At 42.3% G+C, this 144,179-nt stretch overlaps 3 protein-coding genes, 1 long non-coding RNA gene and 1 other non-coding gene across 6 annotated transcripts in view; 4 read left to right on the top strand and 1 right to left on the bottom strand.

Annotated features, from left to right (window-relative positions):
• PTMS (parathymosin) overlaps positions 1–10,308 on the top strand; it is a 13,101-nt gene extending 2,793 nt beyond the window's left edge. Inside the window, exons 2-5 of the mRNA XM_061637061.1 lie at positions 2,410–2,478; positions 5,733–5,817; positions 5,930–5,997; positions 9,340–10,308. Coding sequence (XP_061493045.1) covers positions 2,410–2,478; positions 5,733–5,817; positions 5,930–5,997; positions 9,340–9,390 — 273 coding nt within the window. The 3' untranslated portion in view covers positions 9,391–10,308. The remainder of the gene's footprint in view (positions 1–2,409; positions 2,479–5,732; positions 5,818–5,929; positions 5,998–9,339) is intronic.
• A 23,120-nt stretch (positions 10,309–33,428) lies between these two features.
• On the top strand, positions 33,429–42,129 carry LAG3 (lymphocyte activating 3). Its single transcript, XM_061637037.1, has 8 exons — positions 33,429–33,605; positions 33,901–34,060; positions 34,253–34,479; positions 35,633–35,890; positions 36,097–36,390; positions 37,833–38,117; positions 39,400–39,515; positions 40,925–42,129. The coding sequence occupies exons 1-8, from the start codon at positions 33,545–33,547 to the stop codon at positions 41,030–41,032; spliced, it is 1,509 nt and encodes a 502-aa protein (XP_061493021.1). The 5' UTR covers positions 33,429–33,544; the 3' UTR covers positions 41,033–42,129.
• A 6,322-nt stretch (positions 42,130–48,451) lies between these two features.
• On the top strand, positions 48,452–66,650 carry LOC133389428 (uncharacterized). Its single transcript, XR_009764108.1, has 5 exons — positions 48,452–48,484; positions 57,777–57,872; positions 60,146–60,222; positions 62,955–63,147; positions 64,392–66,650. It is a non-coding gene; the product is annotated as an uncharacterized LOC133389428 (long non-coding RNA).
• Positions 66,651–70,763: 4,113 nt separating this feature from the next.
• On the top strand, positions 70,764–135,214 carry CD4 (CD4 molecule). Of its 2 annotated transcripts, none has more exons than XM_061625196.1 (10): positions 70,764–70,825; positions 104,869–104,972; positions 117,747–117,920; positions 118,013–118,150; positions 118,287–118,544; positions 119,729–120,019; positions 123,944–124,180; positions 124,413–124,537; positions 124,665–124,729; positions 131,514–135,214. In XM_061625196.1, exons 2-10 carry the CDS (start codon positions 104,930–104,932, stop codon positions 131,542–131,544), a joined length of 1,362 nt encoding a protein of 453 aa, XP_061481180.1. In that variant the 5' UTR covers positions 70,764–70,825; positions 104,869–104,929; the 3' UTR covers positions 131,545–135,214. The 2 variants fall into 2 exon arrangements, with proteins under 2 accessions (XP_061481180.1, XP_061481272.1); XM_061625288.1 differs by lacking the exon at positions 70,764–70,825 and adding an exon at positions 73,463–73,529.
• Positions 76,899–77,017, bottom strand: LOC133375936 (5S ribosomal RNA). The gene has a single exon (XR_009760347.1). It is a non-coding gene; the product is annotated as a 5S ribosomal RNA (ribosomal RNA).
• Positions 135,215–144,179: the final 8,965 nt, after the last annotated feature.

Genomic DNA, 144,179 nt, shown 5'->3' with positions numbered 1-144,179 from the left:
ATGCCCCTGCCTTTGGGAGTGGCTACACAATTCAGCAAATTTGTTTTTGAAAAAAAGAGCCCTCTTTTGCAGCTGAAGGCATAAAATAAGGTTCTTTAGAGGATTCATTGCGGAAATTTCAGGTACTGGTGTGACACCGAAATGATCAATCTGGGTTAGACTAGCATATATCTAGGCCAGTGTTCCATCTTCTTCAGTGGCAGGTTTTAGAAGCTTCATGCCTCAGTTTCTAAAGCACATGATGCCCTCTAGTGGAAAATTTATGGGATAGCCTGTTTTGTAAGGCAGTGTTTCTTAACACACGTTTCTCTCATGCCATCTTATTAAGATTTGTCTACATTATAGACCTGCACTAAGGTGAAGTTGGGTATTCACAGGAACTGGTGCAAGGACTCGGTGTTAGCACAAATAAAAATGTGCACAGTTCCATCCTACTACCATTTACATAGAGCAAAAGAAAAAATACCTAAAATAACCTTGGGACACTTTCCCTGCCTTCCATCCTACTATTTTTGGCCATTCTCCTTCCACAGAAGGTGGTACATTGTCTAGGCAAGCCTATTTTAAATCTGGTATGTATGTTTCTTGCTTGTTATCTCCAGAAAGAACTATTGGAATACTGTTCTAGTATGCTGCACGTTTTTCCAGTGTGCGTGTTTTAAAAAACAGAGTTTAGTGTAGCATAATACTTAAGGCAGGGGTTCCCAAACTGTGGTCTGTGGACCACCAGTGGTCCATGAGCTTCATTCAGGTGGTCCACATTGTGTCTGTGGATTTGTGGTTGAAGACACACCCATTGTATTATATATTCATATTGATTTTAATTGTATTTTAATTGCTGCTTTTATTTCTTGTATTTGATAGAATTGTAATTTGAATTCTATGGAATTAAAAATAAAATACAATATATTACAAATAAGAAGAAATTAACTTACAATTAAAATCATACCGCATCCGACACATCACATCACAATTGCTATAACAGGCAGAAAAATGATTGAGTGATCCACCAAGCGATCCATTGGGGGGGGGAGTTTGGGAACCACAAACCTAAGGGAATAAGGCCCCAGGTTTGCTTCTGAAAGGCAGTTGCCAGAAGCCACAGGAGGGGAGAGTGCTCTTGTCATCAGGTCCTGTTGGTGGGTTTCCCATAGGCATCTGATTGGCCACGGAGAACAGGATGCTAGACTAGATGGGCCACTGGCCTGATCCAGCAGGATATTCTTAGGTTTCTTACCCATTTCACCCATGAACGAAACCACTATTTTCTAAGCCACTACTCCTCATCCACACATGCAGAAAATACTGGCTTGTCTTACAAGGGCTGTCAGAAGGATTTCAGAGATGGATATGATGGATAGGAAAAAAGCACTGTATAAATACTGATAATTGTTATTGTTATGTACAAGAGAAGCAATCATAGCCAAACAACAATATTAATACTTCTTCCCCTAAAGATAGTTACTGTAAATAGCACAACGTTTACTACATATTTTGAAATGTTGTTTCTCTATTTGCTAGGTATTTAGATACCTCTTAAGAAATTGTAACCAAATTTTGCATGACTGTTCTTGAGATCAAGGAGCAGCCCCCCCCCATTTTTGGGTACAATTGGATATCAGTTTGAATCAAGACAGCAGACTGAACCTTTCAAAACTGAACTGATTTTAACCAATGATTTCAAAACTGCACTGATGTTTTGGTTTCTTAGAATTCCCAAGCAATGGCGGGTATGAGGTTGCTAGTAGATATATTAATGGCCAAAGACAAAATAAGTTGTTAGCCATGAGAGCCGGACCTATGCCACTGTTAAGTGCAGGGACTAGCAGTGGAGGCATGTCTACATTAGTAGTTAATAAATGTTGTATACATAGGCATAGGCAGCCCTAAAACGAAGCAGTGTGATTTGGCAGCTGCCTCAGGTGGCAGATTTTAGGCATAAGCCACTTGTGCAAGCCCCAGTGAAATGAATGGGAGCTGCACAGCAGTGGGCTAGTGGATTGTGCCACATGTTAATTAATAGGCAATGCCATTTGGATTATCATTCTCGAGCACCAACATACCATGGGCCACAGTTAAATCATACCACAACTACTAATTGTTGGCAAGCCTTCAGTTAGTCTTCCGCACTGAGGTTTCCATGGCTTTAAAGTGTTGTCTGGGTTTCCTTATTTGTCACAGTGACAAGGTCTTGAGCTCAGTGATATATTGCGCTTTCAAAAAACAGATAAATCTACAAAGCAATTCTAGAAGCAATGTTTTCTTGACTATGTGTGCTCCTGATGCCATTATTGAGCCACCATCTTCTCAACCAATTTCATTATTTTTGCTATTCTACTACTACTTCTTCACATTAACTCCTCTTTTCAGTCTCTTCAATATTAGCCTGTTTCTCTTCCTGTCTTTTAGGACCTGAAAGAAAAGAAGGAGAAGCATGAGGAGAAGCCTGCCCGCAAAGAAAAGAAGGAGATAATAGAGGTAATTGGGCATGTATTTGGTGGAGAAGCACAGAAGCAGGAGGGCATGGCAAGGATGAGGCCCAAAGGGAGGGTGCAGATGGACAAAACACAGTAGTGGCCAGTGAGGCAGCATGGGAGGGGCCTTGTTGCTCCTCCCAGCTTCCAAACACTCTAAGACGCTACAGCTGACGGAGAGGTGCAGGGAGCTCAGTGGTGCGGTGCGGCGGACTTCCCCTCCCCTTCCTGGTCAGAGGCGGCAGTCGGTTGTGTTTGGAAGCCGGGAGAGCAACCATGCCTCACCGGCTGCTACCGGACAAATGCTAAAACAGGAACCAGCATGGTTTTAGTTTTGCCCCTTCTCACTCTTCACATGACACACAGGCTTGCTTCAGCAGTGAATGCTGATTTCCTGACTGCCCCTGCCTGCCCCCCACCCACTATCTTGCTCCACTCATGGTGGATTGTCAGCTGTGTTTATTTGCAGCACTATTATGGCCAGTGTGGTGTAGTGGTTAAGGTGTTGGACCAGGACCTGGAAGACCAGGGTTTGAATCCCCACACAGCCATGAAGCTCACTGGGTGACCTTGGGCCAGTCACCGCCTCTCAGCCTCAGAGAAAGGCAATGGTAAACCCCCTCTGAATACCACTTACCATGAAAACGCTATTCATTGGGTCGCCCATAAGTCGGAATTGAAGGCGGTCCATTTTTTCATTTTCAATAGTATTACCTTAATTTAAGCAATCCTGCCATTGGTGCTCGACATTTTTAAACAAGTAAGTTAATTTTTTTTTGTTCTTCATGATGTCATAGGTGCAGAGATAATCAGGTCTGTGCACATCTCCTTTTGCTTCAAAGTAGCAGAACTTATTCCCCTTGTACGTGATCCTCAAGAGAAAATCGTATTTATGACTATAATATGGTTAATGCAGTTTCCAGAGTAGAATGGTTCTTCTCTTTATTGCCATATAGACTCTCCCTGAAAGAAACTGGAAAGATGAATCTAGCAGCAACAGATTATCCAGGGAAGCAGGCAGGGCAAAGCAGAAGATGCAAAGGAGCATCCAGAAGGTTTGGGTTTAGGAACTGGGTAAAGGATGCGGTGGGGTGAGGGGAAGAGACTGGAGAGAAGGCTCAAGGAAATAAATAGGTGCCAGAGAATGCAGAGCCAGTGAAAAGTCCAGAGGAGCAGGGAGGATTCTCAAGTTCTGCTGCTTCAGGGATCCAACCATGAGCAAAAGTAGGATAGGAAAGGGGAGCAGGAACTACTCTTTCCTGCTTCACAAAATCAGAGGATTGGGAAAAGAAGCCTGTAGGACTTCCTGTATCTTGGACCAGGCCCTCATAGGGTTGTCATTTTTATTTTCCTGGTGAAGGCTCAGTGCTGTTAATGGGGGGCAGACATTCCAGCAGATGTGGCATTTCTTGTCATGAGATCCAGTGATGGGAAGAACTACATCAGCTGGTGGTTTTTTTTGGGGGGGGGGGTCTGCTATGCAGCAGGGTCTCCACTGAAGTAGGAGGGAAGATGGCAGCTGTCATAATATGGCAAGTAGGAAGTGTGGCAGCCTCCCAGTGCTCTTGCTCCTTAGAGTTTGCTATGAAGAGAGCGAGCTGACAGATATCTGAGAACTAGTGGGACTGATTAGGTGCTAAGGGTTACAAAAATGCTATTCAAGCGGTCTCTCCTGGGGCCCCAAATACCTCTCGGGGGGAAGCGTTGATTGGGGAGGCTACAGGTATGATGTATTCAGTCCCAGATGATGATGAGTAAAAGTGGGATTTTTGGTTGTATGACAGCAAGAGTTGTGCTTTCTGTACCAACCACAATCAGATGAGGCTAAGAAGTTTGTAAAAGAAAAATAAGTGATAATGTGGGGTGGCTTTCATTAAGTGCCTAGTTTTTAAATTTTTATATTTATTTTCTGAAATACATATATATATATGAGAGAGAGAGACCATTCATTGCACCCTTTCCAACAACTGGGAGAAAGCAAACTGTTCATGTAACTTAATCTTATAGGAGTAAAATGCCACTGGTGAGCTACTTTATGAAAAGCTTCCCTAAAGGCCATGGAGACCATTTTGAAAGGAGCATGTGACTGGTAGTTAGCCCAGACTGAATCTGAAATTGTAATTCCTAGATCAGCCTTGCATGCCAGCTTTAACCTTGAAAATCTTGGGGGCGGGGGGTGTTAAGAAGTATACCGGAAATGTTAGAAACCAAACCCTTTCTCTGGTCTGTGCGCTGGGTGCATTTGGCCTCAAAAAGTGTACGTTCTGTAACCTTAAATCATTGATTCGGAGCCAGTACCTAGACTGATAAATATCTAGGTCCATCCGGTGCAGCATTCTGTTTCCAACAGCCGCCAAACAAATGCTTCTAGGAGATCATATCTCTGTAATCAACTCTTCTCCTTGCCTCCTCCCATCCCCGCACAGACCTAATAGCAACTTCAGGAGGTGGGTTTATTATTGTTATTATTATTTTGCCCACCCTTCACCAATACATCCCAGGGCAGGTTACAAAATCCAGTATTAAAAAGAATTAAAACACATTTCAATCACAAGAATAGGAAGAGCGTAGTTTTGGGAAAGGGTTAAAAACTTTTATCCCAAAGTAAAAATTTCCTAATTGTCAAAGCAGCCCTGTGGAAAAACAAAAATTGAGGAAGATTCCAGTCCCTGATCTCCTGCATCACATCTAATTTGACTTTGATGCTTCAAGATCGTAGCTATTGATAGATCTATTCCCCATACACATCTGTTGCTCTTTCCACGCTGGGTGAGCACAACATTGGTTAGGAAAAGGTCCTCTGTAGAGGACCCGTGTGTTTTATGCACAGGTGTTGCGCTGCTTGTGAGATTCAGATGAGTTGAATGAACGTCCATGCATCCTAATGCCAACCTCTCTATACGCACACACACTCTCTCACTCTGACAAGAACCAGTGTGGAAATGCATTCGGAGAGGATAGCTATGTTTTGAGAAGGAGGAGCGTAGCAGCTATGTGAGGAAAGCTTACAAGATGAGGGCATGACCAGAAATGAAGGAGAATTCTTGTCGGCCTCGGTAGAGAAGAGAGGCCTCAGTATGGAGAGACATGGCACGGTTCTGATGCTGAAGCTGGGCAACTCTTGCCCCATGTGTTTCCTGGACAGGACGCTGCCTGGGAATCTCATAAACCACGCTGAGCTCCTCTGAGGAGGACAATAGTCTGAGATACTGGGTGGCAGGCCACAACTGCTCTATTCTGTGGGTTTGCCTTATGCAGGATGATGAAAACGGAGCTGAGGAAGAGGAAGAAGAGGAAGACGCAAATCCTGAGGATGTGGACGATGAAGATGAAGAAGAGGAAGGTGAGAATGAGCAATATCTGTAGCTTGTAAGCTGTGCTGTAAGTGAAGACAACACTGAATTTCATGACTGGTTGACTGTGATTTAACACATTTTCCCCTCCTTAATTCCAAGATGACGAGAACGAACAGCAGCCAGACTCGCATGCTGTAAAACGATCTGCGGAGAAGAAGCAGGAAGAGGTTAGTAGAAACAAAGTCAGGTACAGTATGAGTGGGGAGGCTTCTGTTCCACTTAGCTGGGAACTGAGGGAATGTGTGAGGACCAGGGCCACCCCAAGGCATTTTGCTGCCTGAGGCAAAGGACAAGATGGTTACCCCTCCCAGTTCCACATATAGAAGCCAGTTGGACTAGCAGTGGACTCTTACTCCAACACTGGCAAGAGGACAGCGGCCTCTGCCACATCAAGAAGGCAACAGGCTAGCTTAGGAAGCACAGGACAGCCCATGTGTAGCGCACAACAGCTCTGTCCTCCAACACCTCACCACTATTCCTCACTAACCAGCATCTGCTGCCTGTGGCAGCTGCCTTTCTGCGCCTAATGGTAGAGACGGTCCTGATGAGGAGTATATCACTGAGCAACAGCATCACAACTAATGTTAACTGCTAATATTATTAGAGCATCTACAGTGTGCTTGGGGCTGTGTCATCAACAAAGTAGGCCCCTTTGTCATTTCAAACACACACCAGATGTAGTGGCTATAATGGGGATCACTGTTTTTTAGGGTTCATCTTGGCTTCCTCTTTAGATGGATTAGGACTATATGAAATCTATACTCTGTTTGCTGTTAGTCCCTGGGAATCACGATGGGATTCACTGCAGCATTCACATTTGGAGCTGAGACCCTGTATGTGATTTGAAGGGCTAATAAGGGGGTACAGATCATCCTCGGGCAGTGCCAAGCTGCGTCCTTGGAAAAGGAGAAAGTTCTTAGTCCAAAGTTATGCGTCTGTCTCTAGGGTTCAGACCTTGCCCTCTAAATGGCCACATATAGGTAAGAGTATAGAACAGTTCTAGGCAATTTGTAATATGAAGCAGGCCATTAAACTGTTGTGGCAAGCCAAAGGCAAGGCCCTCTGTGAAATGTGGATTGTCAGCTGACATTTGGTAGCAGTGAGATAACAGCACATTATTTATTTATTTATGTAAAGCATTTATACTCCATGCTTCAGCTAAAAAGGCTCCCAGAGATCAATAGTAGGCTTACAATTTAAGAAGACATGGCACATGAGGAGAAAGGAAGAGGGAGGGAGGAGAGGAAGAAGCAAGCTCAGGTGCCAGTTGTTAAAGCAATATTTCTCAATAAAACAGTTATAGAGTTCTGTCTAGGCAAATTCCTGCTGCCTGGAACAGCATTCTCTCCCTGGAAGGACACATCTCTCCTAAAACTAAATTTGGGAATGCATCAGGAAGACAGGGCAGCTCCTGCCACTCAGTTCTTTCCTCAGACAGGAGGAGGCTTTGCATGCACTTTAATGCCATTCTGCATTCTCTGTTCACCCACAAACTCACTGTTTGATTTTATTCAGATCACCTCTATACGTCAGCATTACACATGCGGGAGCGTCAATAATAGGGACCTATCTTGCAAGGCTGATAGCAGTTTAAATGAGATATGGAAAGATCACTACCTAGTTTGAATTCTTTTTGACAGAGATAAAACAGAAGAGTCATACCCTACAGAAGATAATTGTCAAAGTTCTCAATCTACTCCCAGTCCTTTGTACATTATGTACAGTGCCATGTGCTTTTGATGGTGCTAATAATGTATGCATTGTAATGCATGCTACTGTGCAAGGCAGAAACTGACTCCGATAATATAGGCTCAAGGTTTTACATAACCCATCAACAACAGTGCAAGTTAAGAGTTTCAAGATTCCCCTCCCCCCCACCTCTGCATTGCATGCTTGTTTATTATTAAATTTACATCCCACCTTTCCTCCAAGAAGCTCAAGCACATGGTTCTTCCCCTCCCCATTTTATCCTCATAACAACTCTGTGAGGCAGGCCAGGCTGAAAGGACTGGCCCAAGGTCACCCAGTGAGCTTCATGCCTAAGCAGGGATTTGAACTCTGGTCTCCCAGGTTCCAGTCCAACACTGTCCACTACACCACACTGGCTCTCATATATTGAAACATATATTACATCCATATATATTGTACTAGGGTTCTTTCAGAACTTGTTCCTTCTCCTTTATACATAACATGAAGTCACCCCTTGATGATAATTACAGTACACAGGAGGAATGGAATTCACTGTTGAAGCTGTGACAGCCGTTCAGGTAGCAGTGGTAGGTGGTATGCCAGTCCCTAGGGGCCTTTTCATGAATTGTGTTTTTCCCCCTCATTGAACAGAATGAATGAATGAAACTTTATTTTTACCCCGCCCTTTTTCCAAACTGGAACTCAGGGTGGCTTACAAATAAAACTACATGTAGTTAAAAACATACAAAAATATACAATTAAGATACAATTAAACTATACAGAAGCAGTTGATGCTCATTTACTGTGCAGGATTTAGATGCCTTCCCTGAAAATGGCACAGGGATATATTGCTACATCTGTGTATTCAAAATTCAGTGTCCCCGTACTATGGAAATTATGTTAGATCTGTTTTTCCCATTTAACAAAAGATAAAATGTGATTCAGACACAAATTTAATCATTTTTCTGGATAAGTTCTAAGAAAAGTAGGAAAAGACACCAGCACTGAAATTCTAAGTTGCCCAGCTATGTTCCAACTTAGTGGAATTCAGTCCTCAACTGTTGTCGTAAGGGTTTCCCATTCTCCTGGAGCTGTAGTAAAGTCCACTTTTTAAAATAGCTGCTCCTTAAAAGGAACTTGTGTTCAAAAGTGTGAAGAGCCTTTTGTTGCGCTGTGTGTAGTTGTGTTGCTTAATTTCGTTTAAAAGCAGCACCACAGCAGCAGAGAGTAACAGCAGATGTTGAAATGCGAGTGTGCCAGCGTGTGCGTGTGTTTACCTAAGAAAGCAGGCTTTTACCCTGCATCAGCATCATTGAGACTTGAGACTTAGTAAAATAAGAAAAGCTACTTTATTTAGAGAAATACATAGTAGATAGAAAAGCATACCTAGTTCTAACTAACTAGCTAAGTTGGAGGCGTAATGCCCAGGTGTAGGAGTTAGCCCCATGCTTGGAGAGAGAGCAGAGACAAAGGGATGTCTCCTCTCTCCCAGACAGCCAGAGGACAAAGGAGTGGAAAGGGCAGAAGGAGGAGGGGCAGGTAAGCTTCCCTAAAGGCGTCACAGTCTAGCGAGGGAAGGACGTCAGTCAGAGCATCACAGGTAAAGGTAAACAAGCCTGTCCATCTGGAGGACCCTAGCTCTATCTCCCTTCTGGAACACAAACAAAAGAACAAAACAGGAGTTGCTCTTGCCCCACTTCCAACACCTTTTGAAGTGGTTGATCCATCAGCAGTTCTACTCTACTTCCCCAATACAGCTTATGAACATGATCTGCCTTGACGAGTATCTGATCAAATGCATCCCATCTTTTTTCTTGCAGGATGAAGTAGACCCGAAGAGAAAGAAAACAGAAAATGGCTCTTCCGCTTGAGCCCTTCTCCCCCAGCCAGATCTTCCTATCCACCATCCCATCTGTCCTTCACCTGTGCAAGCACCCACTGCAGGTGCTGTGGTCACATAGGAGGAGGGTTTACATGCGTTTCTCAACAAGGACAGAGGAAGCTGAAGATGGCTTTTCCCCAGCCCCAAGATCTGTTCCATGTTACAGTGCTCCCTACAGCTACTGATCCTCCCTCTGCCCTCCAGTCAAATATCCCCAATACCTAGAAATACTGTTTCCTACTTCCTCTTTCTGAGCAACCCTTCAAAAATTGCTGCCTATCTGAGATCCTTACACGCCTCTGCTTTTGACACATCTTCTCTTGCCCTGGACAAATGTTTCTCTTTCCCCTTCTTTTTTTGGCCCCTTACAGAATTCCACAGATGTGTGGACATTTTATGGTGCTGAAAGGGTTACATTGAGTCCAGAGTACGGGAAGTAAGACAGGCAGGGAATCCTGCAGTGATTTGATCCTGTCCTGTGCCTGTTCCCCTTTTCATTGCTGGGAAAAGGCAACTCTCTCTATATACACACACAAATGTGTTTTTAAGTAAAACATAGACAAGATTTTCATTATTACTACTTTTTTGTACAAATTGACAAGGCAGGCAGCAAGCTGGATCTGGTGGATTTTTTTTCTTCCAGAAAGCAAAGCTTGTTTTTAATGTGTAAAGTAATATTGTGATTCAGTGTGTATATTCTCATTTTGGGTTTTTTTTTTTTTTTTTTTTAAATAATAGGGACCAAATTTTGATTTCTCCCTTGTCGCTTTCAAGGGTCTTAGTTGTTTTCGTTTGTAAATTAAAGCAGACCCCATCTGCAGTATTTTCTATGGCACAGACATTATGAGGATGAGAAATATAAATATATATATTGTTTAGCACTGTAAATAAAAACCTTTCAAAAAGATTTCAAGCAGTTCATACTTGTCTGTGGTGTATGTTAATTTTGACACACATCTGCATCTAGTCCAAGTAAGTGCAGGGCAGCGCATTTATTAAATGTTCACTGATTTATTTAAAAAATTAACTTGTATCCTGATTTCATGGCGTTTGCAATGGGTCTCACATCCAAGAAATTGACCACCAGTGCTACAATGCCAGGTGTTCCCAGACTATTCATTCCACCCATTTTCTGTCTAATTAAAAACAATTAAACAGGAAGACATGCAGCATAGTTTGATGTGGAATGCAGACTCCATTCTCATGATCAGTTAGTTTTATTCTTGGTATCTTAAGACCAACAGATTTATGTCACACAACTTTATTGACTAGAGACCACCTTGTCAGATAACATGAAGCTTCAGTTGGTATAGGGGCTCAGAAGAACTGTAAACTCGGGCTATAATGAAGACCATGGTCAAAAGACCATGCAGTGTAAGAACTTAACGAGAAAAGCCCTCCTGGATTAGTCTGTAGTCTATCTAGTTCAACATCCTGTTTCCTACAGCGATCAACCAGATGGATGCTTCTGGGAAACCCATGGGTAGGACATGAGGTCAGTAGCCCTCTCTCACTGTTGTTCCCTGGCATCCTGGTGGTAGCACATAGCTACTGTGAGTAGTAGCCACTGATGGCCTTATCCACCATGAACCTGTCTTACCTCTTTTAAAGCTGTCTTAAGTTGGTGGCCATCATATCTTGTGGCAGTGAATTCCATAGTATGCAGTGGTGGGAGAAGTAATATTCCCTTTGTCCTGAACTCCCTCCCATTCAGCTTCATTGGATGGCCCTGGTTCTCGAATTATGGGAAAGAAAAATCTCACTATCCACTTTCTCCATATCATGAAATAAGGTCTAACTTTCTTTGCAGAGCCGAAATGTGTACAAGATGGGAAGATTGATCCATTCACAGCAGCACTGTGACAAGAGCATTGTTCTGATTTTTTCTATGCTGATTTAATACCTGTACAGAGCAATTCAAATGCCAACGAACCAGAGGAGGAGGAGCCGACAGAAAGCCCCATGGGATTCTTCTCCTGTTTGCGAGGTGCCAGCTCCGTCTGGGGCCACATGCACAAGCCAGCCAGGAAGTGCCCTCTGTAGGCCTCCATGGCAATGTTTTCACTGCACCGGCCTTTTGGCTGATGGAATTTCCCAGCAGATCGGGACCTTGGGGTGGGCTCCGAACATGAGGAGGATCTTGCGCAAGTCCCCCCAATGGCTCTGCCCCCCCGCCCCTGGAATGCCCGATTTTGGGGGCTGCTGCTGGGCTGGCCATCCCTGGTGGACCCCAGTCTGGCGCTGCTGCGGCTTAGCGAGAGCAGAGAGCTGCTGCCAGTGAAGGCCAACAGCTCCTGATGGTGCCAGGAATCCATCAGTGCAGGTGGGAGTCTGCAGCATCCAACTCCCCCACCTTGGTGGAAAGGTAAGTTGGATTATGCCTGTAGTCAGGAAAAAAAAAAAGTTCTCAATAAAACCCAACTAGGATAGAATAAGGCTGGTTAAATTCTAGTCAACAATTTCAAGCTGGAGTTTCATTTTGAGCTCTGGATCATCCAGTGAAGCTGCCATGAACGTCCTTGTGTTGAAGGATAATATTTATGTGCTCAACTTCAACCTCATTGACACATGATTTTGTTCTGCTGCTAAACAGATTTGACCCTGAAGGCTGCCTGGGTATAAGGGATCACCTATGGGGAATCCTATATACCTCGTTCAGAGTTCCTAAGAGGAAGAGCTGGGCCTAATTAATGAATTTAGTGCAACAAGAGTAACTACATATATTAGGATCTCCTGCTGCCAGATGAATGTTACTTGTGGCGCAGAGCTTGGAAAAGTTACTTTTTTGAACTACAACTCCCATCAGCCCAATCCAGTGGCCATGCTGGCTGGGGCTGATGGGAGTTGTAGTTCAAAAAAGTAACTTTTCCAAGCTCTGCTTGTGGGCTTGACAGACAACAACACAGGGTCATGTCCAAAGGCAAAGTTGGGTAGCTGTAGCTGTGAAAACGGACTTTGTACTTGGCTGTCTGAGTAATGAGAACAGATCATCACTTCTTGTAAAACTCCATTTTATTTTCTAATTTGTAATATTAAATGGTGTTAAGGTACATGGCCAGCCATGTATGCTGACCAAATGAGTAATATGAAGGCTGCAGATTATTGACTTGAATGTATATACACACAGAGAGTATATGCTTGGGGAAACAGAATTGTTGCCCGAGTGACATGCCTCCCAGGATTTTGACATACTTGCAGAAAAGGGCTTACTGTTGTAAGTATATTTTATCAGGACTGATGTACACAGGCAGGCTTGGCTGGCTGGGGCAAAGAGGCCTGTGCATTGGGGGGGAAACTGAATGAATGAATGAATGAATCTTTATTTTTACCCCGCCCTTTCCCCAAAACTGGAACTCAGGGCGGCTTACAAATAAAAACTACACATAGGTAAAAAACATACAAAAATATACAATTAAAATAGAATCAAACTATTCATAACATTAAAACCATGAAACATACACTTAAGATACTAAGACAATTTAAAACCTTAAGAATAGGACCATAGAACAATACAACAGACCTTATGAGGCCCTATCTTAAACATCTTCTAGTCCAAGAGCCTGTCGGAATAAAAAAGTCTAAAAACTAGGGCAATCCTGTTATCTCACAAGGTTCAGTCTACGGAATTCCGCCCAAAATGCCTTACATAGCAGAGGCTGCAAAGAAGTCTCTGCTTGAGCCTTGCCTCCGCGTCACAGTAGACCAACAGATAGGAGCTGTAGTCCAAAACATCTGGACAGCACCAAATTGGAGAAGGCTGCAGGTATTGCTGAACTAGATGGGCCAATGGCCCGACCCGGTATAAGAAAGCTTTGTGTGCTCTTACAGAAATACAGAGAACCCATCTCCCTGCTAGCAGTTTCAGAGGGTGGCCGACGTAGTTAGCTGCAGCAAAAAGAACAACAGTTATCAACTTAAAGACAAACAAATGTATTATGGCATAAGCTTTCATGACCTAAGTCTACTTTCTCAGATGTATGTGATGATGGAAGTAGACTCTTGTCCACAAAACCTTCTGCCACCATAAAGGGTTAAACAAGCATGGGGGGCTAAGTGCTCCAAACCTCAACTCTATTCATGCCAAATTAAACAGCTAATGCAAATTATAAGGGTCACTCGAGAGGTAGACTGGGTTTCCCTGGAACTTGGCCAGAAAAAGGAAAGATGTCTGGCTCTACCATTTCCAAAGCTGACCCTTGGGGTGCTGGAGAACCCTTTTTTGAAAGAAGACTGGATAAGAACTGGATGAGATGGGCACAAGTGCTGACTCTGTTGCCATCTTTTTCATTGCTGTTCCTAGAATATTCACAGTTTAAAGAAAACAGGGACAATTTAAGAGATGGAATGACAAGGAACTATACTTGGGTGTCCGCTTGACAGGGAGAAAATCAAGACTGAGTTGGCAAATGTTACTGGCAGCTATTTCGATCTGGTACAGATACAATGATTTTGTGACCGTTCACTTTGTCAGGGAAATATTCCCAGAGACATGAATTACTTTGAAAGTCTTTTTTTGTGTGAAACCAGAATGGCATGGTCTCACTGCTATGTAAAGAATGCTACATGGGGCCAGTGGCACAATGACAGGACGACATGAGATATGGGAAGCTGACTTGGGGAAGGAGTTGGAAGAGCAGGAATGGAATGCCATTTGGGTAAAACCGCCATTAAAGTCCATTTCGGCACAAGTGCGGAAAACCACAGTCAAACTGATTTATGAATGGTACTAAGTACTAAGCTGGGCACATAAACAGGGCTCTAAACATTTTGCGCTGGTGAGGTTGTGGAAGCATTCTGTCCAAGGATTTTCCAAGAGATATCAGCCATTCTGCTGTCAAATAATTCCACAGGACCCACAGCTGGCTTTATTATCCATTGTTCTAGAAGAAATGTAGAGTCTGGTGCATAAAGATCTGGTGATTCATTTACTAGCGACAGCACAGTGCTGGCGATGCCACACACCATTCATTTTACAAGGCTTGTAGATCAAAGTTTGGACATTGGCACTATCAGAGAAATTAACATAATGTAGCTGAGTCCTTAAGGGAGTGCAGAGTATTGATGGTTTTGATAGAATGTGGGCACCTTTAAGTGTGCAGGGAGGGCTGTTGATGTCCACCCCAACTCAAAGACATTGTTTTGGTTAGGCCGATTACCCTATCATTTGTGGTCCTAAAATAATGAAATGGGGCAATAGCCTGTTAAGTCTACAGAACTAACTTTCCCCCATTCTCTTTGTGACTTTCTCCTTTTTGCATAGGAAATGTGCACCTAGTTTGCTTGGTTTGTTGTTGTATACTATTTATATCCTATATCTGTCATTTGTAACTGTACTTTAAAGTTGCGAAATCTGCAAATAAAATAAAATAAAAATGCTTATGCCACAATAAATTTGTTAATCTTTAAGCTACCACAAGACTATTCCCTTTATTCCTTCATTTATGCCATGTATATGCTGCCCCACAACAACAGCAGCAAAGGATTCTGGGTAGCTTACCACATAAAAAAAAATTAAAATGCAACAATCATCATAATTAAAATACATCATAAATATGTGGTGAAGAATAAAAGGTATAATAGACATGTTTATCAGACTACCACAGAATTAAAAGGTGGGCACAGCAATCCTAGGGAGAGAGCCCTAGCTCACCAGTAGAGCATGTGCTTTGCCTACAAAAGGCTCGCAGGTTCAATCCTGTGCATCTCCAGGTAGGGCTAAGAGGGTCTTCTACCTGAAACCCTGGATAGCTGCTATTATTCAGTGTACATAATACTGACCTAGGAGGACTGATGGTCTGGCATGGTATAGGACAGCTTCCTACGTTCCTATGAGTGAGAATCCACGGCAGAAGAAGTACAAAATTCAAAGCTCTGCCGTCTTTGCCAGCCAGGGCAGGAGGAGGGGATGGGTTGACAGCTGGAGCAAAACTGAGTACTCTAGTTCCAGTGATGTGGCAAGAGAACAGGAGGGCTTGGGATCCAAATTCAAAACCTCCCTTGACCTGTCCCCAACATCTCCCCCCTCCCTCCGGTCGATGGACCACTGACAGCTACTACGAGGAGCCTCTGCCCACAGTCACAATTTCCTATGGCCTGTGGGATGCCCTCCCAGGGAACATAGAATTGCACCCTCAGACAAATTTTTTAAGGCCTGGAAAAGACAACTACACAGGTGTATGGCTTTTTTTTAAAAAATGTGGAGGAACATTCAAGCATGAAATATGGAACCTTCGTCCCATCTGAATTGATACAGTCCCCAAAAGGCTACATTGCCCGAATAGAACAGCCCTCTGAAATTTAATTTCCATTTGCATCTCACACTTTCTTTGTGTACCTAGACAAGTTGTAGTAGTTGCATATTCCTGTGGAAATAGGCACCTTACCATCCTTCCGTTATGCCAAAATAGTTACTCCCCTCCTTCAAAAAGGGAATGCTGGGATATGAAACACTTCTGTTCAGGATGTGATTGGCAGTAGTAGCTGTCATCAGTTCTTTCAGTGGCATCATCATTTGTTGCAATTGTGAAACAGTAACATTTTAAATAATATTAACACTGATGTTTGGCTGTATTTATGTCACCTAATTCCTACCTCTTATTCCATAAGTGGTTAAGACAATGAACCTATTTTCCTAGTATTTGTTTCTTTTCCAACCCCCCCCCCCCATTGTTAAAAAAGAAACTGTTATACAGTAATACCTCAGTTAAAGAATCCTCCAGGAACAAGGCTCCTTTCAACAAAGGCTTTTAAAAAGGTTAAACTGAGGAGCTTTGCTAATGGATAAACATTCAAGCCTGTGCCTTTGCTTTAAGATGAAACTGACCAGCCTTTGTCTTTGCTTTGCTGTGGATAAACATTCAAGCCTGTGCCTTTGCTTTAAGATGAAACTGACCAGCCTTTGTCTTTGCTTTGCTGTGGATAAACATTCAAGCCTGTGCCTTTGCTTTGCTAGGGTGAAACTATCAACCCTGTGTTTGCTTTTCATGAAAGAGATCTCTCCCAGCGTTGGGGAGGGAAAGATCCAATAGGATTCAGAGGAATGAGTGAGTGCCGAGTAGGCATCCTTTAAAGCCCCTGTTGAAGCTGCCCCCACAATCTATAAGCAGGTATAGGAACCTATCCCTATTCTTTCCATGTTATTCCTACCTCTGGTACCAAAGTTTCTATTAAAGAAGTAATGTCCAGGAACGCATCTCCTTTGTTAACTGAGATATTGTTGTACTTTGTGTGAGGGCCTTTGGTAGCTGGGAATGTTTGGATGTGTTTAAACTTTACAGCATACTTGCACTCCTGGAAATCCTTTCTGTAATAACTGGAGGTAGTGTCTCTGCTCCCTCTGGTGGCCATATTTAATACTGCTTCCACCTTTGGAACGTTAGCTCCTGCCAGATTTTTGTTTTTTCAGGGAGTTAGCTACAGATATCTCAAAATCTCAGGCTTACTGCTGACTTTACTTGACAAATTAACTAAAGGAAACAAGAAAACTGTATTATACAAGTAGTCCAATAGAGGCAATGTTGGGGTTTTGCCTCAGGTAAAATTAGGGTTGCCAGGCTCAGGGTTGGAGGCTGGGCCTGGCAACCAAGAGGTCTTCTGTATCTTTAAAAGCTGTGCAGCGGGGAAGGGAGAATTTCACCTTGTGGTTTTTCCCATTGCAGTGTTGCAAGAAAACCTGCCCTTGGCTGAATTTTCTCTTCTCTTAAAGATACAGAATCATTCTCAGGCCCTGAGCCTGGCAACCCTAGGTAAAATCCTGCTTCAGTCACAGTATGAGAGCGATTTTCTCTGAGAAGCTATGTGTGTGTTTGTTTAAAATGCTTTTAGACCACCCTCCAACTGCAGATACACGACTAGGCCATGAACCTGGCAACCCTACTAGGGAGGTATACAAAAGAAAACTAAAAAGACAAATACAACATAATAAAACTGAGGATAAAACAACATAAAAAAGAGGCAGTTTTTAAAAGTAAGCAGACCAGACTGGATATATGAATCAACTTCAAAACTGAGCTTTAAAATGCATGGGCAAATAAATGACCTGGCACCAGGTTTTATACTATTGACACCCATGATACATGTGCCGCATACCAATTATGAATAATATATTTATGTTTTACATAGAGCTTAAAACACACAGGCGCAGAAAGTCAGAAATAATAGTTCTGCTATGGCAAGAAGTATGACAAGACACACATGGCTTTCAGAGCTGATTTAAACAGTCAGGAGAACGGGACTGTGCCCCCCTCAGAATGCACATGGGAGATCATTTGTTTGAATACGTTCTGGGGGTAAAAAATCTCTTCCAATTTTCCTTGGTTTTTATTTTGTAATCCCACCCCTCCTCCTCCTCCATCACCACATCATCTTTGGCCACACTGCATTCTTTAGACAGCTGTGAAGTAATATATTTTTGAAGTACCTCTAAGAATGTGCAGAGTGCTATTCCCTTAATATAAATGCATTGTGTACCCAAATATTGCCTCCACTGCTCTTCACAGCAAACATTGTATGAAATAACCATTATTAGGATCTCTGCTTCATTTCATTTATTTTATCTTTACATCAAAGCAGCTGCAAGGGGTCACTAACTTGAACGGGAAAACAGTGGTAGGGAAGAGGGTGTTATAACCTTTACTCCCCCCCACTTTTTCCCCAAGCTGCCTCTCCCCCTCTAATCCCTTCAGTGGGGTAAAGAGGGGTACTACTAACACTATGTATTGCATCAACTGCATCTCTCAAGTGCAGGAAAGGGAATCCTGCATTAACAATGCACACCAGTGGCAGTAACATATTTTAGACAAAAAGGCATTGTGAAAATGCCCTTTGAGACCAAGGTTGGAAAGCAGGTAAACATCACCATGTGGCGCTGTGACCAGAAAAATTTATACTTTTCTTCTTACCCTAAGAGATAAAATGAACACCTTCCATACAGCTTCTGTCTTCTATGACCTCCCAGCGAGGAAGTTGTAAGGGCAAACCTAGGCCCCATCTGCAGTATACATTTAAAGCAATATCATACCACTTTAAACAGCTTCCCTCAAAGAATCCTGGGAAGTGTAGTTGTTAAGAGTGCTGAGAGTTGTTAGGAGATCCCTGTTCCCGTCAGAGCTAGAGTTTCCAGAATTCCGTGGAAAGAGGGAACCTCTGCCATTGTTTTTCTGCGCCTCTGTGACTCTGGACATCCTACCTTGTCTCACTGTATAACTGTCTGCTCCCTCCTCCACATAACTACCAGCTGGTCTGGGCTGTATGTTTATGAGGGTGCTTTATGCTTGATCTGTCTGTCGGTTTGCAACTGGAATATTTATCTTCATACTGCATAGGCACAAACAATTTTTTTGTGGTATTCCTTTTCAGGAAAAAGGGGAGGGGAATTAAAAACCTTTGAAACAAGAAGTAGCTATTTTCAGCTACATTTTACTGGTATAGCACCAAATGTAAACAAAATGTTCAGTTTTCAAAAAGCTCCAGGTGATACCACACAGACAGTATTGTTATGAGCAGGCACAAGGGTGAGAAAAATAGTTTTCCACCACTAGTAACTGCTAAACATGCAAGCATGCACAAAACCAGAGTTTATCTTTTCAAATCTGGCAAAAACAGGAGACAGGGCGGCTTGTGATCACTTTTGAATGTGAAATGTTCAGGGCAGAAGGCAAACAAAGGGGCATGGTGTGATGTCCCAGCAGGGTCAGATTTCAGCTTCACTCTGTGTGTGTGTCCACGGGACCACAGGCAAGTAGCACAGCCTAAAGTGGGCACAGATCATGTACCAAAGGTAGCAAGAGGCAGATGCTATAGTATCAGGGCAGAGAAGGAAATCCACTGTCATCCATCTTGGACTCTTAAGATTGCCAGGTGAGGCCTTGTTGGTGGTGCTGTCACCAGGGACCTCCCGACTGGCATTCCCATGGCGGGGCCCTTTCAGTGGCAGTCCCCCATTTGTGAAATGCCCTCCCTGGTGAGGTGCATCTGTTCTCCTCATTATTGACTTTCAGGGGGAATTTAAAAACATCCCTGTTTACACAGACATTTGATGGCTGAAAGACACTGTTCCTTGACATTGAGTTCACTGGTTCAGATTATGGCCTTTTAACTGTTTTTAGAATGTCTTTGTTTTTCTTATTTAAAAAAATATTTGTCACTGATGTGTTGCCTGCCTTGGGCTCCTCTGGGCAGGATATAGTTAGAACAAACAACCAAACCTGTGACCTTCCAGATGTTGCTGGACTACAGCTGCCATCCTTGCAGACCATTGGTCCTGCTGTCTGGGGCTGAGAGGAGGTGGAGTCCAGCAACAGTGGGAGGGCCACAGGGTCCTTACCTCTGCTATAGTACAATACAGAACCAAGTCAGGCAAGTTCCAAACAGGCAGGCGTACTTAGGAAAGCAAGCAGCTACCCTACCTTATAAGCAGCTCAGACTGAGAAGCCACACCTAAGGTACCAGTTACATATAAGGCCATCAGGGCACCTCTTGGTTGGCTCTGCAAATCATCTGATCCAGCAGTGCTGTTAGTCTGCCATTCACCTGCCAGCCGTCATCAGGATAGTATAGGAAAGCAGGAAAAATCTAGCCAATAGTTTCCTTCATCTCTGAACTGACTTGGAGGTGCAGAGAGAATAAAGTGGCTTGATTCTGCTGCCATATTTCACAATTTAGCACTTCACATCAGACTCAAAACACTATAGTGCCTGAAATGGAAAATCTAAATGCAGTTTCTATCATGAGACACAACAACTGACCAGGACATTCTCCTGTGCTAGCCTGACTGAAATAGTGAGCAGGAGATGTGTAAGAGTGATGATATATATGTATGATATATATATGATAAATTCACTGATAGGCAAAAAACCTTGCGGTCTAAGAACGCACCTATAGCCAATAGATATTTCTATCAAACTTTAAAAAGTAGGGAAATTGGGTAGCTATAGTGAATGCACCAGGGGAGCAGGAGACCTGACCTCCTCTCTGAGATATTGGACTACCCTACAAATTTGTCAAAATGCAAACACAATTTGGGTTGGTCTTTCACAGTCCAATCCACTTCCTGTGTAGCTTGGAAGAATTTGGTAATGTGCCTCTGAGCATATGGTGAGTGGTTGGCAACACCTGCCATCTCCAAAGATGGAAAATTTCATTTTTGTATGTTTGTTGGTATTCTTCTTACTTTGCTTCTTTTCTGTGTTACTACTATTTCTACAGAGAATCTAATCTAGAAAATTATATTTCTCTTATTATTCATCCTAGAAATCTGTGCCAAATCTATTTTTATTAATTTCAAAGCCTTTTTATTGGTTAATGTCATATGCTGGTGAAGACAGCCTTTTGTGTTTCAAACTGTAGGATATGCTCTATTTCTATTTTGGGCACATCATGAACAGTTGTCAGGCCCAGGATGAGACTCAGGAACCAGACCAGAGGTTGTAAGTAATTCGTGTTTTATTAGGGTAATGTCCAAGCAAAGACTGCGTCTTCTCATGAAGCAATACAGGGATACAGGTCCTGCGGCATTGGGAGAAAGTTGACAGAGTAAGGGGCTGCTTCCCGCCTGTTCTTTAAGAAGGGGCCAAACGGGCGCGCAACCTTTCGCTCCTCCTTAACTGCTCCTCAGGAACTGCCCGCCTTCTCCCCCTTCTCTCCTGTCTTTTCAGCTGTCTGCGTGTGCGCGGTGAGGGGGGAAGCATCGGCCCCTCCTCGTCTGAAGTTTCTGATTCCAGTATGGGGGATAGGGGAGGAGCTGATGGTAAACTGCCTCGCTGCTTTTCTGCTGTGGGCAGCCCTCCCTCTTGCTCTGAGCTTCGAAGAAGGGGAGGCGTGAGAATATCCAGGGAGGATTCTGAAACTTCACAGCTCTCAGGCTCCCCGTTGCTAGGCGACCCTATCGCTGGCATTTCCTCTGTTTCGTCTTCACTCCAAAGGGGGGAAGTTCCTCCCCCTCCCCTCTGCCATCCATATGAATCCTCTTCTGCCAACTCCCCGGGACCCCAGCTCTGCCTCTCGACAACAGTTGAATCTGAAACTGCAGTTTGATGTAAAATCAGACTGATTACAATATGTTGCTACTTAAGCAATGACTCTAGCTGTTGGAAAAAACAAACTTGGTCTGCCCAAGATGCATGTTTTCAGCCTGCTACACCACTTAGGGAAATGTAGTCTTGGTCAATTAAAAACATAGAGCACACCTAGAATTTTGCTAGAATATATTTCACCTCCCATTGTTTTATCTTGTGAAAACTGAGACACTCCTCATGTCCATTGGAAACTATTCTGCAGAACATTATTCCACAATTGTTTTTGGAGCATTACAAAGTGTTGCTGTACTTCACATATTCACAGAAACAGAAGCAAAAGGGAATGATTTACTATAGGAAACTTCACTAAAATTGCAAATAAATCAAACATATTTAAAGTGACTATATCAACTGTTTTAATATTGTTGCTTCCTCCCTGCTCAAACAAGATCAGCACAGCACATGTCTTGTTTCTGTTCTTTGGGCTGATTGCAGATGTTGCCACCACTCACCATATGCTCAGAGGCACATGTTACCAAATTCTTCCAAGCTACATAGGAAGTGGATTGGACTATGAAAGACCAACTCAAATTGTGTTTGCAGTTTTACAAATTTGTACTTCAGCAGAATATCTCAGAGAGGAGGTCAGGTCTCCTGCTCCCCTGGTGCATTCACTATAGCCGCTCAATTTCCCTGCTTTTTAAAGTTTGATAGAAATATTTGTTGGCTGTAAGTGTGTTCTTAAACTGTAGGGTTTTTTGCCTATTAGTGAATTTCTCTGCTTTTTAATCTGGGACGTAAAAATGGGATCCTGTGCAAGTTTGCTGAAAATGGATTCATCATTTGCATGCTTATTGAGTTCAGTGGGATTTACTCCCCTGCAATCATGCTTAGGATAGGTGAAACTGACCATAGGGGATGGGGAGGGGGGAGGGGAGCAGGCAGGAAAGGGGAGGAGGAGGGGAGGTTTTATCATTTGCATCTTTATTGAGTTCAGTGTGATTTACCCCATGCCATCATGGGTAGGATAGCTAAAACTGACCATGGGGAGAGAGGCCTGGAGTGGGCAGGGTAGGAGGAAGAAAGAAGAGGGGAGGAGAGGAAGAAGGGAGGAGAAAGGGAGAGGAGAGGGGAAGGAGGGAAAAGGCAGCTCGGATCATGGGCATGTTTATTGAGTTCAATGGGATTTACTCCCGTGCAATCATACTTGAAAATGAAATGGACTGCTTTCAAAATGATTCTGACTTGTGGCGACCCTATGAATAGGGTTTTCATGGTAAGGGGTATTCAGAGGGTGCCTTCCTCAGAGTCTGAGAGGCAGTGACTGGCCCAAAAGTACCCAGTGAGCTTCATGGCTGTGTGTGGATTCGAACCCTGATCTCCCAGGTCATAGTCCTAGGATAGGTAAAACTAACCATGAGGGAGGTGTGGAGAGGAGGAGAGGGATTGGGGGATTGGAAGTGAATGGGGAGAAGGGAGGGAGGAGGAAGGGGGAGGGAAGGATTAGGAGGGAGGACGAGGGGAGGGCAGGTTTGATCATTTGCATGCTTTTTGAGTTCAGTGGGATTTACTCCTGTGCAATCATGCTTAGGATAGGTGAAACTGACCTGTGGGAGGGGCAGGGAGGGGAGGAGATTGGATGGGTGGGCACTGGGTAGAGGGGAAGCCCCTTTCCTGTCCAAAAGGAAAGCATTGTGAACAGTAGCATTCTTTTTCAGGGTCCCCCCCAACTTTTTATTCTACAGCAGGCACATGTAGCCTCCCACCCAAATTTAAACCAAAGCTGTCCCTGGCCACATCCACACCAGATATTTATTTCCCTTTAGACAGTCATGGCTTCTCCCAAAGAATCCTGGGAAGTGTAGTTAGTGAACGGTGCTGAGAGTTGCTAGGAGATGCCCTGTTCCACTCACAGAGCTTCAGTCAGAGTGACTGACTATTAAACCACTCTGGCCACTGGAGCACTGTCAGTGGAATAGGAGTCTCCTCTCAGCACCCTTCACAAACTACACTTCCCTGAATTCTTTGGTGGAAGCCATGACTGTCTCAAGTGAAATCAAAGTCTGGTATGGGTGTGCCACCTTGATTAGGCAAGACCAGCAGCTGTGAGTTTGGCTTTTAGAACACTGACAGTTGTTTCTTACTGAGCATGCCTGACATTATCATTGAGTTCAATGCTAAATTTCTTAAATTAATTAAAAATCAGCCACACATTTTTTTAACTTTTAAACTGCAGAAGGTGAGAGTATGGGGCAAGGTCAATAATAGGATTATAGGTACTCTGTGAACATGGCTGATTTTTAATTAATTTCAACAGATTATGAGAACTCTGACAGAAAAAAGTCCAAAAGGGGTCTGTTTTCTCTCTCTCTTTCTTTTTACACTTTGAACTCTAAATTATCTCTGACTGTTCTGTGTATCGCTATGAAAATTTAGAGAGCTGTTAAGCAGGCCTTTCTGAGTTCAGGACTTGTAAGTTTTGTAAGGTTTTGTTTTGAAATGAGCTTATGGGAAGCATAAGAATGGCATGGGGTTTATTTTCGATTCCGGAATGCCAAAAATCCATGCTGACTACAGTATACAGCCACTCTCATGGCTGTATAATAAATGATATATAAATCTAATAAATGAAGACTATGGATGCAACACGCATTTGCTTCAATAAAAGAAAAGAGGCAAAGAGGAACCTACTAATTAAAGGGACAGTTGCAGGGAGATGCATACAGTGGAATCTTGTCTATGTGGAGAGGCATTACTGGATTTTGTAGGGAAATTGTGCTATGCTACATTTTGTGTGGAATCATCTTTTAAATTCTGCTTCTGACTAATTGAAGAAAAGCAATGCTTAGCCATGCTCAAGGACCTTAGTATGAAAACAGTAATCCACGAGAAAGAAGCTAAAGCTGTCAAACTTTGAGCCGTATTCTGAGACCCGGCAAGTGGGAACACTGTGCATGAGCACTTCCTGGTGAACTGCGCCCATTGGTCAAAATTATCTGCCTACCATTTTTAATGACAGCCATATTAACCACCTAAGGAAACTAACCTTATGGTAGTGGCCACTCCCTCCACAATACCCTGACTGATGAAATGTTGGTCAAAATGACCTTGTTATTATCCAGGGATGTAGCCATAAGGTGCATGCCCATTTGAGGAAGTTTTCGTCCATTCCCTCCTCCCTCCCTCCCTCCCTCTCTCTCTCTCTCACACACACACACCACCTAACACGGCCATCTTTAACAACACATAGGAACAAATGGATAATATTTGTGGTTTCTGTGTTAGTTTCCTGCGGTATATAATGAGGGGAAATAGGCGATTACCACACAAACATTGGTTAGTCTAGTTCACACCCTAAACAGGAAAATATTCAGTAAAAGCACAACTAGAGTCTCTGACAGTGTGAACTTGCTGTCTTTAAAGTTTCAGTAGTTCATATAGTGATTTTAAACATATACTGACGAGAAGCAAAATGTCTACCGAGCATATATGTGCCCACAATGGAAAATAAAGATCATCATCTGTCAGATTATGGGTTACCAGCAGTGACCAGAAACTGATGGCACTAGTGAGGGACCAATGACAAGACCTATTTGGGTCATCAGCAATTTTGGTTTAATTTAAATAATTATTTGTGGCTTTAAAAAGTTTTCAAGGAATGCAACTGTGTCAAAGGTTTGTTGAACTACCGGAGAATTTTTGCAAAATCACAAACTCTATTCCTTAGAAAAACATGAGACCTCATCTTGCACTGTGAAAGGAGACAGGAGAGGGAGATACTTGGGAACCGAACCATTATAACCTTAGCACCTCCTGGCTCTTTTTCAGCCATAGGGGAATGCTAGCTGGGGATAAGGTGAGTTACAGTCCAAAACATGTGGCGGCTCCCAGGTTGGGGAAGGCTGCTACAGGGCTGCACATTATCTCTACACAGCAACACTCCCCTGCCCCGCTTTTTGTGGGGTTTACAAGGCATGATGCAGTAGGCAGGGAAATGGTCAAGCACCCTTTCCTCCTCTCCTTCTCCATTCCCAATTGTGCCCACTCGAAGCAGCTTTTCCAGTTCAGAAAAGACCTTTGGGCAACTGTTATTTGGGCCTTAGTGAGGCCAAACTTCCAATGTGGCTTTATGCCTAGCTAGGGGAGCACACATACTGAAAGGCAAAATTTGAATAAAAGAAGGGGCCCTGCTTGTGGTATTCTTGGCACCACTCTCCATAACTCCATTGCCCCCCCTCGTCATGTTGAACTAGATATGTAACTAGTACTAGCAGAAAGCTGTCATATTCAAGGCCTGCCCTGACTCTGGGAATTTTGTTTATTGTAATGTTCTTTGTTCTGTAGCTTCTTGCTATTGAAAAACAAATAAAAAGATTATTTTTTAAAAAACACATGCATGTACACGGACACCCACCCACAGCCCATGTTACACTTGCAGGATTTGTCACACTTGTTACACTTGCAGAACAGGCTGCAACTTACTTCTCTGAGTATGCTCCCAGGCATAGTCCTGGTGAACTCCATGGGTCTCACTTCTTTGTAGACCTTATAGATTGCATCATTTTTCAGTTAGATAAAGTTCTAGAGCAGTACTTAAAAAAAAGAAAGAAATGTTCTTCTGTTAAGATGAGTTGACATTGACACTCTTCAGCAGCCTCAGGAGGGTTAGCTGGTAAGTAGTCAGGGGGTCCCTGTTGTTTCGGTTCCTCTGTCTTGACAAGTCAACTGCAGCCTCTTCCCACCACCAGGGGAAGTGGCTCCATTTGCTCTGCCTGAACAAGTGTTGTCTTATGGCCATTTCAGCAGCAAAGAGAGTTGTCTTGGGACAAGCTGTACGACGTTTTTCTTCTGTAACCTCTATCACTCTATTCGCACTTTTCGGTTATCTTTGGTAGTGTCATGAGTTCTGCGGAACGGCGTGGAGTGATGAAGAAGACGACAACGAAGATACAGAATGGGACCTGGAAGAGGGTCCTAGTCGGTTGCAACCAGGAAGTGCTGAGACAGTAGGCAGCTTCTCCCCCTTCAGTCCAGTTACAACAGAAGCAATGCTGGCTGATCAGGAGCCCATCCCTTTCCCTCCCTTCTAACTCCCCTTCTCCTCCCAAGTCGCTGCCGCCCTGCACATCTCCTCTAAAGGAGGAAGATCTCAATGCAGTGCCATTACTCCCATCACCCCAGACACACGGGCAACTGCGCCAGCAGGCTCACTTGGCCCCCACTTTTCCACCTCAGAGGAGTGCTCACATGTGTGGGCCTTCCCGTTCTGTGACACCTTCCTCACACAAGTAGAAAGAGCCCGCCCAAACCTACTTCAGGGTTGTAAGGGGGTGGTGTGTCTAATTGCTGCAACAACATCTTAGCGTGGACTAATATGCAGAATCCTGTGTAACCTGTAAGCTGATCCATGAACCATTCTTGAGTGAAGTTTCTCATTAAACATTCTGGACAAAAATCCATCAGTGACCCTGAGACTGATTCCAATGGCTTTGGCCAGGACAGGTAGCTGGTCAGTTGTATTTGTGTGAACGAGAATGTTCGGGTATTGGTTAGAAGAAATATCTGCAAAGGAAAGGAATGTAGTTGTTGTCATTCCACAATTCTGTAGGATCTCTGCTGTACTTTATTTATTTATTTATATCCCACTTTTTCTCCAAGGAGCTCAGAGTAGCATATATGGCTCCCTCTGCATTTTATCATCACAACAACCCTGTCAAGTAGGTTAGGCTGAGAGCCTGTGACTGGCCCAAGGTCGCCCAGTGAGCTTTATGGCTGAGTGGGGATCTGAACCCTGGTCTGCCAGATCCCAGACACTTTGCCACACTGGCTCTTATCAGAATACTTTGCTGGTGTTATTTATTTTGTTATATACAAAATAAATATGAAGAAGGATAAAACTGTTCAGTAAAACCAAAAAAAAAGTATTATATCATTAAAATTCAGTCAATGGGCGGTATTCAACTAAATTCTTGCTTCAGGATTACCACTAGCACAATTGGATTTCTCCTCCTCCTCTCCCTGCACCGTCTAAATCTATTCCAGAGGGTTGAGAGAACTCCCAGAACAGATTTAAAAGGTGTACGTGAGGAGAGGATATTCTGTTGCGCAAGGAAAAATCCTTAGTGCTACGTTAAAAAAACCCCAGTATGTTTAAGTTAGTCCAAAATATGTATATAATTATGCAGCACACTACAATTAACTGGAATTATTGGATACAAATCAATACACAGGTGTTTTGTTTGTTTTTAAACATCCTCCATGGAAAGTGCTGATCACATTTCATAAGAAGAGAGCCGGCCCTACCTTAGGCATAGTGAGGCAGCCATGACAGGCAGGTGATTTTTAGCTTTCATGAATGGGTAGCAAATTGTGAGTTATTTACCCATGTATTGCTATTGTTGCTGTTGTATATTTGGTGCTAGAGATAAGGGATTTGCTGTCTCAGGTGCTGAACTAACTTAACCAGCCTTAAGTACCACATGCCCCTTGAATTTGGAAGGAGGGCACTATTTGCTGCTCTGCTTCAGGCAGCATCAACATATCTTGGACCGGTCCTGCATAAGAACATAAGCAGAATTCTGATGATCAAACCAAGGAGTTTTAGACCAGCCTCCTATTTCCAACAGAGTCCAGCCAGGAGCTTCACGGAAGCCCACAAGCAAGGCAGGAGGGCAATAGCCCTCTTTTGCTATCTGTCTTCCAGCTACTATTAACTAGTGGTCCTTAAGGTTTCCTTTAGCATTGGGGCTACTATTCACTGATAGATGTAGCATCAAAAAATTATTCTAATGATTATCCCATTTTAAACAATCCAAACCAGCAATTGTCACCACATGCTGTAGCAGCAAATTCCATACACTAATAAGCAGAGCTTGGAAGTAATTAGTTACAAGTAACGAATACTTGTAATTCATTAATTGTTTGAGGAACGAGTGGGTAATTCCTTTACATTTTGTTATGTTATGTTATGGTTTATTTCTAGGCCGCCTTTTGGCCAAAAAGGCCCCCAAGGCGGCTTACACACAAATAGAAAAACACAAATACAAAATACAAATTGTAATAGAACTAGGAGTAATTTTATTACTTTTGTGGAGTAATTGTAATGTTTTCAGCATTACTTTTGGGCATTACTTTGGGAGAGGGAAAGCAGGGGAAGTCTTCTGCTCCTCTGATTTGTGGATGAAAATCGTGTGCCTCAAACTGGGCTGCTGTGCACATGCAAATCATCAATAGATGTTGTAATTATCAAGTATTGACAATACATGTGTTTAAGCGAATCGTATCTGTCTGCCTTATTTTTCCTCATGATACAGGGTTACATCTAGAATTTGGATTTCTTGGTTAGTAACCATCGATAGACCTCCCATCTCCATTAATTTATTAATATAGGTCACTGTTAATTATCTAAATAGCTTAAGGGCTGGTGAATTCCAGAGAAGATCGCTAGATCAGTCTGGTGTAGCAAAAACAATCTGTGGCACCTTAAAACAGACTTCTTATGGCATAGGGTTTTCTGGACTAGAGCCCTCTTGATGTTCATACAGCTTAGTGTTGACTTCTGTGAAGATGCCTTTCAGTGAAATCTTTTCAGTACCCTCTGACCTCCGGCTACACTGCTCTCCTTTGTTTGACCTTCTGCCAGCCATCTATGTGCTGGTCAGTGTTTGGATTAGAGACGATAAAGAAGAAGCCACTTATCAGAGTCAGCATTTAAAATGAGTTGAAACATCAGAGATGTCAATTCTAAAGATTGAGTCACAGGCTGAGTAAAACAGAGTCCCCGGATGGAGCCATCATTTCACAGAATCTCACTCAGCACAAAAGCCTCTCAACCGGCACCTTCATCTCTTGAGAGAGAGCTCACATTTCCACACAAAGCCTCAACATTAGTTCCCAGGTTGTCACTCTTGCGGCCTCCTATTCACATTTCATGTAAACAATTCTAACACACGTGCATGGATTTTCTTATCTCCTGACACATTACTCAGCAGAACATACATAAAACGTCAATGCCAGCTGGCTCTTGGGGCTAAACTGCAATGCTGCCAAAACTGTTCTCAGGCAGCAGATTGCCAAATGTGCTCAATGGCTGTAAAATAAGCAGGATGGCAGTTGCTGGCCAACAGTAGCAATGACAAAATGGAATTAGTTAGATGGCACCATTATTTGTTTTATTAAAAGTTTTATATGCTGCTCTCAGCTAAGGAGGTCAAGCATGGGGGACAAGATGGTACCCTGTGGCACCCCACAGCACAACTGCCAGGGGGCCGAAAGGTAATCACCCAATGGTATTATCTGAAAACGACCCTGGAGGTAGGATCGGGACCACTGTAAAACAGTGCTTCCAAAACCCATCTCACCAAGTCGGCCCACAAGGATACCATGGTCAATAGTATCAAAAGCTGCTGAGAGATCAAGTAAGATCTGGTGCCTGGCGCCAACACTGTTATCTTTTCGGCGCCAGGTCAAGACTTTCCTCTTCGCCCAGGCATTTTAGCATGTGTTCTATATTGTTTTAAATTTTAAAATTGTGTTTTAAATTGTTTTTTAAAAGATGTATTTTAAATTGTATTTGTTTTTAGTTATTGTAAACCTCCCAGAGAGCTTCGGCTATGGAGCGGTATACAAGTTTAATAAAATAAATAAATAAATAAATAAATAAATAAATAAATAAATAAATAAATAAATAAATAAATAAGAGTAACAGGGTCACACTCCCCCTGTCCTTCTCCCGATAAAGGTCATCCATCAGGGCAACCAAGGCTGATTCAGTCCCATAACCAGGCCTGAACCCAGACTGGGATGGGTCAAGATAATCTTTTTCATCCAAGAGTACTTGCAGTTGCTGCGTCACAACTCTCTCAATCACCTTCCCTAAGAAGGGGGTATTTGCGACCGGTTGGTAATTGTCGCAGACCAATGGGTCCAGGGTGGACTTTTTCAGGAGTGGTCAAATCACCACCTCTCCCGCAATGATGCATTGACCACACCTTGGATCCACTCGGTCAAACCCCCTCAGCAAGCTTTAATAAGCCAAGAAGGGCAAGGATCAAGAGGACACGTTGCTGGCCGCATCATCGCAAGCACCTTGTCCACGTCATCAGGCCTCATCAACCGAAACCATTCCCAAGAAGTTGCAGCAGACGTTGCACTGGACACCTCATTGGGGACTACAGTAGATGTGGAGGGGGCACCAAGATGAGGCGAGCAACTTTACCCTCAAAGTGCCCTGCAAAGAATTCACAGTGGGACTCCGAAGGGTCTAAAACTCCATTTCCTGGAGTTGATGTCAACAGACCCCTGATGATACAGAAAAGCTCCACTGGATGGCTACTAGAGGATGTGATGGAGGCAGAGAATGGCACTTGTTTGCCTGGATGGAGGACAGAGAAGGGGGAGTGAGTGAGCGTGTGCAGAAACTAGCCTCCTGTAAAAAATATAAGTTACATTAATTGCTCCACCCAATTTTGCATATGGCCCCACCCACCACTGGCATGTGGCTCCCAGAAGGTTGCCCAAAAGGGAAGGTGTCCCTTAGGCTGCAAAAATGCTTAACTGCTGGAGAGGGCCTTTTGATATTATTGTTATATTCTTGCTGAACAGAAGGAAAAACCACCTAAATTTTAACTAGATAAGGGCTTTTCATCATGCTCTGCTATTCATTTTCCCATAAAAATCTTATAATCAGCCTCTGGCTCATTTATTCTAGCAGCCTCTCTACTTTGATGCCTATCCCACCTCTTGATGCAGTAGCTGGTCTACTTTGATGTCACACTGGCTCTGTTTTGGCTGAGATGTCTATCATGATTCCTCCAATTGCCATAGGCTCAGCTGTGTCATAGTGATCTTGAATAGATTGGCACCAAAGAGATGCTCAGGGGAACCTGAGAGACTTTATAGAGCTCCAAAGTTCATGAGCAACTTCATCTTCATCCAACCACTTAATCTTTATCCAAACCTCATGAGCTTTGGATTGCAGATCTGCTAAGCAGTTGCAGACACTATAAGACCAGCTTTTCCCCAACATGGCACCCTCCAGATATTTTAGACTAGAACTTTCATCATCTCTGACCATTGGCCTGGCTGCCTGGGTCTGATGGAAGTTGGAGTCCAATAACATCTGGAGGATATGAGGTTGAGGAAGACTGCTGTAGATGAAACCAGGTAGATAACGCTTGTTGCATACAGTATGCAATGAGTTCTCCAGCACTCATCCAGTGTTGTCATACCGCACTATCATCCCACAAATCCTTGCAATTTCATATGAATGCCATGTAAATTCTATAAGGATGTCATGCAAAATCACTACCCTAAGTTAGGACATATAACTGGAATCATTTCCTTTGATCATAAATGGGTGTGAATGCCCACCTGCTGCTTGTGCCAAGACAGAAGCAATGTTAGAGTATCTGAAAAGACTCATCTCTTCCTTTGTTTAATACAAATATTTCTAACCCACTCTTCAGTCCACAGGCCTTCCAGAGCAGACTACAGTTTTAAAAGTTTGCTGGCGTCTAACAAGCTGCTCAGTACCCAGCCACCTGTTTTTCTATCTTTTATGTGCCAGGCCCAGCCACATCCTACAAAATCCAACCAATTACTATGAACCTCATTCTGAATTACATTGTTAAGAGCAGGTGCCATGGGAGGGGAAGGTATCACTCCTTACGCTCCACAAGATCTGTGCCAAGCCACTTTCTTAGCTCAAGGGTGATCCAGCCCCCTGAAGCAAATTTATCCCGTCCCTATGATGGACGAAATGGGTGAAAAAAGCAGATAAGAGAAAAAATCAACTCATTTGAAATGTGGTGTTGGAGAAGAGCTTTGCGCATAACATGGACTGCGAAAAAGACAAATAATTGGGTGTTAGAACAAATTAAACCAGAACTATCACTAGAAGCTAAAATGATGAAACTGAGCTTATCATACTTTGGACACATAATGAGAAGGCATTATTCACTAGAAAAGACAATAATGCTGGAAAAACAGAAGGAAGTAGAAAAAGAGGAAGGCCAAACAGGAGATGGATTGATTCCATAAAGGAAGCCACAGACCTGAACTTACAAGATCTGAACAGGGTGGTTCACGACAGATGCTGTTGGAGGTCACTGATTCATAGGGTCACCATAAGTCGTAATTGACTTGAAGGCACATAACAACAACAGTGATGGACCTGCCAAAGGCATGTTGTTGTTTTTTATAAAAAATACAGTTTCACTTGTAAGGAAAAGAAGCAACAGGACTCCATGTGTATTTTATGTAACAAAATCTACATTGCCCTTTCTTGCACATTCTGGAAAGGAAAAGGACATTACCAAGCTGGCTCTTCAGGAATAGTTCTTCAAGACCAGATTTCCTCAACCTGGTGCCCTCCAGATGTTTTCAACTATAGCTCCCATAAGACCCAGCCAGCATGGGATGTCCTATCTGGGACTAATGAAAGTTGTAGTCCAAAACATCTGGAGGGCACCAGGTTAAAGAAGGCTGTTCCAGATAACACCCAAACAGGACCCCTTGCTGCCCAAGTGTCTGTGCTCCAGCAATTGCCTTTCTGCTCTAGGTGAAACCAGTGTATTTGAAGCACTATGAACACCTTAAAGCAGCAGCAGCAGCAGCAGCAGCATTGTGGGTATTTTGAAACTAACTGAAAGAAAAAAGCATACCATAAAAGGGAGAAGATGAAAGAAAAACACCAAAGAAACTATGCTATAAAAGATCAAAGAAAAACACCAAGGACACTTACTGAGAAATTAGCCCTTTATATATTTTCCACTGCAAGCAAAACCATGAAAAAAAACAAACAGTTCATGAGTGGACAGAATGAGATGGAAACAGTTTCCACTGCAAGTTGATTTCTAGAACTCCCTCAACTGTCTTCCTGCACATGTTTCAGCCTGGGGTTGGTTTATCGGCTGTGACGTTTCCCATTTCAGCTCTATCAGGAAACCAACAGCCCACCTGCAATATAAGGGTGACCACATAGGTCTTCTTTGATCAGAGATCCACCTCCATTTTCTTAGCCTCCAGTTCTTGATTGGTCCAGTCCTTTTTAGCTCCCCTTTCAAACCCTTCTCAACCTGGCTGACAAGCGAAGAAGCAGCTTGGGGCACTGAACCATTTGCCCCTGTGATGCCACTGTCTTTAGTTTTACTTTTCTGGACTGTTGCCCTAAATCTGCAGCTGACCAATGGTAAGGAAAGAGAGTGGAGTGGCCAAGGATATGTGGGGGATGCGGATGGGGCTAGTTGTTGTTGCATGGTTTGCTTCAGCTTTTGTATCTGAACCCTTACTAGATAATCAGAGGTCTGCTCTCCATCTCTGTTCCATGCTCATAAGCAACAGAAACCCACCCCAGACCCTGTTTAACACCCTCAATTTTATCACTCCACAAACTTGTGTGATGTACGTTACGCTGAGAGATGTCATCTAAGCGATATTTGTAACCTCATCCTCTTTGTTTGTTTGGACCTATGGTCTTCCTGCAGCCAGAAATGTTCCTTCTGCAACAGGGGAAGTGTGCAGGGTGTGGGCTGAAGAAGGAGGACGGGCTGTACTCCCTTGTCACCTGAGTCTACAGAAGCTGGAGAGCAGCTCAAAGCAGCTGTATAAGGGATTGGCTTTACGCTGGGTGCGCCATGGAGACAGGTAAGGTGCGAAGGACCATTTCTACTTACTCAGGGATGGGCGAGGTGGATTTCTGTCCTATTTTCATTCACCACTTCCTCTTTCTTCCCTCTATTTCACCCACCACCCCTCTCCTCTACCCCCTTCCCCAGTTATTGCCCCTCCCACTCATCCAGCACTAACTGTTTCCATGCCCTCTGCCATTTTCCTCAGCTCCTACAAGAAGCGCCAGTGGGTTTTAATGGTGGATCCCAGTGGGCTCAAGAAATGGGGCCATTCCACGATGCACCGAGCAACAGTCTCGGACACTGGCTTCCTCCATGGGAATTTTTCACTCAGGATCGAGCCATTGCTGAAAGAGGATGCAGGGACCTATGAGGCACTGGTGAAATATGGCGGGGAGGTGTGGCAGTGCCAGTTGGAGCTTGGCGTGATGTCAGGTAGGTGGATCTGACAACTGGCAGGGGCTGCAGGAAATGACAGGGTGCTGTCAAATGGGCTCTCCGAAGAGCAACTTTATGGTTTCTAGACAGCTCAGCCCCTGCGGTAGGCACGTGAAATGAGTTGCATGCATGGAAATGGGTTAACATTTTTATCTTCAAATGTTAACTCATTTCAATTGGTTTTCCCATTTAACAGACGTTGCAATGTTTATGTGGGCTTAGAGCCTGATTAAATGTTATACACCAATGTATGCAATGAAATCGATGGAGCCAAACAAGATGACATAGGGCAACCACGTGTATTTTGGTCATGTATCAGCCCCACACCTGCGTAAAGTGTGTATGTGTGTGTATGTAGGGGTCTCTATTTTCTGTAAACATGAAAAAGAAGAGTGTGGGTGAGGGTAGCTAAACCCTTCCTTATCTTGCATTAAGCGCTTTTTCTAAGCCCTACTTGATTACAGCGTCAGAGCTGGGCTGGGAGAAAAGTTCTTCAAGAAATGGTGTGAAGTCAGGGAGGTGATGCAGGGGGAATGACAGGCATTGCTAGACTTGTAGCACAAGACCATGGTGCAAGTTTGCATAAGTGGACAGAATGCCTCTGGTCATTGCTTTTTTGGTAAACAAAAATTAGGCGCTGGTACTCATACCTTGATAACAGTGCTATGGGTGCCAGCACAAAATAGCCAGTTGCTATGGGCAGCCAAAAAAGAGGTGCTGGTACTCCATAGTGGTCAGTCCCATCATCACAAAAAACACACTGCTTCTGGGCAAATTTAGATGGTGGATGTCTCAGGTGTCACCGGTACGGCACTTTGCAGCAAGCACAGTCACCCTGTAAGCAAATGATTTTTTTAAAGTATTTAAAAAGGGAGAGAAGGGGCAGGAGATTTGAGGCTCAGCACAGAAGACCTGGGTCTCATGCCTCATTGGCTACTCCTTAATAATGCCCTTGCAGAATGGCTTTGCTCCCCTCCCCCTACTCTCACTTTATATGTGAAGGAGGAAGAACACACTCCGACAAAAGGTAACTACCGCATTGCATCTGGTTTGCCCCTTAGTCTGCTTTCTCCAGAAAGAAATTGATGCTGCTGCTAAATAGGGTCATATCTTGTGATACGCATATCAGTGGACACTTCTTTTCTTTCAGTGACTGCTAACCCTCCTGGTCCCCTGATTGAGTCTGAACCTATCAGGCTAACCAGCAGCTCCACACGTTCAGAATCCCCGCAAAATATACGCTGGTTCCATGCAGGTCACCTCATCCCCACCTCTGGTCGGTTCTGCTCTCTGGACCAGACCCTGTTTATCTCCAGATCAGTCAGGAGCGATTCTGGGCCCTGGGTCTGTGAACTCACCTTCGCAGATGGGGAGAGAATTTCTGCCACATACAACCTGCAAGTCATAGGTGAGATTTGCCTCCACCTCACCTTTCGTGGTTCCCCAAACACAGATTGCCTCCTCTTGGGATAAAACATATAATAAATAAATACACGTTTCCTTCTCTCCATGTTCTAGCTTCTCTTGATGAATCGAAAGACATCTCCCTCCTGAATTCCTGCTAATCTCCTCGTATTTTATGGGATTCACGCAACTTAATATTCCCTCCCGCAGGATTTGCTGAGCCAATCGTATCTGTAGTCTATACTGCAGCAGGATCCGATGCCCACCTACCCTGCATTCTGAATTACAATCCCATGGACTATGGCATTTCTACGGTGGCAGCCCATTGGAGCTACGCACCAAGGAGAGAACTGAAGGCAACAGCCACCTTCAGTAAGGGAAGGAAGAGAAATTTTACCCTTCATCTCCCTGCTGTGGGTCCTGATGATGCAGGCCAGTACACCTGTGAGATCACTATTGAAGGCACCACCATCACTAAGAATGTCACATTGGCAATAATGACAGGTGAGGAGAAGAAACCTGTGGGAAGGAAAGTGTGCATACAATTCCCCTACACACCCATCAAAGAATTTTCATTAGTGCCTTTAGGAACCTTTAATTTAATGAGTAGCCGTTCAGCTCAAGTAGGCAGCAAGTCACAGCAGAATATTTAACAGCTAGGAAATTTCTAAACACACAGCCAGATACTAGAGCAGGGAGTGGGGGTCGGGACCCTTCAAAACATTCACAAATAAATCAGCAACCAAAACCAGATATATCAGTGTGTCAAATCATGTTAATAGCAGAGGAAAAGAGCAATCTGGAGAATGGACAGAGAAGGATTTCAGAGGAAGAAGCACCATGCTGGGCCTTGATCCTCATTGCCACCACCCACCAGATTTCAGGTGGGAAGACTCTGAGCAGGACCTCTGAAACATAGCTTTGGGATAGAGGCAATTCTGTGGGTTCCCTTGCTATCTAAGGTATGGCACCTGGTTTCAGGGGAAAGGACATTTGCAGTAGTGTGTCCTGGCTTTGGAATTCTTCCCAGAGAGGCTCACCTGGCACCCATTCTGGTGCTCTTTTCATTATTCTGGTCTCAAGCCATTTAGAACTTTAAAATGTGCTCAGAAACAAATTGGTAGCTTGTGTAATTCTTTTAATACTGGCAAGATATGCTCCGTATTATTAGTACCAGTTAGCAGCCTCTGCTGGAATATGCACTAATTGTACTTTCCAAAAAGTCTTCAAAGGCAGCCCCATGTTGGCACACTGCAGTAATCCAATCTAGATCAGTCAACCAAAGCTTTGGCTGGTGAATTGGAGGGAGAGGTTAGTTTTAGTTGGCAATACTACAAGCTAAGAGCATGCTGGTGTGAGTGTGGAGGTTTTGTTCTTGGTGTGTTATAGCAATAGAGAATGTAAAAGAAAATTATGACATTTTCTCATAATAACTCTATGGGTTGTATTCAGTGTAGTGCTAGGGCAAACGTTCTGTCAAGACAAGGATTTCTCGCTGCACAATGGAACATTCTCCCCATCTCCTCCCCCCAACACCCCCCCGAAAATCTCAATCTGTTGTGTCCTCCAGAGCAGATTAGGGGATGGTGTGGGGCATACATGGGGGGAGGAGAGGGGGAAGTCCTGCTGTACTTGCAGCAATTCTTGTGCATACAAACCTGTTTTGGATGAACAGCACCCTAAGTTGTCTCATCTTCAGTGTTTGAAAAATGCATCTATACTGAGGGTTTGATGTTATTTAAAAAATGATCTAAATTTAATGAACATTAATCAGTTAATTGGTTAAAGGCAGATGATTCATCAGCTGAAAACTGACTGACAGCCCTAGTAGTAAGAGAGATCATCTGTAATGAATGGGGCCAGGAATGGGGTCACCTTCAGTGAGGGATATGTGAGAGTCAGGTGACAGGGAAATTACTGATTTCTACTTCCTTCTTTTCATTTAGTCACCCCAAGTATTGAGGGGACAGTCACTGAGGGGTCTCACTTGCTGCTCACCTGCAACCTCAGTTACCACACAGAAAAGGAGCGTTTTGAGTGGAAGTGGCTGGGTTTGGTGCCCACAAACAGTTCTTGGCCTGAGGCTACCTCTAGGAGTTTTGGGGTCTTGAGCCAAGGCTCAACCCTAGAGTTTTCTCAGGTGTCACCTAATGATGCAGGCATTTGGGAGTGCAATGTCCATGGCCCGGATGGGATGTCAGGATCTGTGCAGCATCACCTGGAAATTGCAGGTACTTTTATTTATACATTAACTCATTTGTTTATTCATTTATTATTGTTGACACTCACACCTCACCCTTCAGTCTTATTAACATGGTAGTTTATAATAAAACATAACTTGCACATAAAAATAAGCAAAAAATAGCAAATCCTTTAAAACAAAACAGATCAACAAAACCCTTGGAACAAAAAAGGTCCATCTGGTGGTAGAAAGACATCAGAGTGGGTGCCAGGGCAGGGCTGGCCCAGTCATGTGGTGCCCTGAGAGAACTGTTTCACACAGCAGGCTTATACGGACATGAGGGCAGCAAGATGACACTCCACCGGGCCTCTGCTCACTATCAGGCTGGCCCTACAGAAGCCTCATGGGGGTGGCAGCAGGACCTCCTCTAAGGGGCTCTCCTCCTTCTCCTCAGTGCTTTGCTCTGAAAAAGAGGCAAGGGGGTCCTTCAAAAAAGGCATTTTGGGTGAGGTCAAGAAAGTGCCCGTGTTGTTGCCACTTTGCCAAAGCAGCTAGAAGTTCCTTAGGTTAAAAACAAACAAACCCAAAGCTTAAGTCCAAATAAAACTTCTAGTCACCAAGGAGGAGCAGAGACGGAACAAGTGCTTTCCTTGCCACCTCACCTAGAATGCCTTGCTCTCAGGAACGACCCCCTTAGTCTTTTTCAGTGACTTAGAAAGGAGAAGAGACCATAGTGCCTCTTTTTCAGATGTTAATTACTGGTTTTATCATTACCTTCTCCATATCCCCTCATAAGAACCCTGCATCCAGGTTAAGCACTTCTCACCATCCAGACCTTCCTTCCTTCATAAAACTCTTCTCCTGTTTAGCAAATTTATTTTACTAGACTAAAGCCACCACTACCATGCCCCTTCCTCTGGGCCGAGGATCCTTGTGTTAGTCTCAGCCACTGATTGCCAATCAATCAATCATTTATTAGAGTCAAAGACCAGCACTGTGCCACTACTAGTATTCAGTCCCCATCTTTACCAGAAGCCAAGTTTTGTTGTTGTTTCAGTAGCAATTGCTCTACATGCTCACCATCCTACTAATGTAGGGTTTTTTTAGCGTCTCCAAAACCTAAAAACTCTTTTACCAGAGATGATAGCTGGACAGAAAAATGCAAAGATATGCTCTGGGAAACAATGGGTCTTTCATCCACCTTCAACTCTTTTAAAAATTATTTTCTGTCTCTGCCTGGCCACTGAGTGAACCCCAAGCTATCCATATTCTGATGCTTTCTGCTCCTTTTGCTCCACTCCAAATTCTTTAATTGCAGCCTTGCCTTACAGGTGCCCAGACTGCCCTTGTGCAGCACAGAACGGCTGAGAAGATTACTTTTGGACTGATTCTCTTCCTCCTTATTCTGGTGTTCTCCATACTTTCTTTAACCCTCTTGAAAAGAAGAGTAAGTTACTCCATCTCCTTTGTCCTTGCCTGACCTGCTTCTCTTGGCACATGATTTTATTGTATTTCAGGACCAGCAAGGCATGAGGGGGTGGGGTAGGGTGTCCAAAAAGAAGAAGAGGAAGGAGAATTTTGTCCAGTTACTGCTGGCATTCTAGGGAGCAGGTATTCCTCATGAAGTCTTGCTTCTATACTCTGCCTACTGGCAAGGCTGGAGACAGATGTAGCATTTTCAAAGTGATGTTCCCCCAAACAGCTAAAGTTGCAGTACCATCCAGTCCTGAAAGCTGAAAACTATATTGATGTTGAATGAGAATCTTCCTTCACAGGGAGAATAGCTTCATTGTGGTTTTAGAACCTCTATTTTTTCCTTTAAAAAAATAGGATACAAATATTGGAACATATTAGCTGTACTTCTGGAGAGGGATAATGCTATCTAACTATTTATTATATTTATTCATTGCTTTTCACATACAAAAGGATATCCCAAAGTGACATACAACATATTAACTGCAAAACAGTTTAAAAAGTAAACAAAATAATTTTAAAATCACAGGGCAGTTTTGGTCGGGGTTAACATTACATCATTTAGCACTTGTTCATTTTTCATTTTACTGAAAACAGGGATCAAAAACTTTTAAAAAACATTGCAAAACTGTTCAGGGGTTAGGGGTGGGGAGAAGTGTGGAACTCTGTCACAGCAGTGAGATGTGATATTTGTCATGTAGTGTGCCCTTGTCACCGTTGATTTTTCTAGTTGGTCCAGGGAGGAAGCAGGATCTGAATCATGCCTCCTGCAACAGTTCTGATCAGAATGACACACATCAATATCATCTTTAGGTTATTGCCCATAATGTCATTAGAGATGGATGACATGACACCCCAGCTTCTCATTCCATGTACCATTAAAAAGGTCAATTCAAAAAATAAGCTGGGGATAGATGAGATGTTGTGGGTTATTCTTTTCAGAGAGCTGAAGCCTGTTGGCAAAACAGTACTTAAACAAAAAGCATGTTAGTGCTCCTGGTAACTATGTGACACCCCTTCATGTGATGCATGCATATAGGGGATTTAAGTTGCAACCACTAATGTGGATGGAACAAAGCAAAATGTACACACACACACAAAGTCCTAGGCTAGTAAAAATGTGGAAAGTCAGCTGCAGTTCTGCCTAAGATCAGTGACTGGATATCTCCCAAACTAGAAAGAGCCATTTACTCTACTTCTGGTTCTGGTAAAGGTATTGATCAGGATGCTGTGAAAATATGATCAACTGGGCTTGCTTTCTGATTATCTTTTTTCTCCTTTGACAAGCTCTGCTGCTGCTGCTGCACAGCAATGAGATATTAAAAGTGCTGGTATTAGAGTAGACAGGATGCAGCTCCAACTCCATCTATTTTTTCCTTTTAGATACATGCCCGAAACTTCCCAGCATTGGATGACAGGATGACAGCTTCTGCATTGTCATGGAAAGGTGTAAAGGATGGTGACCAGGAGGAGAAGGTTTTGCAGATTTAATAATGATCAAAAAGAAGAAAGGTTACTTAAATAACAGCTACGAAGGTTAGCCAGATGGGCCTATGAAGTGAAGACTTCTGAAGGTATAGGCAAATGCTTGTTAACCCCAGGGATTCTTAAGCTATGGGGGAAAACACTTGGAAGGGGGATGCAATATTCCACTGAAGGATAGGATTCTCGGGCATCCCTCCCTATACCAACCAAGACAAGATCTTCTGTTATTCTCATTGGAATTTGCAGGGATGATTTTACTTACACACGCATCCACACACAACTCTAGTTCTGTTCTCCCTTCCTAATGCCACTGTTGGATTAGTGTTCCTGTTCCATAAATCTTTTCACAGAGCAGCAGCCTACATACACATAGCTGCGTGCAAGGATTCCTGCATCATGTCCTGCTGTGGGTGGCACAGATGATTAGTTGGAGCTGGGTTGAGGGGGCCCAGAGGTAGAAAAGATTAAGGGAGGGACAAGTCCAAAACATTTTGGAAAAATGGACCACAAGCGTGTTTCATCCAGATACTAGATATACTGGGGAGGCGGAGATGAAAATGAGGTTCTTGTGGGCATCACTTGCTGAGATGTTGAAGCCCTCTATGTATTTAAGTGCTTCCGCTTCACCTTATTTAAATCTGCCTGCCTGTGTGGTGTCTCCCCTAACCTTTTTGATACATTTGGAAAAAAGGGTGCAAGACTTAATGGATACAGTAGGGCCCCGCTCATACAGCGGGTTATGTTCCAGACCCCCGCTGTAAAGCGAAAACCGCTGTAAAGCGGATCCTACTGACTTACATTGACCAAAATGGTGCCCAGCGGCAAAAAACTGCCGTAAAAGCGGAACAAGCGCTGTAAAGCGGGGCCTTTCTATAATTCACAACCTCTGTATCAGCGGAACGCTGTAAAGTGAAGCGCTGTAAAGCGGGGCCCTACTGTACCAGAAAATGGAGAGTCTGGAAGACCCTTGATGCTAGATATTATACACTTTTCCCTTTTGATTGTTACTGATTAACATTTTAATCTTTACAATGATGTCATGTCTGCAATACCTTTCTTAGAGAGCTCTCATGGCTTTTAAACATGTTTCATTTACTGTTATTCTTGCAAAAGCATAAAGAAACATAACTTGACAAGCCTTTGGTCTCTGGTGTGTCTATGACTGCTAAAGGATGGATTTTCTCTCCATAAACCTGCTCTTTTTACTAGCTACATTTACTTTCCCCTTTCATTTCCTTATTGCTGAATATTCACAGCTGATCTCCCAGGGAGAGGATGGGGAACGGTATCTAAAAAGCAGTACACATAAACATAAGCAAACATAACATGAACTCTCAACAGGAGGTCAGTACTATAGACGGTATCTACGCTACAGATTCTAAACCAGTTTGAAAACATTTTAAATGACCAAAAGAAGAGTACTTTGTGAGTGTGCTGAGACTTCTTCATTAGAGATTCATAGCTTGTTTGAAAAATTAATGTTCCTAAGATTAGGAACTGGTTAGGACTGGTTGATTAATTCAATTTATAAGCCTACTGTTCAATAATAGTTCTAGGGTAGATTACATATATCATAAAAACAGATTAAAATAACATTAACTGGTTTGAAATTGATTTAAAGGTGCAGTGTGTTGATTTAAAGAGAGCAGGGGAAACTGTTCATAAGTGGTTTATTTGTGTGAGGAGCATAACATTGTAATTTTGTATGTTGTATACCGCCTTGGTATATTTTTATGAAAATTTGGATTATAAATCCTTAAATAAACAAATAAGCAAACAAACATGGGAACAGAAAATGTGCACAAGATCACAACTCTTGGTACCATAGCAAGGGGTGGGGGTGAGAGGAGGAGGAACTTTCAAATTTTACTTTTCATAGAAAAGGAGTAACAATTCTGCATGAGTTTGTGTCTTCCATGTTGCACACATCAGTAGACCTCTTTCATGAGCAATTTTTCCTTAAGTTTGCCACCATGTATTGTCAAAACAGGCATCATGTCTGGCCTGGGGACAGGACATTTCAACATGAGAAAGCAGGCAATACTTCTGGCCTCTCCATTTCAAGAGGAGACACCAAGTTTTAAAGCCATTCTTCATCCCTACTTGAATTCGAATCTCTTTACTTTGCTTTTGTTCTGCCCATTTTAACTTTCCACTGCTATTGTAACTAAAAGCATGTTACACAAAGACTATCCAACTGTTTACAGACAGCTGTAGACATCAATGGCTTCCCACTATGATATCAATATGGGTAACGTGAATGGGACAAATGAACAACAAAGAGTCATGGATCAGAGTCCACCATCAGATGCATGAAGTGTTGTCCTGAGTTGCAGGTGTTTCTTACCGCACACAGGTGGTGGTGAGAAGTCATTTCAGAGAGGGAAATGAAATGCAGGAACTATAGATGATGATAATTATGTATTAAGAGTGACAATTCACAAAGCAACTATTGGTGATTACACAGAGATCCTGGTATTGGTAAGTTAATTAACACAAATAGTGTGATTTTAAAAACCCACCTGTGCCCTAATTTAAGCCACAGGTGAAGGCCCTGAACCTCTTGATGAACTGGCTACAAGACTTACCGTACAAACCTAAACATGTCTCCTCAGAAGTAAGTCCTATTGAATTCAATAAGCCTAAGCTACAATTCAGCAAGTCTTTGGTTCAAATTTTATTAAGTAGCTTTATGCCTAGTTCACACTGTGATAAACAGATGTCTGGCCTGTACCATTTCAGACTACAGTAGGAGCTTGACCACTGTGAGAAAAGGACGGACAATTTGCGCGATCTAGTAGGCTCTTCCTATATGATTTACTGTTTCTCCTTATTAAAAAGAAAAAAAAGAAAACTAGCATGCTGTTTGTAGGAATTTCTCTTCATCTGTCCCCCTTCCCTCAGAGAGGGCCTTCAATTATTTGAAGTGGTAAAGCCCAAACACATATTTAAATCTCAGTGAGAAGTAGGCTTTGGGCAAGCCATTGTCAGTCTGAGCTTTTCTGTCTCTCCATTCAATGGAGATAATAACACTGACCTATCTTACATGGTTATAGAGTGCTTTAAACATTCTAAAGTCTTTTATTCTTTTATATACCACAACACTAGAATAGTCTCTAAGCAGTTTACAGAAAGTGCGTGTGTTTAGAGTGTGTGTGTGTATGACCCATCATATTAAATAGTGAAACTAAAGAACTACAATACCAGATGAAACAATAAAATCCCAATAAAATTGTACCTGTGCTAAGTATATTATTCTCTGCCTTCCAGCCCACAGTTCCATTTGCTGAAGTGCCTACCAAAGCTCATCCTCTTTCAATAAAGTAATTCCAGTTAGCCTTACAGGTGCAGTTGACCTCTTGTAATATGTTTATTAATAAAGACTAACACAGCACCCTTATATAATGATATTCATAATTCATATGATGGATAGTGAAGATCCACCTTTAGGGCAATTCCCTATGAAACAACAAAATGGGAATGTGATGCGAAAGGATCCTATGAAGAAGCTGGCATGTACTGAAGCAGGTGTATGATGACTTTAGTTTGCACTAGCCTCTCAGCTAACAAAGCTGCCATCTTATCAACACTCAACTGGGGCTAAGCACTATTGAACACAGAGAGACTTTATATCTGAGTACCATGCAGAGGACTGCACTAAGGAGTGTCAAATGCTCACAATACCGCAGACTCTCTATTTTACAGTCACAACAGGAGTGGCCTTCTAAATCATTCCTCATCCAAACATCATTATGGGAAGGGAAACAGAGTGGTTCCTATGTATGTGTGAGTGTGTGTATTATATAAAAAAAGCTGGAGTTTCCAACATAAAGGGATGACTAGCATGTGGGAATGGATCCTCACAAATTGACATTTCGGATACTTCAGACTTCCATATTGCCTGACGTCACATCAATAACCACAATGGTTCCAGGGGAGCCTGTCCACACGCGCATCTGGCAGTTATCAAGTGTTGATTAATCTGCGTCATCTGTGGACCTACCAACCTCCCAAGCGTAGAGATGTACATTTCTATCGCTCTATCCTTCCCCTCGAATGTTTGGCACCTTACCGTGTGCTTTGCAGAGGGGCCGAGTGGATGGCTCACAAGGAGGAGCAGGCTTCTACCACCTCCTGATCCGAGGCGGTGAGAGAAGGGAAAGCAGAGGACAAAATGCTTCCCTGAGTTCACCGAGAAAGCCATCCTGGGGACGGGCGAGATCCCAACAAGCTCCAAAGGCAAGGAGGGAGGGAGGGAGGGAGGGGCAGACTCGCGCTGTTTTCTTTGCCAGCCTCGAGTCGGAGGAAGCAGCAGCTACCGCTGTTGTGTGGCCTCTTATTTCGCTTTCTTTCATCCTGTTCCTATGGCAGGAGGAGGTTGCGGAGGGACCAGCATAGGCTGGAAGTCATCCGCTGAGTATTTGATATCCCACCACTTACCCGGCTTAGCCTTTGCTTGGGTAGGGCTCCCTCCCCTCGACAGCGGTGTCTGGACTCTGGAGCCGATCAGGATGGTTGAAAAGTTGACACACCCCTCACCCGCCCGCCCCGCGATCACGTCTCCATTCCAGACTTCTTGTTTATCCATTCCAGACCCAGCATTGGGTGAGCCGAGTTGAGGCAGGTTTTATGTGTGTGATAGATCTGGGTTGGGTAGAAGATTGGCTGAGTTCTGTATATTTGCACTGATGGGGAAGACTTGTGTGTGCGCGTGGTGGTTAAATATGCTCTGAACACTCCTAATTCTGAGTGAACATGCTAGGATTGCTATTGTGCAAGTCAAACTGGAGTGCTTTTAACGTTTGCAGCACCTTACCCAGACTGAAATGTTAATCATAATTACGTGAAAGTAGCCACTGAACACATAGAATTTACTTCTATGTAAATCAGAGTATCAGTGAATATGCCACACTTTAAGGAGCAACAATTTCAGGTTTTGTTTTTTTTAAATAACTAATTTGCTCCAGTTCCAAAAATATCCTTATTTCTGCTCTTTGTTAATAAAGGAGCTTGAATATAGTAGCAGCAATTTTAGGGTTAAAACACTGTGTCACATATTTAAAGCTTCCAGTAGGCAAAAGCATGCTAGGATATCCACTAGGAACCCTACAAAAACACATGTACACTCCATTGCACAGAACAATCTTTTTCAAAAGATTGACAGAAATATATGAAAGGGTTTAATGAAAAGAGCATTAAATGATTCTATAATCTCCCATTTTTTACAACTCAGACTTTGATGTTTGGCACAAAAGACTTCGTGTAAATGTGTCTTAACTTCCTCATAGTGAAAAGTTACAGATTAGAATATCATCATCATCATTATCTGCCTGTTAACCTGCCCCTCATTCATTTGGATTCCAGGGTGCGTAAAAGCATTCAATTTTAATGCAAGACTACTTTGTAGGGTTGTTGTGAAGATATCTAAGAGGATGTATATAAAGTTGCTTGAATACTGTAAGTGCTATCTAAAAGCTAAATATGCTGACACAAATGATAAAAATGGATGTTACTGATGACTGAGCTGCAAACACTTCCATTGAAAAACGGTAAAAACAATGTACCCATGTCCCATTGCCACTTCTACAACAGCAGCCCCACCCCCATGTATCAACATATTTCCATGTGTGGGGAAAATGAAATGAGCAAAGCTACATTCTACTTGCTGCCACATCTGTTTTTCAAGAAGTCTTGACAGACACAGCATGTCTTGTTGCCAGTAAAAGAAAATTGCTTCAGTGGACGCATTAAATGTGTCACTGAAGTCATTTCCTATAGCTGGCAGCAAACCTATATATTCTAGAGCAGGGGTTCCCAAACGGTGCACTGTGGCCCACTAGTGGTCTGCAATCTTCATGCAGGTGGGCTGCAGAGTGTCTGTGGATAAAGATGGGAGATAGCACTTCCTTTGATATTAAATATTCATGCTGATTTTTTGATTGTATTTTGATGGCTTCTTTCATTTCTTTTATTGTATTACAGTTTGAATTCTATGGAATTCAAGTGGTCTTACTATGTAATAAAAATGTAAGATGTTACACTGTCATGACATCACGAGTGATGTCAGGGGCAGGGCAGGATAGCAAGATACAAAGACGACTGACCAGGTGTAGGGTGCCCGGGGAGGTGGCTGTGGTGAGGGGATGGGGGGGTGGCAAGTGAACAAACGTTAAGCAGTGACTACAGCCTGGGTAGGAGGGCAGCGGCAGTGCAATAGCCAAGGCAAGTGGGTTGAGGTGCAGACTGTGGGTGCCTGGGCAGGTGATGAGAGGATGGGGGGGGTGAGTAAGTGAACAATTGGGCTTTGTGGCAGCGGCAGCAGCAGCCTGGGTGGGAGGCTGTTGCCAGGGCAACAGATGAGGCAAGCAGGTTGGGGTGGGAAGTGTGGGTGCCCGGGATGGTGGTGAGCAAACAAGGATGGCCCACTTCATGGGAAGCCTCATGCTTGAAAAGAGGCCTTCCAGGAGCCAGCTTCACAGCTCACGCAGGCTGCCGCTGTCCACTCGCTCACCCGCCCTCGGTCTTTCACTCGCTTGATCTCCAGGCCATGTGCTCTAAAGGTCTGCAAGGGGGAAGGTTCGTGGCTTAGCCAGGTCTAAAGGGGGGGAAGGCTTACTGAGATCTAAATCTGGGGAAGAGAGGGCCCTTAGCCGTTGCAGAAGGTGAAAAGGGAACGTACAAGGGGTTACCATGGGGGAGTTTGGTGAGGGTAAGGCGGTGGTGGTGGTGAGGGAAGTGAGCAGGGGCAGTAGCCCCTAGTAATACAATAAAATGCAATATATAAGAAATAAAAGAATCTCTAACATATGTTATGGTTTATTTGTATTCTGCCTTTGGGCCAAAAAGGTCCTCAAGGAGGCTCAAAAAAATAAGTACAAATACAAAATATAAGTAAGAAAAGGACAGTACCGTTTACAAAAATGTAAAACAAAATATTAAAAAAAATTAAAAGCTACAACTAAAAACCCAGAAAAAACTGTCCCCAGAAAAATGTCAGAAAGAGCAGTGGTGAGGGGGCAAGGTGAGTGGGAAACCTTGCGCCTTGATGATCCCAGCACAATCTTACCCCTGAAGTATAACATAAAAATGCAATTAAAAATCATACCTATCTAGCACAGTGCCTTATAATTGCTATCATCATCATCATCATTCCTTTATTATGGTCACAAGACCAATTCGTAGCACAATATATTTAAATTGACAAGATACAATATAAATGGATATACAAATTTCATTTAACAACAATAAGTATTAAAAGAATTAAAATAAAAATGGCTAATCTTATGTATGGTAAGTTTCTTCGTACAGAGTTTTTGTTCTTTATAGTACAAGAAACAGACAGAATTGCGATTCTTTTAAAATCATGTAAAATTTGTTACTACTCAGATTTGTTCTGAATAATTTTTCTTTGATTTATTACAGCTAATGAATACTTGGCCACCACCAAAGTTCGTTCAGGTGAGTGATCGTCTAATAGAAAATTTAGCCAGTGGGCTTCTGATCTGGGCGGTTTAGAGTCTATAAGAGGGAGAATTATACGTGATCTTTGGGAGTGATAAAATGGACAACGTAACAGAACGTGTGCATTCGTCTCAATTTCTCCAGATCCACATGGGCAGAGACGCTCTTGATAGGGTATATTATTATATCTTCCGTCTAGCAGCAATGAGGGTAGGACATTATGACGCATTCTAGTAAACGCTTTCCGATATTTTGGAATTGTGAGGTCCGATATATACGACATCGGTTTTAAAAAGCTTAAATTATATCTTTGTTTTTTAATTAGCATTAGCTGATGTTGGACGTCAATATCACTTAGGTGCTGTCTAATATTAGATCGAGCGGCCAGTAAACCTAATTCATTAATTGCTTGAATAGAGAAGCCAAGCTTTTTTACTTTGTTTAGTATGTTGTTTGCCCAGGTTGATTCACAATTGTCCTTTAGAATATGGGGAGCTAGGCCTATTGGTTAAAACATTAGTTTTAACCACATATTGATTCTGGACCACCATACTCTAGTTGCGATGGTTTGTACACCCAACTCAAGTCTTAGTACACAGTTGGGAACACATTTTGGGACCGCCATAATTGTTCTCAGGAAATTATTCTGAACTGTTTCTAGTTCAGATAGATTGTCATTGGAGTCCACTTGGGACCCAAAAGTAAGCTGCGGAATAATTTTTGCGTTGAAAATTTTCAATGCAGGTTTGATAGATTGTCCTCCTTTGGTGTAAAAGAAGGTTGTTAATGCTTTCGATGTTTTCTTTGCATTAATCATCGCAAGTTTGTTATGTAGCTGAAAGCTGCCTGATGATTGAAAGGTTATTCCTAGATATTTAAAGGAATTAACTTGTTCAATGGCATTGCCATTAATTACCCAACGGTGCATAGATCTTTTTTTAGTGAAGGTCATTATTTTTGTCTTTTGATAATTTATATTCAGCTTCTCCGACGAGCAATATGCAGATAGTTGTGACATTAGTCGTTTTAAGCCTATTGGGGTCTTAGAAATAAGAACCATATCATCGGCATAAAGAAGGATGTTTCTCGGGGTCTTTGCTAAGATCGGCAAGTGAGAAGATATGGAAGCTATTTTATATACTACATCATTAATGTAGATGTTAAACAATAGGGGTGCCAAAAGGCAGCCCTGTTTAAGACCTTTAAATGTTGGAATTGGGTTTGTGAGGTAGCCCTTGTTGTTAGTTCTTACTTGAAGAGAGGTGTTATGATGGAGTTCTTGAATCAGTAAGAGTAATCTCTTGTCTATCTTTAACTTAGTTAGCTTTACCCACAATCTGGCTCTGTCCACTGAATCAAAAGCATTCTTTAAATCAATGAATGCAGTGTATAAAGCTCCGTCTGGCCTATTCACATATTTTTGTACTAAATGGTGTAAAATCAAAGCTTGATCTAATACTGATCGATTAGGACGAAAACCTGCCTGTTCGGGGGCTAATATATCATTTTGATCCATCCATGTGGTCAACTTAGAGTAGAGGTGGGCTGTATATAATTTACTTATAATGTTAAGGAGGCTTATTGGCCTATAATTGGCTGGATTGGATTGTGGACCTTTCTTATAGATTGGGATGACTATTGCAGCACCCCAGTCCTTAGGTATCTTCATTGAATGGTCGATGTATGAAAAAAAGGCTGCCAGAATAGGAGCCCACCATTTTGCGTTTGTGTTGAAAACCTCAGAGGGAATGTTATCAGGGCTGGGAGCTTTATTTGGTCTTAATTGCGCTATAAGCTTTAATTGCTATAACAAACAGAAAAATCATTAGTCTGCCAAGTTCCTCAGCAATTTTCAAGTGGTCCATGGAGGGGGAAGGTTTGAGAGCCACTGTACCAGAGATTGCACACTTGTTGAATGTTACATGTGATGCAAATAACTGTATGAATGTACAGCTCAACTCGGGGGGGGGGTGTTACATGTGACATTCAACGAGTGTACAATCTTTGTACCTGTGTACACAAGTAGCTGAGCTGTACATTGTAATGTTTTATAAATGTACAGTCTGTGCACACAATAGATAACTATGATTAAGATTGCACTCTCCATCTGCTGCTGAGAATATTGAAGGTTCATGTGTTTGACCTTGCACAAAAACAACCCTACGCATGTTCACACAGAAGTACTAGTGTGTTCAGTAACCAAAAAAATCTTTAGACACCTCACCAAAAAGTAAACAGCCACAGAATGTTGACTGGCTGTTCGTGGGGGGGGGCAGGGAGTGGAGTGGAACTCTAGAGAAGTGTTCTTCAACCTTGGGTCCCCAAATCATATTGGGCTACAACTCCCATCAACCTCAGCCAATTTATTTATTTATTTGTTGAATTTCTATACTGCCCGACTAGCACAGCTCTCTGGGCGGTGTACAACAGAAAAATATAAATATACACAATAAAATCCAATAAATCAGTGCAAGGGACATGTATATAAAAATCCACAAATCTAAGATCAATTACAACATATTTAAAACTAAAAAACTAAAGAACTAAAATGCCTGAGAAAAGAGGAAGGTTTTAACTTGGTGCCGAAAATATAACAACGTTGGCGCCAAGCGCACCTCATCGGGAACACTATTCCACAGTTCGGGGGCCACCACTGAGAAGGCCCTAGTTCTTGTTATCATCCTCCGAGCTTCCCTATGAGTCGGAACTCGGAGGAGGGCCTTCGATGTTGAACGTAGTGTATGGGCAGGTTCATATTGGGAGAGGCGTTCCAGCAGGTATTGCGGTCCCGCACCGTATAAGGCACCGTATTAGTCAATGGCCAAGGATGATGGGAGTTGTAGTCCAACATCTGGGACCCAAGGTTGAAGAACAGTATTCTAGAGGAGGGCATGGCTGGCTGACTGGAACAGAAAACAAGGCAGCAGCATTCCACCTTCCAACATTTTGCAGCAGATTCCACTAATATCACAATACACAGCAGAAACAGATTCTCTCATACAAAGGTCGGACATAAGAGGATATTTTTCAGCTGCAGTAAAGCTAAAACAGCAAACCTATGGTGAGCCTCCATCTTATCAGTTCACCACAGCACATCAGGAGGGAAGAAAGCAGTCCTCAGAGAGTAACTGCAGTGAGTACTGATTCACTAATAGGCAAAAAACCTCGCAGTTTAAGAACATACCTATAGCCAACAGATATTTCTATCAAACTTTTAAAAGCAGGAAAATTGGGCAGCTATAGTGAATGTGTCACTAAAATTGCAAAGTAAATCAAACATATTGAAAGTAACTATCTCAACTATATCAACTGTTTTAGTATTGTTGCTTCCTCCCTGCTCAAACACGATCAGCACAGCACATGTCTTGTTTCTGTTCTTTGGGCTGATTGCAGGTGTTGCCACCACTCACCATATGCTCAGAGGTACATGTTACCAAATTCTTCCAAGCTACACAGGAAGTGGATTGGACTGTGAAAGACCAACTCAAATTGTGTTTGCATTTTGACAAATTTGTAGGGCAGTGCAATATCTCAGAGAGGAGGTCAGGTCTCCTGTTCCCCTGGTGTATTCACTATAACTGCCCAATTTCTCTGCTTTTTAAAGTTTGATAGAAATATCTGTTGGCTATAGGTACATTCTTAAATGGCAAGGTTTTTTGCCTATTAGTGAATAAATCTCTAGCCCTCCCAGAAAGTTATGAAGGAAACTGTGGAGGTACCCTTCTAAGCAATTTCTGTGAGATGAGACAGTCTGACTGCCCCCACCTTTCAGTATTTTTAGTCAATGAGTGAACCCAGAACTGTGATTGACATGTAACGAGATTGACATGATGTAACTTGCTTGATGCCAGGTGATAGGAATCCCTGGAGTCCTGAAGGGCTGCTGTTTTTCCCCTCCCCTTTGATTCAATTTTCCTGTGTCTGTCCCAATTTTTTGTGCTCGGAAAGTCTATAGTTTGCCCCTGCTTTTTTCCTAGCAACCAGAGTGCATTTTTTTCTGTAGTGAGTTTGTCTGAATTTTTCCACCAGAAGTGATTTCTCTGTAAATACACAGTAAGTGTGAGTGGATGTTAAAGAATCCCCACCCCCCAACTTTCTGGTCAAATGGCAATTGCAAATTGTGAAAACTTTGCAAAGGGGGTTAGGCATGTCTCCTGCTGTACCGAAGCTAAAGACTAGGCACTCATTAAGAATTATCTGTATGTTTAAGTGACAGTGCAACAGTATACATGTCTACTCAGAAGTAAGTCTCTTTGTGTTTAATGGGGCTTACTCCCAGGTAAGTGGGTACAAAATGCAGTCTAGGCTTTGGTTAAGGGTTGGCATCAAGGGAAAGTAGGGTTCTGGTGCCTTTAACAGCTGTGTGGCAGGCAGAAATTCAACAGGTTAACATTTTCTGAAAATACAATTATGGAAAAAGCTTCACCTGTTCACATTCTGTCTGTCAGACATGCTATATGTGTGGTTGCTGAATTATTTTTGGGTCCTTCACTCTACCAGCAAAACAGGACACAAATTTGCTTATGGCCCCAAACATATGCACATTTTATGCAAATCTGTGTCTTCCTTTACAAGTGAGTCAGAGGGTCCCATCCATAAATAGTGTATTGGGCCCAGAAAATCCTGGCACCTCCAGGTATGTTCTATAGCACATAGTTCATGTGGGCAATCCCTGGCCCACATCCTGCATAAGCTGAATAACAGCACACTCCAAAGTCCTTTGCAACAACTGATGGTTAGGGCTCAGTGGCAGATACATAATGTGAAAAATATAGAAGGTATAACCACTGTCTTATGGAACTAGGGCAGTAGGTGAAATTCTCAGTCAACTTCTTGCAATGTTGTCCTGTAGAGATCAGTGGGTACTCTTAATTAACAGAGCCTTCTCCAGCCTGGTTACCCACAGATGTTTTGGGACACATCAGGAGGGCTCCAGATTAGGGAAGGCTGATTAACTCTTAACCCAAGGATGAATCACTGATCCCCATGTCTTTGTAGTTATTTGTCAAGTTCTTGGCTTCATTTGGCATTCTAGCATGGTCTGCTCGTGACATCTGTTTTGGCATGAAGAGTAGTGCATCCATGTTTCATGGATTCAGCTCACTCCAGATGCCCAACGTTCCTATAACGTTTCGGTTCATCTATTACATATTATATATTACATAATAGCACAATCAAGTAGGACAATCAAAACGTTAACAACTTGAAAAGGGCTTCCTAGCAGTAGAGTGTTATGCTTTAACAGGGAATGGTCAGGAAGAGAAACAGGAGATCATTTCATTTCCAAATTCCTCAGTAGCCTTGTGAGCCCAAAAGTTATATGGTATCATCCAAACATTGACATGGTGGCAAGATGGATCTAGAAAATCTGTCTCTTTAAAAGTTAGTTTACCTAGGACAGCACCATGGAATTCAGCGCTCACTATGATATATTATTATTGTTAATAATAATAATTGCGTTTATAGTCCATCTTTTCTCCAAGGAACTCTTCTCCCCCTGCTCATTTAATCCCCACAACAACCCTGTGAGGTAGATTAGTCTGAGAGGTGAGCTTCATGGCTTGAGTGGGAATTGAACCTTAGGGCTCATCCAGATGACTGCAAAATGTGTGACACGCCCACTATGTGTGTTCATTATTTTTCGGTCGTCCAAATGACGTCTCGCGCTGTTACGCATTTTCGCAGGTTAAATCCGCTCCTTGCAATACCGGCAAAAATGTGATTTGCTGTTTAAAATCGAGAATCATCCGCTGTGCCTTCAGGAGTTAGGATGCAACACCGTGGATGTTACAGCTGATGGGCGGTTCTTGGGCGTTTCCCCTTGCCCCTTCTCCTCATTCCAGCCAATCACATATCTGCACTTTTGTGCATGTGCAAGAATAAGCCCGGGAAAATTGAACCAATCATCGCAATGGTGGGGTGTTGGGGGGGGGGTCTGCAACTACTGCGCAGATGCATTTTATTTTTTGCCAGCCTGCAAACTGGGCGGCCGCTCTGGGTGAGATCTGCAATGCACAGCAAGCGAGAAAGGGGGAGTGGTCGGTTTCAGCCTGCCTCCGAAATCTTTGTCAATTTCATTCTACTTGCTGAGGTTTTTGCTTCAAATGAGAAAAGCATACATTCCTTTAAGTGTATTATCCTAAATGCAAACAAGAAAAGGGCTTCTAGTCGGTTTCAAGCCTGCTCTGGAAAGCTTTGTCAATTTCATTCTCTGTGGGAAGGAAAGGGAGAAGGAGGGGGAGGACACGTTTCTTGCTTTTTTGGAGAAATAAGTGCAATTGCCAGCATGTGTATCTCCTTAAATATCAATAAAGGCAGAAAAGCATAGGTTCGTTTAAGTGTAATATCACAAATGCAAACAAGGAAAGGGCTTCTGGTTGGTTTCAAGCCTGTTCCCCAAAGCTTTGTCAATTTCATTCTTGGTTGGAAGGCAGGCATGAAACCGACCAGCAGCCTTTCTTTCCCAGGCCAGAACTTTACAGCCATATTGTGCTTCCTTGCAAAGGGGGAGAGGAGCATACGTCATTTTTTTGCTGACCAATTGGTTGATAGGGGGAGGTTTTAGAGGTGGAGCTTGGAAAAAGCAAAAATAAAATGTAGGGGTCTTACCGCTGCGTGTGCAGGTGCAAAAAAACATTTTTTTTAAATTGGGAAAGAGCGAACTAAACGGCAAAGTGAGGACTATCAGATGACAAACTGAATATGGAAACCGTGGATTATCCCGCTCCGTTTGGATAAGCCCTCTAACCACTACACCACACAGGCTCTCTGTGTTACTTGCAGTAGGCATTTCAAAAGGAAAGCTGAATTCCAGGCCAGCCAACTCCATTCATTGAAGAAAGGTCTGTGTTAACAGGTATTATCCATGATAGACACATCTTTAGCTTTGAGTATCAGATGTGATATTCTTGGAGAAACAAATGAGGAATGACCATCACCTTTGTGCCCTGCTTGTGAGTTTTTTTTTTTCAATTAATTTTTATTCTAATTTTCAAAACCAAAATAATACAAAAAGAAAACAACACAAATCAATAACTAATACAATACAAAAAAATAATAATACATATATCTAAAAATATTGACTTCCGATTTGTCATAGTTCAGCTATAAATCTATAATATATAACAAACCTATCTCTTAATAGATTATAAAATCACCTTCCTCCAGCGGTTATCTTAGTTGGTTTCTAATCTCATTAACATCATATCATTTTAATATTCCACAAAAAGTCAAAGAGAAGTTTCCAATCCTTGAGATATATATCAATCAATTTTTTTTCTAAATAAACATGCCAATTAATCCAGCTCATCAAATCTACTAAATCCAGTAATTTCAAAACACTATAATTCAACTATAAATCTATAATATGTAACAGACCTATCTCTTAATAGATTATAAAATCACCTTCCTCCAACAGTTATCTTAGTTGGTTTCAAATCTCATTAACATCATATCATTTTAATCTTCCACAAAAAGTCAAAGAGAAGTTTCCAATCCTTGAGATATATGTCAATCAATTTTTTTTCTAAATAAACATGCCAATTAATCCAACTCATCAAATCTACTAAGTCCAGTGATTTTAAATCGCTCTTCTGTCATTATCCATATTGGGTCCATCTTCCATCTTTACGCACCCAAAAATCTTGCTGTCATAGTCATATAATAAAAGTCTGATAGGAATTTCCTCCATCACAGATATTTTCTTACCATCAAATCCAAACGTATCACTGAAGTATTGTTGCAAAGCCGCATCTCTGTTCCTCTTTTCCACGTGATACACTAGTACATCTCTTGAAGGTTTTTCCATTGACACAAAACAGGGATTAATTCTGTTAACTTTCTCCATTTCAAGTTCCATCAGATCCTTCCAGTCCAAGAATTTTTTTGAACCGATAATATCTTTATCTCCAATCTCTTCAATTCCTTCAGGGACAGCGCTGAATTCCAAACTGTAATATTTGTCTCCAGGATCTATCACAGCCAGGAAATCCAAATCTTTTTTCATGTCCATAATTAAGCCAATCTCCATAGTTTGAACCTTGCCTTTAATTTCTCTTTCATCTTTTTTTTTTGTTTTCCAGATCTATCTTTATTCTCCTTTCTCATAGAATCCTGAGTTTCTTTCAGCTCCTGTCTCATTTCGTAAAATTCAAATCTCCACGCTTGTCTATTATTTCTCAGTTCTTGTTTTATTGAGTTAATCCCATTCATTATTTTCTGAAACATGTCTAGAGATAAAGTCCCTTCTTGTACATCCATGGTCTTCTTAATTGTCATTCTTAAAGCCAAAGGAACAAAACTCCTTCAATTTTCAATGTCCCAAACAAAGAGCAGCTTATTTCTTTAACCAGTTACAAAGGAGTTAATTTTTCCAACAAACTAACGTCACACGCTAGACAGCCCTTATCTCTTATCTGCCTGAAAGTGTAAGAACAGCTTTAGTTCACAGCGTCGAAATAGCTAGTAGCAGAGAGAATGAGCAGATTCGTCAAAAAAAAAGTAGATCAAAAAGTAGTCCCAGCCATAGATCAAAAAGATTTCTTATCTCCTCCAATCAGAAATCTCTCGCCCGTTGTAATCTTTAGAATGCCATTTTCCATGTCAGCTTTTTGCAATAAAAAAAAAAGATAAGCTATTTATATTTTCTTCCCCCCTAGCTCCGCGAACAAAAAAAGGAAAGTCTTACCTCACCTAGGTTATCTCAATTGCTGTTACTTTGACAAATCTCTTTAGCTGTATAGATAAGAAAATGATGAATGTAGACAGGAGGATGTTTGCCTGTTAATCCGTATAAAAAAAAAGGGTCACTTATCCAGCTGAGCTAGCATAAAAATCCTCGCTCTGTCTGAGCTGCTGGAAGACAGACAATTCTGACGAATTCCAGACTCCAACAATCAAAACAAAGCTATGTGGGGAATCTCACGTTTCTTCTTTAACCAGAAGAAATTATTCCCAGTCAGAAAAGAGCCTTCTGACTGAATTTAAACTGGATGAGTTTCATCCAAGACGGGAGCCCGTCTCAGAGGCTGCACAGGCGTAGGGATCCTCCTGGGAAGTCGCCCTGCTTGTGAGTTTTGATGGAGCATCTGGCCTCTCGGAAACAAAACATGCGAGGCTAGATGGAGCTTGGTCTAATCCAGCAGGGTAATCCTTGTTCTTGACAGAAGTTCATATGTCTTTATTAGCTGGACGATGCAGAAACTCAAGCTGCAGCTGTGCTTTCCTCTCACTGATGCTTTACAGTGGGTGGGAGAAGACATACCTTCTACTTTCTGCTTTCTGCTTTCAGACACACAGCAGGATCCTCTGGCAGGAAAACAGTTGGCTAACGTGGTCTGGTTGTCAACGGAAATACCTTAGAAGTGGCTGGAGCAAGCCTCACTTGGTATGTTTTGAGAACTGCTGCTGAATCGGAATGCTTTGCCACTTCCAGATGTTTAAGGAACATTCATCCTGACTTGTTTGTAGGGGGATCAGATGACAGTTGCGTCAAGCATTTGTTATCCCACACTTTCAAGTACATTCTCCCATCACTTTCCACATCAGAAATATTGGGAGAAGTGGGTTTGTTTTGCAAGAGCTCCAAATCAAGATTTAATTGTACACCCTGAATTTGCTGGGATGTGATTGAAGCCCACCCCAAAATAGCAACTGTCTGGAAGTGCCCATAGTGGCCATTCCAATTCATTTCATACCCTTCCTCATGCTATCGGATCAGCCTTCTGGGTCTGGCCAAGCATCTTCTCTGACTTCTGTCTGATCCTGCAAGGTTGTTTTTCACTAGTGGTCTTGCCACAGCAGGGGAATAATAGGAGCTGTCATTTGCAAAGCTATTCATTAGAGTTCAGTATTGGTCTCTGCATGCCAGCTGAAGCTCTCTCTACAAACTGCCACAGGTGTCAGGTGTTCTGGCTGAGACAGAGAGCTTCTTGTCTTTGAAGCTGTTGACAGCATGCTGCAGCAAGATAGTCTTTGGTGATTGGGGGTTTTGCTCTTTCCATTGGACAGCCCAAACAGGCATTCCTATTGGGCCCCTGTCTGTAGTTTTAGGAGCAAGTCTCTGGTGGTTAACAAGACGTATTGTGCTTAAGCTTTCTTGGAAGCCAAACATAGGAAGCTGCCTTATACTAAGTCAGACCATTGGTCCATCTAGCTCAGCATTGTCTACACTGACTGGCAGCTAGGGTTGCCAGGTGTCCGGTTTTTGCCTGGAGACTCTGGCTTTTGGGGGTCCTCTCCTTGTCTATGGGTGAATCACATTAATCTCCTGATTAAGTTTAGCTTTCATTTTTTTTAAAAAAAATAAGTTTCTAGGCGGTCTGGTTCAAAAGATAAAAACAAAAACGTCACCCCCCCAAAAAAGTCTGTTAGTATTGGCTGCTCTAATCCCTGCCCTTTCAGGTTGTTAGCCAATGAGTGAAGTCAGGGTTGTGATTGACAAGATTTGTTAACCTCTGGCAATACCTAAACTCCATTTCAAGTTCTGAGAAGAGTTTCCTTTTACTGATTGTCTCACATCAGGAATTCAGTAAATATATGGCTTTCAGCAGCATAAAGAGTACTTTCACTGTATAGGATTGGGACTTGCTTCTGAGTAAACATGCATAGGATTGCACTACAACAGAAGATCATGGCAGGATCTTGGTGGGCATACACAGTAAACAATTTTAGTTATAATTATAATAAAAGTGTACATAAAGGTTTTTAATTACTTGCAAAAATGGCATATTATACATTTTATCTTTCAAATAATTTTTGAACAGAAGTTTTAAAAAGTGTACATGCTACTGTGTTATACTTTTCTAATTCAGGAGTCAAACAAGTTTAAATTTTACTGGACTGTTGAAGAGGGTAGTTTATTTGTCTTATTCATAACCTGTTTTGAAAACCTTCCAAATATGAAGCTTTTCTGGGAATAAAGCTGCAATGCTAATTCCACATACCTGGGAGTTAACCCCATTGAATTCAGTAGGACTTACTTTTGAGTAGACATGGTTAGGATTGTGCTGAAAATCGATGGGACTATTGAGTGAACATAGAAAAGGATTGTGTTGTAAATCTTTTTCTTCCCCTCCGATACTTTTTTTTAAAAAGCAGTTAGGCAGGGCTTACTTAGGTGTCACTGCTTGTATTTGGCAGCAAACTAATCGTTAAAAAAATTTCTCTAATGGCCGACTGGTTTTGACAATGAACTATTATATGGGGTGTATGTAGTTTTACATCTCCGGTGTGCATGTCTATGGATTTATTTCCAACAACCCTGTGAGGTAGCATTGGAAACCAAGGCAGCTCACAACAAGAAATAAAGCCATTTAAAATCCAATTACCATATAACAAGTATAAAACAGTTGCAAAATAGCTTAAAGTGGTGTGATTCTGAATTTTGGATTGGGTTAGTTAAGTTCCTTGTCATTGAATTGCAGTCCTATGCATGCTTCCTTGTTTGAGTAAGCCCCACTGAATACATTGGGACTTGGTTCTGAGTAAACATCCATAGGAATGCACTATAAATATCTTTACAGGTTGTATAAATAATAAACATCTTTGACATTCATGCTTATATAAATATTTTTTCATACTATGTCTTGATATGTATCTGTTTTAACACTATGGTTGTAAATTGCTATTTACAAATTATTATTTCCTCTACATTTTAAGTGTGCCCTTCTTCCATGGAGTGATCATGGTCCCCCTCTGTTGTCTTCACCCTGAGGAGCAGATTACACTGAGAAATGGTGCGTAGCCCATGGTCATCCAGTAAACTTGGTAGCTTATTTCCATTTTAAAATTTAATTAAAGTGATTTATATGCAGGCAAAATTTATGTAGTAATGCAGATCCACATTATACATTTAAAGCACTTCTAACTCGCATTTAAAGCACATGACTTCTCCCAAAGAATCCTGGGAAGTGTAGTTTCCCCCTATTGAATAATGGAACGGACCAAGGAATTTCAGAAGAAAATCACCCTGTGCTTTATACATTACAGCAAAGCCTTTGATTGTGTAGATCATGAAAAACTATGGAATGCTTTAAAAGAAATGGGGGTACCACAGCATCTGATTGTCCTGATGCGCAACCTATACTCTGGACAAGAGGCTACTGTAAGGACAGAATATGGGAAACTGGTTGGTTCCCAATCGGAAAGGGTGTGAGACGGGTGTATTTTATCATCCTACTTGTTTAATCTATATGCAGAACATATCATATGGAAAACGGGATTGGACCAAGATGAAGGAGGTGTGAAAATTGGAGGGAGAAATATCAATAATTTAAGATATGCAGACGATACTATACTACTAGCAGAAACCAGTAATGATTTGAAATGAATGCTGTTGAAAGTTAAAGAGGATAGCACAAAAGCAGGACTACAGCTGAACGTCAAGAAGACTAAAGTATTGACAACAGAAGAGTTATGTAACTTTAAAGTTGACAATGAGGATATTGAACTTGTCAAGGACTATCAACACCTTGGCATAGTAATTAACCAAAATGGAGACAATAGTCAAGAAATCAGAAGAAAGCTAGGACTGGGGAGGGCAGCTATGAGAACTAGAAAAGGTCCTCAAATGCAAAGGTGTATCACTGAACACTAAAGTCAGGATCATTCAGACCATGGTATTCCCGATCTCTATGTATGGATGTGAAAGTTGGACAGAGAAAAAAGTGGATAAGAGAAAAATCAACTCATTTGAAATGTATTGTTGGAGGAGAGCTTTGAGCATATCATGGACTGCGAAAAACAACAACAAATAATTGGGTGTTAGAACAAATTAAACCAGAACTATCACTAGAAGCTAAAATGATGAAACTGAGGTTATCATACTTTGGACACATAATGAGAAGACATGATTCACTAGAAAAGACAATAGTGCTGGAAAAACAGAAAGGAATAGAAAAAGAGGAAGGCCAAACAAGAGATGGATTGATTCCATCAAGGAAGCCACAGACCTGAACTTACAAGATCTGAACAGGGTGGTTCATGAGAGATGCTATTGGAGGTCGCTGATTCATAGGGTCGCCATAAGTCATAACCGACTTGAAGGCACATAACAACAACAACAAATATACCACTTTATTGTAAAAAACCTTAAAGCGGTTTATAGAAGAAATTAAAACAATAAAATTATTGGCAAAAACATTTAAATACAGGTATTTAAAACCAACAATCAGTTAAAACCAGATAAAAAACAGAATAGCTTCTACATGCCTGGGTAGGCTTGCCTAAACAAAAATGCTTTTAGCAGGTGCCAAAATGAGTTCATGAAGTTTCTGCTTAATCTAAATAGGCAGGGAGTTTCAAACTGTAGGTACTGCCACACTAAAGAACTGATTTCTTACAAGAGCAGAACAAGTACTGTGTGGAACCCATGACATGGAAACCACACCTTGAACTTGGCCTGGTAGCAAATCAGCAACCAGTGCAGATTTCAGAGCACAGTTATTATATGCTGATAGGGTCTCACTCATGTCAGCAATCGTGTCGCAGCATTCTGTACTAACTGCAGCCCCTGGGTCAGGTTGTGCTGTATGGGGATTTCTGTGACCTTGGCTGGCTGGCTGCCACAATTTTTTTAGTTTTGGTTAGGAACCCTGACTGGTTGTAGGATGTTGAGTTTTCTGTCTTACTCATAGGAATCTTGTTGTGGTTGGTATGGTATTGCCAGAGCTTGGAAGTAACTAGTTACAAGTAACGAATTACTTGCAATTTATTACTTTTTTGAGTAACAAGTGGGTAACTTCATTACATTTTGCTGGTAATAGAACGAGTAGTAACTTCATTACTTTTGAGGAGTAATTGTAATGTTTCCAGCATTACTTCTGCACATTACTTGGGGGGGAACAGGGGAAGTCTTCTGCTCCACTGATTTGTGAATAAAAATCATGTGCTTCAAATTGGGTTTCTGTGCAGCGCTGTTCTTCCTTCATGCTCTATGGGTGCTTAGGAGGCGACAAGCGAGACGGGGTGGAGAAAACAATTGTTTAAAAATTGACAGGAGTGGAATGAGAAAAGAGCTGGAGGCAATATTTATATACACAAATATGTGTGTTCGAGTATCATCATTGCTGGGGGTGGGGTGAAGGGATGTGAGATTCTGTTATGCCATTCTGTTAATCTTATGGATAAAAAAATTTATTCTACTACCCTCTGTGTGTGTGTGCTTATTTTTAATGTTGTTTTAGGCTACTTAGATGTGCAGCAGCCAAGGCCAGCACTTGTAGGCAATTTTTTTTAAAAAATAGTAACGAAAATGTAATTGTAGCAATTACTTTTGAGCAAAAGTAAAGTAATCAGTTACTTTCAGAGCAATTGTAATTGTAACGGTAATTACTACTTTTGGGGGGCCATGTAACTAACGGTAATTTATTACTTTTTAAAAGTAATCTTCCAAGCTCTGGGTATTGCATTTAGGAAATCATCACTGTCTTTTGTTTTTGTTTTTCTATTTGCATTTCATTTACCACAGACCTTACTCCCTTACACCCATAGAAGCAACAACAGTGGTTCCATGTGGTCAGCTCAACCCCCTTAAACCCACAGATGATGCATCTTGTTATCTGCATGATGGTTTATTTCTTGCCCAGTAGTGGTAAAGGAGAATTCACATACTGGAAAGTGTGGCTTCAATTACTGTTGCTTCCAATCTTCTGCCTGTGAAGGTAGGCCAAACCATGTGTGTTTTCTGTCTCTCAGTTATTACTCACTGGAATTGGGTTGGATGTCAAAGTGACTTTATAGCAGCCCATAGAGTAGGCAGGAAAGAGTAGATAATCTTCATAACTCTTATACATTTTTCAAACCTCTCCGTGCAGTGAAGGGTCAAGTCTGTAAAGAGGTTTGGAGCAGCCATATTAAAAGGCAGGCAGGGCATTCCAGGCAGGGGGTAGCCAACCCTGCTTTGATATGGATATCTTTGCAGAGGGTCCCTAGTCAAGCCTTACCAACAGCACAATCCTAACAATACCTACTCAGTCCTGTTGAGTTCTGTGGGGCTTAGTCCCTTAGTAAATGTGTTTAGAATTGCAGCCTTTAGGGCATCCATCTTTGCTCCCGACTGCTCCCATCTAACATCTCCACAACAGTAGGCTTTCTTCCTGCAATGGCCTTCTGGTGACTGGCCTGGCCTGAGGGCACTTAAACCCTTCTTGCCAGAAGCAAGTAGGCTAGATTTAATGTTCCTTACCCAGGCTCTCTAAGCAGGTGAGAAGGAACGACCCTGTCACTTCCCTGGAAACACCCTCATTTAGCTTAGATTTCTATCTTGATCTCCAATCAGATATTTTCTTTTGTTTGAGTGATATGCTCCAAGCAACTGTGGTTGATGCTTAACGTATCATGCTTAATGACATCACTAGGGCCCCTGAAATCTCAGGGTTTGGGATGCTTTGGACCTGGCAAAATTATTGGCAGCATATGTTCCGGGGTTAGGCAGGGTTCTTTTCCCATTCTTTCCTGGAGTTGCTGGGGATTGAACCTGAGACATTTTGCATGCATAGCAGGTGCTCTGCCACTGGGCTGCAGCCTGCAGTCCCATTGCCATAACAATGTCTGCAGAGCAGGGAATAATGGTGCCCTGGGGATGGCACCATAATGTGAAACAGCAAAAATCTACATTGGCCTTCAGTCAGGACCCAATAGTGGGTCGCATCCCAACATAAGAGCAGTGGTGTCACCACCATTTTCTTGCTTTAGGATTTTTCCCTTAATAAAAAAAAAAAAGACAAGAGGGTGACCAGAGGTCAGGGTGAACAATCCTCCCATAACTTTAATAGTTATGCAGAAAAGGGAATTTCAGTAGGTTCAACACTTCTCATGCATGCACCCACTTCTGGGTCTATCAGGATCTTATCTCCTGTCATTAAAGGTGCAGGACTCCTGTCTTTCCTTACATCTTCCCTTACAGAGCCAAACAGCAAGATGGATATGTGTGGTCCCATGTTGCAGGTTGGCGTTAAAGTTGCATTACACAGCAACCCTAACATCTAGCTTCTGCTATGATAGCCTGCATCTGAGAAAGAAACCTGGAGAGGAAAAAGGAGAGCCCCCATAACAGGAACCCAGTCATGGCCTCTCAAGCAAGCTGAGTTGCAACACTTCCTGTTGCAGCTAACTCCACTGATTGCTGTCTCCTTTCACTGTTAATCTCTGCTATCCTTCTTATCGTTTATAAAGTTAAACAAAAGAGTATCAGACTTCTTCTGAAAGTGTTAAGTCAAAATATGATTACGTAAAATGTCACTCCTTCCTTCTCCCCCCCTCCCCGCAATTACTAATCTAGTTGTTTTAGTGGAATAAAGATGTATTTTTAGAAGCCATTTCTCAGACATTTAGGGCAAATTCTTCTTGGCTGGCAGCATTTAAAAATGTTTAACACCTGAGTACTTTCAGAAAGACAGGATGTGCTGCCTTTGTTTTTATTTAAATTTTAAGCCCAGCTTGCGCATAAAAGGTGATGCTTTTCACCTAGGAATCTTCAGACTCCCTTAAAAGACCTGTCTTTCCAAATAAGAACATTTCTTGTGGTTCCTCTCTCTCTTCTACCCTGTGCTATTTCTCACTCCCATGTTGAAGAAGCCTTTATACCACCACTCCTAATAAACTGCAGCCTCGGAGAAATAAGGACCGGTATTAAATCTCCCTTCTCTCTCTCCTGGAAAGTCCATTGGCTAGCAAAATCCTTCATTTCCCCCCTTGCCCCCCACCTGTATCTCCTCTAAAAGACACCAGCCATCTACTACCTCTCTCTAACTCTCTCCTCCATAGGGCAAACCTCCTCCCCCCCATCCCCATAGAGCTTGGAAAAGTTACTTTTTTGAACTACAACTCCCATCAGCCCCAGCCAGCATGGCCACTGGATTGGGCTGATGGGAATTGTAGTTCAAAAAAGTAACTTTTCCAAGCTCTGCAGGCATCTTAACATGTGGTCTCTCTCTTCCCATTCCCGTTTGGTCTTTTGCTGTCCAGTCTCTCTGGATCTACCCTCTCTTTCCTTCCCCCAGATTCTGATTTCAAGCCTCATCAAGTCCCTCTTGCCTTGCAGTGATCTGCTCTCTTGCTTCCCCTTGCTGTGCTCCTTTCCTCTTTTTGCTGTTTCAGCCCAAAATCTCAGGTTCTCCTTAACCAACTTTGCTACTCATGAACTTCAGCTCATTCCCTAGCAATGCCCTCTCCTAGTCTTCTAATTGTTTCCTTGTGATTCTTGCCTTGAAACTTTCCACAAAAACCACTATCCAAACTCCCTTCCTCCTCTGGCAATCTTCCCTTCTCTTCCTAAAACAAGTAACACTTTCATCCCTTTCACCGGTGCAGTTGCTGTTGTAACTGATGTTCTGAACCATATGGAATTAAAGTCCCACCAAACAATATGAAATGTGTTAGCCTTGTCCCTGAAGCAAACATAAGGAGAGTGTGATCTTTTTCTAGAATAGCAACATTCCAAGTATTCTTGTACCACACAGAGAGATCCAGTTTGTCTAAAGTTTTCAATTTTTGAGAGATAGACAGCCATGCTGTAAACAATAAATATACCACCAAGTCCTTCAACAATATCTTTACATTAGGACCATGAAACATTGAAAGAAGGGCCAGTTGGGATACATCCATTTGACTAATATGTAGGTTTGTTTCTGTGGCTTTCATACAATTTTTTAAAATTGAAATTATCAGCTTAAAGTCTTCTAGCTAGGCTACTCCAGTGTCTGATCCTCATGTGTTCTGATATATTAAGCAGGCGGAGGGCTCAGTGCACATCTCGTGGGCCACAGACCAAAGTGCGGTAAGCACAACAATGGAAGAATCTTTGTTTCAACAAGCTTTTCTAGATGAATGAAAAGGTTTCTGCCTTAGGTGTTCTGTTTTTATGGTATGCGTGTAAATTGCCTTGAGGTCCAGGCAAAAGGTGATTCATAAATAAATAATTTGGGTGGCTCCACAGAGGACATTGCCTTGCCTCCCACCCCCCAAGCTTTTACAAAGATGCCACCACTGTGATATCAATCTGAATTTCTTTGACAAGAAGATGAATGTGTGATAGCACTTTAGGACTAGTTTATTGTGGAATCATCCAATGTGGAATCATCGGATGGATGGAAGGGTCATACTAAAAATTTGCTTCATTATGTAGCATGTAGCTTGTTTTTCTTAACTAATCTCAGACACAGCTTCAGGGCCAAAATAGACATTCACTTAATATGCATGTGCAGTTCAGTGTTTTGTTTTTCCTTAGCTAATTATAGGCATGGAAGAACCCTATTCTTACTGAAACCATACAACATGAAGAGTGGATCAGAATGGAGATCAGGGGGTGGGGTGGGGGGCTTGTACAGGAGAACATCCTGGTGGATTGTGCCCCATATGTCAGATACATCTCTCTCATTCTCTGCATTCTTACTGGGACTCAAAATTCACTGCCTGAGACTGCCTTCTGTTGCTTCATGTTTAGGCTGCCTCCGTGAGTTTTAAATGATGTGCCTCATGCTGTATTCAGACATGGCTCTGTGATGGTTGTGGTATTTGCTGTCTTGCCCACAATACATGTCTTTCTGTCTCTTCACCTGTAAACCAGTGTTGCTGTGCCCCTTCTCCACCATAGAGAAGGGTGCAAGTGGCATGTCAAGGAAGGAGTGGGTGGCAGAGAGATTAAATCTCAGCAGCGTCTGGGGTCTTTGGATTTCCTCTGGGTTCTGTGAGACAGGGATTCATAGAAAGTAACCAACAAAGTGTGGGTGAGAAACCACAGCAACCCCCACCTTATTCCTCCAAAGAAGAGAAATCACTGAAATTCAGCATCATGAGGTACATTTGTTTATGTCGACATCTTGAACAATTTCATTGCGCTGTGAGCCATACCAGATAATGCCACATAATGTGGGTTGGTGCTGAATGGGCAATCAAGACCCATTCGCTGCATTGTATTTTATTATTGTTCATTTAATAAATCTATAATCTGCTTTTTAAATAAAAAATCTTCACAAAGTGGCACACAGGTATCAATTAACAATTTTATTTGTTTTTATTAATAATATATGTCTTAAACATCCTTTCTGGTTTAAAAAGTTACAGAATTTAAGCAAGAAGGTACGAATCTTGCATGGATTGCTGCAGATGCCATGTGACCATCCAGAATGTTCTGAAGAGTCCAAATTGACTTGTACGTGGGAGTGTGTATGACTATCCCGATGCTGTAAACAGTGCAAATCATCTTGAATGCACAGTAAAAGACCCTCTGGAGGCGCCCTAAAGTTGGATACAAAGCTGATGTTTGCATTGGGAGGAAAGTTCCCACTGGTGTCTTGAGCTATACTTCCAATGGGGGAGGGTGCCAGGGAAGAAAGTGTTCCACCCCTGCCTTGCTACTTGATTGTGATTGGGAGGGTGCATTTCTGCTATATATTTTTAAATGTTGTGTCTTATTTGGCTCTTTGTCTGTAGATAGACTAGTTTTAAAACTTTCAGTCCTCTGGTTGTGCTGCTGGAGAGCTTGATGTAGAGTGGAAAAGGCACAGATTTTTTTTGTGGCGGGAAGTTCACAAGAAAGCAGAGTTGGAGAAAAGATAGAAAGGGGAACCCTGCACCCCTTTAAATGAGATTAGCTGTGAGAGATGGGATATGTCTGGGGATTTTTCCAGGGGACGGGGAGTAAAACACTGAAAAGAGAGTAGGCTACTTTTGCACCAAAAAAAGAGGGAAGAACCATGCAGGTACATTTTGCCTTGTATCTCAGGTTCTATAAATACTAAAAACTTGCTTTTAAAAGAGGGATGAAAGGGGGGAACTGGATATTATGGTTCATCAGGGGAGTGCCCACTTCTCCCTCCCCACTTACTTATTTTATGTATTTATTATTTGATTTATAGCCGGCCCTTCCTCCCAGCAGGAGCCCAGGGTGGCAAACAGAAGCACTAAAAACACTTTAAAACATCATAAAAACAGACTTGTGGATGGCTATGGCCTGGGGTTGCTGCTGTTAAAGGAAAAATCTCAGAGGACCATTGCTTCCAAGACACTTTTTTGATGTGAAATGGCTTATCATGCCTATGTGAGGAAGGAAGAGGGTACAAGGGGAAGAGACTGCCCACATGTGTGACTTCTGAATTAAAACTGAGATATTTGAAGCTCTGAGGCGGTAGTTTGATAATCTGGCAGGACCACCTTTTAATGGCCATCTTCACATACAGACGTGGGCATGCACACAGTACGTGGAGATTGTAAACAGTCAGACCCAAAGGCCTTGACATTTAAACAAATCTGTGGCGCTTGTATACAAAGCCCAACAGTATACAAAAAAAGGACTGAGTGATCTTTCACAGCCATAGTCATAGATGATAATACTATCTTTCTGACTATGCTATATGCTAATTGAACGCATGTAACAAGCACACACACACTATCCTGATTAATAAACTATGGGCTGTACTCAACTAAGTCCTACTCAGAGTAGACCAATTGAAGCTAATGACCCCTTAGTCATGTCTAGTAACTCAATGGGTCCACTCTGAGCAGGACTAGCATTTAATATCACCCAGTGTGTGGCCACTATTGTTTATTGGTCACTCTCTTATTCTCTTGTGTACATTTAAGCTTTCCATTGTAGAAATGACACATACATATCGTAGTTCTTAATTTCATGGTGTTTTTGCCTCACTTTTTACAACTGTTTTCTTTATCCTTTTATGTGTATCTGCTGAGAGCACTTTATGCATCAGTTAGAGTGGGTTATCTGGTCCACTAAATTATTGCCACAATAAATTTGTTAGCCTTTAAGGTACCACAAGACTTTTTGCTGACTTTGCTACAACGGACATGGTTGCTTCTCTGGAAGACAACCTATTTTTCTGGAAAGTGTGTGTCACAGTTGATCTCATTGAGGAACTACTAAGAAGTCTTGCAACGTAAGGGGTCCCTGGTACACAGTTTCAAGACCAAAGAAATTAATCAAGGCCCACCCCCTCATAGCTGCCAGCCCTCTGTTTGAATAAAATCTGTAGGTAGGGCTTTCTTGGATTTTTGTGTTGATGTGTGAAGAAATAAATTATTTAATTCTTTCACAATGGCTTCTGGTCAGTCTGAATTCCAAGAAGCATAAAGGGAGACAGAGAGAAAAACTAACATACGATGCAATTTAAATGGGAAACTGGAAATTCATTAGAGAGATTCATTACAACTTCTGCCTGGAGTTTTCTATTAATAATAACACTAATAATGATAGTTGCTTGTTACATGAAGGTCTCCAAGCAACCTGCAACACTGTTAAAAACACAAATACATTATACCATAAAAACAAGCAAAAACAGCAAAAAAAACCCAAGCCCCCTAACAGTCACTGGAAGCTTTAGCAGCAGACAAATAACAAACAGTATCATCTTAGTTGATCAAAAGACTGTGCAAAGTATTTACGTGGTGCCAAAAAAGTCAATGAAGGTGCCAAGTGGACCTTGCATTCCATAGATGTGGAGTCACGAATGAAAAGGCCCTGTCACCATCCTCCAAGTCTTACTCTGCCTGGGGCTATTCTTTCTTGAAGAGAACCATTAATTACCTCCTTGGACCATCCAGCTATTCCCTCTCTGCCAGACTTTATCAGCCATGAGGGGCAAGGCTCCAAGACGAGTGCTTGCACATAGTCCACCAAGTACCTTGTCCATGTCCCCAGGCCACAGCAACTGAAATTCATCAAATGACATTGGATAAGAAAGCGCTGCAGACACCTCACCAGGATCAAAAGCACCAACAACGGAGTCCAAATCCTGACAGATGGAAGCATTTTTTTAAATCCTCAACATGCTTAGCAGAATGTCACAGTGGGCTTTAGACAACTACAATCTCCCTAGGACCAGTATGTAATAAGCTCTTAGGCACTCTAAACAGTTCAGCTGGATGGTAAGCTGTGGATGCAATAGAGGCAGAGGAGTGAGTTTTCCTTGGTGTCTTCACTGCCACTGAATCGGCTCAAATGTGAACATGTACCAGTGTTTGTTGGGAGTTTTTCGCCATCTGCATTCAAGCCATCTTGTTTCATTGCTCTCAGCTCTAGGGTATCTAACTAAAGTCGAAAGCAACTAGATTCCAAAAAGTGCCCAAAATGTCCTCTGTTGAAGGTCTCTGAGGTCTAACCCAAAACCATCTGATTTTTGCTGCTTATCTGTGGGAGGGAGGGAGGGGAAGAAGAAACTACAAATGCTAACTGGCTTTCTGAACTTTACTGACTTTTTCAGTAGTTTGAAATAAGAAGGCGGGTTCCTCCCTCCCTTCCCTCAACTGTTGCTGCTATTAGATGAGTTAACAGCTGGAACTCATGAAAAGGGAAAAGACAGAAGAGAAGTAGAGACGGAGAGAGAGGTAAGGACACAACTTCACTGTTTTATAAACCTTTCCTTTAATACATCAACAATTGCAAGATATTTTTGGTTGAGTGACTTGATAATCTGACACATTTACCCCATCCCTGCCTTGCTCATTCTCCCTTTTGCTGATAGAAGAAGATGACAGCCACACATCACCTTCTCTCTAGATAGCTAGCTCATGGCGACACAAAAGTCACCCAGAACTGGTGTTAGCATTAGTTTGTCAATGAGGTCTCTAACCTTTTGCTTTTTTTGGGGTGTGTGTGTAATTTTAACCTTTTTCTTTAAAACTGTTCTATCTTTTTGTCTAGTTTTTCTTTGTAAACATTTCATCTGTTTGCAACTCTTAGTTCTTTTTTCCCATTCAGTGAACAAATGGAAGGTGGTGGTCCTGGGATTGTGTTTGCTTTCTCCCCTTCCAGCCTTGATGCATTCATCTGAAGGCTCTCTCGGTGCAGTTGGGGAACTTTGCAAAAACCAGGGTCCCTGATCATGGGTACAGAGCCAATGCATGTAATGAAGTACGCACAAAAACTTATTTGGACTTTCAGATAAACACAGAGAGGTTGGTAACGGACAGCAACTATGTTCTTGATTCCCCTTCTCCCTGCACTGAATATTTATAAACAGAGGCACTTCCTCTTTCCTCATTTCTGTTCTAGATTTTCTCATTAATTCATATTTGTACAGGATTTTTCTGACTCTGCTTTTTCTGAACTGCTCACTTCTGTATACAACATCCTAATTTTTTTATTCCTCATGTCACATAATCATCTTTTTGTGCCCTGACCTTTACGCCATCTCCCTCAGCGCAACATGGTCCCTGAAAAGTCTCACAAAAATTTCTCAAGGCATTTGTTTCCTCTTGCCTCGAAAATTGCTTTAATCACCAGCTGAGGACATCATTGCTCTAGCCCAGTGGTTTCCAGACTTTTCTTCCCCCAGACTGCTTGAAAATGGCAGATGTTCTTGATAGACCATTTAATGATTTTTCTGTAATTGCAATGCTGGATGCTGCATAAGTTTTAATTGAATTTCTATTGCTTCTTTTATTTTTTATGTTGTATTTTATTGTATTACAATTTGAATTCCATAGAAGTAATAAAAATACAGTTAAAATCAATATGAATATTTAATGTGAACATGCCATGGACCACCTGAATGAAGCTCACAGACCACTGGTGGTCCACAGACGACAGTTTTGGAATCCCTGCTCTAACACATTTATATTTCCTTATGTGCATCATTCACAAGGAAAGGTTTCTCCCCATCTCCAAATCCCTTCTAGCTAGTGCGAGAATACCCTGAAATTCTACAGTCCAGAACACAGGGTCTACCCAGGACATGTTTGTGCCTCAGGTAGAAAATCCAAATAACACCCCTACAAAACACACCATTTAATATGGAGGACAGTCCACCAGGAGTTATCCTGTGCGTGCTTCAGCGAAAGAGAATTGTGCAAGGGCATGTTGTTTTTCAGTTTCAGTGTGGGTCTCGCGCATGAGGTTGCCTTAGTATATTGTGCCCTATAGATCAGTTGTGTCAGTCTTCTACTTTTATGCTTTTAAAGACATCTGAAATCTGCCACCTGAGATGGCTACTTCACCTTATCTTACACTGTGGCTTACTCCCAAAGCAGGCGAGATCAAAATGTGGTAAGGCTGAAATGTGATTCAAAATCTACTGGTCTGCACACACCTTACTTGAATTAAATTCTGGAATATTTGAAACTTTTTTTTGTCATTCACTGTAATAGCATAAGAGAGGCTGGCAGGGGCATTTGGCAGCATGTTTGAAAATGGATGGATGGATTTTGCTTTAGAAAGTTCTAAGTAATCTGGCAATTGAGATGCTAAACTGGAAGCAAGGAGGAGCAGCATAAAAACAGAAATGAAACCCAAAGGAAGAGACAAGACAAATGTGAAAGAAAAACTCAAAACAATATAAAAATATATTGAGACAATGTGTTTAATTTAGATTAGTTGTTTGATATGATAGAATCCTTCTTTAACTTGATTTACGCACAGCATTACTTTGTGCTTTAGAATCAATGTTTTGTCAAAAGGAGTGCGTTTATTCCTTGAGATTTCAGCAAATGCCTTTAGTTATTCCTGGTGGCCAATACAAAATCATTCTGTATACTCAGGGGCATTGAATTTGATGGAACTCTGGGTTGTAGATATTTTTTTCATTATCAGTCTGACTGCCTTATCCATAAAGAGGCCAGACTTAGGGCTCTTTCTCAGTTTCTTATGACTCCTGATCTAACCTGCAAAAAGTTCCAAGTTTTTAATTGGCAAATAAAGATAGGCTGCTCATGTGAAAGATGGCCTCTTTTGTATTGGTAGCAGAACAACCAAGGCATGAACATTCACATGATACACTGCTCTAAATGTACCTGACTTTTAATAACTTAATAATTCAATGGATTTGTTTTCTAATGGATTTGCATTTAATTATGCTGTGTGTATTTGGTTTTTGTTATGATGTATGGACAAGATGACAAATTATTTCCTTGCTAATGGGCTGCTTTCCTACTCCTACCCCACCCCCACTGATGACTTAGAATGGTGCACAGGTGCCTCTACTTATACAGAGGAATGTTATGAGGGAGGGGTACTTTCCAGTGCCAGAAGCTCTGAGCTTTGGCTTGGCAAGTGAGAAGCTATTGCCGTGTTTCTCTCACCAGCAATAACCAGGTGAGGTGTCCGTTTATTTATTTATTTATATCCCGCCTTTCCTCCAAGGAGCTCAAGGTGGATTACAAACGTGGTTCACCCCCTCCTCATTTAATCCCCACATCAATCTTATGAGATAACTTAGGCTGAGAGGCAGTGAGCTTCATGGCCAAGCGGGGATTCAAACCCTGATCTTCCAGGTCCTAGACCAGTGATTCTCAAATGGTGCATCCAGGCACACTGGTGCGCCCTAAGAGGTGACTAGGTGTGCCCCACATATTATGAAAGTATATTTTAAAAATGAGAAGAAACCCATTTGTATAGGGTAAGTAATAGTTTTCTATAGTTTATTTCTATTCATAGTTTAAAACATATTAATATATTTTTAATCTTGTACACAAAGTGCGCCAGAAATTTTTTATATGTTTACAGTGCGCCGCGAAACAAAAAAGTTTGAGAACCACTGTCCTAGACCAATGCTGTAACTACTAAATCATACAGGTTCTCAATGCCAGATGCTTTGGATCTGCTGGTGCCTACTCGTCAAGCCCCTCAGCCGTGCTTGCCTGAAGGTGGCACAGCAAAACAACTGTGTTTGTGCGTGTGTTATGTGCCTTCAAGTTGATTATGACTTATTTTATTTATTTATTTATTTTATTTTGTTCAATTTATATACCGCCCACAGCCTGAAGGCTCTCAGGGCGGTGTACAGCATAGGATAAAATACAATAACATCACAAGAACAATAGAACATAAATATAAACAATAAATAACCTCATATACATTAAAAGCTTATGGCGACCCTATGAATCAGTGACCTCCAACAGCATCTGTCATGAGCCACCCTGTTCAGATCTTGTAAATGCAGGTCTGTGGCTTCCTTTATGGAATCAATCCATCTTTTTTGGCCTTCCTCTTTTTCTACTCCCTTCTGTTTTCCCCAGCATTATTGTCTTTTCTAGTGAATCATGTCTTCACATTATGTGTCCAAAGTATGATAACCTCAGTTTCATCATTTTAGCTTCTAGTGACAGTCCTGGTTTAATTTGTTCTAACACCCAATTATTTGTCTTTTTCACGGTCCATGGTATGTGCAAAGCTCTCCTCCAACACCACATTTCAAATGAGTTGATTTTTCTCTTACCCACTTTTTTCACTGTCCAACTTTTGCATCCATACATAGAAATCGGGAATACTATTGTCTGAATTATCCTGACTTTAGTGTTCAGTGATACATCTTTGCATTTGAGGACCTTTCCTAGTTCTCATAGCTGCCCTCCCCAGTCCTAGCCTCCTCCTGATTTCTTGACCACAGTACTGTCTCCATTTTGGTTAATGACTGTGACAAGATATTGATAATCCCTGACAAGTTCAACGTCCTCGTTGTCAACTGTAAAGTTATACATAAATCTTCTGTTGTCATTACTTTAGTCTTCTTGACGTTCTGCTGTAGTCCTGCTTTTGAGCTTTCCTCTTTAACTTTCATCAGCATTCGTTTCAAATCATTACTGGTTACTGCTAAGAGTATGGTATCATCTACATATCTTAAATTATTGATATTTCTCCCTCCAATTTTCACACCTCCTTCATCTTTAGTCTCAGCAATTTGTAGCAACTCTATTGTAAGGCAAATATTCCTGGTGATTTGTTTCTTCCAAGTATTTTAAGAGCGGCTTCCACCTCACATTCTAAAATTTCTGGTTCTTCATCGTATGGTTCCTCCGTGAATGAATCTGTCATCATTGCATCTCATTTATTAAATTAAATGATTAAATGAGGAGGTGGAACAGCAAAACAGTAACTTCTACTATAAAAGAACCAAGACTCCCAATCATGGCCAGCAGGGCTGCAGATGCAGCAATGAATCCACATCACCTATTCCTCTCATTAGGATTGTTCTGCCCAGCTGCGATCCTATGGACAATTACCTCAATAGGGCTTACTTCTGAGTAGATACATGTAGAGACTTGTACTGTTCAGGACATGTCATGCATTTGATGAAGTGGACTGTAGTCCACGAAAGCTTACACCATAATAAATGTTGCACACCAGGGGGGGGAATGTTGAGGGGGGGAAAACAGCATTGTGGTAAGCAAATCCATAATTTCGACAGTGCCAACGTTAGATGGTAAGGTTCTAGTAAAATCAAAAAAGAAAAGAAAACTCAACTTCCTTGAGAAAAAGCTCAGGAACAAAATCCTTATGATGCAATAGAAACAGGACTCTGCTCTTCACTCTGATTTTTTAAAAATAGTTTTCTTTAACTCCCCTATTCCCATTCCCATAGGGTTTAGAAAAAAATAGGACAAAGAGTAATTTCCATCCCGGTCCTTCACACCCCAGCTTCTACCACAAGCAGCACCCAGCACTATAGGTAGCTCTAGTATAGTACTCCAGATGAGTATATAAACTTTTAAAGGACTCTCCAGTTTTGAGAAACGGGATTCCCAGTCAGAGGCATATTCTCAGTGATGTATGAGCACAGACAGCACTTTCTCTCAGCATTGCAGAGATGTGTAATATTAAGCTTTTTTGGCCATCATTTGAAGAGGCACCTCATGCAGACATATGGTTAACCAGGACAGAGCACAGCACACCAGTGGTGGAGGACAAAGAGGAACCTTTTTCAAGCAGAGATCCATTAAATGGTTTAAACAAGCAGACTGCTATGGGGCATCCACCAGTGTTTATCAGTCTCACATAGTACTGTCAGGAAAAACTAATTAAATAGTGTGAGGCCTCCTGTGACCCCAGCCAAGCTAGCCATGCACAGAAGAGGCTGACCGTTGCATATCTGCATGTACCACTCTGGCCTTGCCACCTCTTGCTAGTCTAGAGGTGGGTGGAGAGTGGGGTGGATAATTCTGTCAAGTCTCTGCATTAGGTGCAATTGGACAGTTAAATCATTGTCCCTACAGAGGAATTAAATGCTCTCAGAGGGGCATGCACAGTACAATGACTCACATGGAAAAACCAGAGGTCTCCTCTGGGGATGAGTAGCAATTTCTCTTAGATTGCAACCCTTAGCACATGACGGGTGCTTCCAGACTATTGTTAGTTTCAACTGGGATTCAGTTACATGCCAGTAAATTTAGATTGCACAATTAAAGTAGATTTGATGCTCTTGCACAGCAAACCCCACCACCAAATCAGAAAAATGCATTGGAAAGCGTAGGATAACAATTGCTTAAAGCAGCATCATATAACCTCCCTGCAAACAAATCAGGCTGAATGCTCAGTAAACAGGTCACCTTAAAGTGACTTTGTTGTTGTTATATGCCTTCAAGTCAATTATGACGTATGGCAACCCTCTGAATCTTTTTTTGGATATATTCACAGGGTTTTCATGGTAAGAGGTATTCAGAGATGGTTTACCATTGTCTTTCTCTAAGCCTACACCACCAGGTATTCCCGGTCGGTCTCCCATCCAAGTACTAACCAGGCCTGACCCTGCTTAGCTTCCGAGATCAGACGAGATTGGGCATGTTCAGGGTAGTATGGCTGTAGGCTGAAGCACCCTTACCAGGGATTGAATCCCACTGAGGTCAGTGGGACTTATTTCTGAGTAAATGCGTAGAATCAAACTAACCATGATGTTGGGCGTTCTGTGACTGGAACTTCCAGAGTTTTTTTATATTACAAAAAGCAGCCACGGGAGAGAGGGGGATACCGTTTTACTAAGTTTTACTAATTGGAGCAAATAGCAGGTTCAGCTTGGGGGGGGCAGGTTTCAGTGGGAAAGTAGCCTGGGGAGGAATGGTTAAAGCCCTTACTTCACCTCCCACCCCCAGCTGCTTTTTGTAAATAAAAAAGATGTTTGGCGTGTCTTTTCCCCCTTCCTTCCTGCTGAAACTTCACACCCCATCCTGTGAGGTCTGAAAGGCTGTCAGGAGCCCTGAATAGCCACACTTGTCCTAGGAACACGGCAACATTTTGTTGCAGGCCCCACTTGTTAACAAAACGGTGGACAAATGTTAAAAACACAAATAATAATTAAAAAAAATTAAAACACTATAATACCATGACATTTACAGCCCAATACTACTTTTACACAATATAGCTAAAAGATGGCCTGTCCTAAGACATTTTGTTGCCTGACGTGAAGGACAAGATGCTCCCCCCCCCCATTCTACATTTAGAAGCTGACTGGACAGGCAGTGTAATCTTACCTCAGTTGTGATGGGATAACCAGTGCAGCACTTGAGGCAGCTAGCAAACTAGTTTCGGGAGTCTGGCAGATGCTGTGTGGTATATGCAGCTCTGTCTACCAACAGGGAAGAACACTGAGGGGATTCAGAAGGATCTGGCAGGATGTTGCCACCATCAGCCCACAGCATCTGCTGCCTGAGTCAGTCAGTTCATTCTGCCTGATGACAGAAATGGCCATTAAAAGCTAAAGAGAAGTAACATTGGTGATCTTCATATAACTTCTGCTTACCTCCCAAAATAACCTGTATATGTCAAGCTACAGGAGAAGCCTTCTAGTTGAGGAAGATCTTTACCTGAAGGGATTTGTAAGAAATCAAGCAGATCGTCCTTGGGAGTGAATACTTTGAAGTGACCGCCATGATAAAGACACTGGTCTTCAGTGTCATGGTCTCTATCAGGCTACAACGTCAAAGACGGAGTAGGGCCTCTCTGGCCAGGCCTCAATAAGGAGGAATTAACTGCACAATTTTATGGCTGCTGTTGGTACTTCATGCTATAGACATTAAGTGCAGAACAGTAGAGATTTGTCTTGCAATGCCTGGCTGGAAGCTGCTTGATATCCTCTGAAAAATCACAGTTGCCCTCCTTGCCCTCCGCTTTACTGTAAGACTCTCTCTTTTGGATGTCTGTTTCATTCTCCATGTCAAGCTCTCCCTGAGCATTTTCGTCAGGTGGGTGATAGTATGCCCCTAGTATTTTAATGGACTCAGTAGGGCTAAATAACTCCAATGGCAGTTGTGTACTACAGATTGAAGTGGTATAAAATTAATCTTGTTAAGGCTTCCCCTGGGAATGACGGTGGAGAGTATTCTGCAATAAAAATCTACTTACTCCAACAGATGTCCCAGCAGTTATTGTTCAAGTACTTTTCATCTGTAGTGTTGATATATATCTGAGACCTTCTTGAGTGTTAAGATCAGCAGATGGGCCCCTCTTGGTAGTTCTGCCACCCTCAGAAGTTTGGGATGGTGGTGGCTGGGAAAGGGCATTCTTTCTGGTGACATCTAAGTTGTGGAATTTTCTCCCCACAGAGGTGTATCTTCTATTTTTATAATACAGTTTTTGTCATATGCTGAAGATGCACCTCTTCACCCTGGCCTTTGCCACTTGAGGTCTATGTTTTCAGGACCCTCTCTAGCTGTGATTGCAATAAAGGACATGCAATAACAACAACAACAATTTAAACCATTTATTTCATTATTTCATTTATTTAATAACAATCACATTTTTTTAAAAAAAAATCACGGTTGTCGTGAATATTTTCCAGCTAGTATTTTGAAGAATGTTACCAGATATGGTATCAGGGCTGGAGTTCAATATGGCTGCTAAACTCTTTTGCCCATAGAATGTCCCCATAGAATTGCTGACAGAGGGGAGGGGTAGTGATCTTGCTGTAGGATGGCCCACCTTTTTTCTGCTCCCTGCTCCTGTGGCAAGAGAAAGCAGCTTGATCTGCAGGCATTAACAGGCAGAGCTTGGAAAAGTTACTTTTTTGAACTACAACTCCCATCAACCCCAGCCAGCATGCGCTGGCTGGGGTTGATGGGAGTTGTAGTTCAAAAAAGTAACTTTTCCAAGCTCTGTTAACAGGTGACAGTGCTTTTCCTCCATGCCATGAAAAGCTTCCTCCACTGATATCTGCAGATAAAGCTGTTGAAAAAAGGCAAAAGAGGAGACCAAGCTTTTTTCTTCTTCTGGTCATTTGGCAACTCCGTCTTACTGTGATGGGAATGGGATAGCTGTACATTGCTATTCAGCCCTTGTAAACAACACGGCAAGTCGTGCAGGCCCTCCAGGGTGGAAAAAAACGTATCGACTTGCAAAAATATTTTAAAAAAACACTGAACAAAATGTTCCCCACTGTAGTTGTAAATTCAGACACCAAACAGTATGTAATCCCTACCACCAGTTTTTTAAATGTAGCCACTTGTGTCATTCGTGGTCACTTGTGTCACTCCGCATTAACCGTTTCAAGAGGGTGGCCGCTTTTGTATCACCAAAATGATAAAACGGAAATGCATCACACAAAAAAGACAGAAGATGCAGATTTTCATAAAATGTGTATATGCTAATTTATACATATAATTGCAAATTTAGAAATTAAGTCTATAATTTAATGAAAAGTACACCTCACCATAATGGGGAAGACTATGACTGCATGGTGCCTGCTCAGTCCGCTGTCTGGGTGCTAATGGTTGTGGACACCTTCTAGGCCTTGCCCTCCTTTCGTTTGCTTCTGTATCTTTAAACTGGAGTTGAACGAGACTCCTTCAAATTCAGGACTGCTCTCTGTAAAGTAGGACATAGTGACATAGCCACCCAAATTCCAGAGGCAATGTCCAAATGGGTGCCAGGCAATACAGCAGTAAACTGGTCTTATTTCATGATAACTATATGTTCAGTGGGCTTCTTGTTGTTTATTTAAGTGATCACTTCTAGAACTTAAGATGATGATAATAACACTAACAACAATAATATTTATTAATAGACTTTATACCCCACCCCCCTTCCTGAAGGAGCCCCAGGGCAGCAAACACGTCAACAAAACAATTTAACAAAAATAAACAAGTCTAAAAACAGTTACAGTTAAAACATTATTTCATCCCGTGATCTCCAGGTTGCCAGGAACAGTCTGCTTCAGCCATCAAATGTTACAACTATGTCCGCATATCCATTTCTGTGGCACAGTGCAACAATCTTGCTGAAACATTTTGGTTTGTTCAGTGTCTGGATGGGAGACAACCTGGGAGCCCACCTTGTACACCGCCTTGAGTTCCATGATAGAAGAAAGGCAGGATTTGAATGTAACTGATAAATACATAACTCTCCTCCTGTTTCGGATACTCTAGTTCTACTGTATGGCTTGTACAATTTCGGATTTCAGTCAGGAGTTGAGAGAATGAGAAAAATTCAGCAAGATCCAAAAGCTTAGGTGTGAAAGATTAGCTTTGCATGTGCTCCATTCTTCCCGCGTCTGCCTATCTTCTTATGTTTGGACACAAGATACACCCAATCACAAAGGTTTCAGTCCCAGTTAGTGTTGCCAGATCTCCAGTTTTCACCTGGAGACTGGTTTTTGGGGGTCCTCTTTGGGTTGCTGGGAGAGTCACCTTAATCTCCGGACACTTGGCTTTCATTTTTTAAGTGGTCTGGTTCAAAATATATAAACCAAAATGTCAGCACACACCCCCCCCCAGCTTCTGTTAGTACCGGCAGCTCCAATCCCTGCCCTTTCAGGTTGTTGGCATTGGCTACGTGAAGTCCGGGTTGTGATTGACAAGATTTGCTGATGCCCCCCCCAAGGCAATACTGTACCTAAACCCCATTTTAAGTTCTGAGAAGAGTTTCCTTTTGCTGCTTGTCTCACATCAGGAATTCAGTAAATATATAGGTTTCAGCAGCATAAAGAATAATTTCTCTGTACAGGATTGGGACTTGCTTCTGAGTAAACATGCATAGGATTGCACTACAACAGAAGATCACGGCAGGATCTTGGTGGGCATACACAGTAAAAAAAATTTAGTTATAATTATAATGAAAGTGTACATAAATGTTTTTTTAATTACTTGCAAAAAAGGCATATTATACATTTTATCTTTCAAATAATTTTTGAACAAATGTTTTAAAAAGTGTACATGCTGCAGTGTTATCCTTTTCTAATTAAGGAGTCAAACAAGTTTAAATTACTGGACAGTCAAAGAGGGCAGTTTTTGTCTTATTCATAAACTGATTTGAAAACCTTCCCAGTATGAAGCTTTTCTGGGAGTAAAGCTGCAATGCTAATTTCACATACTTGGGAGTTAATCCCACTGAATTCAATAGGACTTTTGAGTAGATAGACATGGTTAGGATTCTGCTGAAAATCCATGGAACTTTTGAGTGAACATAGAAAAGGACTGTGTTGTAAATCTTTCTCTCCCCCTCCAGTCCTTTTTTTATTTTAACAGTTAGGTAGGGCTTTTCACTGCTTTTATTTGGCAGGTGTCACTGCTTTTATTTGGCAGGAAACTAATACTTGTTTTTTAAAAAAAGTTCTGCAATGGCCAACTGGTTTTAACAATAAACTATTATATGGAATGTATGTATATTTACATCTCGTGTGTGTGTGTGTGTGTGTGTGTGTGTGTGTGTGTGTGTGTGTGTGAGAGAGAGAGAGAGAGAGAGAGAGAGAGAGAGAGAGAGAGAGAGAGAGAGAATATTTCCAACAACCCTGTGAGGTAGGGTTGGAAATCAAGGCAGCTCACAACAAGAAAGAAAGCCATTTAAAATCCAATAACCATAAAACAAGTATAAAACAGTTGCAGAATAGCTTAAAGTGGCATGATTCTGAATTTTAGATTGGGTGAGTGAAGTTGCTTATCACTGAATTGCAGTCCTGGGCATGCTTCCCTGTCTGAGTAAACCCCAATGAATACATTGGGACTTGCTTCTGAGTAAATGTGCATGGAAATGGAAATGGACTGCCTTCAAGTTGATCCCGACTTATGGCTACCCTATGAATAGGGTTTTCATGGTAAGTGGCATTCAGAGGGGGTTTACCATTGCCTTCCTCTGAGGCTAGTCCTCCCCAGCTGGCTAGGGCCTGCTCAGCTTGCCACAGCTGCACAAGCCAGCCCCTTCCTTGCCCGCAACTGCCAGCTGGGGGGCAACTGGACTCCTTGGGACTATGCAGCTTGCCCACGGCTGCACAGGTGGCAGGGCACGTAACCCCTGAGCCACTCACTGTGGGGGTGATCTTTAGCTGACCCTTGACACCCAAGAGACACGAGCGGGGATTTGAACTCACAGACTCTGGACTCCCAGCCAGGCTCTCCTCCCCACTGTGCTATACCAGCTGTAAATATGCATAGGATTGCACTATAAATAACTTTACAGATTGTGTAAATAATAAACATCTTTGACATTCATGCTTATATAAATATTTCTTCATACTATGTCTTGATATGTATCTGATTTAACACTATGGTTGTAAATAATTACTTACAAATTATTATTTCCTCTACATTTTAAGTGTGCCCTTCTTCCTTGGGGTGGTCATGGTCCTCCTGTGTTGTTTTCACCCTGAGGGGCAGATTAGGCTGAGAGATGGTGCGTAGCCCATGGTCATCCAGTAAACTTTGTAGCTTATTTCCATTTTAAAATATAATTAAAGTTATTTATATGCAGGCAAAATTTATGAAGTAATGCAGATCCACATTATACATTTAAAGCACATCTAACTTGCATTTAAAGCGTATGACTTCTCCCAAAGAATCCTGTGAAGTGTAGTTTCCCCCTCACAGTTATAGTTCCCACCACTCTTAACAAACTATAGTTCCCATGATTGTATGATGGGATTCACGTGCTTCAAATGTATGTTGAATGTGCTTTAAATGCATGGTGTGGATCTGCCCTAGTAGGCTGTGCATTCATTAATGAATTGAAAATAACAATTTAAAAAAATATTTTTTTGAACAGGGTTGTAGCTCAGTGCTTTGCATTCAAAGATGCAAAATTCAATCTCTAGAAGAGACTATTGCCTGGAATCCTGGAGAGCCAATACTAGTCCATGTCATCATGGGCTCCTGCCAGAAGGGCGGGATATAAATCAAATAATAAAATAAATAAATACTGAGCTAGATGGTATCAAATGGCCTGAGCCAGTATAAGGCAGATTCCTTTGTGCCTAAAAGAGGAAAGAGACCCAAGGGCCACAGTAACTCCAAAATTTATTTGTTTGTTATGTACAACATTTATGTATTGCTTTGTTGTAAAAAAAAAAAAAAAAGGCAGTTTCTGGAAGGAATTAAAACAACCCCAGGGTTTGGGATGTTTCTGACCTGGCAATCCTGGTCCCAGTTACTTCACTGGAGCAGCCTCTTCCATACGTGGGCTTGCAGGACCGGCTCTATGCTCCTTCACTCATCTAGTGTTCTTTCTTCCTGGGATAAGCCTGACCTTGCATAAGTAAGGACCATCTTTTTCTCTTCACCTGCTTTCCCCACCCCAGCTAAGGACAAGGCAGGCTAGCTGACTCTCAAAAGCAGGGGGTGGGGCCCTCAGGCCTAGAGTGGCCCCAAATATAGCCCACTAGGCGTCTCTATTTGGCCCTTGAGACTCTCCCAAGACCACACCCCTCACTAGATCTGTTTTGCACCTCTCAGGGGTGTGTTGTGCAGAAACTAGCCTGCTGTACAAAGGTAACATTTACATTCATTGTTCATTACATTCATTGCTCTGCCCTCTTTTGCCTTCAGCCCAGGGCCGGCTCCAAAGGGTGGTCAGGTGGGGCCCTGACAAAGGGGCCCTGAGGGGCCCCTCCGCTCCTCTTCTGTGATTCGCTGCAGGATCGCTGCCGCGGATCTCACAGCAAGAACTCCAGAGCCCCCGCCATTCCCTTGCTCAACCTACCTTACTTGGCTGAGTTGTGTGGTTGCGCGTGCAGTGCTGCCCTTAATCAAAATGGTGGCTGAGGTTTTCCTAAGGGGCTGAAGCCACTGCCACCATCTTGGGTGATAGCACACATGCATGCTACGCATGTGCATCCCTGTCATGAGCCAAGATGGCGGCAGAGGCTTCAGCCCCTTAGGGAAACCTTGACCGCCATCTTGGTTAAGGGCAGCGCTGTGTGCGCAACCACACCACACAGCCAAGAAAGGTAGGTTGAGCAAGGGAATGGCGGGTGCTCCGGAGCTCTTGCCGTGTGATCCGCAGCAGAATCGTAGAAGGGGAGCACAGGGGCACGCTTGTCCCCAAGGGCCCTGGCATGTCTGGGGCCGGCCCTGCTTCAGCCCCACCCACCACTGCATGTGGCCCCTGTAAGATTACATATAAGAATATGGCCCTTGCACTTAAAAAGTTTCCCCACCGGTGCTGTAGATGTTTTTGTTTGCCCAAAGGCTCCCAATGAACTTCCCACTCTCTTCCCTGGCTTCTAGCTCTTAACTGTGGGTGTTGCTCTCCATTTCTCTCCCTGCCAGTTGACAGCTTGTTTGCACTTCCACATTCTCCAGTTACTTCCACCCCAGTCCTTTTCTCTGCAGTGGCCATCCTTTGTTCAAGCACTTCTTTGATTAGGAATCCACAGTGTATTATTTTCAGATCATTGCATTCCAGCACCTTATGTGCTCCCTCCCCCATGTTCCTTCAGACCAGGTTTGCGGCTACTTTGTTAGTATAAAACATAACTGTAGCGCCAGCTTCTCCAGTGTAGGCTCTCAGGCCTTGGCTTAGCTCTGGAACTGAGGCTGCAGGAAAAGTCCAGTTTGGTGGTGCAAGTAGATGAGCATCAGAGCAGAGCTTGGAAAAGTTACTTTTTTGAACTACAACCCCCATCAGCCTAACCCAGTGGCCATGCTGGCTGGGGCTGATGGGAGTTGTAGTTCAAAAAAGTAACTTTTCCAAGCTCTGCAATAGATATGGTCAAAGAGAGGCTGAAGATCAGACACGAGATTACGCAGATCAGCGTCAAAGGACAAGAGACAAATGCAAACACAGAGCTAGGGTGATCATGTGTCCTACTTCACAGAGGACACTGAAGACAGAATCCTTTGTGGAAGGGAGCTGATACTGGCTGAGGCTGTTGGGAGTTGTAGTCAAAAACATTGTAAGGCACCAAGTTGGTGAAGGCTGCTCTAGTTGAAGGGCTATCTGGCCTGTTTTTATGTGCCTTCAAGTCGATTATGACTTATGGCGACCCTATGAATCAGCGACCTCCAACAGCATCTGTCATGAACCACCCTGTTCAAATCTTGTAAGTTCAGGTCTGTGGCTTTCTTTATGGAATCAATCCATCTCTTGTTTGGCCTTCCTCTTTTTCTACTCCCTTCCGTTTTTCCCCAGCATTATTGTCTTTTCTAGTGAATCAGGTCTTCTCATGATGTGTCCAAAGTATGATAACCTCAGTGTCATCATTTTAGCTTCTAGTGACAGTTCTGGTTTAATTTGTTCTAACACCCAATTATTTGTCTTTTTCGCAGTGGTATGTGCAAAGCTCTCCTCCAACACCACATTTCAAATGAGTTGATTTTTCTCTTATCCATTTTTTTCACTGTCCAACTTTCACACCCATATATAGAAATCGGGAATACCATGGTCTGAATGATCCTGACTTTAGTGTTCAGTGATATATCTTTGCATTTGAGATCTTTCCTAGTTCTCTCACAGCTGCCCTCCCCAGTCCTAGCCTTCTTCTGATTTCTTGAGTATTGTCTCCATTTTGGTTAATGACTGTGCCGAGGTATTGATAATCCTTGCCAAGTTCAATGTCCTCATTGTCAACTGTAAAGTTACATAACTCTTCTGTTGTCATTACTTTAGTCTTTTTGATGTTCAGCTGTAGTCCTGCTTTTGTGCTTTTCTCTTTAACTTTTTGTCTGGCCTAAGTCTGTTTTAAAGATAAAGAACCATAAGAAGGGAGAGCAGGGACCTTGAAGTTGCCCATCAACAGTAAGCACCTGAACATCAGGCACACATGTCTCTTGCTTAGCCCTCCCCCCCCCACAGCTGTTCTGATAAAAACATGGAGTCCCTAGCAGCTGCTTTTAGGTATAAATGGAAATGTCAGGAGATCTGACCATGGATCTCCCAGGTCTCATCTGTCTTGGACCTAGAGTCACTGAGCTTCGGACTTCAGATTAATGTTGTGAGCTGGAAATATCAGATATTTTGTTCTCATGTTGTCCTGGAGGGTGGTGTAAAAAAAGGGGGAATCCACAGAAAGACCTTGTAAGTAGAGCCTCTTTATGATTTCTCAGCAGGCTCCTGAACAATACCTCAGCCACAAACGAGAGCAAGAGCAGAGCTAGAAAAACCACAGGGCCATGGGGGAGGGCTGAGAAAAACAGAGGAAGGGATGTGCACGAGCACACACACACAGACACCACAAAAGACTTTGTTTATATAACCTTTGCAGACACAAAGAAGAGGTTAAGGATCCTGCATTGTATTTCTCCACAAAATACAAAGAAAGTTGCATACCTGTGGCTTTATAGGTCATACTTTAGCTTCTCTTCTTAGGAGAGAGGAACAAAACATAGAGCATTGTCTCCACTGTCAGTGATTTACTCGGCAACCCCATGGAAATGGCTCTTCTCATCTCCAGGCATTATTGTGAGAATGGGCATTGAAGGCTACATTGTCATAATAGTCTTCCATTGAGGCTCAGAGACCAGCTTCAGTTTCATTTGTGCCCAGTGCCCACCAGCTTGGGTTTAAAACTTGTAGCCTGTGTGGCTTCTGAAGATCTAGTGCCAACTATACCTGCCAAAGTAGCCTCTGAGTGAGCTTCTAAGGACCCCCAAAAATAAATAATACCATCCTAATACCATCCAGGCATTCTGCATCAGTCTCAGTGGAGCCAAAAAAAAAAGAAGATGTGTGGGAAGGGCATTTCCTCCACTCCAGTGGTTCCCAAGCTTTTCCCCCCTGCGGACCACTTGAAAATTTCTGAGGGTCTTGGCGAACCACTTACTCGTTTTTCTGCCTATTGTAGCTTCTTTTATTTTTTATGTTACAATTAGAAATAGATATGAATATTTAAGGCAGGCACTCCACAGACCACCTGAATGAAGCTTGTAAACCACTGGTGATCCAGGGACCACGGTTTGGGAACCTCTGCTCTACTCCAAATGGGAGGAAGGGCAGGATGTAAATCCAATAAATAAATAAATACTCCATCCATGGTACCATTTGTTCTTGTTCCCATCTTGGACCCTTCAATACTACCACTGCACAGCCAAGGTTAGTGACCTCGACACCATCTCTGCGACCTCAAACAGAATCGGAGCTCTGGAGACTTCAGTCCTTGTTTCATGTGCTGTTCATTCAGTGTTACTGTGCAACCTCTGGCAATGTGACTTTGCTGGCTAGATTTTGGGTCACTGATTTTTAGACACTGACAATGGCAGGCTTACCTTTACAGTAGATGTTCTCCCTGCAAGCAAGACACTCCAAGATATGCATTACTCTTTTATATAAAATACTACCCTTGGGACTCAGGACACAACATTTCTTTGGCTTAAGAGATAAATGGGATCTCTCTCTCCCCCCCTCCATACATTAGATATGCCTTAGTGAGTTCAACTTTCTGGTTTCCCCAGACAGGATCCTTTAGATACTAAAGTCCTAGAATCAATACCTCTACCTCCATCATGGACAGGCTTACCGGCCTCAATTTGGCAGTAACCATTATCATCCTTTCTTTGTGACAATGTGGGCCCCACTCAGAGCTTGGAAAAGTTACTTTTTTGAACTACAAGGCCCATCAGCCCAATCCAGTGGCCATGCTGGCTGGGGCTGATGGGACTTGTAGTTTTAAAAAAAGTAACTTTCCCAAGCTCTGGCCCCACTTCAGCATTTTACACTGTTAATGTTGGCTTCATCAGAACCATCGGCCATACTGTTGCCACCTCTGGCAGTCCCTCCAACTACGGTACCAAGCACAGCCCTAGTATTGATAGTGGTACAGTCAATGCCAGCTATGGCTACAGCATCAATACCATCACATCTCCTGATCCTGATGCAGTTCACCATGGCAGCTCCTCTTCTGCACACTCCTCCAGAAAACACAGCACAGCTTCTCAGCAGTCACCTTGTTTGCATGAATCTGGCTGGCATTTAGAGGGAACAACTAAATTATCTGAGCCTGAGTGGAACTGTCATCAGCTCATAGTATATGTGACCCAAATTCAGTCTCTGTCCTGGATGACTTAGGACTCTACTCAGACAGCATTCTTCAGACAGCAGAGTCTCTGAGCCCAAAGGTGCAGCAAGCCCCTACTGTGATCTATTGCCCAGTGTTCCAGTTTCTTTCATCAGAAATAGTAGTGCCAGTAGCCCTTGCTTATGCTACCAGTTCTCATGCAGGTAACTAGAGAATCTTGAGAAAAACTCTCCTCAACCTGCTTCACATTATTCAGATTCAACAAAATAAGGAGAGTCCTGCTGGATCAAACCAATGGTCCACCTAGTCCAAGGTCCTGTTCTCAGAGTGGTCAGCCAGATGCCCAGGGAAGCCTATAAAGCAGGATCTGAGTGCAACAGCACTCTCTGCTCTTGTGATTCCCAGCAACTGGTGTTCAGAGGTATACTGCTGCCAACAGTGGAGATAAAATAAAGCCATCATGGCTAGTAGCCTGATAGCCTTATTCTCCATGAAGTTGTCTCCTCCTCTTTTCCCATTCAAGTTGGGGCCCATTACTGCATCTTGTGCAAGCAACTTCCATACTTTAATGTGCTGTATATAGAAGTACTTCCTTTTATCCAATTAAGGAAGTTTCAGGTGGTTTGTCTTGCTGATATCTTACCATTCATCAGCAATTCAGCATCTTTGAGCTCTGTGACTTTAAGGGTGCATATTTTCCTATTACCACCCACCCACCCACAAGATTGTTGTTTCCTACACTTTGCTTTCCGGGACACTTGCTACCAGTACATGTCGTCTTCTTCTTTGGTTTCACCACCACACCTTGTGTTTTTACAAAATGCATGGTGGTCATCAATGCATTTCTTTGCAGAGGGGCCATAGCTAAGAGGCAAAGAATGTGTTTTGCATACAGAAGGCCCCATGTTCCATCTCTGGCATCTCTAGTTAAAAGGATTAGGTAATCAGGTAGTATGAAAGACCTCTGCTGGAGACCCCAGACATCTATTGCCTGTTGGAGTAGAGCAGTTTCCCCCCCCCCAAGGACCACTTCAAAATTTCTGAGAGTCTTGGTGGACCCATTAATCATTTTTCTGCCTGTTGCTTCTTCCATATCTTATATTGTATTTTCTTGTATTACCGTTTGAACTCAGAATAAAATACAATACATGAAATAAAATAAGCAATAAAATACAATTAGAAATCAGTCTGAATATCTAAGGGGGGCACTTCATGGACCACCTGAATGAAGCTCATGAACCGCTGGTGGCCCAGGGACCACGTTCCCAAACTGTACAGAGTACCCGGCCAGAGGGACAAATCTCCTGGCCTGGTGAAGATGGGTTGCACCAGGAAAGTCTGTAACTCAGCGCTATAGCATCTGCTTTGTACGCAGAAGATCCAAGGTTAGAAATATTAAACTTAGAATCTGAAAAACTGAAGACAAAGCAGAAAAGACAAGCTGTTATTTAAAAGGCAACTCTAGCCATGACACTCTAGCTTGGGGAAGCACCTTCCTCGCTTTATGTCACCTGCCACAGATTGCAGACCGCCAACTCAGTCATTTATGCGATAAAGCCTTAACACTTGCTAACAGGGATGTAGTCATCCAGGGTCTCAGGGGGTCCCAGACCCCTTACTTTTTTGGGATTAGGGTCCTAGCAGGGTCCCTATGTCTCAAGTATCCTGTGAGTCAATCACCATGAAAGGGGAGTGTGTTAGCCACTGAGAAAAGTCTTCTAACACGCTTCCTTATCTTTTCCTGGTGATTGGAGCCAATCAGAGTGAAAGACTCTTCTCAGTAGCTAACACTCTCCCCTTTCATGCTGACTGGCTCTTAGGGACATCTGTTGCTGTGGGAGGAGGCATCTACAAGGATCTCATTCTCAACCCAGCAGCAAAAGGGAGGGCAAGGAGGCATGGCTGTGACTAACATGAAGGAACCCTGGACTTCTGAATTTGCGACAACACTCAGTGGCGTCACTAGCGGGAGTGCGGGGGGTGCGGACCTCCAGCGTGCGCCCTCCCAGGGGCATGGACAGGGGTGGCTGGTCTCGCACGCGCACTCACCACACGCTCCAGACTGACGGTGGAAGGCCCGTCCAGGCTTCACCGCCAGCGAGCGGGCGCCTGCTTTCAGCGTGCACCGGACTGGGTGCTGGGGGGCCCTTGGTGAGCCCCCAAATCTTGTGCTGAGTGCACATGTGCGCGTGAGGCCAGCCACCCCCGTCCATGCCCCTGGGAGGGCACGCGCCAGAGGGTCACCCAGCCGGAGAAGCAGGCCTGGGAACGCCAGCGCACCTCCCTCGCCCCGCTGACGCTGCTCCCGGTCTCGCCCACCCGCCTGCGTGCCTCCGAGGAGGAGTTGGCTGCTCCAGCCGACCCGGAGCGCTTCTCAGCTCCTTTGCATGGCAACGGCGCGGGGTGGGGCGGCTCTGGGTGTCACCCCCCTCATGGTGTCACCCGGGTGCGATCCGCACCCCTGACACCCCGGTAGTGACGCCCCTGACTACACTACTGCTTGGTAAGACCCACTGCCTTTAGCACACATTAGTATCCACAATAGGGGGGAAAGTGTCTCGCCACACTTTCATCAAAACAGAAAGCCAAGCAAATTTGTGGTGGACAACCTTACCGCTTAGGGAGTCAGTCAGCTATATTGGGCCAATGTTGCTAACAAATGCAGTGTCAAAGAGGCAATGCTTCCAGAACTCTGTATGAACTCACACAAAGTCTCACCACTAATCTTTTTCTAATTGCTATTTACATTTTGTTACTCACAAGTAGGGCATATGTGAGTATAGACAATGAGGGATGTGGTTTTAGCCATGCTCCCAATCTTGGGTTTCTCTCTCTCTCTTTTTTTTTTTTAACAGCCATGCATCAATATCCCAACCACACAGAGACGCTACATATGAGGAGGAACTCGCACACTGGCCTTTCTACACAGAGAACTCTGCAGAATATGCAGCTGCTAAAAAAAGAACACCCTGACAATGAGGGATGGGGCTAGAAGCATGGTCCTGCCCAAACTGTACTTATGTATGCCCTGCCCATGAGCAGCAAGTACATAGGGGTTGTAAGGATAATGCAATTATATTGTGTAGTCACCAGGTGGCACTGGACTTAGTTGAATCATAGGAATGAAGTCAAGACATTTTCTGTATCTGTTCTATTCTTGGTTAAGAGAAACAATAATGTTCTTGTTTAACGTCCTGACTGGTGTGTCCTCTGAGCCAGTGGTTCCCAAACTTTTTTCCCCATGTGAAAATTGGCAAGGTTCTTGGTGGGCCACTTAATGATTTTTCTGCCTGTTATAATTGTAATGCTCTGTTCTACTAGGTGTATGATTTTTAATTGTATTTTTATTGCTTATATACATATACTGCATTTTAGTACATTAGTTTGAATTCCATAGAATTCAAAGTGTAATACAATAAAGTACAATATAAGAAATAAAAGCAGCAATAAAATAAAATCAAAATCAGTAGGAATATTTCATGTGATGGATGTGCTGTCTCCCACCTTCAATCACAAATCTACACACACACACACCACAGAATACCTGAATGAAGCTCATGGACCACAGTTTGGGAACCCCTCTCTAAGCCTTCCATGACGATCGCTTAACAAAACAGGTAGAGTAACACATGAATGATCTCTCTCCAACCATTATCTCAATGCTCTCTTCAAGGCCTGGAGCTTTCCAGTCATCAGTCTTTTCATGACTCAAAACGCACGGTTCTAAAGCAGGCAGAGATCAAAGATCCATGGGGATGCATTAAATGAATGCATACTCTTGTGCAGGGGTGGAAAACTTCTTTTAGCCAGAGTATGAAAGAGCCACATTCCAATGGTGAGCAGGGGCAAAGAAAGTAGAAAATAAATCCATACAGTTCCCTATAGTGGAATAAGAAGAGCCTGCTGGATCAGGCCAGTGGTCATCTTGTCCAGCATCCTGTTCTTACACTGGCAAACCAGATGCCTGTGAGAAGCACATAAGCAGGACCTCAGCACAAGAGCACTCTCCTCTCCCCACTCCTGCAGTTTCCAGCAACTGATATTTGGAGGCAGAGCATAGCCATCATGACTGGTAGCCTTTGGGCTTATCCAAACGGAGCGGGATAATCCACGTCCATATTCGGTTTGTCATCTGATAGTCCTCACTTTGCCTTCTAGTTCGCTCTTTCCCAATTAAAAAAAACGCTTTTTTGCACCCACACACGCAGCGGTAAGACCCCTACATTCTTTTTGCTTTTTCCAAGCTCCGCCTCTAAAACCTCCCCCTGTCAACCAATTGGTCAGCAAAAAAATGACGTATGCTCCTCTCCCCCTTTGCAAGGAAGCACAATACGGCTGTAAAGGAGTTCTTGCCTGGGAAGGAAAGGCTGCTGGTCGGTTTCAGGCCTGCCTTCTCACCCAGAATGAAATTGACAAAGCCTTCCAGGAGGAGCAGGCTTGAAACCGACCAGAAGCCCTTTTCTTGTTTGCATTTGCTATATTACACTTAAACGAATGTATGCTTTTCTGCCTTTATTGATATTTAAGGAGATACACATGCTGGCAATTGCACTTATTTCTCCAAAAAAGCAAGAAACCTGTTACCCCCCCTTCTCCCTTTCACCCCCCCTCCTTCTCCTTTTCCTTTCCAGGAGAATGAAATTGACAAAGCTTTCTGGAGCAGGCTTGAAACCGACCAGAAGCCCTTTTCTTGTTTGTATTTTGGATATTACACTTAAAGGAATGTATGCTTTTCTGATTTGAAGCAAAAACTGGAGCAAGTAGAATGAAATTGACAAGGCTTTCGGAGGCAGGCTGAAACCGACTATCTCCCCCTTTCTCGCTTGCTGTGCATTGCAGATCTCACCCAGAGCGGCCGCCCAGTTTGCAGGCTGGCAAAAAATAAAATGCATCTGCGCAGTAGTTGCAGACCCCCCCCCAACACCCCACCATTGCGATGATTGGTTCAGTTTTCCCGGGCTTATTCTCGCACATGCACAAAAGTGCAGATCCGTTATTGGCTGGAATGAGGAGAAGGGGCAAGGGGAACCGCCCAAGAACTGCCCATCAGCTGTAAAGTCTGCGGTATTGCATCCTAACTCCTGAAGGCACAGCGGATGATTCCCGATTTTAAACAGCAAATCGCATTTTTGCTGGTATTGCAAGAAGTGGATTTAACCCGCGAAAATGTGTAACAGTGCGAGACGTCATTTGGACAACTGAAAAATAATGAACACACATAGCGGGCATGTCACACATTTTGCAGTCATCTGGATGAGCCCTTTGACACCATTATCCTCCATGAATTTCTCTAATCCTCTTCTAAAGCCATCCAAGTTGGTGGTCATCACTGCCTCCTCTGGGAGTGAGTCCCATCACTTAACTGTGCACTGTATGATGAAGTCCTTTCATCTGCCGCGTATCTTCCAGTATTCAGCTTCATTGGATGTCCATGAGACCAGGGTTTGAATCTCCATGCAGCCCTGAAGCTCACTGGGTGACCTTGGGCCAGTCACCACCTCTCAGCCTCAGAGGGAGGCAATGGCAAGCCACCTCTGAATACCGCTTACCATGAAAACCCTATTCATAGGATTGCCATAAATTGGGATCGACTTGAGGGCAGTCCATTTTCATTTCTTTAAATGTACTTTTTCCATGCTATGTATAATTTTATAAACTTCTATCATGTCACCTCTTACCTTTTCTCTAAACTAAAAAGCCTCATAAGCTGCAACCTTTCCTCATAGGGGAGTCATTCCATCCCCTTGATCATCTTGGTTACCCTTTCTTGAACCACACATTGAGACTACAAAACTGCACCTGTCTAACTGGCCCTGTATATGGAATTGGTAGCATTTCAGAGAAAGCTACTTTAGAGGTCCTGGCTTTCAGCATCTTACCTAGCAACCTAAATTTTGCTTCCAGGACCTCACAACTGCATTTACTCATGTCATTGGTGCCAATGTGCATCACAACCACTGACTCCTCCCCAGCTCTATCTACCAAGCTACCTAGCCAACTGGCAACATCTACAACGTCTTCATGCCAGACATGCAGATCACCCTGTGGTCTGCACGCCCATCACACAGCCCACTATCTATATTCCTAATGACCGAATCACCCACTACCAGGCAGCCCTGTAGCTAGCCTCCTTGTTAGGTAGGCCAGCCACATTTCTAAGTGGGGAGAGGCATACTGCTAGACAATCCCCCCCCACTCACATGTAGAGAGGACATGAGGGCCAGGCCAGGGGAAGGAAAAGGCAGTAACCTTCCCCCTCACTCCTCCATCCAGAGAGTATGTTAAGTTACATGAATGAAGTTTAATCTGTTGAATTGTCTCACCCTTTTTTGACACATCCCCAGGAATACCAGGGCTCATCTATGCAACGGTTTACTGTGTGTTTGGTGCTACTCACATACCCTTTAAATTTGCATGGTTAACATGATGTTACTGGCAAACAGAAGCTATCACGCAGTTTTCTCCCTGTAAATCCGTATAAAACCAATCCACTCATAATATGAAAAGTGGAGAAAAAACATCTCCACTCCATTTCTCTAGTGGTTGTAGATGCTTTGCTCTGATGCTTTTAGGTGGGTGTGTCAATCATTCCCCTCTCCTTGCCCACTATCTCCTTCTCGCTTCTTTCATTTTGTTTCCTGTGGGCTGACAAGCAACTTCTGGCTGCTCTTCTCCATTCTGCTGGTCTTTTTTATGCTGCTGCAAATGGTGGTTTTGTTTTATTTCCCCCCTAACTTGTGCACAAAAGCATAACACTGCTCAAACAAAGTTTTGTATTTCAGCTGTATCCCACCAATCATAAGCAAGGAAAACACAGATATTCGCACTTGTGTTTTTTTTAAAAGAACCTACTGCTCCTGGTAGAACAGACTGAGCATGCTCACTCACCTAGCAACCAGAGGGTGTGGAAATGTATAGAGGGTGGGGCCACAAAGAAGCAGTGAGACTAATCCTTCCCAGAGGAATGCCTACGTGTGAATGGGAAAAAGCGATTGGCAGCTAACATTGAGCAGGAACTGCAGACAGTGCAAAGAAGTGTATTTGCTATGAAGACATGCTCCCATGTAGATGAGCCCCCAGACTCAAAAGCTTGACTTTGCCTATAGCTACAGTCTCCTTTCATCTGTGGTTTGTCCCTGTGTTCTGATTCTTCACGAACTGAACTACTTTGGTAAAGACAGTGAGCTCCTGAGCTTGGCTTTGATGCTGCATTGGGCAGCTTTAGATTCCATCTGAAAAATAAACTTGTCCATACCAGAAGTTTAGGGAAGGGCAGAGAGAAAATAAATACTACAGAGTGTGTTTGTTAGCTCCTCCTTGAGAGTCCCTCCTTCTAGTCTCGTTTCTGGTCTTTAGATGCTGCCCGCACAGTCTAGGTGTCCAGCCAGCCAGCTAGCTAACTGTAGCGTATACAGAAATATTTCTATTCCTCTAGGGCTGTTTTCATTCTTTGCCATCAAAGTAATCAAGAAACAGAAGAGAATAGCCACTATGATTATGAGTATAGTGAGTGCTTTAAAAGGGTCAAGGGTAGCCATTTTTTCAGATCAGTTTAAGTTACCTGTTTAACACTTTAGCTATAAGCACCCAGTGCTGCTCTACTCATTATAATAATTGCAGAATAAACAAACTCTTGCGTCTTAGGCAAACCAACGTGCTTCTTTTTTGCTGGCTGCGTAGAGAACACAGTTGAAACTGAAAAAGACAAGCAGAGCAAAGGCAAGTCCAAGGAATGGAATCTAACTCTAGTCCATAATGCAAAGTTCTAGTATATAACTCTTCAAGGGTCATGTTACTCTACAGGCTGGTTTTTTCAGGATCACATAAGTAGTTATACGGTGATTGTGAACATGAAAAATCCACCCTCAGTCAGGGAAACCTTGAATGAACAGACTTATGAGGGCTCTTTCAGATGAGGCTTTTGTTGTGCACTTGCCCTGCCTTATTCACTGAATTTTTCAGAGGATCCTATTTTTAAGTTGCTCCTGTTCTTTAAAAAAAGCTATATGTTAAAAATACATATATCCCTACACAGAAAGGATGAGTTTGGTTAGCCCCATCAAGAGCATCTGGATTAAAATTATGGGGCAAGGAATAGAAGGAAAATGGTGGTTGGAGTCTACTACCGACCATCCAGTCAAGGAGAAGATGAGGGTGAAACTTTTGAAAAACAAATTGCCAATTTTTCAAGGAGACATGATGTAGTAGTCATGGGGGACTTCAATTCCCTGATATCTGTCAGGAGACAAATTCTGCTAAATATGACCCCTCCAAGAAATTCCTGAGTTGTGTTGCTGATAACTTTCTCCTACAGAAAGTAGAGGAAGCAACTAGATAATCAGCTATCCTTGATTTGATTATAACCAATAGAGGTGACTTAGTGGATGAAGTGGCAGCTACGGGAACTGTGGAAGAAAGTGACCATGTAATACTGAGTTCTTGATTTTAAAGGAAGCAAAAGCTGAGAGTAGCCATACGTCTACCCTCAACTTCAGGAAAGCCAATTTTAATAAATTCAGAACAATGATAAGTAAGGTCCTATGGCAAGTGACCCTAATGAGACAAGGGGTGAAAGAAAGGTGGGAATTTCTTAAAAAGGAAATTCTAAAGGCACAATTGCAAACAATTCCAACAAGGAAAAAAGATGTAAGACAGCAGAAGAAGCTAATGTGGCTTCTCAAGAAGCTTAGAGATGACCTGAAACAAAAAAGGACACATATAGGAAGTGGAAGGAAGGCCAGGCTACAAAGGAAGAGTACAGACAGGTAGCATAGAATTGCAGGGATGGTGAAAGGTTGAAGGTGAGAATGAGCTGAGGTTAGCAAGGGAAAAGCAGGTGCATCTTCAGGCACATGCATAGTAAAAGACAGAAAAAGGAAATGGTGGTTCAGCTACTCAGTGAGGGTAGCAAAATGAAAACAGATGACAAAGAAAAGGCAGAAGTGCTCAGTTCCTACTTTCGCTCAGACCCTTTACCTATGACCCTCCTGGCAGACATGAAGTACAAGTTGAAGGTGCATGAGGAACCTTCGAACTACAGACCAGTCAGCCTGACATCAATCCCCGGGAATATTCTGGAGCAGATTATAAAGTAGTCAGTCTCTAAGCACCTTGAAAGCAGTGCAGTGATTACTAGAAGCCAACGTGGATTTGTCAAGAAAAAATCCTGCCAGACTAATCTCATTTTTTGATCTGGGGACTTCCCTGGTAGACTGTGGGAATGCTGTGAACATAATATATCTTGATTTCAGCAAAGCTTTTGACAAAGTGCCCAATGATATTCTGATTAGCAAACTAGCTAAATGTGAATTGGATAGAACAACTGTCAGGTGAATCCACAGTTGGCTACAGAATCATACTCAAAGAGTGCTTATCAACGGTTCCTTCTGAAACTGAGAGGGTGTAATAAGCAGGGTACCGCAGGGCTCAGACCCAGTCTCAATGCTCTTCAATTTTTTTATTAATTACTTGGATGACGAGGTGCAGGGAATTCTAATCAAATTTGCAGATAATAGAAAATTTGGAAGGATAGCCAATACCCTGGAAGACAGAAACAAAACTCAAAGGGATCTTGATAGGCTGGAGCATTGGGCTGAAAACAACAGAATGAAATTTAACAGGGATAAGTGCAAAGTTCTACACCTAGGAAGAAGAAACCAAATGCACAGTTATAAGACGGGAGATACTTGGCTCAGCAATACTACATGTGAGAAGGCTCTTGGAATTGATCATATTCAGCTTGTGATCAACAACAGTGCGATGTGGCTGCAAAAGCATGCTATTTTGGACTGTATTAACAGAAGTACAGTTTCTCAATTGTGTGAAGTAGTAGTTCCCCTCTATCCGGCAGTGGTTAGGACTGTATCTAGTTCTGGGCACCACACTTCAAGAAGGATGCAGACAAACTGGAACAAGTTCAGAGGAGGGCAACAAGGATGATCAGGGAACTGGAAACAAAGCCCTACGAGGAGAGACTGAAATAAATGGGCACGTTTAGCCTTGAGAAGAGAAGACTGAGGGGAGATATGATAGCACTCTTCGTATTTGAAAGGTTGTCACACAGAGGAGGGCCAGGATCTCTCTCCATCATCCCAGAATGCAGGACATGGAATAATGGGCTCAAGTTACAGGAAGCCCAATTGTATTTATTTTTTTATTTATTACATTTATATACCGCCCCATAGCCGAAGCTCTCTGGGCGGTTTACAGCAATTATGGCTGAACATCAGAAAAAACTTCCTAACTATTAAAACAGCATAACAATAGAAGTTCAGAGCTTGGAAAAGTTACTTTTTTGAACTACAACTCCCATCAGCCCCAGCCAGCATGGCCACTGGATTGGGCTGATGGGAGTCGTAGTTCAAAAAAGTAACTTTTCCAAGCTCTGAAACCAGTTAGCTAGGGAGGTGGTGGGCTCTCCAACACTGGAGGCCTTAAAGAGTCAGCTGGACAGCCACTTGTCTGGTATGCTTTAATTTGGATTCCTGCATTGACTCGATAGCCTTATAGGCCTCTTTCAGCTCTCAGTATTCTATGATTTTATGGTCCTATGAATCTGTCATTCTTTAAACAGGTTGTCACTACCTATCAGGTCACAAATTAAAAAGAAGACAATTTCCCCCAAAAATCCTAGGGTGGGGGAAGTACAGCTCTAGGGGGACATCCCCATCCCCCCCTATCCACTGCAGGCCTGCTACGAGGATCCCTCCACCCCCAAAAGAAGTATCCTTGACATGACAGGCAGTGCCGGTGCCAGGCTATGTTGCGCCCTAGGCAAGGCTAATTACTTGCACCCTCCCCCCAAAAATTGCTAACTTCAATTTTCAAAAACAGATGACTTGTAGAAAAAATGAAAAGCACAAAACTTGAAACTGCTAGATTTATTTTAGTTGCATTTTTTCCAAGGGTTAAAAAAACTAATCTGTATAAAACTGTGCCCCTCAAAGGTCAGTACTGCGCCCTCTGAGGTCTGTGCCCTAGGCGGCTGCCTAGTTGACCTAATGATAGCACCGGCCCTGATGACAGGATATCTGCTCATCCCCCAAGGATTGGGTTCCTTCTATGGGATCATTTCCCTCTTCCTCAGAGTGATGCTATCCTTCCCTGAGGTCCTCGTTCTTCATGATTGCAGGAGAACTATCATCCTGGGCATGGGACACCGCTACAATGTCCTCAAAGGCCTCCTCCACAAACCTCTCTGCCTCTCTCAGCTTCTCCAGGTCAGACACCTTGGCCTTAAGGAAATGAACTTGTTCCTGTAGAGCCAGGAGCTCATTCCACTGAGGGCATACCCACAACTTCTGTTCAACAGGCAGATACTCATAGGATGTTACAGACAGTGCAAAACATTGGAAATCCCCCACACCCCTGACAGCTTCATACCTGCTTAATTGTGGGGTTTTTTTTGTAGTTTATCGAGTTAGTTTATTGAAAGCTTGGGTTTTGCTTAGCTCAAGGGACAGACATTCAGAGGTGGGTGCCCTGGCTTCCTCGCCCTGCTGCTGAACTTGCTCTGCTGCTTAATTTACCTTGACTGTTTGTCAGTTGGGGGCAGGGTGGAAACACACCTTGTCAACTGGGGGCTCCCTGCAGCTCCTGGAGCAACACGAATAAATTATAAAAAATAAATAAAGAAAAACAATGCCTTCCAGTGAAACAAAATAAATCAATTTACAATCTCCCCTGAATGTCTGCCATACTGTTGCGATTAAATGCCTCTCTTTCTTGGGGCCATTAGGCTGTGGCTCGCCTGCATTAGTTTGATTGCGATTGAGCTTTGCAGTGCCTTTATGGGAGAACTAGCACACACAGTGGAGACACGACAAAGCAATCAACAGAGTCTCACCAAAGCAGTCTTTACATAAAAACACAACTTCAAAGACCACTCTGGTGTGAAGGAGGAAGTATGCATGGCAGTGCCCTTCGCAATGGATGCTCTGGGACCAATTTCAAATGCGAAAAGAAGAAAAACCTAGGGAGAAAAAAAACCTGTTAAAACTCTGGCCGCACAGAAAGCGGCCACTGAAGTACATAAAGCCCAAGTGCTATGGTGAGGTGCAAAATGATTAACTTCAGCAGGGAGTGGCTGGATGATTGACAGGTGACGATACCCAAGTTGCAGGAGGGTGTGGTTTGCAGGCTGGAGGTTCCCCATCCTCCCATCTCCCTGCTTGGAGGCCTCATCAGCTGCTGCTCTATGTCTTCTGAGGGCAGTAGTGTAGTGGCAAATTCAGAAGTGCAGGGTCCCTTTGTGACAGTCATGTCACAGACATGCCCCTGGATAGCCACCCCACTTCTAAGATTATACAACCTTCTCAGATTGAGCTTTCAGTCTCTTACTTTGGAGTACTTTCCCTTACTGATGCACTGCAATGATCAATGCAAATCTCCATGTGTTACCTTTCAGCTAGATCTACTATTTTCTGTACATGTACAACATGGACAAATGTACTAAGATGCTCTAAAGAAGGGACTTCCTTTGCCGAGTTTCCTTTCTTGGCTGTCATATTAAAACTCACAGTAACTGCATTTGGGCAGAGCATGTAGGTTTTAGGAGGAAACTTAAGCATGGAAATTCCCGATTCTAACCTCTGGTGTTGGCTGCACCACGCACGCACACACGCACGCACGCAGGCATATTCATTTGCATTTCAGCTTACCATGCATGACAAACATATATATAGACCATCATTAAAAGCTGAAACACCATCTCACACACATTTTCTCCCTCTCTGAACATGTTTTTTCTCTCTTTCCCTCCTCCTCCCCTACTACTCCTGGTTTTCGGCTAGAACAAAACCACACATCTTCCTCCTCCCCCCCTTTTTGATGCTGAATTGAGAGTAAAATCCTTGTTAACAAACTGGAGCCATGCAGCAGAGAGAGAGGAACCCCCATGTCAGCCCAAGTTCTCCCCTCCCCTCTTTTCCACTATCCCTTGCTTGCTTGCTGTTCATCCACATTCCTCAGTCCTTCCCACGTGTGCCTTCTCCCACAACAACAGATGTCTCTAGGAGCCTACCAGCATTAAAGGGGAGTGGGTTAGTTATTGAGAAGAGTCTTTTCAGTGGCTAACTCGTCACCTTTCACTCTGATTGATGCCGATCACCAGAAAAGGACACTGGAGACATAGGGACCTTGCTCCCAAAAAAGTAAGGCATCTAAGACCCCCTGAGACCTGGAACGACTACACCCCATCTGAGGGAATTCTAATTCATCTGCCCACTATGCTCTGCTACCAACTTGCTAAACAATCTGCCTTGCTGTATTCTACTGGGGTAGAGCAGCTTCACCTACCTTTCTGTGTAGAATCTTGCTTCCAGAGAATTCTGAGGGGCTGCTACATGGTCTGCCCCCATCTACTTTGCCACTGATGCTAGAGCTCAAATGTAGCTGATGTCATATGTAGGAAGTTGGTTCTCCAGTTTCTTTTCCTGTGGGGATGTCATAGTACCATTTCCCAGGAATATTTATTTATTTAATTACAATATTTTTAGGCTACTTTTCTGAGCAAATGCCTATCCAAAGCGACTTACAGTCAAAAGCAACCAGATGAAAAATAATACTACAAAATCTTAAAATGTATAATACTCATAAAAGTTTTAACAGAATCGGGGTGGGTGCGTGGGGGAGGATCAACCAAACTATAACCCAGCTAATAAATATCACTCCTGGAAAGCCAGATAAAAAAGATGGGTCTTCAGGGCCTTCCAGAGATTCTGCAATGTAAGAATTTAAGGCAGCTCTTTATGAAAGGGAGTTCCGTAGCCTCATGGCCTCCTACCTTATTGATCACACCAGGGGAGCTTCTGACGCAGGTCCTAAAGTGCAGGCAGGCTGGAATGGATGGAGTTGGTCCAATAAACAGCTTCAGTCGGAATAATCAAAACCAGCACTTTAAATTGGGCCTGCAAATGCACCAGTAACTAATGCGGCTGATATACTATAGGTGAGTTACAGGTGCTGATCACCTCCCTCAACAGGACTCTAGCAGATGTAGTCTAAACTAGCTGAACTTTCTGAACTGTCTTTAAAGGCAGCTCCATGTAAAGCTTATTACAGTAATTTAGTCTGGATGTGACCAGAGAATGGATCACTATAGCAAGGTCAGCCTTCTCTTGATGGGGGTACAGTTGTATCAGCTGAAGCTGGTGAATAGCCCTCCTGGTCACTGGCACTAACTGGGCTTCCCCACTTAATGCCAAACCCAGGACCATTCCCAAGCTGCATACTTGGTGTTTCAGGGGAAGTGTCACCATACCCAACACCAGCTGTAAACCACCTTCCAGAGTTGGGGATCTCCTTACCCACAGCACCTCTGTCTTAACTTGGATTCAAGCTCCACTGGTTTGCCCCATTTCCTAATGCGTCTCCTAATTGTAGAACTGCATGGCAGATTGTGTACTTGTAACTGAGGTTCTTTGAGTGGTCATCTATTACACAACCTGTCCTTCCTTCCTGATTGCTGGTAACATTTAATATCTATTTGTCACGTGAACAGAAAGAATTTAGCTGGAGGGTGGCCACCTGGTCCCTAGGGAAATCCCTTCTTTTTCTAAGAGGCAGGAATTTGGCCTTTCTAGCTGAAGCTCTAGTAGATATTACAAGAGAAATGCATGGGGAAGACCTGGGTCAGCAGCAAACACACATCTCTGTAACGTCTTGTTAGGTCTATGATGACAATGATAATTTTACCATTCAACTGCTGCCCAAGACTTCTGGCCAACATTACAGAAAACGAGCTGACCAACTTCAGCATTTTCCAAAGTAGATTAAAAGTTTGTATCTATATCATTCTATTAGAATAAAAACCACAGGAACAGTAAAATAATACCTTTATTTAGGACTATGTCTGGTAATCTTTAGAAATCCAAAGGAGGAGGTTTTATTTTATTTATTAAGGAGTGCCTTTTACCAGCTTCGGCTGGTCTGACAGCTGTGGCCGTTTCTGGACAGGGATAGCCTGACCACTATTGTCCATGCACTGGTAATCTCCAGGCTGGATTACTGTAATACACTCTATGTGGGGCTGCCCTTGAGGTTGGTCTGGAAGCTGCAGCTGGTGCAAAATGCGGGGGTGAGACTGCTCACTGAGGCAGGGTATCACCAACATGTCACCCTGCTGCTGAAAGAATTGAACTGGCTGCCCCTTTGCTACCGGATCAAGTTCAAGGTTCTAGTATTGGTGTACAAAGCCCTATAGAGCTTGGGACCAGGATACCTGAAAGACTGTCTTATCCCTTATATACCCAGTCAAACATTGTGCCCTGCAGGTGAGGGCCTCCTGCAGATACCACCTTATCAGGAGGTCCGTTCTTCACAACATAGGAAATGGATCTTTAGTGTGGCAGCACCTACCCTGTAGAATTCCCTCCCCTTCAATATTAGACAGGTGCCATCTCTGTTATATTTTCGGTGCCTATTGAAGACCTTTCTCTTTCAACAAGCCTTTTAAGTTGAGACCTTATTCCAGTCTGCGTCTGTATTGGAATTCCTTTTTAATATTTTTAAACCTTTTTTTAAAACGGTATGTTTTTTTAACCTTTTTCTAAGGATGTCTTCAAAGCTTTTTAAAAATGTTTTTAAAGTTGTTTTGTTTTAATGTATTTTAAAGTCTGCTTTTATGATGTTTTAAAGTGTTTTTAGTGCTTTTGTTTGCCACCCTGGGCTCCTGCTGGGAGGAAGGGTGGGATATAAATCAAATTATAATAATTTTCCTCTATATTTGATGCTGGACATCACCACTTTAACCTTGTTGCTTAACTTAGGAATATAAAGCCAAAGCACACGTTTCACAAAATTTAGCTGCCATGGGATCTTCATTTTTTAAAAAAGGTTGTTAGCAAGATGTGGTTGAAAAGTGTTTGGGCAAGTCAGACCATGCCTGATAAAATTTCAGTAGTTAGAAGGATGTCTGATTAAGATTTCTAGTGATCATGTGGAGGACTTCAGTGCCTTGGATAGCTCCTTGCCTATTCCCTATGACTAGAAGAAGCAAAAAAAGTTACAGAAATTTGAGATTGGTCAAAGAATTCGTGTTTTCTTGTTGCAGAGTTTATGTTAACATAATGTATACGGTTAGAGCTCTGCATGTGAGTGTATGAGTGAATACAGATGATCGTTTATTGTGGGAACTTACCATGTTGCACGTGGAACCATTTGCCACTGTGCGATTTCTGTGCCTGTTCACGCCAGTTTACTGGCTGCTGCTGGCACAGGCAGGAGGTGGAGAAATGGGGCCTGATAAAGTAACGTTACGTGTTTTATTTACTAGATGTTAAATTGGGGAGGTGGAGAGAATGCAGGTCAGTGGCAGCCACATGTCTACCATAATGACTAATCAATAAAGAGGATCAACTTGCCAAAGGCTGAGTGCACAACACGAGGGTTAATCATTCAGTAATGGTTGTCTGTTTTCTGCCTATATGTTGTGTAGTGCAGCAGCAAGACATTCTGGGAATAAAGCACTGCTGTCTTACTGATATTAAGATTTTGGCCTTCCCCTCCTAGGATCTCTTGGACAAAATTCTCAGCCTTCAGTTCACACAGGGGAAAGGGTTTACCAGTGGATATGATCTTGAGCTGCATTCTTGTCTTCTTTGTCCTTCATCCAGGTAAGTTCTCTTCAATAGGCAAGTATAGTGCCAGAGTCACCAACACTGATGTTTTGTATTGTTCTTTACTCCAAACGTCATGATAGCTGAAAAAGCAAAGGTAGCCAAATTGGTCCATAAGGTGGCGGTGGGGGCGTGGGGGGGGCTCCAAAATCCACAGTTGGACAATACCTTTGGTGAGGCCAACCAAAATGTCACAAAAGTGTGTCAAGTGTTTGAGTTCTCCAAAACTCTTAATCAAGCAAGATGTTTACAAAGCTGGGATTTAGAGGGAAGGGGGGAAGGAGAAAGTACAAAAATTAGGCTGGTTGTTGTAGCCATGGGGTCAGTTTACAAACACAGTTCCAAGATGGAGTTTGTAAGTAAGCTGAATAAGTAAGCTACAGACATCAAATTACACACCTAGGATTCTGATGTAAAGAGACAGTGGTTTTCCCCCATTTCTGGGAAATTTAAATCTGACTTGTCGAGTAACCCATATCTGTCCCAAACTGAAGTGTTTTATGGCTGAAATGTTCCTGAGGCTGCTGATATCATCTCCTGTTTTCTGTCTTTAGCCTAACGTTTTTCATGCCATTCAAAAATAGCAGGCTTGTCCTATAGAAAATATGGTTTGGTTGTTGGTTCTGTTAGGTCCACACCCAACACGCAGGCCGTCACTGTCTACTCAGCCCGCATACACCCGGGAAGGTGCGGAGTTGAGAGCAATAATCTATTATCAGAGGCCAAGAAATAACACTCACAATATTACCTTTGCAAAGGGATCCCTAGACCTGCCAGCCAGATGCTTTTCAGAAGTGGGAACCCCGTTTATTGAAATACAACAGATGATATAGATTCCCCAGGTGCTACATGAAATGGGGAGCAGACATCATAGGGCTATAGAAAAACATCAGTAGACATAGTAATATCTTTAGATATGGAAAAATGGGTGATTTGGGATAACAAAACCCAGGCATATCCCGTCTTCCACCAGACCTAGGCTTGCATAGTTTCTACGACCTTGAGATAAGCACTCAGAGTCAAAAGGAACAAAAGATAGATAATAGCAGTGGGGTTGTTACAAGCCAGATCATTAAACTAGAGAAAACATTCAGGTTACATACTTTTCAAAGCAAGGATATGCGTGTCAAGGCCTTCAGCCATGTTAATGAAGTATAGGTGTTTCTTTTGTGATATGACTTAGCAACTTTATGTGAGGCCTAAAGAACAGATATGGGTAAGGAAATGAGGGAGGAATACAGTTCCAGTTCAAACAGGCTTTTATTCAGCTAGCCACTGGAATGTGAGGGTCAGGTCACCAGGAAATAAACCGATATTTCATTTATATTAAACTACTATTTTTTTATACACAACAGTTCTTAGTAATCTGTCAGAACAAGTGCTTGGGTGGCCAGGGTAAACACCAGAGGCAGAAATAGCAAAGAACCCATCTGTAAGCCCTTAGAGCAAGGGTAGCCAACGTGATAACCTCCAGATGTTGGGCTCCAGCTACCAGCCAGCATTTGCATCTGGATGGCCACTGTGAGAACAGGACTAGAAAGCACAAAAGCAGGACTACAGCTGAACGTCAAAAAGACTAAAGTAATGACAACAGAAGATTTACATAACTTTAAAGTTGACAATGAGGACGTTGAACTTGTCAAGGATTATCAATAACTCGGCATAGTCATTAACCAAAATGGAGACAATAGTCAAGAAATCAGAAGAAGGCTAGGACTGGGGAGGGCAGCTATGAGAGAACTAGAAAAGGTCCTCAAATGCAAAGATGTATCACTGAACACTAAAGTCAGGATCATTCAGACCATGATATTCCCAATCTCTATGTATGGATGTAAAAGTTGGACAGAGAAAAAAGTGGATAAGGGAAAAATCAATTCATTTGAAATGTGGTGTTGGAGGAGAGCTCTGCGCATACCATGGACCATGAAAAAGACAAATAATTTGTTGATGGAACAAATTAAACCTGAATTGTCACTAGAAGCTAAAATGATGAAACTGAGCTTATCATACTTTGGACGCATAATGAGAAGACCTGATTCACTAGAAAAGACAATAATGCTGGGGGGAAACAGAAGGGAGTAGAAAAAGAGGAAGGCCAAACAAGAGATGGATTGATTCCATAAAGGAAGACCTGAACTTCCAAGATCTGAACAGGGTGGTTTATAACAGATGCTATTAGAGGTCGCTGATTCATAAGGTCACCATAAGTCATAATTGACTTGAAGGCATGTAACAACAACAAAATATTGGATGCAAGCAGGACATTTTTCAGGGAGGCTTTTCAAAGAAGAGGAAGGCAATCAGAAGCTGTAGAGATCTGTAGAGGAGGAGCCTGGAGCTTTGCCTACTATGTCAGGATCTATGGATTATAATGGTATTTTGTGGAATTAACCACGTGCAGTAAACACTAAGCAGTAGCTACACTTCAGCTTGGTAGAAATTGCATTGAGAGTCAGGTATAAGAAAAATAACAAACTGCTTTTACTGTAGGAAATATACTTAAGATAGAAAAGACCTACATTCTGACTAACTAGATAGGGGATGCTGCAGAAAAAATGCCTGCTGCGTCTGTGCTCCTCCTCAAGGAGCCATGCTAGCAAGAAGACTGAGATCAGAGAAGGAGCAGGAAGGGAGATTTGTTTCCTCTGAGGATATCTGTTTACACCTGGAAGGAAAGATGAGCTTAGGTGGGAGTGGACAGAACAGTCTAGGAATTTAGGAGGACTTCTCTCTATCTCCCATGTAGCATGCAGCTCCCTCCCAGGCTTCAAGATACATTGCACTTTCACATTTCCAACACCCCTTCTCCATGAAGCTTGCACTTCATCCAACAAGGTTCATCTTTCATAGAAGCGGGAAGTGATCTCTGGGAAGTGGCTTAGTGAGGACATCCACAATCATATCTTCTGATGGGCAGTATTCTAGCTCAATAAGCCCCTTCTGTTGTGCACCTTTCAATAGGAGATATTTCACATCTATGTGCTTGGTGTGTGAGTTAATCTTCTCTGTCTGTGACAGCTTTATGCAGCTTTGGTTAGCTTCAAATAACTTCATAGGCTTTGGTTCAATAATGCCTAGCTCCTCAAGCAGATTGCATAGCCACACGAGTTCTTGACACACTTGGCAGCTGACACATACTCTGCCTCTGTGGATGAACTCACCACAGTACTTTGCTTCTTGCTTGATCTGTGTACTGCTGCACCTCCATAGAAGAGCAGATGTCCACCGGTGGATTTGCGGTCTGTGGTGTTCCTGGTCCAGTCTGCATCTGCATAAGATACGAACTTGGGAATAGCACTGGCCTGTAACTTTACTTTTAGGCGTGCAGTGCCTTTCAGATATCTGGCTACTCTCTTCATAGCTGTCCAGTCTCTTTGGCTTGGTGAACTGGCTTTTCTGCATAATATCCCTACTGCAACTGCTACATCTGGCCTGGTATTGGTGGCCACGTATAGCAGCTTTCCAATAACTGTTCTATATTGATCATTACTTGGTAGGAGTGGACTTTGTTCATTTCCCTTCAGAAAGTCTGCTTCCATGGGAGTAGCCACTGGGTTGGCACCTTCGAGCCCCATGTATACTAGGAGCTCCTGAATCTTTTGCTTCTGGTTGAGGAGCCCACTTGTTATTTCTGTAGTGTGTGTGTAGGCAGGAATCCCTTTTACCTTGTTTGAAGTCTTCTTTGATGAGCATCTGGTTAGCTTTTCATTCCATGCTCTTGCAGCTTGCTTCAGCCTATACATAATTTTCTGAACTTTGAATACAAGCTGCTTGTCTCCTGATTTTTCAAATCCAGGAGGCTGTTGCATATAAATATCTGCAGTGATCTCTCCATGTAGAAATGGAGCCTTAACATCTAAGTGTTCAACCTGCTTGTTTCTTGCAACTGCTACACTTAGAAATGTTCTTACTGTACTGTTTTTCACCACTGGGGAAAATACTTCATCATAATCTTCCCCATATTTCTGGGAATAGCCCTTGGCTACTAGTCTTCCCTTGTAGCGTTCAACTTTCCCTTCTGCATTTCGCTTGGTTTTGAATACCCACTTGCATCCCACAAGCCTTTTTCCTGTTGGCAATTCTGTGAGTGTCCAAGCTTGTTTCTTTTGTAGAGCTTCTATTTTCCCTTGTGCTTCCTTTCTCCATTTATCAGGTTCAGCTGTAGACATCTCTTCAATGTCTTCCCATGCTGAAGGTTCGCACAGTGACATCTCCCTTGCGAGGTAGGACAGTCGTCTGGCTGGTATACCTTTGTTGCATCGGGATGAACACCTGAGTTCAGGAGCCCCAGACTCATTCACTGTGACTCCTGGACCTTGCCCATATCCCCTTCTGCTTCTGCTTGGGTCCCCATTTCTTCATCTGCAGCTACTGGGGGAGGCTCGTGGAGTTCTCCTCTGTATACAGTATTGGTCGGTATTCCATCAGGTTCTCTGGGTTAGGGATTCCTTCCATTAAGTCAGTTGCATCAGAGTGATATACATCAGTTTTCTGACTTTCATCAAAGTATGCTACAGTTTACTGCGATCCTTTCAGCCTTAGGGTCTAGGATTCTGTAGCCTTTACATCTTGGCTCATACTAAATCATGACTCCCTCTGCAGCTCTGTCACCTACTTTGGATCTCTTTTCTTTTGGTATGTGAGCAAAAGCCTTGGACCCAAGCGCTCTGGTGTACCCCATATTTGGCTTTTGCCCATGCCATATGGAGTTTTGGCTGTTGCTTTAGTTGGCAGCCTATTTGGCTGTCATCACAGCCTCTCCCCAGTAGTGGTTGGGGAGCACTGCATCTAGAAACAAACATCTCACCATTTGCATTAGGGATCTAAATCTTCTCTCTGAAACACCATTCTGTTCTGGTGTATATGGTACTGTGCGTCTGTGTTATACCTTGCTCTTTTATGTATATCTGAAAATGGTGTACGAGGTACTCCCCTCCATTGTCTGATTGCAGCACTTGTGGTCTTCTGCCAAACTTATTGTTCATGGTTGCAACATACTGCTTGAACATTTCCAGTGCCTGGCTTTTCTCTTTCAGCAGATGAGTTATACAATATCTGGAATAATCATCTAGGAACACCAAAGTATAAGAATTTCCAGCTTTTGAAGTTTTAAGGGGTCCACATATATCTGAATGAACAAGTTGCAAGACTTGAGTTTATTTCCTTTCACTTTGTTTTGGGAGAGAGGGTCATACACTCTTCTTTTATTTATTTATTTATTTACTTTATTTATTTTTATACTTGTATACTGTCCCGTAGCCGAAGCTCCCTGGGCGGTTTACAGTAACTAAAAACATATATAATTTAAAAATACATCTTTTAAAACACAATTTAAAATTTTAAAACAATATAAAACACATGCTAAAATGCCTGGGAAAAGAGGAAAGTCTTGACCTGGCGCCAAAAAGATAACAGTGTTGGTGCCAGGCACACCTCATCAGGGAGATCATTCCATAATTTGAGGGCCACCACTGAGAAGGCCCTCTCCCTTGTTGCCACCCTCCGAGCTTCCCTTGGAGTAGGCACCCAGAGGAGGGCCTTTGATCTTGAACGTAGTGTACGGGTGGGTTCATATATCATGCTATTCACCAGAGCTTGGAAAAGTTACTTTTTTTGAACTACAACTCCCATCAGTCCAATCCAGTGGCCATGCTGGCTGGGGCTGATGGGAGTTGTAGTTCAAAAAAGTAACTTTTCCAAGCTCTGCTATTCACACATCTCTCCTCACTGTTTTTGCACATCTTTATTGTCATGGCTTTGACTAAATCATTTCTTTGAATGTCTAGCATTGCACTTGTATGTCCATGTGCAAAACGTCTGTGCCACAAATCAAGACATTTGTCACGTGAACAGCACTTTATCACATTTGCTTGTTGTCTTACATAGGCCAGTTCAAACACACCTTGACTCTCAAAAGCCTCTGGCATATATTTCTCCATCCACTCTGATTGTGCACATGTTATCATAAAAGGTCACATTGAAGCCTTTCTTAGTTAATGTGGCAATGCTTAAAACATTTCCATCTGTTTGTGGGACATCTGGTATCTTTGATTTGTATCATGCAGCTTCCTTCATCAGTTAAACATTTCACTGTGCCTGATCCAACTCCTCTCACTTCAACAGATGCTCCATCAGATAGAAAAAATCTTGCAGTTAAGTCTGGATTCAAAGACTCAAAAAATATCTGAAGTCATATGGCTGGTTGCTCCACTGTCTGTCAGCCATGCAGTGTTTTTTGAGCTGCTTTGAGAGTGAGAGGAAGCCTTCATCTTGTGAGGATGATAAGAATCTTTGCTTTGTTTCTCTTTCTGTTTACTGGCAGCTTGGCTTTGTTTAAAAGGAGAGCTACCATTGGCTGGACAGTTTCTTGTGTAGTGTCCCCTTTTCCCACATGCATGACATTCAAACCCATCCCCTTTCTCTGATTGGCAGCTGGGTGAAGCTTTCCTGGATGCCTGTCCCTTTGTTTTTCTTTAGCTGTGTAATTTGAGCCACTTGAACTTTCCTCTTGGTATTGGGAATGTCTCTCCGATTTTTTTAAAGTCTCCAACAATGGCTCTAAATTGAGGGGAAGGTTTAGCATCAACAATGGAGAGAAATGAGGTAAACTCCTTTGGTAAGGAAGCTAGAAACAATGCCATTTTCTTAGATTATCCAGATTGCCTCCTGCAATCTTCAGTTTATCAATTAAATTCAGGAAATTTTCTGCTTGCCTATGGGGGCATTTGCCTTCCCTTAGCCACATGGTAGCAATTTTTTCATATGCCCAAATTTGGTCTTGTATACTTGTTCTCCCATACACTTCTTTCGGGGCTTCTAGCATGCCTTTTGCAGTTTCCTCCCCCTTCACATGCACAAGTTGAGAATCTGGTAAAGTGCCAGCAATAAGATATTGTGCCTTACTGTTTTTGATGTCCCAAGGTGCTATGGCTTTTGCATCTTCTGTCTGCTTTTATCTCTCCATCTTTATGGCTTGCACCAGTTCTTTCTCAGCCAAAACAAGGTTCACCCTGTACATCCAGGCTTCAAAGTTGTCTGATGTTAGTTTTGGGATCTGACTACATCCATTGGAGCTTGCAGGGCTCTCAGCCATGATTCTTCCTCTATTTTTGCCTTTAGCTTTAGTTCCTAATCTCAGCAATTTCTCTTAGGTTTACTGCCTCACCACTTTATGCTCTGAGCCCATAAACCTGTTAGGATCTATGGATTATAATGGCATTTTGTGGAATTAAGCACATGCAATAAACAGTAGCTACCCTTCAGTGTGGTAGAAATTGCACTGAGAGTCTGGTATAAGAAAAATAAACTAAGTTTATTGTAGGAAATACATTTAGATAAAAAAGACCTACATATAGCTAACTAGATAGCAGATGCTGCAGAAAAAATATCTGTTGCATCTCTGCTCCTCCTCAGGGAGCCATGCTGGCAAGAAGAACAAAGGAAGACTGCGATCAGAGTAGGAGCAGGAAGGGAGATTTGTTTCATCTGAGGATATCAGTTTACACCTGGAAGGAAAGGTGAGCTGAGAGTGGACAGAACAGTCTAGGATTTTAGGAGGACTTCTCTCTCTATTTCTCTATTTCCCATGTAGCATCCAGTCCCCTTCCAGGCTTCAAGTTGAGTTGCAGTGTCACATTTCCAACAGTCAGTAGGGGCTTACAGCGCTGACCTAGAGGAGTGTGTTGTCTAGGAAGGGAGGCCAAGGGGACAAAAACTGGAGTCATAACTTGTATAACAGTGGAATGCAAGCTGCCTCGTTTGAGCCAACTCTCCCTCACACACAAATACTCACTTCATCTAACCAGAGTTTACTTGCCCCATAACGAGAGAGAGAGAGAGAGAGAGAGAGAATGCTAGCAAATATGAATCCAGTGCAATATCATATCAGTGACCTCATGGCTATACAGTAGTATTTAGACATCAGAGGCCATGGGTGTTGCATCTTTCTGCTTTCCCTATGGCTTGGCCTCCACTGCCTATTGTCACTCATGTTCTTGTCTCTAATACTTACTGTAACGCACTCTACGTGGGGCTGCCTCTGAAGACTGCTCGGAAACTTCAGCTGGTACAACGTGCTGCAGCCAGAATGCTAACTGGGGCTGGTTACAGGGACCATACAACTCCCCTGCTAAAAAAGCTCCACTGGCTGCCAGTTTGTTTCCGGACACAATTCAAAGTGCTGGTGTTGACCTATAAAGCCCTACACGGCTTGGGTCCAGGCTATTTGTCAGACCGCATTGCCCTCTATGTGCCTGTCCGGGCCCTAAGATCTTCAGGAGAGGCCCTTCTTTCAATACCTTAATCCGCACAAGTACAACTGGTGAGGATACGAGATAGGGCCTTCTCGGTGGCTGCCCCTAGGCTTTGGAATTCCCTTCCTAAGGAGATAAGAATGGCCTCTTCCCTGCAGTCCTTTCATCAACAGGTAAAAACTTTCTTATTTCAGCAAGCCTTTGATTCCGAAGGCAGCTAAGGATAGGCCCAAAAGGAGGTCATATTGCTCTTGCTTGTTTATTTTTTAATTATTCTGATTTTATGAGTATAGTTTTTAATTATCAGAAACAGTTTAATGCTATTTTAAATTAGAGTTCATTTTTAATTATATCTGTCTATATTTATTTACTTATGTATTATATGTTTTTAACTTTGGTAGGTTTTAATTGTATCTGTTTTTTATCTGGAAGCTGCCATGAGTTCCAATTTGGAAAAACGGCGGGGTATAAATAAAGTTAATAAATAAATAAATAAATAATACTTGGTCTTGTAGTTAGCTCTGGGCTTCCCTCCCCCTTCCAGAAGTTCGTTTTAAAGCCCTACTGATCAGTGTCACAAGGCAAAGTGTCTGAACCTTCCACTAATCCCTTATGTGCCAGAATACAGTAAATGTGCACCTTGCGCTGGAGCAAAATGTTTTGTCACCATAGAAGTGTATTTGCCACAGTTCAATAGGAGAAATACATACAGAACGTACTAATAATATTATAGCAGGGTCTCTCAACTCCCCACTGAGAAACCTTACATCAGTGATTGGGATGATGGTACTTAATGTGTGCTCTTGTGGAGCAAAGGCTCTGTCAAATTCAAATTTCATGTGGCAGCCAGTAACAGACCCATTTATTTAAATGCCCACCCCACATAAAAAGCTGGGTGAAGAGGGGTTCAGTTTTAGAGCAAAATGAGTGTGCTGGTGAGAGGAGAACACTCCCCATGTACCAACACTTAAGTTACCTCCCCAAAGCCTCCTTCCAATCATTCTTTGCAAACAAGCTCACTGCCAGTAATGGAGTTCAACTAAGGAGAAAAGCATCCGATAGAACAGATTATGAGAAGGTGAGCTTTGGGGGGGGGAGGTAGCTCTTCCCCACCCACACAACCCTTTTGCTCTAAATATCAGATCTTCTCACACATGTTCCCCACATCATACACACACACAGGCCACATTCACACTATACATTTATTCCACTATTATTCCACTTTAAACAGTCATGGCTTCCCTAAAGGATCCTGGGAAGTAGTTTGCGAAGGGTGCTGAGAGTTGTTATTGTTGTTGCATGTCTTCAAGTCGATTACGACTTATGGCAACCCTGTGATCGGTGACCTCCAAGAGCATCTGTTACAAACCACCCTGTTCAGATCTTGTAAGTTCAGGTCTGTGGCTTCCTTTGTGGAATCAATCCATAAATCTCTTGTTTGGCCTTCATCTCTTTCTACTTCCTTCTGTTTTTCCCAGCATTATTGTCTTTTCTAGTGAATCATGTCTTCACATTAAGTGTCCAAAGTATGATAACCTCAGTTTCATCATTTTAGCTTCTAGTGATAGTTCTGGTTTAATTTGTTCTAACACCCAATTATTTGTCTTTTTTGCAGTCCATGATATGCTCAAAGCTCTCCTCCAATACCACATTTCAAATGAGTTGATTTTTCTCTTATCTGCTTTTTTCACTGTCCAACTTTCATATCTGTATATAGAGATTGGGAATACCATGGTGTGAATGATCCTGACTTTGGTGTTCAGTGATACATCTTTGCATTTGAGGACCTTTTCTAGTTCTCTCATAGCTGCCCTCCCCAGTCCTAGCCTTCTTCTGATTTCTTGACTATTGTCTCCATTTTGGTTAATGACTGTACCAAAGTATCGATAATCCTTGACAAGTTCAATGTCCTCACTGTCAACTTTAAAGTTACATAAATCTTCTGTTGTCATTACTTCAGTCTTCTCGATGTTCACCCGTAGTCCTGCTTTTGTGCTTTCCTCTTTAACTTTCATCAGCATTCATTTCAAATCATTACTGGTTTCTGCTAGTAGTATGGTATTGTCTGCATATCTTAAATTATTGTTATTTCTCCCTCCAATTTTCACACCTTCATCTTGGTCCAATCCTGCTTTCCGTATGATATGTTCTGCATATAGATTAAACGAATAGAGTAATAAAATACACCCCTGTCTCACACCCTTTCCAATTGGGAACCAATCAGTTTCTCCATAGTCTGTCCTTACGGTAGCCTCTTGTCCAGAGTATAGGTTGTGCATCAGTACAATCAGATGCTGTGGCACCCCCATTTCATTTAAAGCATTCCATAGTTTTCATGATCTACACAATCAAAGACTTTGCTGTAATCTACAACCCACGGGGTGATTTCCTTCTGAAATTCCATGTTCCTGTTGTGTGCGTCATACAACTTAGGACTCTCCTTTCGCATCTGTGTGCATCAGCCTCTGGGCTTCCTTTCGGCTTTGGCCCAGCTGCGTCATTAGTCACAGCGCTACTCGTACTTGGCCTTGTTTTTCCCTAGTAGCTCAGTGAGTGCCTTCTGACCTGGGGGTCTCATCTTCCAGCACTAACTCGTATTGCATTTTGGATAGTCTGTTCATAGGGTTTTCATGCTAAGAGGTATTCAGAGGTGGTTTACCATTGCCTTCCTCTGAGTTTGGATGCATCTTAGTCTGGTGCCTCAACTTTGACCATTCTGCCTTGGGGGTCCCTGCTAGGAGTCTAGCCTCTTGTTCTAGTCTCCTGACGACATTGCTCTGAGCTTATCTGACACTCTCAAACCTCCTCACCACGTTAAGACGTGCATCCTAGAGAGGTTGCTAGATTGTTAGGAGACCCCTATCCCCCTCACAGAGCTGCAACTCAGAGTTCCAGAGTTCTCTGGGAAGAGGGACTGACTATTAAACCACTTTGGGAACTTTAGCTCTATGAGGGTAATAGGAGCCTCATAACAACTGACAGCATCTTTCACAAACTACAGTTCCCAGGATTCTTGGGGGAAAGCCATGATGGTTTAAGTGGAATAATAGTGGAATAAATGTATGGTGTGAATGTGGTCATACACACACATGCATGCTTTGGGCAGAACTGGTTTAAACAAAGATGTCTACATGTAGTGCTGTCACATATAGTTTGAGCCCTAGTTTGTCCATTTTCTCTTAAAACATTGTGCTGAACCGTTTACCTCCATGGAGTAAATATCCTCTTCATGGTCTGTGCTGTTCTTACTGTTGCTTTACATTTTTATTGTGAAAAAGGCCTGTATAGTTGTTTGCTGTTTGTACTGGATTGCTGGGATCAAGATCTGCTGTTTCCAGAAAGAGACTACCTTCGCCTAGTAACAAGCTATCTGGGTTTAAAAAAAAGAAGAAGCAGATATAGCAGAGATTTTCAGGAACAGATTTAGTAGTTGTCATTGTTCCAGAGACTTGGGATGACACGTATGCTTGACAGTTGTTGAACCGTGGTAGTGGTGACTTCGGGTGTTGAACCGTGGTAGTGGTGACTTCAGCACTCACAAACAAGTTTTCATGCTGGCAGCAGATTTGGTATAACTACCACCAATCAATCCTTCAGTTTAAATCAGGCGTAAGAGGCGTCTGCAATAATTATAAGACCTATAGCTAGTGCAACTTTATGTACTTCCCTGCTTGTTCCAGGGGGTGATCAAATGTCTGTATATCACTCCTTGATATTAAATCAAAACGGATGCATTTTCCAGTGACAAGAACGTTTATGGGTTCCAGACCTTCTGAAAACTCTAGAGCAGGGGTGGGGAACTTTTTTGTCTCCATGGGCCAGATCCTTATCAAGATCTGCCTTGCAGGCCAAATTTAACAGGTAGGTGGGGCCAACTCACCTGTTAATGACCTGACATCCCCAAAGAAGTCGGGACATTGGGGCTTCAAGTGCAGCCGAGCTGAGCAGGTTCAGGGTGCAGGAGAGGTTTCTGCAAGGAGCTCATTTGCACACATGAATCAAGCAGGATTGGCCTCCCCATGTATCAGCTGATGCAGATGAGTAAAATCCTGTTTTCTGCAAAGATGCAGGAGCTCCCAACAACCAGCTGGTTGTCAGGTACTTTGGAAGCTGTGCAAAGCCCCTTTTGACCAAGCTCCACCTTTATTTGCCCCACAGCTGACATAATTTATGTCAGGAATAAGGTGGGTGAGCATGGCTTGACCAAAATGGCCTGGCAGGCCAAATGGGGAAGCCTGGCAGGCAAGTTTGGCCTGTGAGTTGGAGGATCTCCACCCCTACTCTGGAGTAACAAAGAAATATTTAAATAAAGGGAAACTGTATTACGAAAAAGAGAACAGAAATGCATACGAAAAATGAAAGTATAAATAAAATACAGATATGGCATAAGGCAGCGGTTAAGATTGTAAGCTTTGGGCCTGGAAATCTCTAGAATTCAGTGCTAAGGGGAGAATTTTGTGTTCCTTTGTTGACCTCTTTTTGCTGTTCCATATTTTTTTTGAGCCTGTGTTTATTTCAGGGGTGATGCTTCAGGAGCTTGCAGTGTTGAACATGAATGTTATTGCTGGCGAGCCTGTTGTCCTTCATTGTCAAGATGACATAAGAAACCAAAATCCTACTGTGGTCTGGAAATATAAGTCAGCAGATATACTTCAATATTCTCGTGGGAAAACTTTTTATGGTAAAATTCCAGGTATACCATTCCTCATGCTTCCAAAAGAGGGAAGGGGAACCTTTGCTCTTAGTAAAAAGCTTTAACTCCTTGCATTTCCATTTCCTTCAAAGCTAATATAGCCTCAGCCAAACTCAAGGATCCAGACAATGGGGATTTCTCTTTAATGCTGCCACCAGACGCATTGGAAGGACGTTATACCTGTGAAATAGGTGGAAAACAAATTAATATTGACCTTACATTGTGGAAAGGTGAGTGCTGTGATATGGGGAAGGAAGGAAGAAAAGGGAGATGTCAAGGCCTGCTTCCTGATCCATCTTCCTGAACTTGCTTGGGAGAGCCCCAGGTACAAAGAGTTAACCAGGTAATCCTTTTTTTCCTTCCTAGTAAAAGGATCTCCAGATGGATACCTCCTGGAGGGTGACACTTTACAACTGGATCTGCTTTCCGCTAACAGGAAGTCTGTTCGTGTTGAGTGGTTTAGCCCCCAAAGTGTAAAAGTAACGAGTAACAAACCACGATGGAATCTACAAAATGATGGTTGGACACTGCAGATAAAGGATCTTAATGTAGAAGACAACGGGACCTGGAAATGCACTCTTCCTAATAATAATCTCACCATCTACTGTAAAGTCAGGGTGATAGGTAGGAAGAATCACTGACCTTGATTCTTGGATCTCACATCTTTTCCTTACCAACCCCCCCCCCAACCATCAACAACTGTGTTAACATGATGTGGATTAGGAGTCAGGACAAGTGCACTTCATCCCTATCTCCTTTCTTGTCTTCTGTGAGCTGAAAGGTGTTTTCTCTGCAGCAGGGAGCCTTCATGAATAGAAAATCGGGGTTTAAGAAATGCAGTCATAGTGACAGGGACAACAGCAGAGGGGACAGGAAAGCATGCTTGCTCTCACTTCCTTCATGCAATATGAAAGGAACAACTGAAGGAATGTGCAGAGGAAGGAATGCCTGAAGAGGGCTTTGTGTCCTGATAAATTCTGCCAGTCTTGCAGAGTTGTACAAAATTACAGAGAGGAGGGTAAAATATCTTTGATGGTGTAATACCTCAGAGTTATCCAAGTTAAAGCTTGGAATTGTCATCCGTTGTTCGGTCCCTTTTTAAGATAATCCAGATGATGTTGTGAAATCATCTTCTGTGCACTCCTCCCATCTTCTCTCAGTCCTATTTGTGTCAATTTGTTTTGCAATAAAACTCAGTCGCAGAACATGGCTTTCCATTGTAGATAGTTAAAATGTTTTCGAGGATTTACACGGCTCTTCTGCCTTTGATCAAATATAGAGCCTGCCTGTTTTCTTGCTTCCTGTTGATAGATTACTGCTGGCCCTGGGGATTGATTAGTTATGAATAGCCGGAGCTTGGAAAAGTTACTTTTTTGAACTACAACTCCCATCAGCCCCAGCCAGCATGGCCACTGGATTGGGTTGATGGGAGTTATAGTTCAAAAAAGTAACTTTTCCAAGCTCTGTTTAGCCCTTGAATTGTACCTTGAATAGTCTTTCTTAATTACTCCAGTGCCAATTTCTGTTTCTGTCTGGCCCTCTTGCCTTTCAACTGTGGATTTCCCAATGCTTGGAGATGAGATCTTTGAGATGATGATGATGATGATGATGCAGACACTTTCACAGTTTCATAGCCTTTACTTTGCAAAGTCTACTTGGTTTAAGGAGCCCAGAAATAGACTGAAATAACATGTTTGACACCTCTGTAGAGTTCTGAAGGGGAACGAGAATTTCTCCCTGCTCTATGGTGAGGAAAATGGGAATTAATACAAGGCTGATTATTCTTGTCTTGTCTGCCATAAAATCAGGTTTCGTTAATTCACTGGATGTAGATATGAGGTACGCAGCTGTTAATAGTACAGTTGTCCTTTCATGCCCATTGAACATCCACCTCCATGAGATTCCAAGGAATATCCTAACAGGCCTGGTTTGGAAAAAGGATGAAAAGGAGGATTGCGTCGTACTCAATGCCAGCAGCAACTTAAAACCTCAAAAAGAGATATCCAAGGTCCAGTTTGAAGATGCTGGAGAGTACCAGTGCCAGCTCAGATTTACACAGAGGTCTTTAAATAAGACCATCCAGTTGGTAGTGTTGACAGGTAAGAATAAATCTTGGTCGCTTTGTATCATGATGATGTAATAAGTAGCATACATTAGTCATATTATTTTTCTGCATGCTGTATATATCCTTGTATTAATTATAGAAATTATTGTGCTAAAAGACCCCTTGAGCTAAACAACTGGAGAATTCCAGGAGCCAAGTTGTTCATACTTATTTAACAATGCATTAGATAACATTGGTAATCCTATTTTTTCTCAGTCAGAAAAAGGACTACAAATCTTTACTCTACCTCATGCCTTCCAGATGTTTTGAATACAACTCCCATCTGCCACACCCAGCATGGCCATCTGGGTGGTAATAAGTTGAGGAAGGCTGACATAAGCAATCATCACCCATTTTGCCAGCAGTTGCTTGCTAGAATCTTCCTGCTGGCTGTTCTTCCTGCCTCATAGTCTCACTTATGGCTAGCTAATTAAGGAGGGTTCTTCACAACTGACCTTTGTATCAAATGATGATTAATTCAAACTAGAGCTCTCAGTCACTTAAAATAATTTCTAGTTGATTAATCAACTGCCTGGTAACCAATTAAATAAATGTGCCTAATTACCAAAATCACAACCTTTTTGAGATACTGAATGAAGTGTGGCATAACTCCCAATAAAAATATCACCCATTGTTGGAAGAAAATATTGTCTTTCATATTTTCTTTTTTATTAAAGCTTGCAACTCTGGTTTAAACTCTGGGGGTGGGAGTATGCAACCACTTTCCATGGGACTGTTTCTTTGTGAATATAGTTTACAGGGAACCTTCATGGATGTGCCAAACACATATTGATGGCTAGGTCATGATGAATACAATTGCCAATAGTTCCTATTCAGTACAAACGCATTACTTTTCTACCTGCGTTAAGACTTATACATGAGCTATGAGGCTGTCTCTTCTGGAAGAAACTAGGTTTCCCTTAGATGCATCAGTTTGTACTTCAGGTTGCTCTTCTGGATCAAAATACTGGAGCACCAGCACTGTGGCAATGGCTTCTTTGAGCCTGCTTAAGGTTGCCTGATGTTCTGGCCTGCATTGCCTTGTGACATCATTCTTGAGCAGTGTGCCGCCTGATGTTCTGGCCTGCATTAAGCAATGTTCTCAGTAGTGCTGTCGGATTAAGGGTGTATATATATTGCTTGTCCTTGCTCACTTGGTGCCAAATAGGAGTCTGTTGATAAACACAGGCTTCTGCAAATTCTTCTTCCAGTAACAGCCCTTCTCATCTCATATAAGATCATTAACAACTTATTTCCAGCCAGGTTACTTTGCACATCCTCAACAGTGGGGACATAGACTTGCTGTCCAAGAAAGCCATTTCCCCCCTCTCTTTGATTACCATGCTGTTCACCCAGGCAGTAGGTTTGCTCATTCTGATAATGAGCCCTATAGCCTCCAGCCTTTAGCATTTTGGGGGTTGCATACTTTCCTATATGCATGGATTACTGAAGATACTGATGGGTCCAAGCAGATGTGATGTGTGCCGGGAAATTCTCCAAACCATTAAAAAATGTCTGGCTATTGCTTGAAAAAAATCAGCTTTTGTTGGAAGGTCCTTCCATCACAACTCATGAACTCACTTGATTATTTATTGCATTTATCAGTCGCTTTATACAACAAAAAGTCTCCAAGTGACTTGACAAAATAGAATACAACGCATAAAAGCAATTTAAGGTTCAGGATAATGTATGCTGCTTACAGTGTCAGATCACCTTTCTCTGTGAATGCGAGATCTACTTCATTAAGTCCTATATGCATGAACTGTTATTATCAGAGCTTGGAAAAGTTACTTTTTTAAACTATAACTCCCATCAGTCCCAGCCAACATGGCCACTGGATTGGGCTGATGGGAGTTGTAGTTCAAAAAAGTAACTTTTCCAAGATCTGGTTATTATACCTTTTGAATATTGGCATCTCCAGCAGCTGCTAGCTTGTAGATTTTGCACTCTAGCCTGCAGACTTGCTGCAATGATGTCTGGTATTGTACTTGTCTCATCTCCACCGTCTAGCCCGAAAGGCTAGCTGCAAACTTGTAACATCAACAGTAATGTAATGCATCATGGTCCTTTTGATTCTTTGCATGTGTGATGCTGCCATTGTTCAAATGAACAGTGTTCTCTAGTTTGATATTTGCTTCTGTTGCATTTGGCCTGCACATTTTTGTAAAATGGTTCCAGATCACTTGTGGCATATTATGATGTCATATGTTGAACATGGGCTTGTGAATACCTCCACAACCTCTGCAAATTATTCTGCTTTAGAGAGGATATTGCTTTGTTTAGATGTGGACCCCGGGTGCTTTTTCTGTTGATCAAAGCCATGTATTTTTGTCTTTGTGTAGCCATTGATTGTGCCTAGTCTCTTGTCAGTGCTTCAGGTCTGCAAGGATCAGTATCCTAGGCAAATGTTAGGTTGGGATTTTCAGGGACCCTCCCCTTTAACTGCTTTCTGACAAACTAAACACAATTTTGTTTATTAAGATAAGGATTTCTGTAGTTGCTTTTTGCCTAAGCTCTGTTATGTGGATACCATCCACACGATACATTTAAAGCACTCTTATACCACTGTTAACAGTCATGCCTTCCCCCAAAGAATTCTGGAAGTTTGTAAAGGGTACTGGACCTCCACTGGCCTCAATGAGAGCTTCCCTTGAACTGCAAATACCACCTTCAGAGAGAGAATATTTGGTGGGATGTTGCTGGGACAGAAAGGGTTACATTCCCCCTTCCCCACTTCCTATGGTCAGAGGCTGCTCAGACTTTCGTAAGCCTGCTGTTTACATAATAAAAACGTGCACATTAATTGCATTCAGGTAGTAAAATGGTAAAGGAAAGACCACACACCTGAGAGAATAAGGAAGGATGGGAACTGGGCTGCTTATATCACACTTGCAAAAACTATCCTATCTAGAGCCGGCAAACCTTCTGGCTGAAAAACAATTCCTGGGAACTACCAAAATGTGGACAAAAATGGATGTGAGGTCAGAATCTATGATTAGATATATTGATTAAAAAAAACTAAAGCAGCCAAAAGGTCCTCTTGATTTAGGTTGTAGTAACAGTATTGGGAGAGAGGGTGTTTTCATGGTTTGGTCAACCCAGGCCAGCACAAGATATTTTGCTGCCCGAGGCAAAGAGCAAGACCTTCCCATCTTATTTCGGCACTGGTGATGATGAGACAGCATCTTTCTTCACTGCACTTGAAGCAGCAGATCAGTTTAGGGGGACCAGGAAAGGCTGTGTTAGCATACGCAGGTGTCCTCCAGCTGAAATGGCCAAGGGGCTAAGGAGAAAGCCATTGGGTTCCGTTGCTAGCCCTCAACATCTGCTGCCTCACTTTGAAAGTGGTAGGGCCACCCTGGATCAATATGGTTTGTGTACATTTTTTAGCTCAGATGTGTGCTGATCAGTCAGACGTATTCACTAATCGTTGTTCTCTGGAGTGGGCTGCTTGTTTCCTGAAAGCTCACCTATAAAATCTCAGCGTATAATCCCAAATCTAACTCATGTATGCCAAACCAGGATATAAGCTGGTGCCAGAAATATGAACAGCATGCATTTACTTTCTCTGCATTGTGACTAGAGATGTGAAGGCCCAGAGGAAAAAAAACCCAGAAAAATGGGGGAGGGGAGAGAAAAATAGAAAGAAGAGGTTTCCCTCCCCCCCATTTTTTCAGTTTTTTGTGAGGGCTTCACCTCTATAATTGTAACCCTTTGAATAAAACTGATCAAGCTGTACATGTGCCACCTGAAGTGTTTCTGCCTTCTGCAGGGAGGGAGCCCCCTCCTGTGAGTTTGGCAGCCTAGAAGTTTAGATCATAAGATAATGTGTCTTTTGTAGCAAGGTGCATCCCCAATATGGATGCCTGGTGTTCTGTCCTGATCCCTCATGAATGATCTTTGCTTGTCTTCCCTGCAGTTTCTGCCAGTCCCCCTGGACTCCGCTCCAGAAATGGGGATGTGAACCTGTGCTGCCACATCTCTGCCCCTGTTCCTCCCAAGGTTCAGTTGTGCTGGGCTAATATGAATGAGACGTCCAAATGTGCCTCCGACTTTCCCGACAGCAAGTTTTGCTCTACGGCCAGAACTGCAGAGCTGTGGAGATGCAGTCTCAAGGTGGAGAACAATGAGAAGATCAGTATGAGCTACGTTGTGGGTATGTTCCAGGTGTGGTAGCCATGATAGTCTGTTGCAGGGAAAGCAACAAAATCTTGTAGCGCTTTAAAGATCTGACATATTTAGAACTGCATAGGTTTTTGTGGGCCAGAGCACACTTAATCAGATGCATGTGGCCATGGGAATCTTCAACAGAATGCCATATCTTTCCTCGTCCTGTGTCTTTGTCTACCCTCCTCCCATTTCAGCTCCGATTCTTCTTTTTACAACAGAGGCCACCATGGTAAAGAATGACTTCCCACTGATTGAAGTAGCCTCAGGAGCTGGGGCACTGCTGCTCCTGTTGACCATGACAGTTGTCTGTGTGTACACTTCCAAAATGGTTAAACGGAAAAGGGTGAGTTGCTATGTGTCCATAAATGGAAAGGATGGGGGGGGGAGATTTATATGCATAGAAGCCAGTGGAAGAGAACCTGAAAGACAGCATAAAACATAGAGAATCTCTCCTTTATTTTTTGGCACAGAAAGCAAAGAGGATGGCTCAGGCTAAGCGACACTTGCTTGAAAAGAAGGTTTGTCAGTGTCATAAGTAAGTACCTGAGCACTCAACAGATAGCCCTGGATTAGTTTAGAAGGGCTCTTTGCCACATACTTTTCTTTACTGGGGGAGAGAGGACTAGCAGTCAGTCAAACTAATGGTACTTGGTCTTATTTTCTACCACAACACAAAGTCACGTCAAAGAGAGCAGGGTTATACCATATTTAGTAGCTTCTTTTTCATTCCCTTTTGCAGTAACAGACCAGAACCAAAATAGCCTCAAAAAGTATAACTCTCACCTTCACCAATTAAAATTTGCACTGTACCCATAATCAACTAACGTTCTATTTCATAGGTTCCCAAAGTGTGGCCTGTAGACCACCACTATTCTAATTGACTAGTCTGTTGGTTAAAGCAAATAAAGCTTGCAGAAATATGAGAATAATTCATTTGTATCCAAATAAAAAGTTTTAAAAATGCAGTGCACCTTTATCAGAGACAAGGGCTGCAATCCAATACACACTTACCTGGGAGTAAGTCCCACTGAATCCAATGTAGCTTACTTCTGAGTAGACATGTATAGGATTGCAGCCTAGGTGAGCAGCCACTCTTCAGCAATTCAGCTTTACTATTTTTTTGAACTGCATTGCTGAACAAATTGTGCGGCTGACATTGGAAAACCAAATGCATTTATCCACCTGAAATCTCAAACAAGTTTTTTCCACTATAAAAGCATGCTTTGTTTTTCAGTGGTGGCTGGTGCCCACTAGACCTGGTAGGGCTGCTGTGGGAGTGTGGCCAACAAGGTCATGGAAGACTGGCCAAGTTTCTCCCCATCCTTCTCCCTTACAAACATACTGTGGATACTTAAGCATTCCAGTTTTGCGTATAGCACCTAACTAAACTGTAAAATGTCTTGCTTTGGTTCAGAAGGGATTCTGGCTGCTATCATGGATAATAGTTATTGTCTAAAGATCTCCAGAGTATCTTTAAAAAAAAAAATTCTGTAAACTGTAAGTTCTTATTACTTGGAGAAAAAGATATGGCAGGTGGGGAAAAGCAAGAAGCCAAAATGTCAGAAAAAGGAGTCTTTCATACCATATGATCAGTTCTGAATAGCGTGGGGACTCAGACATTCACAAAAAGTACATTTAAGTTTCTTGGTTTTTATAAAAGCAGGGATTTGCTTAATTCAAAATTCCTTTTGCTTTTGATCAATCACATTTACACAAGTTCCACCTCTCCACTCAAAGTGAAATTGGTGCTGGATATGCAACAACCCCACCCATATCCTGCTACTGGGACTACCAATGCCAGGATATCTGTGTTATCAACTACAATCCTACTCTCTTCTCCCCCAGTCTGGGTTCAGAAAGAAAATAAGTACCTGATCTTCTTCAAAGTACTCCTAAGTCTTGTTTTTTTTTTAATAATAATTTTTTATTATTCAAATTTTTATAAAAACAAATACAAATACAACAAAAACAATACAACAGAAAAAAAATAAAAGAAAAAGAAAAACTTGACTTCCGATTTGTTACAGATCAGCTATAAGTATATAATATATATCAAACCTGTCTCCTAGAACATACGAAATTCACTTTTTTCCAAAGTCTATCTTAATTAATCGTCAAATCCCATTATCATCATTTCATTTTTTTCTTTCAACAAAAAGTCCAAAAGAGGCTTCCATTCCTTAAGAAATGTATCTGTCATTTTTTCTCTAATAAGACATGTCAATTTGTCCATCTCAACTAAGTCCATTAATTTCAATAGCCATTCTTCCATTGTTGGTATCGATTCCATTTTCCACTTTTGTGCATATAGTAATCTTGCTGCCGTGATCATATATAATATTATTCTTCCATATTTCTTTTCCTTTTGTTTATCCATAAAACCCAATAAAAAAAATTCTGGTTTTGACTGAATATTTATCTTTAAGATTTTTTGCATCATCCTACCTATCTGTGCCCAAAATAATTTTGCCTGTTTACACAACCACCACATATGATAAAAAGATCCTTCTTGTTGTTTACATTTCCAACATACATTAGAAACATTACTATACATTTTTGACAACTTTTCTGGAGTCATATACCAACGATACATCATAAAAATTTTCTTTAAGATTATAGCATAATGTAAATTTCAAACCTTTTTTCCACATAATTTCCCATTGATCCATTTGTATATTATAACCAAAAATTTTTGCCCACTTAACCATACACTCTTTTACTTGTTCTTCTTCCATGTCCATTTTTAATAAAAATTTATACATTTTTGCAATTATGCATTCATCATTTGTACACAAACCTATTTCAAAATCAGATTTATTTATTTCAAACCCATACATTTTCTTGTCCATTTTAAATCTTTCTAACAATTGTAAATAGGCAAACCATTGTGAACTATATCCTTCCTTTATTAGTTGTTCTCTCTCTTTCATTATATATTCACCATGCACATTTTCTAATAGTTCTTGGTAAGTTAACCATTTCTCTTTTCCAGCCATTTCTCTTCTATAAAATGCTTCTTGACTTGAAACACATAGTGGTATTTTCGAAAAAAAACCTTGTTTTGTATTTATTCCATATATTCAACAAAGGACGTCTTATAAAATGATTATTAAAATCCACATTAACTTTTACTTTATCATACCATAGATATCCATGCCATCCCCACTTCAGGTTGTGACCCTCCAAATCCAATAATCTTTTATTCCTCAATATAATCCATTCCTTTATCCAGACTAAGCAACAAGCAGCAAAATAAAGTCTCAAATTTGGTAATCCCAGCCCTCCTCTTTCTTTTCTCCTCTCTCCGAGGAGGTGCGCCTGGCGCCGACACTATCATCTTTTCGGCGCCAGGTTAAAACCTTTCTCTTCTCTGAGGCATTTTAATTCCTGTTAATTGTAAATTATTATATTTTGATTTTAGACTGTACAGTTTTGTGTACAGTTTTGTGTTATTTTTGTTGTATTTTTAATGTTCACCGCCCAGAGAGCTGTTGCTAGTCGGGCGGTATATAAGCTTAATTAAATAAAATAAAAAATAAAAATTTGGCATCTTGTAATAATTTAAATTTAACTCTTGGTTTTTTCCCCTGCCAAACAAATTTAGAAATATCTTTTTGCCATTGTTTGAAAGGTAGATCAGAGGATATGACAGGTATTGTTTGAAATAGAAACATCATTCTCGGCAATACATTCATTTTTATTACAGATATTCTACCCATTAATGACAACTGTAATTTATCCCATCTTAACAAATCTTTCTTAATCTCTGTCCATAGTTTTTCATAATTATTATGAAACAACTTTGAATTTTTATTTGTCATAATGATACCTAAATATTTCACCTTTTCTTCTATTTTAAAATCTATCTTCTCCATTAACTCTTTTTGATCTCTTAAAGATAAATTTTTCACCAGCATCTTCGTTTTTTGATTATTGACATTAAATCCTGCTAATGGTCCAAATTCTTCTAATTTATCCATCAATACTTTGATTCCTTCCAAGGGATTTTCTAATACAATTATCAAGTCATCAGCAAATGCTCTCAATTTATATTCCTCTTTTTTTATCTTTATTCCCGAAATCCTTTTGTCTTGCCTTATGTCTCTAAGCAGCACTTCTAAAACCAGAATAAATAGAAGGGGGGACAATGGACATCCCTGTCTTGTACCCTTTTGTATTTCACATGAGTCCGTTAAATCCCCATTGACAATTATCTCTGCCTTCTGTGATGTATAAATCGATCTGATCCATTTTATAAAATTATCTCCAAAGTCCATTTGCTCTAGAATCTTAAACATAAATTTCCAATTCAAATTATCAAATGCTTTCTCAGCATCCAAGAAAATCAAAGCAGCTTGTATGTCATTTCGTTGTTCTAGATATTCCAACACATTCAAAACATTCCTGACGTTATCACATAATTGTCTTTTAGGTAAAAACCCCGCTTGATCTTCCTGAATAAATTGTTGCAATATTATTTTCATTCTTTCAGCCAAAATCATTGTAAAAATTTTATAGTCATTATTCAGTAAAGATATTGGCCGATAATTTTTTGTTTTAGTTAAATCCTGCTCCTCTTTAGGTATTAATGTTATATTGGCATTTTTCCAACTATCCGGTATCTTCCCCTCTTGTAAAATAGAATTCATTGTATACTGTAAAGGTAGTAAAAGTTCCTCCTCCAAGCATTTGTAATACATTGCTGATAGTCCATCCGGTCCTGGCGCCTTTCCTAATTTAATTTTACTTATAGCCTCAGATATTTCTCTTGACGTAATAGGACCATTAATAGCTTGTCTCTGAAGATCTGTAATTTTGGGCAAATTCTGTTTGGATATATACTCTTCTATTTTTTCTGAGGGAATTTCCTGACACTTGTACAAAGTTGAATAATATTGATGGAAAACCCTTTGGATTTTTAAATTGTCTGTCAACATCTCATCTCCTTCTTGTATCTTTAAAATAAGATTTTTTTGTCGTTCTTTTCTTAATTTATATGCTAGCAATTTCCCCGGTTTATTTGCAAATTCAAAAGTCCTTTGTTTAGCAAAATTTAATTTCCTTTCAATTTCTCTAACTGTCAACATTGACACTTGTTTCTGTAACATTTTAATTTGATTTACAGTAGAAGCTTTAGTTGGATTCTTTTTCAATTCTTCCTCTTTTTGTTTTATTTCTTCCAAGATCAATTGCATTTTCTGTTGTTTCTTCTTTTTTAATTCAGAATTACATTTAATAAAATATCCCCTCATAAATGCTTTACTTGTATCCCAAACAATATTTTCATCTGTTCCTTTATGTAAATTGTGTTCAAAAACCTCTTTTAATTTCTTCTTACATTCCTGCACTATTTTATCATTCTGTAATAAAGATCCATTTAGTCTCCATCTAAATCCAAGATTTTTTTAAAGTCAATATCACTGGATTATGATCCGAAAAGGTTTTTGGTAACACATCCATCTTGGAAATATCTTTCACTAAATTTTTAGACATCCAAATCATATCAATCCTCGAAAATGTTTTATGTCTTTCTGAAAAGTAAGTAAATTCCTTTGCATTGTCATTTATATATCTCCAAGCATCCACCAATTCTAAATTTTCCATCAATTCGAAACAGATCTTCGGCAATTTGCCCTGTGTCTCTTTAATATTTTTCTGAGAAAGTCTACCCATTTTTGGTGAAATTACCCCATTCCAGTCACCCATGACACACCAATGATCATATGCAAACTCTGATAGTTTTTCCATAAGTCCAGTATAAAACCTTGTTTTATCTTCATTAGGAGCATAAATGCCCACTATCAAAATTTTTGTACCCTGAATGGTGATTTCAACTCCCACAAATCTGCCACTATCATCCAATAATATCAATTTAGGAGACAATTGTGAATTAATATAAAGAACCACACCATTTTTTTTTAATCCTAAATCTTGTTTTAATTAAAATAATTATAATAAATTCTTGCTCTTATCACTATAGGGATTAATTATCTTGCGTAAACCCATATCAAAATTAAAGATACTTTAAATAAATAAAAATAAATAAGGTCCAGTCCAACCTAGTCCATTTTTGGGGCAGTGCCACCAAGAATGTCCTCTCCCTCCCACACTGACAATAAAATGGTCCAGTTCAAGTCCAGCCCATGGGGGGGGGAAACAGATTCTCTCCACACACATACACACTTATGATGCCAGACAAACATTTTGGGAGGGCAGTTTGCCACCAAGAATATCCTCTTCCCCCCACCCTGACATAAAAGGCCTAGCTTGGTCCATGAAGAAACCAGAGTTCCGTCTTATGATGCCAGTCAAACATTTTTATGGGCAGTTCGTCACCAAGAAAAATCTACTCTCCCTTCCTGACCCCCTACAATAAATAGGGCCCAGTCCAACTTATGAAGAAACCAAACCTGCTTTTAAAGTAGTTTACTACCATTCCTCTCAGTGATATGTCTAGATATATCTAAGCATGCCCAGAACCAAGGTGTGATTCTGACATAGGCTAAGACTACCAAGTGGGCTGCTGTTGAAGCAGTCTAGACTCCTCCCTAATTTGCTATAGGACGTCTTAACAACAGATGTAGTAGAACCTTCGAAGAGGGTTGACAAGGTGTCAGACCGAGGGGAGAGTCCTCTTTGCCATAGCTACACTTTTGGATTAGGATTGGCTGAGTGGTGCAGAGGGCTGATTGGCCAGAGAACAAGAAGCTGTTTGGCCAGAGTATAGTAGATTGACATAAATGTTTACAGAGCTTTTTGAGTTCAAATAGAAGAACAGGAATACCCCGCTATACGGACCTTCACTTTATGGACACTTGTGAGTACGGACATATTTACAGTAGCACCATTCCCGTTTACGTACGCTCGCTTCGCAAGAACGGACACTTAACGGCATGACGCCACTGCCCAATCAGTTTCCAACTACAAACTTTTTCTTAAAATAAGGCCTATTATGTTTATTTTAGTTATATATGCGTTATTTACATCAGTTATGCCCGTATATGACGATTGCAGTGCAGTATATGCATCGATAAGTGAAAAAAGGTAGTGCTTCACTTTAAGTACATTTTCGGTTTACGTACTCGCTCTGGACCCATTGCGTACGTTAATGTGGGGTATTCCTGTATAAAATGTGTGTGGATCAAGAAATTGTGTGTGTGTGTGTGTGTGTGTGTGTGAGAGAGAGAGAGAGAGAATTAAAAATTGCTTCACTTTCTCACTGGGAGGGCTGTGCCTCACTAGTTTCAATGGGCCAGCCTCCACTGATGTTTTCCTGCTACATCCTGGATCTGAGGGAACATATTTTTTTTCTCTTACAGGGAGCTGACAGATGATTACTATCACACTTGAGCAAGAGGGTGTTCTGCTTCCAGGGACATTTTTCCGTCACTATTTTGCAGGTGGGACTCAATGGCATACTGGCAAATTCAGGTAGCACAATTAAAATGGATCTGGGTTTTTGCACAACAAACCCACTTCAAAAAGAAAGCTGGACTTTTTGCAGTAAGGAAAGTGATGGGAAAATGCACCGGAAAATATGGAATAACAATTGCTTTACCTGATGTCATATAACCTCCTTGTGAACAAGTCAGAATCAATACTTAAAAAATGCCAATGTTGTGCAAACAAATCAGAATGAATGCTCAGTCAACAGGTTGTCTAGAAATAACGAGAAAGGCAAATGTGCCCTTGAACTCGACCAATCCATGCTGGCTCATTTCATTGCCTTGCTTTTTTTTTAACCTTTGTTCATATGTTAACATGCACTCCCACTACAGCTCTGGGTCCAATGCACGCTTGCTGTATATAAGAGTGAGCACAGATGCTTCCTGTTTGGATGTTTTTGATTTAATGTTCTCCTAAATTAATATTGTTACTAGAAATACATAAGCAGCAAGTGAAAGGCTCCATATCTCTTCAATTTATTCTCACCAACAGTGTCATTCAAAATTCCAAGGTGTGTGCCCACATTATATATTTTAATTTTAATTACAATTGCTCATAGACCTTGGAATTCCAATTTTTCTCTATTTTTTCTTTATAGTTGGTAAAAAATAACTCATAAATCACTTAATTAACAAGTCCCTAAGTGGTGTATTTGTATACAAGAATTATCAATAATGTATGCATCAATATTTAAAAACAAGTACACATAACTAAATGATATGTCCTAGTAGCCTTGTCAGAACAATAATTCAGCTGCCTGACCCTACACTGTCAAGGTCCTCTGACTTCAGAGCGGCTAAGCCAATTGCAGCTAGAAGGACTGTGAGACCTCTCCCTGCTCAGGTAGCTTACTGTGATATTGGAGTAGATCAGTCACACCCATGGGCTATGACCATGCCAGCCATATAGATGTGCTCAATGGAGACAAGTACACAAATGTTTTGATTGAAAGATTTACCATAGCTTTTACATTATATCAATCAGCTGCTTCCAAGGACTGCTTCCAACAGATTTTGGGAATTGGGACCAGGAAATTTTCTGGGTCACAAAATGGCCTCAAACTCAGGTCTTTGTAATTTGGGAACAGTCTGATATGAATATGAGATTTGTAAATAGGTTCATAGCTAGAAATTTGGTGGTGGTGGTGAGGAAGCAAAAATCAGTGAATGCAAAATAGAAACAATCTGACCACAAGGAATCTAGTATGTTCAAATGAAAAGTATTTGATTTATTAATGTTGTCCATCATCCTGTACACTCATTGATCAAGGTACTGGAAGGCAGGAGCAAGTTTTCTTTACATGAGGCAACTGAGCAGAATATTGCCTGCATGTTTTTCTTAATATCTTTGTAACAGAAGGGTTAGAGACTGTCTATTCTTTTTTAAAATGAAAGCTAAAAATTTAGGCTACAACCCGGAACTACAAAGAAAGTCCCAGGAGTGCTGGAAGATGCTTGTCTCATACTTGTGTCTCTTTTCATTCTCATGTTAAAAAGATGTGTCTATGCAGCCATTTTCTAATCACTTCCCTTCATTCATTATCAAAATGCAATACATTTTAGTATTAACCTGTGCAACCTTGTGGTCCCCACTCTTCTTGTTGGTACAATTGGTTTTAACATCTTAATAGATTAATCCTGTTTTAATGCTGATTTTATATGTTTATATGTTTTATATTTTTATAGGTTCTTAATGATGTGTACTTGTTTTTATCTGGAAGCCGCCTTGAGTTCCAGTTTGGAAAAAGGGCGGGGTAGAAATAATAATAATAATAATACTAATGGTTAGAACAGAATAAAATAAAATGGATTACAGGTGGATAAAGATTTACCCTTGTCTTGTTTTGTGGGTGTTATGAGCCAAACGTTATTTTGAGCAGCACAAATTTGTTTGCATTGCAGTTCAAATGGATTGACTCAGCAAAGAGTCGGCTCATATTTGAAGTAATTAAAATTAATACAAGGTTTACATAATAGAATTACTGTTGAACTGAACATTTTTCAGTTGCTAGTTTTATTTGAATTTCATAGACCTTTAGTGTGCAGCCAGGGCCCAATCTAGTTAAGCATTCATGCTTCTCAGATCCAGCCCTGGGGTGAATTTTATCATTTTATCATTGTTGTTATGTGCCTTCAAGTCAATTACAACTTATGGCGACCCTATCAGTGACCTCCGAGAGCATCTGTCATGGACCACCCTGTTCAGATCTTGTAGATTCAGGTCTGTGGCTTCCTCTATGGAATCAATCCATCTCTTGTTTGGCCTTCCTCTTTTTCGACTCCCTTCTGTTTTCCCCAGCATTATGGTCTTTTCTAATGAATCATGTCTTCTCATTATGTGTCCAAAGTATGATAACCTCAGTTTCATCATTGTAGCTTCTAGTGACAGTTCTGGTTTAATTTGTTCTAACACCCAATTCTTTGTCTTTTTTTAGGGAGATAATAAATTAACCAAGTTTCATGTTGGTTTTTAATCTAGAAAAGCTGCCATTAGTCTTATTTATATCTGGGTAGACTGCAGTGGAGATCCTTGCTTATCACAAATTAGTGTCTTATTTAATACAGGGACCTTTCTAACCATACTGTTTTCCCTCCTAGGAATACAATAGTGTAGGAAGGCTCTAAGGATGGTGAGAGCTTTACGACAGACCAGGGTCACCTGCAGATTGCCACTGTTTTGTGGGAAGGATTCAGTTGCATACTGAAAATTTAAGTTTGTGCAATTAAAGTGAATTAAAGCACTCTGGCACAAGAGGTCAGAGCGTGCCTTTTTTATGGACTTTTTGCCATTAGGAAAGTGATAGGGAAATGCATAAAAAGTGTGAGATAATAATCAATTGATGGGAAGACCTATAACTTATGTGCAAACAAATCACGGTTAAATCAGGATGAATACTCATTATTGTAGCACCTCCCTGCTAACAAATAAGAACATATGCTCAATAAAGAGTGGGCATCATCTCATGTAAACTTTGTGCCAGGAAATCAGGGAGGAGCCCCAGTGAAAATAAGTAATCTGAAACAAAGAAGGCCTTTTTTTTGTAGGAGGAAAGCAAATTATAAAAATCAAGCATACAAGAACATAAACTCAAAAAGAGTAAATTAACTTAGCTAAAATCTTAACACCTAGAAATAGAAAGTTATCATTGTGGAGGGTTTCCGAAAAGCACTCTAGTGGCAGCACTCCATGCTGCAGGTGTGACATTTGAAAGCCATTTCCCAAGTGTATTGGCCCAGTCATGTGCAGCAACTTTGCACCAGCACTCACAATTGCCTGGCAGCAACTCATGCACCAATGATCTGTGTAGATCAGCAGTATGACCTATGGATAGGCTAATCACAATAGGGAAGTTCAGAAGCATAATGCTGATACCTACCTTATGGCATGAATTAACCTCTTATCTAATATTCTATATGTTTATATTGGCTATTCTTGTATCAATATGCTCTGTATTATTGTTTTAATCTTAATTATGTCTCACTTTATTCAGCATTTTCCCCCAAGCTATCAAGTGCCAACTTCTTCTTTTTTCCATAAGGAAATTCATTCTCCACCACTACCACCCTGCCTGAAACAGGACAATGAGAATCACACAGAATATTCTAAATATGGAAGACATATAATGGTATTTTAGTGTTTGCTTTTTATATCCAGTCCTCTTCCTAATACTTCCAAACACTGCCTTTGTCAGTGCTGCCAAACACCAAGCTGACATTTTCAATGAGCTTTCTGGTTTGACCCTGAGATTTCTTCCCTAAATTGTACAAGCCAATTCAGAACCCTTCAACATACATTTGTGTAGCTGGGATTATTGGTCCCAACTTGCATTAATTTGCTGAATTTCATTTGTCCAGGAAAACAGCCGGGGGAGTGATAAGATTCTCCTCAACGCTTACACCCACTATGTGCAGGCCACAGTTTATGCTCTCTTGCGTTCTCTCTTCCTTTTTGTTCCCACTGCACGTCTTTAATTGTACAAACCTTCTCCAGATTCTTCAGCCACACAGGTCATTCTTTCCCCCCTTCTCCTCACACCTACCTTATTTACATGGACAGTCTTGCAGGAACAGACCTCAACCTGCCTCTCTGACCAATCCCTCCTACTTTGGATAGACAACCACTTCTGAAACTTTCTATTTTATGGTGATGAGGGTGGTGGTGATGATTTATTTATATACTATTTTTCACTCCTAAAGCTAAGACTGAGGCACTCTTAGTGCGCAATTTCCTGGACTGGATGTGTGGGGTTCAACCTGTTCTGGAAGGAGTTGCACTCTCCCTGAAAGAGCAGGTACACAGCTTAGGATACTGTGGTATCTATTCTCTTGATGGAGGCACACGTGGCCTTGGTGGCATGGAGTTCCTTCCATCTGCTTTGGCTGGTGGCCCAGCTGCGACCCTATCTGGACAGATATAACCTAGCTGCAGTAGTGTATGCTCTGGTAACCTCTAGTTTGGATTTCTGCAGTTCAGAAACTATAGCTAGTGCAGAATTCAGTAGCCAGATTACTGATGTGGACTAGAACATCTGAACATATTACACCAATTCTGTCCCAACTGCCTTGGCTACTAATTATTTTATGGACTCAATTCAAAGTGCTGGTTTTGACCTTTAAATATCTATATAGACCACAGTACCTCAAGATCCACTTCTCCCCATATGAAGCAGCCCAGACCTTGCAGTCTTCATCAGAGGCCCTTCTCTGTGTGCCCCAGCCAAGGGAGGGGTGGAAAGTAGCCACATGAGAATGGGCCTTTTCAATGGTAGCCCCTCCCCATCTGTGGAATGCTATCCCCAGGGAGACACACTTGGCACCATCCTTGGCAATGCTTAGGTATCAAGCTAAGACTTTTGTGTTTGTTCAGGTATTTGGTTAATGTTGCCTCCGACACTGGGGCTCAACTTTAAGAGGGGTTGGTCCTTATTAATATGTTGCTGGATGAACAGTTTAAGGATTTTGTATTGTCATTGTTTTAATTTTTTCTGGTTTTAATTTGTTTTTATGTGTTGTATTATATGAAGTGGCTTTGAAACTTTTTATTGTATAAAGTGAGTGACAAATACATTAAATAATAAAATAATACATAATTAAAGCAGTGAACAACACATTAAAACAAAATACAGAGTACAACAAAATGCCATAAATAAATGAGCGAACAAAAACCATATAAGACTGCAAATTCAAAACCCTTTCCACTATGATTTGTCTGCTAAGGCACCTACAGACATCTGCCACAGAATCCCAGCATGTTGTGGAGGCTTAGAGTGTGGTTATTCTATGGGACACATTCCGCTTGGGTGGGGTACTAGCCAGGTTTTCTGGGCTTCGTTGTTTGTTTGTTTGTTTGATTGATTGATTTCTTACCCGCACTTCACATTAAGGTCCCAGGGAGAGCTACACAAATTTTAAAATACAATATTAAAAATAATTTATAGCAAATTACCGTCAAAAGAATAGGGTTGGCCCTAAAAATATATCTCTCCAGTGTCAAAAGCTAGGGTAAAGAGGTTGTCTGCAGTATACAACAAAAGTGATGCAATGAAGGTGCCAGGCACACTTCTGTGGGAAGGAAGTTCTACAGCTTAGGGGCTGCCAGAAAGCACTCTCCTAGGCTGCCACCCCCAAACCTCTCAGGGTAGTGGAACTACTAAGAGGACCTTCTCTGCCAATCTTAACACCGGAGAGGGTCTGTGGGGAAGGAAATGGTCTTTCAGGTATTTGAGGCCTCTGTTGCTCATTGCTTTAAACTCAAATGTGAGCACCTTGTATTGGGCTCAAAAGCAAGCTATCAACCAATGCAGCTGTTTTAAAACAAAGTTTATATGAGTTCAAAATGGAACCCCAGCCTGTAATCAGTTGAAGTTTCCAAGTCTTCTTCAAGGGCAGTCCCATGTAGAGTGGATTCCAATCAGGGCTGGCACCTGAGCGTGGCCAGGTCAGGCCCTGGCCAAGGGCTCCTGGGATCCAGAGGGGCCCCTAAAAGGCCTCTCCTTAGGGTGGGTGGGTAGCACTCCTGTTTTGCGATCCATGGCAGCGTCGGCTCCTGACCCTGCCGCAGATCAGAGAGAGGGAGCTCCCAGGCACCCCCCCTACAATCATGCAGGCCTGCAATGCCCGCCTGCATGCCCCACCTACCTCTCCTGCTGGGGTGAATGCTGGCCACACTACACACATGCCTGCCATCAGCCAAGATGGCAGCTGAGGCTTCCTTAAGGTGCTGATGCCTCTGCTGCCGAAGCCTCAGCTGCCATCTTGGTTGATGGCAGGCGTGCACACGCAGCATGGCCAGCATTTACTGCAGCGGGAGAGGTAGGTGTGGGCGGGTGCCATGCCTGGCACCAGCCCTGATTCCAATAATTAACTCTGGAAGTTACCAGAGCATGGAATACAGTGGGCAAGTCATCTCTGTCCAAAAGGGAGCTGGAAACAGCCACTCCTAGCCACCAAGGCCACCTGGGCCTCCACTAACAGTGTTGGATGCAGAAGTATACCCAAGGTATGAATCTGCTCTTTCTATGGGAGTGCAACCCTATCCAAAACAGGCCATCTCCCCCCCCCCCCCGGAGTCAAGAACTTGCAACACATAACACCTCTCTTTTAATTTATTGCCCTGTGTGAACTGAGTATGAGAGGCAGAACTCATCCTGGGGTTGCATATTGCTGGGTGAGATTAGTAATGATAGGCAAGCATAAACTTAAACAACAGTGGCTTGGTACTGGCACACAGAACTCCCACATATGCTATTAATATAAATCACAGCCAGTTTGCAGGTGTTAATGCAGGTTTGCATTTTTTAAAATGATTATGGAAGTTGTGCATTTCCTAATACTGAGCATGGGTTGAAGGGGTGGGGGGAAGAATGAAAACAGCAAATTGGCAATCTTAATTACCTCATGACCAGATAAAAAGCAATAGAAATCCTGAAAATATGGTTCTAAGCAGTCTAGGTGGCAGGGCTAGACCTGGTGAAAGAATTGCTTCTAATGTACAGCTTATTTCTGCTGTGATGTCCCAATCCACACAGTCCCTATCTCTGCCCTTCCTGTATGTCTCATCTTGCTCAAGGGGACAGCTTCACATTGTCCCTCTGAATCAGTAATGCCTGAGTGACTGTGGAGTAAATTTTTAATTTGCTTGTGTTATCACACTGGCCTTGCACCACTGAGGGACGTAGCTCTCAAATTCACCCACACATGCATTAAGAATTGGAAAAGCAACATAAGGGGGCTAAAAGAGAGCTTCATGACCTCAAATATGATAAGGGAGATGTTTTCATGAGGGTCCAGCATTTTAGGGAGGCTTGTGGACCATGTCGCGTAGTGGTCAAAGTGTTGCACTACGACCTGGGAGACCAGGGTTTGAATGCCCACACAGCCATGAAGCTCACTGGGTGACCTTGGGCCAGTCACTGCCTCTCAGCCTCAGATGGTGAACCACCTCTGAATACTGCTTACCATGGAAACCCTATTCACAGGGTCGCCATAAGTTGGAATTGACTTGAAGGCAGTCCATTCCATTTCCATTTTGTGGACACAGGAGCTCTATAGGAACCCTTCATTCCTAAGAGATAGGAAATATTGCAGGACTTGTTGCTAGCCTGATCCCCTATGGGATGTAGGAGATCACAGAGAATAGCAATCCGAAGGAAAGGTCACTACCAAACTCAGCAGCTCATGGTTGAACTGGAAATGTAGAATTTATCAGGGATAAAAACAAATGCCCACTTCATGATGAGGATGACCAAAACCAGACATTATAGTGAAGGCTGCAGACTGATTCCAGATGTGGACACTGCATCAAGGTGGAGTGAACACGCAGTAGGGAGCAGACCGGAACCAGGACAGATGCTGAAAACAATTCTGTTCACTTTCCAGTTTTGGATAGGTGGGATACTCATGTTTGCTATGGACTCCTTAAATCTTCCCAGAAGTCTTGATCACTGGGCATATTTGAACATATTTTTTGCTTGGCAAAACTGGATATTCTCTCACAGCTAGCAGGTTTGCAGTATCTGATCTCAAATCTCATCCATACCTTTGTTGTATTATTTTTTGTTTGGAGAAGCCGCTCTTTTCTTTCTTGCTGTTTATTTAGGTCATAGTAGTCCCTCTCGTTTCAAAATACAGTGTAACTTCTTTCACACTTTTGTAATAAAGAATTTTGATACCTAACTTGTGAATGTTTATTGCGACTTGTTTGTTTGAGTAACCATGAAATGTTCCAGCACTGATGGAACTTAAATTTCTTAAGAGCCTGTAAGGGCAAAACTCTGCTCATTAATTGGTTGCTGATATGTGCCCTATTGGCCTGTGCATTCAGTAGTACAGACCAATATATGAGCTGTCATGACTTTGGGTAGAAACACACTCACTGTTCTGTCAGTTCCAGTGTGTCTACACCTCTCTTTTCTGAAAACAGGGGCACACGACACTAGTCAAACCCCATCCCTTTTTACTGTAAAACCTGGTGGGAGCAGCTTGAGTGCATTTTTTAAAAAAAATCAGATTCCAAGAGATTTTGCAACTGATCAGCAGATCATCCCATTCCCCCTCCATATGTGGCTAATGGAAACTCTTTGATCTAGTGACTAGTGTGTTTCTACCCTATGTCAGTGCCACAACCTGTGTTCCTCCTCTGTGTCTTGTTAAACTCCTCCCTTACTGCCATGTCAGCTACCAAAGTGTCTCACCCAACCCTGACAAAAAAAGGTGTACAGACATTCAAGCCTTTGCCTTTCACCTGCTGGGCTATGCTCTCATGCTGTTAGGGCTAGCTCAAATGGTTTTGCCCTTCACAGGCAAGGCAGGGGAGCTCAGTGTTTTAAAGGGATCTGGGGTGCATTCTCCATTTGAAAGGGCCCAGCCAACAATACCAAAAAGGAGATCTTAATGTCTAAGTGGCATGCAAATGTCTGCCACTTCTGCAATGGTAGGCACCTTTTGAACTGTCCTGTCCTAAGCAGCTCCTTAGCCTACCTGTATGGTTGAGTGTGTCTTACACATTATTGTAGAGGAGACTTTGGAATCAATCAATCAGTATTTATTTATTTTGGTCACCGACCAGCCAGAGTAGTACAAGTACAAAATACAAAGTAAACGAGAGCAGTACCAGGGAAATTTAAAACTAGGAACTGAATAATATAAAAGGTTAAAATACAATTAAAATATTAACTCTGTGTGTAGTAACTTTTTCCTGCAAATAATAGCTGCCACACAAAATTTTGCTACACTAATAGTGACCATAGGATCACAATCCGCCAACAAATAATTCAAATAACCCGCTACAGATTCTGCTGGAAGGGCTTGTAGAATGGGGGTAATAAAAACTTGCCGCAGGTTGCGGTAAAGGGAGCAGTGGAGAAGTACGTGGCTTACTGATTCTACCTCCCCAGACCTGCAAGGGCATGCCTGCTCAGAGTATGGAATCCTATGGTATCGACCTTCCAGTAAGGCAGAGGGAAGTACATTGTGCCTAGCTAAGGAAAATGCTTTTCTATATTTGGGAACGGTTAAATTTCACAGGTAGTTCGCCGGAGAAGGTACTCTTCCATATCTAGATCAATATCCTTGATCCGAAGCAAAATAGCCATTTTAGCTTTGTGATATCGGAGTCCAAAGAGCGCCTCGGGCGAGAAACCAAGGGCATAGATTTTATTATACAAAAACCGCTTCCACTTGGACTGAAAAGAGTCTTCGAGTGTCAAGGGAGCCAACCCAGAAGGGGTAAATATCGTCTTAAGCCAATAATTGATTCTATAAGTCCAAACACGGGTTTCTATAAGGGGGAGACCCACCTCGAGACGTATGACCACATTAGGCACACAGGGAGGCAGACCAAGTATCAATCTAAGGAATTTGGATTGAATAACTTCAAAAGGCTCGAAAACATCATAGGCACAAAATTGCGCCCCATACAACAATTGGGCTATCACCTTGGCAATAAAGACCTGTATCACAGAGGGTATGCATTGTCCCCCATTATTATAACAGAAGGACAAAAGTGCTTTAATGCCCCTCTGGGCATTCGCGATGGCATAAGTAGTTTGCAGTTTCCAGGAACCATTAGATTGAAAAATTATTCCCAGGTATTTGTACACTGTAACTTGTTGGATCAGATGCTCATTTATTTGCCATCGATGATTCACTTTTTTCTTAGCAAAGACTAGTATCTTAGTTTTATCATAGTTTATTATCAGCATTTCCTCCTTACAATAGGAGGCAAGTGCCCTCAGCAGGCGGCGTAGGCCCACTCTGGTTTGAGACAGGAGGACAGCGTCATCCGCGTAAAGTAATATGGGCAAGGGTCTATTTGCCAGTTTGGGGGGATGGGAATTTATTACCGCTAAATAATTAACTATCAAGTTAATATAAAAATTAAAAAGGGTAGGAGCTAGAATACAGCCCTGCTTAACCCCATTAAAAGTGGGGACTTGTGCTGACAAATTACCGGCACGATCAGTTCTTACCCTTAGGCTTGTATCCTCGTTGTCAGGCCCAGGATGTGACTCAGGAACCAGACCAACGATTGTAGTTAATTCGTGTTTTATTAGGGTAATGTCCAAACAAAGACTGCGTTTTCTCATGAAGCAATACAGGGATACAGGTCCTGCGGCATTGGGAGAAAGTTGACAGAGCAAGGGACTTCTTCCCGCCTGTTCTTTAAGAAGGGGCCAAACGGGCGCGCAATCTTTCGCTCCTCCTTAACTGCCCCTCAGGTACTGCCCGCCTTCCCCCCCTTCTCTCCTGTCTTTTCAGCTGTCTGCGTGTGCGCGGTGAGGGGGGAAGCATCACCCCCTCCTCTTCTGAAGTTTCCGATTCCAGGATGGGGGATAGGGGAGGGGCTGATAGTAAACTGCCTCCCCGCTTTTCGGCTGTGAGCAGCCCTCCCTCTTCCCCCTCTTGCTCTGAGCCTGAAAGAGGGGGAGGCGTGAGAATGTCCAGGGAAGGCTCAGGCTCCCTGTTGCTAAGCGACCTTATCACTGGCAGTTCCTCTGTTTCGTCTTCGCTCCAAAGGGGGGAAGTTCCTCCCCCTTCCCTCTGCCATCCATCCGAATACTCTTCTCCCAACTCTCCGGGATCCAGCTCCCCGGGATTGGGACCCCAGCTCTGCCTTCCGACACCATCCCCCCTCCCAGGCTGTGCCCCCCTCCCCTTGTCTGGCTTGGGACGGTGGGGAAAACGTTGATGGAAACGTTTTACCAATTCTGGAGCATGCACATCAGCTGCATCTTCCCATGATCTGTCAGCCACCCCATAGCCTTTCCAGTGAATCAAGTACTGCAGCTTGTGGCGTCTGATCCTGGAATCTAAGATCTCCTCAACTTCAAACTCAAGCTGCTCATTTACCAGGAGTGGAGCTCCGGGAGGTTCCTCCGGCCGTAACTCACTGGGAGGGGCGGCTTTCGTTAAGAGGGATCGATGGAACACAGGATGTATTTTAAACGTGTCAGGCAGCTTCAGTCGGTACGCCACGGGATTGATTTGAGTTTCTATTTCGAAAGGACCCACCCTCTTGTCTTGTAATTTTCTACATTTGCCCGGCATCTGGAGGAAGTGGGTGGACAGCCATACCTTGTCTCCCGGTTGAAAGGGGGGGGCCCTCCTTCCTGTGCAGGTCAGCAACTCGCTTGTACTCCGTTTTGGCTTCGTTTAACTGCTGTTTCAGTGTCTGTTGCGCCGCTTGCAATTCCTTAAGGAAGTTCTCAGCTGCCGGTACCAGCATTCCTTCTGAGCTGCTTGGAAAGACTTTAGGATGGAATCCATAATTAGCGAAGAACGGGGTTTGTTGAGTGCTGGAGTGCAGAGAATTGTTGTAGGCGAACTCTGCAAAATGCAAATATGATACCCAGTCAGTCTGTTGATAGGACACATAACTTCGTAAATATCTTTCCAAAACGGCGTTCAAGCGTTCCGTCTGCCCATCTGTCTGGGGGTGATGGGCGGAGGAGAGTTTTAATTCCGTCTGCAACTGTTTCCACATTGCTCTCCAAAATTTGGCTGTGAACTGAGTTCCTCGGTCTGAGACTACGCTATTTGGCAATCCATGCAGCCGGTAGACTTCTTTTATGAATAACTTGGCCGTTTCTTTAGCCTCTAAGGCACCTGCACAAGGAAGAAAGTGTGCCATTTTGGTAAGTAGATCCACCACTACTAAGATGGCTGTCATTCCTTGGGACTTGGGTAGATCAGTTATAAAATCCATGGAGAGGTCCTTCCAGGGTTCGTGTGGGACAGGCAACGGTTGTAACAGTCCTGCTGGTGTCCCTGTTTGTGTTTTTGTCCGCAGACAGACAGAGCAGGACTTTACATAACTCTCAATATCCCAACGCATTTTAGGCCACCAGAAGTCCTTGGCCACGTTCTCAATGGTCTTGTAAATCCCAAAGTGTCCCGCTGTGATGGAATCATGACACTGGCGTAGGATTCTGAGCCTTAATTCCCCTTCTGGCACATATCTGGCGGTTTTGAACCATAACAGTCCATTTCTCCAGTGAAAGGTTACTTCTGAGTCTTGACCTTGTCCTGTCTCCTGCTGAT

The sequence above is a fragment of the Rhineura floridana genome, chromosome 1 (assembly GCF_030035675.1).
Source record: "Rhineura floridana isolate rRhiFlo1 chromosome 1, rRhiFlo1.hap2, whole genome shotgun sequence".
Classification (NCBI taxonomy): domain Eukaryota; kingdom Metazoa; phylum Chordata; class Lepidosauria; order Squamata; family Rhineuridae; genus Rhineura; species Rhineura floridana.
This window is presented reverse-complemented; position numbering and strand designations above follow the sequence as displayed.

What these genes read in the sequence shown, in the direction of transcription:
- LAG3 (XM_061637037.1), top strand. Translation starts at nt 33,545, where the DNA reads ATGCCACTGTCTTTAGTTTTACTTTTCTGGACTGTTGCCCTAAATCTG. An exon ending in GGAGCTTGGCGTGATGTCAG is followed by an intron (nt 34,480 to 35,632) that starts GTAGGTGGATCT and finishes CTTTTCTTTCAG; the next exon opens with TGACTGCTAACCCTCCTGGT. An exon ending in TAACCCTCTTGAAAAGAAGA is followed by an intron (nt 39,516 to 40,924) that starts GTAAGTTACTCC and finishes TTTTCCTTTTAG; the next exon opens with ATACATGCCCGAAACTTCCC.
- CD4 (XM_061625196.1), top strand. Translation starts at nt 104,930, where the DNA reads ATGATCTTGAGCTGCATTCTTGTCTTCTTTGTCCTTCATCCAG. An exon ending in CTTCTTTGTCCTTCATCCAG is followed by an intron (nt 104,973 to 117,746) that starts GTAAGTTCTCTT and finishes TGTTTATTTCAG; the next exon opens with GGGTGATGCTTCAGGAGCTT. An exon ending in AAGGTTTGTCAGTGTCATAA is followed by an intron (nt 124,730 to 131,513) that starts GTAAGTACCTGA and finishes TTTCTCTTACAG; the next exon opens with GGAGCTGACAGATGATTACT.